Source organism: Triticum urartu, chromosome 2 (genome assembly GCF_003073215.2).
Source record: "Triticum urartu cultivar G1812 chromosome 2, Tu2.1, whole genome shotgun sequence".
In the NCBI taxonomy this organism is placed as follows: domain Eukaryota; kingdom Viridiplantae; phylum Streptophyta; class Magnoliopsida; order Poales; family Poaceae; genus Triticum; species Triticum urartu.
In genome coordinates, this window is record NC_053023.1 from 628,635,071 (window position 1) to 628,761,360 (window position 126,290).

The following is a 126,290-nucleotide window of genomic DNA, read 5'->3' on the forward strand; positions in this document are numbered from 1 at the left end:
ATGTAAGGTCAAATATCTATTAGAGGAGGGTGAATGGAAGATATGGCAATTTATTTGGAAATGCAGCTTCAAAGAAAAATTGTATAGATAACATAGCTATGCCTTGTCCTTTCAGCTATTGCTATGAACTTTTGCCTTGTTCCTACCACATAGTGCTTGGCTTTTGTTGCCTCGTTTTAATAAAAAACGAGGGGGCGGAAACCTCTTTATTTCAAATATATATCTAAATAACTTAACTGTAATTGCAAAACTGAATAGATGTAAATCTAACACAAAACAAATAACTCAGAGGAAATAAAATAGAATGACTGAATCAGAGACAGGAGCAAACTAGATAAAATAAATAACTAAGTAGCAGTAGACGTACTCAAGTCTCACAAACAAGCATACAACCTTGAGAGCGGCAAGTGCGAACACACAACCAAACATGGTGTAAGTAACAAAATAAGGTAGTTCGCTACAAGGTCTTCAAATCAATCATAGAGAAAGAAGACATGTAAGTTCTTTGAGCCACATGCAGATTACATAATGAAAAGTGGAGCAAAGAGATAGAACACGTAAGCGTCATGAACACAATGCGGTTATTGATCCACTTGATTCGTTAGCACAACTCTATGTATGGTTCGAGAGCCTGGGATTAACCTTAGAAGACAAACTCGTCTTCACCCTATTCTCCTTGAGCTAAAATAACTTAGACCTCGCTCAACCACTCATGGTGGATCTTCAATGCGATCTTTCGGACCTTCACAGACTTATTCTTTGGTGGCCCATAATTACTCTTGGATGCTCTAGAATGAACATCTAACCGTCTAGAAGATGCATATTCCTCAGGAGTAAAACATTAGTTGAGCTTCAATCAAGTACTTTGGTGATGCTCGGTCACTTAGCGGTTTTGGGGCTCTAAGTTTTTTCTCACTTATGATTCTTTCAGTCTCTTATGGAGGCTGGGTTGCTCAAACAACACTTGTCAAACCACTCGGAGCAGTCAACCACAAATGGTTGGAGCTAGGTGGAGATTTATAGCTGGGAGCAATCTTAAGGGTTGAAATGACCGTTGGAGGCAGGGTCACTCAATGTACACATGACATGTGGCGAAACGGTCGAATTCAAACACAATCACTGGATTGACTTGCGGTACAAGTCATCAAACTCCCCAACATGGCCAGTTAGCTAATGTGTCCCAAAGAATAACTTCTTTGACACTAAAACCAAATGAACTACTTCGAAGGAGATTTCAAAGTCTTCACTTGAAGAATTAGGTTGAATTGACCACACACACAAAAAAATACTTTAATCTCAGCTTTCACTTAGACCCCTCTTAATAGTGTAGTTTGTCCCATCGACTCAATTGAAGAAAATGAAACCAGGAAACAAAAACCTTCACTATAACTTCATATTCCTCACAACAAAAATCATGTTCTTCTAAAGGGCGCCAAATTCTTTAATTGTTCCCCTGGTGGCGCAGCCACCACCAGGGCGTGCCACCTAGCCGTGTGGGGGTGGGGGGCTAGCCACCGCCTTACGATGATTTGGCTACCCAAAAATATCACAAAAATTTGTTGACACATTTTTCAACACGGAGCCGCCGCCACCTCCTGTTCTTCCTCTAGAAGTCTGATCTGAAGTCCGTTTCTAGCTCCGGAGAGGGGGATTCATCGTCGACGTCATCCCAACCCTTCTTCATCAACAATTTCATGATGCTCACATTCATTTGTGAGTAATTCTTTTATAGGCACATGGAGGTAGATGAAAATTGGATAAGATTTCCTATGTAATCAGTTTTAGATTTGTTAGGGCTTGATGTCTAGTATCCACTATGTTCTCATTATTATGTTGCTATGACTTTGCTATGCTTAATGATTTTCACTAGGCCCGAGTGCCATGATTTTAAATCCGAACTCACTATGTTTTCATGAAAATATTTGTGTCTTGATCTTATGTACAACTTGTATGCACATGTTGTCTTGTATGCACCTGTTGTCGTTCTAAACCCTAGACCCCAAAGTGACAACAATTGGGTATCGACGAGTATGGCTTTACCTTCAAGATTTCATGTATTCACCGTATGTTAATGTTTTGTTCTGGTTCTCTATTAAAAGGAGCATCTTAATTTCCATTATGATCCCGCTGCCATGGGAGGGTAGAACATAAGATGTTGTCCAAGTTCTTATAGCAAGCACGTACAACTATTTATGGAATGCATGCCCACATATGATTGATGAATTGGAGCTAGTTTGTTGTCGCTCTATGTTATGACGGTTACATAATGAACCTCATCTGAACAAAACCCACTATCTACATCCATGCCTGCACTTTCTACTATTGTTGTTCTCGTTACAATTACTATTGTTGCACTCTGCTACTATTTTGCAATCTTTTCACTGCTACCATCACTTTATCACTACTGCTATCATATTACTATTACTAATAAATTGTTGCAAGCATGTTATATATCCACGTGTGGTTGAATTGACAACTCAACTGCTAAAGCTTATAAATATTCTATGCCCCCTTCTATCAATCACTAAACTTGGGTTGAAATACTTCCCGACTGCCGTGATCCCCTATACTTGTGGGCCATCAATGATCCTTATCTAAAAACGTTAATTAGTTAGTGTTGATACAAGTGTAGCATCGTCTGAAATACATGTCACTTCGAGGTGTGCCATGTCAATATGGGTAGGATAGACTTGTCGTGTATGAGGCGGGGGTGAATGATTCATGCAACAAGAACATTTGGTTGTCTTGATGAAATTAGCAAGAACGCCTTGAGTTCGGAACACACACATCGAAGGATGAACAGGAGTCACATAAAGATGTGATTGGCAAGTTGGACTATTGGTCTAATTATTTTTACATCAGTGATGCTAACATCAATGGCAGAGTAATTGAGACGTGGAACTTGAATCACTAGTAATCAACTACGAGGGGTATTGGTTTTACTAGGAACACACTATTATTATTATTATTTTAATTTGAGTTGCAATAAATTATAAGTGAATTTGCATATCTTTGTTGTACATAAAAATGCATGCAACACCACCTTTAATTTAGCACTGATGCTTGACAAAGAAAAAATGACTACATCTGTCAGTAACTATACAAAGTGGGTCCGTATTTTGAGCATTGTCCTCGGGAGTGCTAGGAAAGAATACATTCTAGAAACAACTATTCCAGACGCCCCTTGCGACACCGCGACGCGTGATGATAGAAATATCTATCAGCTAAAAAGTGATGACTCCTATCAGTGAAGTGTGTGATGCTTTGTTGCATGGAACCGGAGCTTCAAAACATTTTGAGAACCATATGGCCTACAAAATCACTAGTTTCAAGAAGAAGGGGAAAGCCAAGAAGAATGGCAAGGGCACCAGTAAGACCGTCACCAAACCTATGGGTGGTGCCACTTTAGATATTGAGTGCTTCTTCTGTAAGCAAAATGGTCAGTGGAAGAGAAACCGCAAGAAGTTTCTAGTAGAGAAGAAGAAAACTGGAAAGTCTAGCTCAGGTATGAGTGTCAGACATTGTATATATGTTTTACTTGTTGGTGCTCACTGTAATTCTTGGATATTAGATATTCGAGTTGTTGATCACATTTTCCACGTGATGCAGGGATTACAGAGGCCACTGAGACTGACAAAGAATGAGGTGCAGAAGCACGTCGGGTACGGAGTTCAAGTTGTTGTTCAAGCCATCGACATTTTACCTCTACGTCTACCTTCGGGATTCACATTAGAACTTTGTAATTATACTATGTTCTGGCCTTATGCAAGAACATTACACCAGGTTCTTTTTTATTGCGTTATATGTATTTTTAATTCTGAGAACAATGGTTGTTTAATATATTTAAAGAATATGTTCTATGGCTATGCGCCCGTTAAGAATTGGTTGTTATTACCGTTTGATAACCGTAATGGGGAAGAACAATGGTGGTGTATGTGATACGGAGCTACCGCGTGTATGAACGTATCTGTACTGGCTCTGCCCATAGAGAGAAACATGTAAAGTGGCTTAGAAATCCGAAGTAGCATTATGTTTAGGCACCGCTATAGATGCACACTAGAGGGGATTCTGGAATCCCCGGGAACATTTTAATCCCACTTGTCTCAAGTCTCTCATTTAAAATTCTAGGTTTTTAGTTTTTTTGAATTATTTGTCTTTACACTTGCAACATCCTTTCCACCACTTTACCACTGCTTTGGATCGCTAACAATTTACATGCATTTTGCTTGAAGCATTCAAACAAAAGAATGATTCTTGTGCTCCCTATGGGATCGATACTCTTACTTCGAAAAAGCTAAAACTAAACCTTGTGCACTTACAGGAAATCAATGGTCCAAGAATTACTCTGTTTGTTATGAACTTAATACCTTAAGATGCATGCTGGATAGCAGTCGAGGGGTGGAGTAATAGTAGTATATTTAGTAAAATTAACGGTCTACTTGTCACAAACATAACGCCTATATATTGATCATGCCATGAAGATGAAGGACATATGCCCTAGAGCCAATAATAAAGTTGTTATTTATATTTCCTTATATCATGATAAATGTTTATTATTCACGCTAGAATTGTATTAACCGGAAACTTAGTACATGTGTGAATACATAGACAAACAGAGTCTCACTAGTATGCCTCTACTTGACTAGCTCGTTAATAAAGATGGTTAAGTTTCCTAGCCATGGACAAGAGTTGTCATTTGATGAATGGGATCACATCATTAGATAATGATGTGATTGACTTAACCCATCTGTTAGGTTAGCACTATGATCGTTCAGTTTATTGCTATTGCTTTCTCCATAACTTATACATGTTCCTATGACTATGAGATTATGCAACTCCCGAATACCGGAGGAACACTTAGTGTGCTATCAAACATCACAACATAACTGGGTGACTATAAAGATGCTCTACAGGTGTCTATGATGGTGTTTGTTGAGTTGGCATAGATCAAGATTAGGATTTGCCACTCCATGTATCGGAGAGGTATATCTGGGCCCTCTGATACGTCTCCAACGTATCTATAAATTTCGATTGCTCCATGCTATATTATCTACTGTTTTGGACATTATTGGGCTTTATTATCCACTTTTATATTATTTTTGGGACTAACCTATTAACCGGAGGCCCAGCCCAGAACTGATGTTTTTTGCCTGTTTTGGGGTTTCGAAGAAAAGGAATATCAAAAGGAGTCCACACGGAATGAAACCTTCGGGAACGTGATTTTTAGGAAGATTATGATCTGGGAGACTTGGACCCTATGTCAAGAAAGAAAACAGGAGGGCACGAGGTAGGGGGAACGCCTACCCCAACCAGGCGCGCCCTCCACCCTCGTGGGCCCCCTGTTGCTCCACCGACGTACTCCTTCGTCCTATATATACCTACGTACCCCCAAACAATCAGAGATGGAGCCAAAACCCTAATTCCACCGCCACAAATTTCTGTATCCACGAGGTCCCATCTTGGGGCCTGTTCCGGAGCTCCGCCGGAGGGGGCATCGATCACAGAGGGCTTGTACATCAACACCATAGCCTCTTCAATGAAGTGTGAGTAGTTTACCTCAGACCTACGGGTCCATAGTTAGTAGCTAGATGGCTTCTTCTCTCTTTTTGGATCTCAATACAATGTTCTCCCCCTCTCTTGTGGAGATCTATTCGATGTAATCTTCTTTTTGCGGTGTGTTTGTTGAGAACGATGAATTGTGGGTTTATGATCAAGTCTATCTATGAATAATATTTGAATCTTCTCTGAATTCTTTTATGTATGATTGGTTATCTTTGCAAGTCTCTTCGAATTATCAGTTTGGTTTGGCCTACTAGATTGATCTTTCTTGCAATGGGAGAAGTGCTTAGCTTTGGGTTCAATCTTGCGGTGTCCTTTCCCGGTGACAGTAAGGGCAGCAAGGCACGTATTGTATTGTTGCCATCGAGGATAACAAGATGGGGTTCTCTTCATATTGCATGAGTCTATCCCTCTACATCATGTCATCTTGCTTAAGGCGTTACTCTGTTTTTAACATAATACTCTAGATGCATGTTGGATAGCGGTCGATGAGTGGAGTAATAGTAGTAGATGCAGGCAGGAGTCGGTCTACTTGTCTCGGACGTGATGCCTATATACATGATCATACCTAGATATTCTCATAACTATGCTGAATTCTGTCAATTGCTCAACAGTAATTTGTTCAGCCACCGTAGAATACTTATGCTCTTGAGAGAAGCCACTAGTGAAACCTATGACCCCCGGGTCTATCTGTAACACCCCAGATGTAACCTACCTTATTTATATTCCAACTCTTGCCTTTTCCGGCACTAAGTTATGTTATTTCCTCGTTGCCGGGTTTTTGTCTTCGTGTTGTTTTGTCTTTGTCATGCATCTCATATCATGTCATCATGTGCATTGCATTTGCATACGTGTTCGTCTCATGCATTCGAGCATTTTCCCCGTTGTCTGTTTTGCATTCCGGCGCTCCTATGTCCTCCGGTGTCCCTTTTTTCCTCTTTTCGTGTGCAGGTGTTAAACGTTTTCGGATTGGACCGAGACTTGTCATGTGGCCTTGGTTTACTACTGGTAGACCGCCTGTCAAGTTCCGTACCATTTGGACATCGTTTGATACTCCAACCGTTAACCGAGGGACCGAAAAGGCCTCGTGTGTGTTGCAGCCCAACACCCCTCCAAAGTGGCCCAAACACCCACCTAAACCCCTTCCATCATCTAGAGCGTTCGATCACGACCGCGTGGCCGCAAACCGCACCTCATTTGGAGCTTCCTAGCTCCCTCTACCTATAAAACTAGACCTCCCCCGAAATTTTCGGGTCATTCTACCCTAACCCTAGCTAAACCGTTCGCGCCGCCGCCGGACATGTCCGCCTCCTAGCGGACGAAGTCGCCGCCGCCACCCACGCCATTCAGCGCCTAACACGTGGCACGCCGGCCACCTCTCACCGCGTGGCCCGGGCAGCCCGCGTCGGGCCCCCGCGGCCCAGGTCGCTGCCGCCTTGCCCGAGGGGAGCTGCCCTCACCGCGCCGCCCGTCCGCCTACCCGCCGGCGCTCGCCCTGCCACCCGCCGGCGCTCGCCTCCGCCGCGCCGCCCGAGGCTGGCGCCTCCACCGCCGCCATCGTCCTCCTCGCCGGACGCTCTGGCCCCCGCAGAGGATCCGGCCATCTCCCCCAACTCCGGCGCCCCAAGCGTCTCCGGCGAGCACTGTTCCGGCCACCTCGATTCATGTGCCGAGAGGAACCCTAGATCTGGATCCAAATCTTGGTTGACTTTTTCCCCTCGAAACCCTAACTTTTTGCATACTTTGACGCATCATAGCTTCCTCTTTGTGGCTTCGATTCATGCGTGTAGCATATCGAAATGTTCGTCTCGACAAGTACATCATTTCATCTCATTGCATCATTTTCCTTTGAGCTCATCTTGATGCCCGAAATGCTGCTGGAAGAGGGCTATGTGATGTTAGTTTCAGATCTGGTTCAGGAAATGCACTTTTGTCATTTTTGCCATGATTAATGTGTGCATGCTATGATCCTGAGCTCTACATATGTTTTGAATAATGCCATGCCGTCTTTACAGGGGTGTATGCCATGTATTTTTGTGATCTATGTGGTGACTAGCACAAGCATGCAAAGTAGCTTACTCAATGATGCTGATTTCAGGGATTTCGGAATTCACTAAGTCCTTGCCCTGTCATTACTTTTATGCCATATGTTCATGTTGTTTCCTAGTGATCTGTGCCTCTTTTGAGCATGATCAGTAAGGATGTTTTGTATATAATGTTGTGCTCTATCCATCCATGTATTTATTTGCAATTATGGAGCACCCTAGCTTGAGTCAATCGAGCTCTACTTTTGCTATAAAATGTTCCTGGCAGATTGTTAACATGTTTAGCAATTTTGCCGAGCTTGTTGTTGTTGATCCGTGCATGCTATGTTGTTGTCTTGCCATGTCTAGCTTCTACGCCATGCCTACTTGCTGGGTGTATGCTTAGATTATCATGCCATGCTTTGTAGTGAGTGCATCGAGCTCGTAAACATGCCTACTCGTTATCTGTTTTGCCATGCTCCAGTTTTTCACTAAGTCTGAATCTGGTTATGTTTTTGCTATGTTTACATGCTTGCAATTGTATTTTCTGATCCCTTTTGGCTCATGGTCACTAAGGGACTTTTGTTGTATGCTTTGAGTAGCTTCATGCCATGCTTTGCTTTGCCATGATATGTTCCTGTAGCATGTAGTTTTCGTGCTCTAAAGATTGCTTCCTGATGTTAAATTCCTGATTTGCTGTTAATTTCACTAAGTCTGAAACCTGTTATCTTTTGCAGTTTTGCCATGCTTGTTTGAGCTTACTATTGAGTGAATTAGCCATAGCTCAGTGTTCATATTTTTTCAAGCATCATGAGTGTATCCCTGCCATGTATTTTGTTGCCATGTTTGAGTGCAGTAGCTTATTTATCTGGATGCATTTAGAAGGCTACTTGTTGTTTATCGCAGACCGGTGCCATATTTGTTTTGCTTGCCATTTCCAAACCGTGCATCCGATTCCGGTGATCTTTATATCGATTTCAACCGAAATCACCTCACCTTTCCAGTGGCACACTTGGATTTCCATGTTGAGGCCATGTTCAATCATTCCTTTCCAAATCATGCATATGCATCACATGTTGCATCCCGCATATCATACCATGTTTGCATCATGTTGTTTGAGCATTGCACGTGGTTAATTGTATTCCTTTTGCTTGTTGTTCTTGTTTGGGTAGAGCCGGGAGACGAGTACGTGAACGAGGAGCCCGTTGAGTACGCTTACGAGGATCAAGTCAACTGTGAGAACTTTGCAGGCAAGATGACCATACCCTCGAAATCACTTCTATCTTTGCTTGCTAGTTGCTCGCTCTTTTGCTATGCCTATGCTACGATACCTACCACTTTCTTATAATGACTCCCAAATTGCCATGTCAAACCTCTAACCCACCTTGTCCTAGCAAACCGTTGTTTGGCTATGTTACCGCCTTGCTCAGCCCCTCTTATACCGTTGCTAGTTGCAGGTGAAGATTGGAGTTTTGTTCCTTGTTGGAACATGTTTATTGTTGGGATATCACCATATTATCTTGTTTATCTTAATGCACCTATATACTTGGTAAAGGGTGGAAGGCTCGGCCTTATGCCTGGTGTTTTGTTCCACTCTTGCCGCCCTAGTTTCCGTCATATCGGTGTTATGTTCCCGGATTTTGCGTTCCTTACACTGTTGGGTTATAATGGGAACCCCTTGACACTTCGCCTTGAATAAAACTCTTCCAGCAATGCCCAACATTGGTTTTACCATTCGCCACCTAGCCTTTTCCCTTGGGTTTCGCGGACTCAAGGGTCATCTTTATTTTAACCCCCCCCCCCCAGGCCAGTGCTTCTCTAAGTGTTGGTCCAACCGAGCGATGTCCGGGGCTACCAGGGGCAACTCTGGGCTGGCCTACCCGACATCTTGCTCATCCTGTGTGCCCTGAGAATGAGATATGTGCAGCTCCTATCGGGGTTTGTCGGCACATCTGGGTGGTGTTGCTGGTTTAGTTTTACCATTGTCGAGATGTCTTGTAACCGGGATGCCGAGTCTGGTCGGATTGTCTTGGGAGAAGGAATATCCTTCGTTGACCGTGAGAGCTTGTGATGGGCTAAGTTGGGACTCCCCTGTAGGGATTTGAACTTTCGAAAGCCGTGCCCGCGGTTATGGGCAGATGGGAATTTGTCAATGTCGGTTTTAGATAACCTGAAACTTAACTTAATTAAAATAAACCAACCGCGTGTGTAACCGTGATGGTCTCTTCACGACGGAGTCCGGGAAGTGAAAACGGTGTTGGAGTAATGCTTGACGTAGGTTGTTCTAGGATCACTTCTTGATCATAGTTTGTCGCTCGTGCCTTTGCCTTCTCTTCTCACTCTCTTTTGCGCATATGTTAGCCACCAAATATGCTAGTCGCTTGCTGCAGCTCCACATCATACCTTTACCCTTCCTATAAGCTTAAATAGTCTTGATCGCGAGGGTGTGAGATTGCAGAGTCCCCGTGACTCACAGATTCCTTCCAAAACCAGATGCAGGGACCGATGATACCGCTCCAGGTGATTCAACTGTGCTCAAGTGGCTGTTCGATGAGGACTCAAGACGATACTACGTGTCTTTCCCAGATGATCAATAGTGGTGCCCAGTTGGGGCGATCGGGGACTTTGTCGCATTTGGGGGTTGATCTTCATTTTGGTTCCATAGTCGGACCTTGAGTGTATTTGGATGAATGTAATGACTTATTTATGCTATTTTTGTGACGTGGCGAGTGTAAACCAACTATGTATCCTTTTCCCTTATTATATTACATGGGTTGTTGTGAAGATTACCTCACTTGCGACATTGCGTTCAATGCGGTTTTGACGCGTGGGAGATATAGCCGCATCGAAGGCGTTACACTATCTTTATCATATTAATATCCTACTACTTAGTTATTTCCTTTGCTATTTACTTTGACTTTATTTTACTTTGCATCTTTATCATAAAAATACCAAAAATATTATCTTATCATATCTATCAGATTTCACTCTCATAAGTGGCCCTATAGGGATTGACAACCCCTATTTGCGTTGGTTGTGAGGATTTATTTGTTTTGTGCAAGTGCGAGGGACTCGCGCGTAGCCTCCTACTGGATTGATACCTTGGTTCTCAAAAACTGAGGGAAATACTTACGCTACTTTGCTGCATCATCCCTTCCTCTTCGGGGAAAACCAACGCAATTCTCAAGAGGTAGCAAAAAGGATTTCTGGCGCCGTTGCCGGGGAGGTCTACGCAAAAGTCAACATACCAAGTACCCATCAGATACCCTTATCTCCCGCATTACATTATTTGCCATTTGCCTCTCGTTTTCCTCTCCCCCCACTTCACCCTTGCCGTTTTATTCGCCCTCTCTCTCTATCATCCCTCTCTATTTGCCTCTTTTTGCCTGCTTGCTTTTTGTTTGCTTGTGTGTTAGTTTGTTTGCTTGTCGTTATGGCTAGTCCCTTATCTTCTTCGTTGTCTCCCGAGAATGAAATTCTAAATTTTAAGCAAAGGGAGGGTGAAAATCTAAAAGATGCTTGGTATAGAATTTGCAATGCTCAAAATAGATCTGCTAGGAAGCAATCTACTACAATTCTCCTTCGCAATTTTTATGTAGGCATTACTCCTTGGCACCGTTATGTTCTTGATACTATTACCGAAGGGAACTTTTTGGGTAGCCATACTTTTGATTCTTATAATGCTATGTTAGATTTATTTGACTCACCCCCTCTCTTGGTTAATGGAACTATATTAACTTTGCAGCATGTAATGCAAAGGCTTGAGATTATTGAAAATAAGGTTGCTACCGTAGAGTTAATTGAAAATTTGGATAAAAAGATCCATAGCCGAATCTCTCAATATGGATCTAAAGTAGGAGTTACTTTGAAAGATATTAAAGAAAAGGAACCCATAGTTAATGAGAAAATAAATCACGATTCTGTTAGGATCGATAAACTTGAGAATATTATTACCAACTTGGGAACCGCTTTTTCTTCCGTAAAGAATACTCCAAGTCCTTCCACTAAAGTTGCCGAGCTTATGTACGTTCCTAAAAATAACGGTGAATCATCTAGTAAGGAAAATGCGGATCTCAAATCTATAAGTGTTCATCCCAATCTTTTTGCTATCATTAAGGAACCATTTGTTACAAATGAATTTTTCGATCTTGTGCCTAAAAGTTTGATAACCAATAAAAAGAAAGAAATTCCTAAAGATGGTACATGCCTCATTGAAGAATTGCCTACCAAAGATGGCAATACCTAGATCTATTCGTGATTGTTATGCCTAGCTAGGGGCGTTAAAGGATAGCGCTTGTTGGGGGGCAACCCAATTTTATTTTTATTCCTTGCTTTTTGCTCCTATTTAGTAATAAATAATTTATCTAGCCACTGTTTTGGTTGTGTTTTTTGTGTTCAATTAGTGTTTGTGCCAAGTAGAACCGTTGGGAAGACTTGGGGAAAGTCTTGTTGAACTTGCTGTAAAAAACAGAAACTTTAGCGCTCACGAGAACTGCTGTCATTTTTATTGGGAAATTGCTATTTAGTTAATTCTTTTTACAGATGATTAATAGATAAATTCCTCACGTCCAGCAATTTATTTTAGAATTTTTGGGGTTCCAGATCTTGAGCTAGCTACAGATTACTACAGACTGTTCTGTTTTGACAGATTCTGTTTTTCTTGTGTTGTTTGCTTATTTTGATGAATCTATGGTAGTAAAATAGTTTATAAACCATAGATAAGTTGGAATACAGTAGGTATAACACCAATATAAATAAATAATGAGTTCATTACAGTACCTTGAAGTGATCTTTTATTTTCTTTCGCTAATGGAACTCACGAGATTTTCTACTTTAAGTTTTGTGTTGTGAAGTTTTCAAGTTTTAGGTAAAGATTTGATGGATTATGGAACAAGGAGTGGAAAGAGCCTAAGCTTGGGGATGCCCATGGAACCCCCAAGATAATCTAAGGACACCTAAAAGCCAAAGCTTGGGGATGCCCCGGAAGGCATCCCCTCTTTCGTCTACTTCTATCGGTAACTTTACTTGGAGCTATATTTTTATTTACCACATGATATGTGTTTTGCTTGGAGCGTCTTGTATGATTTGAGTCTTTGCTTGTTAGTTTACCACAATCATCCTTGCTGTACACACCTTTTGAGAGAGCCATACATGATTCGGAATTTGTTAGAATACTCTATGTGCTTCGCTTATATCTTTTGAGTTATATAATTTTGCTCTAGTACTTCACTTATATCTTTTAGAGCACGGTGGTGGATTTGTTTTATAGAAACTATTGATCTCTCATGCTTCACTTAGATTATTTTGAGAGTCTTAATAGCATGGTAATTTGCTTAAAATCTTAATATGGTTGGTATACAAGATTAATAATAAAACTTTCTTATGAGTGTGTTGAATACTATGATAAGTTTGATACTTGATAATTGTTTTGAGATATAGAGATGGTGATATTAAAGTCATGCTAGTTGAGTAGTTGTGAATTTGAGAAATACTTGTGTTGAAGTTTGTGATTCCCGTAGCATGCATGTATGGTGAACCGTTATGTGATGAAGTCGGAGCATGATTTATTTATTGATTGTCTTCCTTATGAGTGGCGGTCGGGGACGAGCGATGGTCTTTTCCTACCAATCTATCCCCCCTAGGAGCATGCGCGTAATACTTTTCTTTGATAACTTGTAGATTTTTGCAATAAGTAAGTGAGTTCTTTATGACTAATGTTAAGTCCATGGATTATACGCACTCTCACCCTTCCACCTTTGCTAGCTTCTCTAATACCGCGCACCTTTCGCCGTTATCATACACCCACCATATACCTTCCTCAAAACAGCCACCATACCTACCTATTATGGCATTTCCATAGCCATTCCGAGAAATATTGCCATGCAACTTTCCACCATTATGACACACTCCATCATTGTCATATTGCTTAGCATGATCATGTAGTTGACATCATATTTGTGGCAAAGCCACCATTCATAATTCTTTCATGCATGTCACTCATGAGTCATTGCATATCCCGGTACACTGCCGGAGGCATTCACATAGAGTCATATTTTGTTCTAAGTATCGAGTTGTAATTGTTGAGTTGTAAGAAAAATAAAAGTGTGATGATCATCATTATTAGAGCATTGTCCCAGTGAGGAAAGGATGATGGAGACTATGATTCCCCCATAAGTCGGGATGAGACTCCGGACGAAAAATAAATAAAAGAGGCCAAAGAATCCCAAATAAAAAAAGGAGAAAGAAAAGAGGCCATAAAAAAGAGAAAAAGGCCCAAATAAAAAAAGAGAAAAGGAGAGAAGGGACAATGTTACTATCCTTTTACCACACTTGTGCTTCAAAGTAGCACCATGATCTTCATAGTAGAGAGTCTCTCATGTTATCACTTTCATATACTAGTGGGAATCTTTCATTATAGAACTTGCCTTGTATATTCCAATGATGGGCTTCCTCAAATTTCCCTAGGTCTTCATGAGCAAGCAAGTTGGATGCACACCCACTTAGTTTCTTTTTGAGCTTCATATACTTATATCTCTAGTGCATCCGTTGCATGGCAATCCCTACTCACTCACATTGATATCTATTGATGGGCATCTCCATAGCCCGTTGATACACCTAGTTGATGTGAGACTATCTTCCCCTTTTTGTCTTCTCCACAACCACCATTCTATTCCACCTATACTGCTATATCCATGGCTCACGCTCATGTATTGCGTGAAAATTGAAAAGGTTTTGAGAATGTCAAAAGTATGAAACAATTGCTTGGCTTGTCATCGGGGTTGTGCATGATTTAAATATTTTGTGTGGTGAAGATAGAGCATAGCTAGACTATATGATTTTGTAGGGATAACTTTCTTTAGCCATGTTATTTTGAGAAGACATAATTGCTTTGTTAGTATGCTTGAAGTATTATTATTTTTATGTCAATATGAACTTTTGTCTTGAATCTTTCGGATCTGAATATTCATACCACAATTAAGAAGAATTACATTAAAATTATGCCAAGTAGCACCCCGCATTAAAAATTCTGTTTTTATCATTTACCTACTCGAGGACGAGCAGGAATTAAGCTTGGGGATGCTTGATACGTCTCCAACGTATCTATACTTTTTGATTGCTCCATGCTATATTATCTACTGTTTTGGACATCATTGGGCTTTATTATCCACTTTTATATTATTTTTGGGACTAACCTATTAACCGGAGGCCCAGCCCAGAATTGTTGTTTTTTGCATGTTTTAGGGTTCCGAAGAAAAGGAATATCAAACGGAGTCCAAACGGAATGAAACCTTCAGGAACGTGATTTTTAGGAAGATTATGATCCGGGAGACTTGGACCCTACGTCAAAAAACAAAACAGGAGGGCATGAGGTAGGGGGCGCGCCCTCCCCCACCAGGCGCGCCCTCCACCCTCGTGGGCCCCCTGTTGCTCCACCGACGTACTCCTTCCTCCTATATATACCTACGTACCCCCAAACGATCAGAGATGGAGCCAAAACCCTAATTCCACCGCCGCAACTTTCTGTATCCACGAGATCCCATCTTGGGGCCTGTTCCGGAGCTTCGCCGGAGGGGGCTCAAGAGGTAGCACCCTCTCGGCAATGCACATCACTATAAGCCTTGCAAGCAATGTGACTAATGAGTTAGTTGTGGGATGGTGCATTATGGAACAAGTAAAGAGACTTGCCGGTAACGAGATCGAACTAGGTATTGAGATACCGACGATCGAATCTCAGGCAAGTAACATACCGATGACAAAAGGAACAATGTATGTTGTTATGCGGTTTGACCGATAAAGATCTTCGTAGAATATGTAGGAACCAATATGAGAATCTAGGTTCCGTTATTGGTTATTGACCAGAGATGAGTCTCGGTCATGTCAACATAGTTCTCGAACCCATAGGGTCCGCATGCTTAACGTTCAATGACGATCGGTATTATGAGTTTATGTGTTTTGATGTACCGAAGGTAGTTCGGAGTCCCGGATGTGATCACGGACATGACGAGGAGTCTTGAAATGGTCAAGACATGAAGGTTGATATATTGGAAGGTTACGTTTGGACACCGGAATGGTTTCGGATGAGTTCAGGCATTTACCGGAGTACCAGGAGGTTACCGGAACCCCCAGGGGGCTTAATGGGCCTACATGGGCCTTAGTGGAAGAGAGAGGAGAAAGCCAAGAGGAGGGGTGCCCCCCCAAGCCCAATCCAGATTGGGAGGGGGCGGGCCCCCTTTCCTTCCTCCCCTCTCTCCCTTCCTTCCCCATCCTAGTAGGACTAGGAAAGGGGGGAACCTACTCCTAGTAGGAGTAGGATTCCCCCCTTGGGGGCGCGCCCAAGGTGGCCGGCCAGCCCCCTCCTCCACCCCTTTATATATGGGGAAGGGGCACCCCATAGACACACAAGTTGATTGTTTAGCCGTGTGCGGTGCCCCCTCCACAGAATTCCACCTCGGTCATATCGTTGTAGTGCTTAGGCGAAGCCCTGCATCGGTAACTTCATCATCACCGTCATCACGCCATCGTGCTGACGAAACTCTCCCTCGGCCTCAACTAGATCAAAAGTATGAGGGACGTCATCGAGCTGAACGTGTGCAGACCGCGGAGGTGTCGTGCGTTCGGCACTTGATCGGTTGGATCGCGAAGACGTTCGACTACATCAACCGCGTTTCATAATGCTTCTGCTTTCGGTCTACGAGGGTATGTAGACATACTCTCCCCCTCTCGTTGTTATGCATCTCCTAGATAGATCTTGCGTGATCGTAGGAATTTTTTTGAAATACTGCGTTCCCCAACAGAAGAATAATAATAACTATGTGATGTTCTATCAATTGGCCAATAGTAATTTGTTTTCCCACTATACTATGCTCATGAGAGAGATGCCTCTAGTGAACACTATGGCCCCCGGGTCCATTCACTTTATATTTACTAAAACCCTAAATATATTTACTGGAATTTATTTATTTTAATTTCCTTTTTATTTTATCTATCTACCACTATCATATTTAATCCTTGCGATTAACGAGTACAAGGGGATTGACAATCCTCTTGCCTGCATTGAAGGAAATATGCCCTAGAGGCAATAATAAAGTTGTTATTTATATTTCCTTATATCATGATAAATGTTTATTATTCATGCTAGAATTGTATTAACTGGAAACTTAGTACATGTGTGAATACATAGACAAACAGAGTGTCCCTGGTATGCCTCTACTTGACTAGCTCGTTAATCAAAGATGGTTAAGTTTCCTAGCCATAGACATGTGTTGTAATTTGATGAATGGGATCACATCATTAGAGAATGATGTGATGGACAAGACCCATCCGTTAGCTTAGCATAATGATCGTTTAGTTTTTCTGCTATGGCTTTCTTCATGACTTATACATGTTCCTCAGGCTATGAGATTATGCAACTCCCGAATACCGAAGGAACACCTTGTGTGCTATCAAACGTCACAACGTAATTGGGTGATTATAAATATGCTCTACATGTGTCTCCGATGGTGTTTGTTGAGTTGGCATAGATCAAGATTAGGATTTGTCACTCCGTGTATCGGAGAGGTATCTCTGGGCCCTCGCGGTAATTCACATCACTATCAGCCATGCAAGCAATGTGTCTAATGAGTTAGCCATGGGATGATGCATTACGGAATGAGTAAAGAGACGTGCCGGTGACAATATTGAGCTAGGTATGATGATACCGACGATCGAATCTCGAGCAAGTAACATACCGATGACAAAGGGAATAATGTATGTTGTTATGCGGTTTGACCGATAAACATCTTCATAGAATATGTAGGAGGCAATATGAGCATCCAGGTTCCACTACTGGTTATTTACCGGAGATGTGTCTCAGTCATGTCTACATAGTTCTCGAACCCATAGGGTCCGCACGCTTAACGTTCAATGACGATTCATATTATGAGTTCCGTGTTTTGATTAACCGAAGTTTGTTCGGAGTCCTGGATGAGATCACGGACATGACGAGGAGTCTCGAAATGGTCGAGACATAAAGATTGATATACTGGAAGGTTATGTTTGCACACCGGAATGGTTTCGGATAGGCTCAGGCATTTTCCGGAGTACCAGAGGGTTACCGGAACCCCCCGGGGGGTTAATGGGCCTTCATGGGCCCTAGTGGAAGAGAGGAGGCGGCGGCCAGGTGGAGCCCCCCCCCCAAAGCCCATCCAAATTGGGTTAGGCTTGGGGGCGGCCCCCCTTTCCTTCTCTCCTTCTCCTCTTTCCCCCCTTCTCCTTGTAGAAATAGGAAAGGGGGGGCGAATCCTACTTGGACCGGGAGTCCAAGTAAGACTCCCCCCTTGGTGCGCCACACCTTGGCCGGCCTCCTCCTCCTCCCCCCCTTTATATACGTGGGGAGGGGGCACCCCAAAGACACACAAGTAGATCTTTTAGCCGTGTGCGGTGCCCTCCTCCACAATTACACACCTCGGTCATATCATTGTAGTGCTTAGGCGAAGCCCTGCATCGGTAACTTCATCATCACTGTCACCTCGCCGTCGTGCTGAAGGAACTCTCCCTCGGCCTCAACTGGATCAAGAGATCAAGGGACGTCATCAACCTGAACATGTGCTGATCGCGGAGGTGCCGAGCATTCGGTACTTGGATCGGTTGGATGGCGAAGACGTTCGACTACATCAACCGCGTTACTAAAGCGCTTCCGCTTTTGGTCTACGAGGGTACATAGAAACACTCTCCCCTCTCTTTGCTATGCATATCCTAGATAGATCATGTGCGATCGTAGGTAAAAAAATTGAAATACTGTGTTCCCCTTCGGTGGCATCCGAGCCAGGTCTATGCGTAGATGTTATATGCACGAGTAGAACACAATGAGCTGTGGGCGATAATAGTCATACTGCTTACCAGCATGTCTTACTTTGATTCAGCGGTAATGTTGGATGAAGCGGCCCAGACCGACATTACATGACCACGTTCATGAGACTGGTTCTACCGACGTGCTTCACACACAGGTGGCTAGTGGGTGTCTGTTTCTCCTACTTTAGTTGAATCGAGTTTTACTACGCCCGGTTCTTGTTGAAGGTTAAAATAGTACACTTGACAAAAAATTGTTGTGGTTTTGATGCGTAGGTAAGAACGGTTCTTGCTAGAAGCCTGTAGCAGCCATGTAAAACTTGCAACAACAAAGTAGAGGACGTCTAACTTGTTTTTGCAGGGCTTGTTGTGATGTGATATGGTCAAGACGTGATGATATATAAATTTTTGTATGAGATGGTTATGTTTTGTAACCGTTATCAGCAACTGGTAGGAGCCATATGGTTGTCGCTTTATTGTATGAAATGCAATCACCATGTAATTGCTTTAATTTATCACTAAGCGGTAGCGATAGTCGTAGAAGCAATAGTTGGCGAGACGACAACAATGCTATGATGGAGATCAAGGTGTCAAGCCTGTGACGATGGTGATCATGACGGTGCTTTGGAGATGGAGATCAAAGGCACAAGATGATGATGGCCATATCATATCACTTATTTTGATTGCATGTGATGTTTATCCTTTATGCATCTTATTTTTCTTAGTACGGTGGTTGCATTATAAGATGATCTCTCACTGAATTTCAAGGTATAAGTGTTCTCCTTGAGTATGCACCGTTGCTACAGTTCGTCGTGCCGAGACACCACGTGATGATCGGGTGTGATAAGCTCAATCTTCACATACAATGGGTGCAAGCCAGTTTTGCACACATAGAATACTTGGGTTAAACTTGACGAGCCTAGCATATGCAGATATGGCCTCAGAACACTGAGATCGAAAGGTCGAGCATGAATCATATAGTAGATATGATCAACATAGTGATGTTCACCATTGAAAACTTCTCCATCTCACGTGATGATCGGACATGGTTTAGTTGATATGGATCACGTGATCATTTAGATGACTAGAGAGATGTCTATCTAAGTGGGAGTTCTTAAGTAATATGATTAATTGAACTTTAATTTATCATGGACTTAGTACCTGATAGTATTTTGCATGTCTATGTTGTTGTAGATAAATGGCTCGTGCTACTATTCCTTTAAATTTTAATGCGTTCCTAGAGAAAGCTAAGTTGAAAGATGATGGTAGCAACTACACAGATTGGGTCCGTAACTTGAGGATTATCCTCATTGCTGCACAGAAGAATTACGTCTTGGAAGCACCGCTAGGTGCAAAGCCCGCTGCAGGAGCAACACCAGATGTTATGAACGTCTGGCAGAGCAAAGCTGATGACTACTCGATAGTTCAGTGTGCCATGCTTTACGGCTTAGAATCGGGACTTCGACGACGTTTTGAACGTCATGGAGCATATGAGATGTTCCAGGAGTTGAAGTTAATATTTCAAGCAAATGCCCGAATTGAGAGATATGAAGTCTCCAATAATTTCTATAGCTGCAAGATGGAGGAGAATAGTTCTATCAGTGAACATATACTCAGAATGTCTGGGCACCACAACCACTTGACTCAACTGGGAGTTAATCTTCCTAATGATAGTGTCATTGACAGAGTTCTTCAATCACTGCCACCAAGCTACAAAAGCTTCATGATGAACTATAATATGCAAGGGATGGATAAGACAATTCCCGAGCTCTTCGCAATGCTAAAGGCCGCGGAGGTAGAAATCAAGAAGGAGCATCAAGTGTTGATGGTCAACAAGACCACTAGTTTCAAGAAGAAGGGAAAAGGGAAGAAGGGGAACTTCAAGAAGAACGGCAAGCAAGTTGCTGCTCAAGTGAAGAAGCCCAACTTTGGACCTAAGCCTGAGACTGAGTGCTTCTACTGCAAAGGGACTGGTCACTGGAAGCGGAACTGCCCCAAGTATTTGGCGAATAAGAAGGATGTAATTTTGAAAGGTATATTTGATATACATGTTATTGATGTGTATCTTACTAATGCTCGTAGTAGCACCTGGGTATTTGATACTGGTTCTGTTGCTCATATTTGCAACTCGAAACAGGGGCTACGGATTAAGGGAAGCTTGGCTAAGGAGGAGGTGACGATGCGCGTGGGAAATGGTTCCAAAGTCGACGTGATCGCGATCAGCATGCTACCTCTACGTCTACCTTCGGGATTAGTTTTAGACCTGAATAATAGTTATTTGGTGCCAGAATTAAGCATGAACATTATATCTGGATCTTGTTTGATGCGAGACAGTTATTCATTTAATTCAGAGAATAATGGTTGTTCTATTTATATGAGTAATATCTTTTACGGTCATGCACCCTTGATGACTGGTCTATTTTTATTGAATCTTGATAGTAGTGATACACATATTCATAGTATTGAAGCCAAAAGATATAAGTTTAATAATGATAGTGCAACTTATTTGTGGCACTACCGTTTAGGTCATATTGGTGTAAAGCGCATGAAGAAACTCCATGCTGATGGGCTTTTGGAATCACTTGATTATGAATCACTTGATGCTTGCGAACCATGCCTCATGGGCAAGATGACTAAGACTCCGTTCTCTGGAACAATGGAGTGAGCAACAGACTTATTCGAAATAATACATACTGATGTATGCGGTCCGATGAGTGTTGATGCTCGCGGCGGGTATCGTTATTTTCTGACATTCACAGATGATTTGAGAAGATATGGGTATATCTACTTAATGAAACATAAGTCTGAAACATTTGAAAAGTTCAAAGAAATTCAGAGTGAAGTGGAAAATCATCGTAACAAGCAAATAAAGTTTCTATGATCTGATCGTGGAGGTGAATATTTGAGTTATGAGTTTGGTCTTCATTTAAAACAATGTGGAATAGTTTCGCAACTCACGCCACCTGGAACACCAAAGTATAATGGTGTGTCCGAACGCCGTAACCACACTTTATTAGATATGGTGCGATCTATGATGTCTCATACTGATTTACCGCTAACGTTTTGCGGTTATGCTTTGGAGACGGCTGCATTCACATTAAATAGGGCACCATCAAAATCCATTGAGACGACACCATATGAACTGTGGTTTGGTAAGAAACCCAAGTTGTCATTTCTTAAAGTTTGGGGTTGCGATGCTTATGTGAAAAAGCTTCAACCTGATAAGCTCGAACCCAAATCGGAGAAATGTGTCTTCATAGGATACCCAAAGGAGACTGTTGGGTACACCTTCTATCACAGATCCGAAGGCAAGATATTCGTTGCTAAAAATGGATCCTTTCTAGAGAAGGAGTTTCTCTCGAAAGAAGTGAGTGGGAGGAAAGTAGAACTTGATGAGGTAACTGTACCTTCTCCCTTATTGGAAAGTAGTTCATCACAGAAATCAGTTCCAATGATTCCTACACCAATTAGTGAGGAAGCTAATGATGATGATCATGAAACTTCTGATCAAGTTACTACCGAACCTCGTAGGTCAACTAGAGCAAGATCCGCACCAGTGTGGTACAGTAATCATGTTCTAGAGGTTATGTTACTTGACCATGATGAACCTACGAACTATGAGGAAGCGATGATGAGCCCAAATCCCGCAAAATGGCTTGAGGCCATGAAATCTGAGATGGGATCCATGTATGAGAACAAAGTGTGGACTTTGGTTGACTTGCCGATAATCGGCGAGCCATAGAGAATAAATGGATCTTCAAGAAGAAGACTGACGCTGACGGTAATATTACTGTCTACAAAGCTCGACTAGTTGCGAAAGATTTTCAACAAGTTCAAGGAGTTGACTACGATGAGACCTTCTCACCCGTAGCGATGCTTAAGTCTGTCCGAATCATGTTAGAAATTGCCGCATTTTATGATTATGAAATTTGGCAAATGGATGTCAAAACTGCATTCCTTAATGGATATCTCAAAGAACTGTTGTATATGATGCAACCAGAGGGTTTTGTCGATCCTAAAGGTGCTAACAAAGTGTGCAAGCTCCAGCAATCCATTTATGGACTGGTGCAAGCGTCTCAGAGTTGGAATATACGCTTTGATAGTGTGATCAAAGCATATGGTTTGTACAGACGTTTGGAGAAGCTTGTATTTACAAGAAAGTGAGTGGGAGCTCCGTAGCATTTCTGATATTATATGTGGATGACATATTGTTGATCGGAAATGATACTGAATTTCTGAATAGCATAAAAGGATACTTGAATAAGAAGTTTTCAATGAAAGACCTCGGTGAAGCTGCTTATATATTGGGCATCAAGATCTATAGAGATAGATCAAGACGCTTAATTGGACTTTCACAGAGCACATACCTTGATAAAGTTTTGAAGAACTTCAAAATGGATCAGTAAAGAAAGGGTTCTTGTTTGTGTTACAAGGTGTTAAGTTGAGTCAGACTCAATGCTGGACCACTGCAGAAGATAGAGAGAAAATAAAAGTCATTCCCTATGCCTCAGCCATAGGTTCTATCATGTATGCAATGTTGTGTAACAGACCTCATGTGTGCCTTGCTATTAGTTTAGCAGGGAGGTACCAAATTAATCCAGTAGTGGATCACTGGACAACAGTCAAGAACATCCTGAAATACCTGAAAAGGACTAAGGATATGTTTCTCATTTATGGAGGTGACAAAGAGCTCGTCGTAAACGGTTACGTTGATGCAAGCTTTGTCACTGATCCGGATGACTCTAAGTCACAAACCAAATACGTATTTTTATTAAATGGTGGAGCTGTCTGTCGGATTTCGGGTTCCGGCAGACCCTTGAGGTTCGAACACTGGGGTGCGCGCGGAGATTTCGCCTCCTACCTACCTGCACCCCTCCGCCTCGCTAGGATCTAAACTGTGGAAAGAACAACACAAGAGACGCAGGGTTTATACTGGTTCGGGCCACCGTTGTGGTGTAATACCCTACTCCAGTGTGTGGTGTGGTGGATTGCCTCTTGGGCTGATGATGATGAACAATACAAGGAAGAACAGCCTCGCGAGGGTCTGTTCTTGGCTGGGGGGATGAACTGCTGGGAGGAGTTCAGTCACCCTTCTCTCTCTCTCTCTCTGATCGGAACCCCTCTCTAAAGAGCCTCCTCCTTCTCTGCTGCTTTCCTTCTTTTTTCCCCTCTTGCGGGTGGCTGATCCTATTTATAGAGGCCCTGGTCCTCTTCCCAAATATCGAGCGGGAAGGGAGCCAACAATGGCGGGCTAATTTGAAGGGGGACAACTAGTATCAGCTATCCTGACAAAAGTAGTGTTCGCCTGCGCAAAGCTCTGGTGGTGACGCCGTCTTGGGCTCCACAATGACCTCCGTCTCATAGTCCTCCTGGTCTTGGTCTCGTTGCACCGAAATGGCAACCTTTGCCTGATGCCTCGGTACTCCGCGGCTGCACTTGCCCCCTTTGCACCAAAGAGGAAAGGAGGACACTGCGCGGGCTGGCACCCGCCTAGCGCCCTTGGTCATCATGGCTTGCGTCACGGGCACCTCGTGAGGTACCCCACCTTGGCCTCTCCGCCTCCTCGTGAGCCAGCCTGACGAGGCCGTGCCTGAGGAAGCTCCGCGTCGTCCGCCCCGTGAGGCTTGGCCCCTCGCGAGGGTCTTGGGTTGGTGTTGGTGAAGATGGGCCGCGCTGGGCCCCCTTTTGAGCCACGCCGCAGGCCGCAGGCAGGCAAGTTTGGGGACCCCCGTTCCCAGAACACCGACAGTAGCCCCCGGGCCCAAGGCGCGCCCGGACTTGGCCGTGCAGGGAGGCGGAAGGGCAAGAGCGAAGCGCCGCGGGCCCTAACAGCCTGCAGCCTTGGGCGCCGCGTGGCGGTTGATTGGACGTGGGCGCCTTAGCAACCGCGCGAGTTGATAAAGGAGCGGCATCCACCTAGGCTTTGCTTCCTGCTTTCCCCGGTTGCTGCTCAGATTCCCTTTCTTGCGCCTCTCCTTCCTTCCTCCAAAATTTCCAGATCTACTTCGACCGTGTGACCTAGGAAGCCATGGCGCCTCGTCAGCCCCCGGCCGTAGCTTGGTACTCGTCTGCCCTGGACCCGCCGAAGGTGTCGGAGGCGAGCCTTGCTCGGTTGCGCCGGATGGCGACGGCACGGGGCATCAACGGGGCGAAGGTGTTCAAAGCCGGCTCCGCCACCCCTGAGGGTCAAGGGAGCACCTTCTATCCGTTCTTCGTAAGTGCCATTGCTGCTGGCCTGGTGCCTCCCTTCTCCGAGTTCTTCTTCTCTGTCCTCCGCCACTATAAGCTACAAGCCCTGCATCTCCACCCCAACTCTGTCCTTCTCCTGGCAATCTTCGCCTATTACTGCGAGGCTCACGTAGGGGTGCAGCCCTCGGTGGCCTTGCTGCGCCACTACTTCTACCTCCGGACCTCTCGTGGTACTGCTTCCGCGTGCGCGAGCTTCGTCGCGTACGGTGGCGCCATTGCCATTTCGAACCCCGGGAAAAGGATTGAGGGCTTCAGGAGCAAGTGGGTCTTGGTGGATGCTGGGCGCATCCACCCTCGGCTGATCTTGCCCACGGAGCAGCCCACGAGCTCCAGCGATTGGGGTCGAGCGGAGCTCACGGACCCCCGTGCGAAGCTGATGTTGGAGAAGATGGACGCAGAGCTGAGGCCGGATAAATATGGCGGCGGCGAAGCTGACCGGCGCGTCGCCGCTGAGGGAATTCCTGGAGCACCAGCTGGCTCCGCTTCGGCAGTACTCACTTCCGATGTGGAGGCCCCGTCCGAGCCCCGCGGCCTTAGCCGACGGAGATCTGGCTACGGTCCTCCAATCTCTGGTCGGGGGCGATGTGGCAAGGTTGGCGGGCGCTCCTACGCCCTTGTTCCTCCGCGACGACTGGGAGCAGGTAGTGGAGTCCATGCCCGTCTTCAACAGGGATGGGCCCGTGCCCATGGAAACTCCTGAGGAACCGGTGGACGTGCCCTCCGACGACTCCAGCGAAGAGGAGGAAGGAGGGGAGCGGGAAAAAGGGCCTGACTCCGAGGCGACTGACGAAGAGTCGAGGGCTCCCATCCCCCGGCGCAGGTCCCGCGTTCTCCGCCTCTCTCTGAGCGATGACGACGAGGATGACAACGACGACGACAAGGACAACGACGAGCAGGACGGCAGGAGCTTGCCCCCGATCCCGAAGAAGGACAGGACCGGGCTGATCTCCCGCGGGTCCTCCCCGGCCCCGGGGCGGACCGCAGATGCACCTTCCGCCTCCAAGCTTCCCGAGGTTGACCCTTCCAGCCGGCTTTCAGGCTTCAAATTTGGCCGGAGGCCGCTTGAGCTCACTGGCGACGACCCGTAAGCATTCGATTCTTGTCTTTATTTCTTGCTCTGCTTCTGAGGCTTGACGTCCGCATCTCTTGGATAGGCTGGTGCCCGCAACAAAGAAGCCGAAGGGAGCTCCCGAGGTTCCATCCGTGGCAGCGCCTCTGCCAGCGAAGGAGGGTGACCGCGACGCACAGGCTTCTCCTGCCCGGTCGTCCTCGCGAGGCCTGGCTGGGCCGGCTGGGGCGAGCTCAGCCCCCACAGCCCAAGTGGATCCCAAGGTGCTCTTGCCTGCCGCCGCCACTACAGCTGCCGGGGCGCGGCAGACTCCGCCTCAGGATGCTGTGGCTCCGCTGCCGCCTTCTCCTCCTACTCCACCGGCTGCTGTCTCTCCGACTCCTTCTACCGTTCTGGATCGTGCTGTTGCTGAGCTGGACCGACTGCGGCAGGATCTTCTTGGCGCCGACCCCCGCTTGGTGGTCGGGCGCTTGGAGCTGGCTTCAGGATGGGTTCGCTCCGACGCTTCGATTCGGGCGGCGCTGGTCCAGGCCTCGATAGCATGCGATGAGGAGAAGCAGGCTGTCCTTCAGGCGAAGGCTGCTCATGGCGCAGCCCTGGGGGAGGTGGTCGATGTCCGTGGACGTTGCAAGGCGCTGGAGTACGAGCTGCAAGACTTGCGGGACCAGCTCGCGAACGAAGTCCGCCTTCGCCAAGAGCAGGAAGAACGCGTGAAGGCTCGTGAGGCGGCCGTCAAGGAGAGGGAGGTCAAGCTCAGGAAATGCCGCGACCGCCTAGGTGCGCTGGAGCAGGAGTTGGGGCGAGGAAGGCCAAGCTGGACGACGAGGCCCTGGTTCTTGCCGAGGACCGCTTGGCCTTCACGGAGATGGAGGCGAAGGCTCGCTCCTCGCTGAGGACGCTTTACGATAGCGGCCTGGAGAGCCCACTGGCTGGCGCCGAGGATGGCCCCGCCAAGCTGCTTCCCTTCCTGGTTTGCGCTCTTGAAGATGTCGCCCTTGGCCTTGGCCCCACGGCCGAGGCCGAGGCGTGTGTCCTGTCTTCTGCAGCACTGATGCGGGTCCTCACCCACATCTACCTTCGCGATCTCGGTGTCGACCTCGACAGCCTGCTGGAGCCAGTGAGCGGCGAGCATGCCGCTGCCGCTGCCGAGGCCGTGAAGGGTCACGCAGAGGCCCTGCTGGGGAAGTTCCGGGCCTTCAGCACCAAGCCGAAGCAAGGCGCTGCCGACCCCACCGCTCCATGAGGCGTACCCACTCCGCGCTGCTCCACCGCCGACAAGTGACTCCGTCGTGGCTCCTGTCCTGCCTTTAATTCCTGCACATGTACCATGCCTCGGGGAGGCGTTTAAACTTGCGTTTGGCATTGAGATAACAGTGTGGACTGTAATATTTGCTTTTGAATTCCTTGAAATTTGCGCTTTTCCTTCCTACTTGCTTATCTTCTACGCCGGCAGAGCCCGGCCCCGCACATGCCTCACCCAGTGTTGGTCCCGACCGGAAACCAGGACGGGGCCAAGGAGTGAGGGGCCACGTGACAAGTTAGGCTCCTGAGTCGCGATGCTCAGGAGTCCCCCTTGGCGCACGAACAGCAAGTAGGGAGGTGTGATGCGGGTGGATCTATCGTTCTACGTCTGCAGAGCCCGGCCGCGCGTATGCCTCACCCAGCGTTGGTCCCGTCCGGAAACTAGGACGGGGCCACGGAGTGAGGGGCTACGTGGCCAGTTAGGCTCCTGAGTCGCGATGCTCAAGAGTCCCCCTTGACGCTCAAACGGCCTTCGTACCTTGGCTCCGCTCGGGGAGAGACGCGCGACGAACCAGGCCCGGGGGGACCTGGCTGGGCGGCGTGCGTCTGGGTGTGACCCAGGCGCAGCCCCCGTGCACAGCCCCCTCGCGCGGCACTCCCGAGGGGAGGCGTTACGATGAGGCTAGACACTGAGCTCTGGGCTCCCTGAGGTTGATGCGGCCCGGGGGCCACCCTCAGTTGTTTATCACCAGCGCGGAGCATAGCGCTTCCGTATGTGTACGGGCATAGCCGCTCCTCGGCAGTGTGGTTAGCCAGCGTGGAGCATGGTGCTTCCACTGGTACATGGGAGGGGGGCCCCTCCGGGAGGAGGCCCCAGGGCGTGTACAGCCCCGCCCTAACACGTGGCTGGCACGGTAGGGCCTGGCGAGGTGTATCTGGGCACCCGTGAGCCAGCGCGGGACTCACGGGGCCCTACCTCTAGGCGGGTTGCGCCTGGCACTGGGCATTATCTTGTGATGTGTCCCTGCAAATTTGGTTAGATGTTGGCACTCTACGTCCTCGGGTCCCGGCCCTCGAGCTGGTCTCAGCCGTCGCTGGTATGCCAGGTCGCGATGCCATGGACAAGGCCAGAGGGTGAGGGCTGGAGAGCCAGTAAGAGCCCTGAGTCGCGATGCTCAGGTACCCCCCCCCCTTTAACGTGCAAGTGGTCGGCATGGATAAGAAGAGGTGCCGTGGATAGGCATCAAATAATCAAGCATGGTGGGTCTAACACATAACCGGAAATAAACGCAAATGGGATACATGCCGCTGGGCCTGGCCCGAGCGGCTTGCGGATCGTGCAGCCCGAGGGGCGCCCCCAACAAGGTAAGCTAACGACATGAAATAAAAAAGGGATACACGCCGCAGGGACGGACCCACGCGGCCTGGGAATAATGCAGCCCTGGGGGGGCGCTCCCAGCTGGAAATGAAACTCGAAAGATGTCACCTGATGATGTTGAGGACGAAGGAGCGTTGGTGTAGCAGGCTCGGTGGGATGCGGGAGCCGATCCTCACGAGCCCCCAGGCCCAGGGGCCTCGGGAGGCTCCGGAGGCGCTGGCGGCTCCTCGCGGGCCATCTCCATCCCTGCCAGGGCTGCGGAACGCCTGGGATCTCGTGCCTCCGTGATGCCCCTCATGAGGCGCTGGTACGTGTCAGCCGCGTTCGGCAAGCCGTAAGGCATGCGAACGTAGCTGTGGGGTGGGCCTCCGTAGCGCCCCACTCGCGAGGGCCAGAGGCGCTCCAGAGAGGCGACTCGGTTGAGCCCTGGTATGTCGATGCAGACGCGCAGCCCACCATCCTCGCCTGGATGGGGAGCCACTGCTGGTAGGTGGCGGCCGCCTTTCATGACTCTTGACTCCTGTAGCTCCTGAATGGCCTTGCTGACGAACTCCTGAGGGTCTGGATCTCCTTGCCTTGCTCCTTCTTGAGGGAAACGTGCTTCGAAACACGCCTCCATGTGGTGCCCAAGCGCCTCCCTCGTGACCCTAGCTAGGTCGGTGGCCCTCCAGGGGAGAGCCCCCGAGCCCTGCCTGAGGAGGGCGCCGGGCGCGCTTTCCTATGTGATGGAAGGAGGTTCCCCCTGGGCAGGCGCGGGCCCAGAGGGGCGTGCCTCCTGAGTGGTCGGGCCGAACGATGTCTTCTTATTCTTAGGGGCGGTCTCGGGAGGCCTCCTGCTTCCGCGATCCGGGTCTTCCAGTGACGCGGCCTGAAAGGCTCGTTCCAGGGAACACACCGCGTCCTTCTCTTCACAGGGCACCATGATGACTCCGCCGCTTCCTGGCATCTTGAGGACGTTGTAGCCGTGGTGAGTTACGGCCATGAACTTGGCCAGCGCTGGGTACCCAAGGATGGCATTGTACGGCAGGCAAATGTGAGCGACGTCGAAGTCGATGAGCTCGGTGCGGTAGTTGTCGCGTGCCCCGAAGGTGACAGGGAGGCGGACCTGCCCAATCAGGACCGTGGAGCCGTCGGTGATACTAGAGAAAGGCTTGGTTGGCTGAAGCTGGCTGTAGGGCACTTGGAGGTTGTTGAATGTTTCCACGGACAGGACGTTGAGCCCTGCCCCATCATCGATGAGGGTCTTGGTGACCACCACGTTGCTGACGATTGGGGAACAAAGCATCGGAAGGACTCCGGCTGTAGCCGCACACTTGAGTTGATCTGCTGAGCTGAACGTGATGGCGCACGCCGACCACCTGAGAGGGCGCGTGGCTTCGAGCCTGGGGAGGACTGCGTTCACTTCACGCGCGAACTGCTTGAAGATGCGCTGAGAGGCTGGGGCTTGTGCCCCGCCCAGGATGCAGGCGATCGCGCGCGGCTCCTGGAAGCCCCCAGCCCCTTCATCCTGGTGGCGGTCCTCGTTTCTCCTTGGCTGCGGCGGCAGCGGTGGAAGGCCTGCGTTGCCTTGCGGGCGATCCTCACGAGGCTGATCCCTCCAGCCTCCCTCACGAGGCGGGTCTTGCCAGCGATCCTCGTGAGGTTGATCGCGCCACCCTTGGCGCGGGCCACGGTCTTCCCAGCGTCTTGCGTTCCTTCCTCCTCCTCGACCGTAACCCCGGTCACCGTGGTCAGGGCAATGGCCGATCCTTCCTTCTCGCACGGCTCGGAGCTCTTGACATTTGTTGGTGTTGTGGGTGTGGAGGTCGTGGTACACGCAGTACCGGCTGCCCTTGGAAGGTTCGGGCTGATCTCTGCCCCGCTTGGTGTCTGGTTCTGCCGCGAGCATGGCAGCCCCCTTGCGCTTCACATCCTTGGCCTTGGGCTTCTTCTCTTCTGGGTCTGCGGCAGGCAGCTCGAGGATGGAGAGACGCCCTTCCTCGGCCCTGGCGCACTTGGTTGCCAGGTTGAACAGCTCCAAGGAAGTGCACAGGTCTTCATGCATCGCCAGCTCCTCCTTCATCTTGACATCGCGCACGCCGTCGGAGAAGGCTGAGATGATGGCCTCCTCAGTCACCTTGGGAATCTTGAGGCGTGCGTTGTTGAAGCGCTGGATGTACTTCTACAGGGTCTCCCTGGGCTGTTGCTTGATGCGGCGCATGTCGCTCACGGCGGGTGGCCGGTCGTGAGTGCCTTGGAAGTTGGCGATGAAGCGGGTGCGCATCTCGTCCCAGGAGGAGATTGTGCCTGGAGCCAGGTGCGGGCCCCGTCCTTGAGCGCCATGGGGAACTAGTTTGCCATGACCTTCTCATCTCCGTTGGCAGCTTCGATGCCCAGCTCGTAGAGCTGGAGGAACTCCGCAGGGTCAGCCGTGCCGTCGTAGCAAGGAGGCAAGTCTGGCTTGAACTTGCCGGGCCACGTGACGCTGCGTAGCTCGGCGGTGAAGGCGCGGCAACCTGCTGTGGCCACGGGAGGCCTTGGATGACAGGGAGCTTGGTCTTGCATGTCCCCACGTGCTGCAGCTGGGAGCAGCACGGGGTCTTGACGCGCGGGAGCAGGAGCATGGTCGCAACGTGCTGGAGTAGGGAGCGCCTGGGCAGCTTCTTGCGGGCGAGGGACTTCTTGACAGCTCTGCTCTTGCTGCCCTGGCACCTGACGGAGCGGGTTCCGCCTAGGGGCCACGCGCCTTGGAGCCATGGCGCCTTCCTGAGGAGGAGGCGGTCGGGGCACCGCTGGAGCTTCATCGCCCGCGCGGGGCGGGGTTCGGTGCAGCGGAACGGACGGCGCAGGAGAGCCCCCTGCGGCGCGGACGAGCTCGGCGACGCAGTCGAGCCATTCTTCGTAGACGTTGTCGACGGGACGGTAGCGCAGGAGCTCGTTTGCTGCGATGAGTGCAGCCCGAGCCTCCATGGGCGCGCGGAGCGCGCGGGACAAAGAACCAGCTTGGGTGAGCGAGGGAGTTGCGGTGCGGCCGTCTTGCCGCACGGACGGATGCTGGGACGATGCTTGTTGCTCGTCCCCCGCCGGGCCGATGGCGGCGTTGACGGCAGGTGACGGGGAACGGCGAGGACGCCCGCCGACAGGGGCCGTCTGGGCGACGCGGGAAGCGAGTGCGGCCCGGCGCTCGGTGCGGGCCCGACGAGCGTCAGACATGGGCGTGATGGTCGGAGGAGAACGCGGTGGTGGAAGACGAATCCCGGCACACCCCTACCTGGCGCGCCAAATGTCGGATTTCGGGTTCCGGCAGACCCTTGAGGTTTGAACACTGGGGTGTGTGCGGAGATTTCGCCTCCTACCTACCTGCACCCCTCCGCCTCGCTAGGATCTAAACTATGGAAAGAACAACACAAGAGACGCAGGGTTTATACTGGTTTGGGCCACCGTTGTGGTGTAATACCCTACTCCAGTGTGTGGTGTGGTGGATTGCCTCTTGGGCTGATGATGATGAACAATACAAGGAAGAACAGCCTCGCGAAGGTCTGTTCTAGGCTGGGGGGGATGAACTGCTGGGAGGACTTCAGTCACCCTTCTCTCTCTCTCTCTGATCGGAACCCCTCTCTAAAGAGCCTCCTCCTTCTCTGCTGCTTTCCTTCTTTTTTCCCCCTCTTGCGGGTGGCTGATCCTATTTATAGAGGCCCTGGTCCTCTTCCCAAATATCGAGCGGGAAGGGAGCCAACAATGGAGGGCTAATTTGAAGGGGGACAGCTAGTATCAGCTATCCTGACAAAAGTAGTATTCGCCTGCGCAAAGCTCTGGTGGTGACGCCGTCTTGGGCTCCACGATGACCTCCATCTCGTAGTCCTCCTGGTCTTGGTCTCGTTGCACCGAAATGGCAACCTTTGCCTAATGCCTCGGTACTCTGCGGCTGCGCTTGCCCCCTTTGCACCAAAGAGGAAAGGAGGACACTGCGCGGGCTGGCACCCACCTGGCGCCCTTGGTCGTCATGGCTTGCGTCACGGGCACCTCGTGAGGTACCCCGCCTTGGTCTCTCCGCCTCCTCATGAGCCAGCCTGACGAGGCCGTGCCTGAGGAAGCTCCGCATCGTCCGCCCCGCGAGGCTTGGCCCCTCGCGAGGGTCTTGGGTTGGTGTTGGTGAAGATGGGCCGCGCTGGGCCCCCTTTTGAGCCACGCCGCAGGCCGCAGGCAGGCAAGTCTGGGGACCCCCGTCCCAGAACGCCGACACTGTCAGTTGCTGCAGTTCTAAGCAAAGCATCATGGTGGGATCTACATGTGAAGCGAAATACATAGCTGCTTCGGAAGCAACAAATGAAGGAGTCTGGATGAAGGAGTTCATATCCGATCTAGGTGTAATACCTAGTGCATCGGGTCCAATGAAAATCTTTTGTGGCAATACGGGTGCAATTGCCTTGGCAAAGGAATCTAGATTTCACAAGAGAACCAAGCACATCAAGAGATGCTTCAATTCCATCTGCGATCAAGTCAAGGAGGGAGACAAAGATATTTGCAAGATACATACGGATCTGAATGTTGCAGGCCCATTGACTAAGCCCCTCTCACGAGCAAAACATGATCAACACCAAGACTCCATGTGTGTTAGAATCATTACTATGTAATCTAGATTATTGACTCTAGTGCAAGTGGGAGACTGAAGAAAATATGCCCTAGGGGCAATAATAAAGTTGTTATTTATATTTCCTTATATCATGGTAAATGTTTATTATTCATGCTAGAATTGTATTAACTAGAAACTTAGTACATGTGTGAATACATAGACAAACAGAGTGTCCCTAGTATGCCTCTACTTGACTAGCTCGTTAATCAAAGATGGTTAAGTTTCCTAGCCATAGACATGTGTTGTCATTTGATGAACGGGATCACATCATTAGAGAATGATGTGATGGACAACAGCCATCTGTTAGCTTAGCATAATGATCGTTTAGTTTTTCTGCTATTGCTTTCTTCATGACTTATACATGTTCCTCGGACTATGAGATTATGCAACTCCCGAATACTGGAGGAACACCTTGTGTGCTATCAAACGTCACAACGTAACTAGGTGATTATAAAGATGCTCTACAGGTGTCTCCGATGGTGTTTGTTGAGTTGGCATAGATCAAGATTAGGATTTGTCACTCTGTGTATCAGAGAGGTATCTCTGGGCCCTCTCGGTAATGCACATCACTATGAGCCTTGCAAGCAATGTGTCTAATGATTTAGCCACGGGATGATGCATTACGGAACGAGTAAAGAGACTTGTCGGTGACGAGATTGAACTAGGTATGATGATACCGACGATCGAATCTCGGGCAAGTAACATGCCAATGACAAAGGGAACAACGTATGTTGTTATGCGGTTTGACCGATAAAGATCTTCGTAGAATATGTAGGAGCCAATATGAGCATCCAGGTTCCGCTATTGGTTATTGACCGGAGATGTGTCTCGGTCATGTCTACATAGTTCTCGAACACGTAGGGTCCGCACACTTAATGTTCAATGACGATTTGTATTATGAGTTTCGTGTTTTGATGAACCGAAGTTTGTTCGGAGTCCCGGATAAGATCACAGACATGACGAGGAGTCTCAAAATGGTCGAGACATAAAGATTTATATATTGGAAGGTTATGTTTGGACATCGGAATGGTTTCGGATAGGTTCGGGCATTTTTCGGAGTACCGGAGGGTTACCGGAACCCCCTGGGGGGTTAATGGGCCTTCATGGGCCCTAGTGGAAGAGAGGAGGCAGCGGCCAGGTGGAGGAGCCCCCCCCCCAAGCCCAATCTGAATTGTGTTAGGGTTGGGGGGCGGCCCCCCTTTCCTTCTCTCCTTCTCCTCTTCCCCCCTTCTCCTTGTAGGAATAGGAAAGGGGGGGCGAATCCTACTTAGACCGGGACTCCAAGTAAGACTCCCCCCTTGGCGTGCCACACCTTGGTCGGCCTCCTCCTCCTCCCCCCTTTATATACATGGAGAGGGGGCACCCCAAAGACACACAAGTTGATCTTTTAGCCGTGTGCGGTGCCCCCCTCCATAGTTACACACCTTGGTCATATCATTGTAGTGCTTAGGAGAAGCCCTGCATCGGTTACTTCATCATCACCGTCACCACGCCATCGTGCTAACGGAACTCTCCCTTGGCCTCAACTGGATCAAGAGTTCGAGGGACGTTATCGAGCTGAACGTGTGCTGACCGCGGAGGTACCGTGCGTTCGGTACTTGGATCGGTTGGATCGTGAAGACATTCAACTACATCAACCGCGTTACTAAAACGCTTTCGCTTTCGGTCTATGAGGGTACGTAGACACACTCTCCCCTATCATTGCTATGCATCTCCTAGATAGATCTTGCGTGACCGTAGGTATTTTTTTGAAATACTGCGTTCCCCTTCACGCATTGGGTGCAAGTATTTGCTTGTGTGTGTGCAGGTACTGCTTAAAGTATTCGTGTGGTGTCTCCTGCTGGTTCTATAAACCTTGGTTCTTAACTGAGGGAAATACTATTTGCTACTATACTGCATCACCCTTCCTCTTCGGGGAAATCCCAACGCCTATCACAAGTCGCGGTCCTTAGCAACATTAAGGATTGGGCCGCTTGCCACACCTTGCTACTTTTATTATTTGTTACTTGCTACCAATTATATTGCTATCAAACTATCTTCCAACACTTGTAAAGAATACCTTGCTGAAAACTGTCTATCAATTCCTTCTGCTCCTCGTTGGGTTCGACACTCTTTACTTATCAAAAGGACTACGACTGAACCGCTATACTTCTGGGCGATCAGTACCCCATGGCGTAGTTGTGCCCGTCGCGGTATAGTTGCACAGTGAAGCTTCCCATCACAGAGTCTCTTGAACAAAGGAGATCGATGGAACACATTGATGTCATTGCATGAACCTAGCGTACCATAGTGATAATCCCCAAGTGCAAGGAATCATCGTAGCAATTTCCAAAGGTGGAAGTGATAAGTATGGAGTGTCGAACCCACAAGGAGTTAAATGTAAGATTAATATTTTCTCAAGTCCTATCTGCCACTGATACGAATCTACATACACCGAACATTTGCTTCCATCTAGAAATGAGAAAGAAACTATGTTGTGGGTATGAAGAGGATAACTTTGCATGATAACAGAGAGCTAAAAATATAAAAATAGGTGTTGTTAACATAAAGTTAGAATATATTATAATATATTACAAATAGTGAGTGTGGAATAATGATGGGTTGGTGTGCGGAATGTTGGGGAACGCAGTAATTTCAAAAAAAATCCTACGCACACGCAAGATCATGGTGATGCATAGCAACGAGAGGGAAGAGTGTCGTCCACGTACCCTCGTAGACCGTAAGCGGAAATGTTATGACAACGCGGTAGATGTAGTCGTACTTCTTCACGATCGACCGATCCTAGTACCGAACATATGACACCTCCGCGATCTGCACGTTCAGCTCGGTGACGTCCCGCGAACTCACGATCCAGTAGAGCTTCGAGGGAGAGTTTCGTCAACACGATGGCGTGATGACGGTGATGATGATGCTATTGGAACAGGGCTTCGCCTAAGCACCGCTATGATATAACCGAGGTGGATTATGGTGGAGGGGGCACCGCACACGGCTAAAAGATCAATGATCAGCTTGTGTGTCCATGGGGTGCCCCCCCTCCCCCATATATAAAGGAGTGGAGGAGGGGGAGGGCCGGCACTCTCTATGGCTCACCCTAGGGGAGTCCTACTCCCTCCGGGAGTAGGATTTCCCCCCTTCCAAGTAGGAGTAGGAGAGGAAGGAAGGAGGAGAGAGGGAGGAAGGAAAGGGGGGCTGGCCCCCTCCCAATTCGAATTAGGCTTGGGGGCGCGCCTCCCTCTTTTCCCTTCCCTCTCCTATATTCCACTAAGGCCCAATAAGGCCCATATACTCCCTGGGGGGTTCCGGTAACCTCCAGGTACTCGGGAAAAATGCCCGAACCACTCGAAACCATTCCGATGTCCGAATATAGGCTTCCAATATATCGATCTTTACGTCTCGACCATTCCGAGACTCCTCGGCATGTCCATGATCAAATCCGGGACTTCGAACTACCTTCAGTACATCAAAACACATAAAATCATAATACCGATCGTCACCGAACGTTAAGCGTGCGGACCCTACGGGTTCGAGAACTATGTAGACATGGCCGAGACATGTCTCCGGTCAATAACTAATAGCGGAACCTGGATGCTCATATTGGCTCCTACATATTCTACGAAGATCTTTATCGGTCAAACCGCATAACGGTATACATTGTTCCCTTTGTCATCGGTATGTTACTTGCCCGAGATTCGGTCGTCGGTATCTCAATACCTAGTTCAATCTCGTTACCAGCAAGTCTCTTTACTCGTTTCGTAATGCTACATCTCGTAACTAACTCATTAGCTACATTGCTTGCAAGGCTTATTGTGATGTACATTACCGAGAGGGCCCAGAGATACCTCTCCGACAATCGGTGTGACAAATCCTAATCTTGATCCATGCCAACTCAACAAACACCATAGGAGACACCTGTAGAGCACCTTTATAATCACCCAGTTACGTTGTGACGTTTGGTAGCACACAAAGTGTTCCTCTGGTATTCGGGTTGCATGATCTCATAGTCATAAGAACATGTATAGTTATGGAGAAAGCAATAGCAACAAACTAAATGATCATCGTGCTAAGCTAACGGATGGGTCAAGTCAATCACATCATTCTCTAATGATGTGATCCCGTTAATCAAATGACAACTCATGTCTATGGTTAGGAAACATAACCATCATTGATTCAACGAGCTAGTCAAGTAGAGGCAAACTAGTGACAATCTGTTTGTCTATGTATTCACACATGTACTAAGTTTCCGGTTAATACAATTCTAGCATTAATAATAAACATTTATCATGATATAAGGAAATATAAATAACAACTTTATTATTGCCTCTAGGTCATACTTCCTTCACGGAATTGTCCTAGGCAATTGTTAACAAGATCGGTAATCATTATTGCAATTTTATATGAGGGAGAGGCATAAGCTAATATACTTTCTCTATTTGGATCATATGCACTTATGATTGGAACTCTAGCAAGCATCCACAACTACTAAAGATCATTAAGGTAAAACCCAACCATATCATTAAAGTATCAAGTCCCCTTTATCCCATACGCAACAACCCCCTTACTCGGGTTTAAGCTTCTGTCACTCTAGCAACCCACTATAAGCGAATCATGAATGTATTGCAACACCCTAAAGTAGGAATCCTTCACGTGTGCGCGGCATGGAAGGCACCATAGGACAGCACCAAAATAAAACATACAACTTGTTGGGGATATGATTACTGGAGGTAAACCAGCTAGGAGTGGCCGGGTTAGCTCCATGAAGATAGAATCCCATGAAGACATGAGGATGGTGGTGCTTTACGAAAGGCCCAAGGCCCATAGGTGGGTTAAGGCCTGTAGATGTAAACCGACTCTTTCATGTAACTTGTATTGTAAGTTAAAGGAATAGAGACCGAGCCGGACACGTTTATGATCCGGCCTTGGGACTCTGTAAACCGGCGGGCGTCAACCTATGTATATAAAGGGACGACCCGGCCGCGGTTTAGGGACAACGGACAGCTACTCGAGAGCCAGGCAAAGCGGATTATCTCCCTGGTCATCGAAACCCTAGCAATACCAATCACAGCTAGACGTAGGCTTTTACCTTCAACGAAGGGGCCGAACTAGTATAAAATCCCTTGTGTCCCCTTGTCCGGTTTAACCCCTTTAAGCTAACCCGTAGCGATGGCTCCACGACTAAGTCCTTTCACGAGGATATCTGCCGTGACAGACCCACGACAGTTGGCACCCACCGTGGGGCTATCGCACGATGGTTTCGAGTTCTTGAAGGGCAGCTTTGATGGACTCAGGGGATACGCTGTGGGCCGGATGACGAAGATTCATCGCGGCAAGCTCTACATCGACGATGCAGGAGGGGGTCCCGAGGCCGGTTCAATCGAATACAGGTACCGGGTCCCCTTTGGTGGGATTCACGTCTTCATCGGCAAGATCGGTGAACCGGGCCTTGAGCCGGACATCTACACCGATATCATCGAGACGGCTCAGCGTACAAGCCCTTCCCCGGTTCAGCCCGTAGTAAGGCATGTTTTCGTAGGTGTCATCCCTGGAGCGGAATATGAGGATGGACCGGCATCTGATGGAGAAACCATTGTTTGTTCTAATGACGAGTCTTCAACTGGAGAGACCGAATCGCTGTATGAGTTGCAGGACGGCCGGATTAGCGGAGGTTCCAATGGCAACAGTATTCCGGACCCCCTCGATCTGGCAAACCGGGTCGCAATCTTCATGGCCGGTACACAATCAGGGCAGCACTCGCCAACCGCTGCGGCGATGCTCTCCGCTTCAGCGACAGTTACACCAGCGGGAGCAGGGGGCTCTGCGCCGCCTCCGGCTCAAGTTCTATCTGATTTGTTCGACTCTTTGGCAGCATTGATGGCCGTAGAGGTGGACGCAGCAGCCCGGGATCAGCACAATGCGGAGATTGCAAAGGTAAAAGATCAGATAACTCAGGCTAAAGCGGACCTAGCTGCAGAGAACGCTCGGATGGCTACAGAACGAGCCGAGTTGAAAGCGCAGGCCTACCGGCTTAGGCTAGATCAGAATGCCTTAGAGGAAGTCATGGGAAGAAGATACCGGTCGCACCTCCCACCGGGTTACGAGCCAAGAAATCTCTTCAACACGCCGGGAGCAGGAACCAGCAACCAGCCAGTGTTAAACCGGATGGAGGCGCCGGGAACAGGGGCACCGGTTCAGCCACGCGCGATGGACCCACCTCGTCAAAACAGCATTGTGCCGCAGTATGTTCCGATGCCCCCGGGGCATTACTCCAACCCGTTGGAAAACATTGTGGCCGTCGCTTCACGATTGGCATCCCTCCCAACCGACGGTGAGTCACCAGTTGCGATTGAGGCACAACGGGCCAGAGAGCTCCTTCAAACAGCTTTAAACCAGCAGCAGGCTTATTCGCATAGTCGTGAGAGGATTCATTCCACCCCCCACCCGAGCCGGAGCTATAGCAGGCACATTGAGGATGAACCGGCCGTATCAAGCAGTGTGCGTCGCCGTAACTCGCCGCGGGGGCACAACCCGGCAGGTGGAGGTGCTAATGCGCAAGATGTGGTGGATCATGGTCGTGCGCATCGAGAGGCTGAGTTAGCAGCTCTGCATGCAGCTCGTCAACCTACTCCGGTTCACCCTACCGCTTCAGTGGAGCCAGGTGTGGTCTTCAGTTCCTTAGGGGTGCCGTGTCTCACCCCCGCTTTATGTAATCTGCGACTGCCCAATGATTTTAATGGCCCTCGTAAGGTGCCCAATTACACCGTCGATTTGCAACCAGAGTCATGGGTTGAAAGTTATGAGATGGCAATGGAGATGTTGGATGTGGATGAAACGGTGTGTGCTAAATACTTCACCATGATGTTGGAGGGGACAGCTCGTACTTTGTTAAAGAGTTTACTAGTTAACTCCGTCGGATCATGGGCCGAGTTAAAGCACCGGTTTATCCAGAATTTTAAGGATACTTGTAAGCAGCCTATGTCGATTGTGGACCTGGCCGCTTGTGTCCAAGAGGATGGGGAGTCTACAACCCATTGGGTGAAGCGGGTCTCAGCTATTCTGCATTCGTCGGATCGCATCAATGCGGACACAGTAGTGTTAACGTTGGAGGGCAATTGCCGGTTTCTACTGCTAAAACAGAAGTTAGGAAGGCTCAAATGTCACTGCAATGATATGGCAACGCTTATGGCCGCTTTGGTTAAATATGCCGATTCAGATAATACCAAAGACCCTGAGTCAGAGGAGGACAAACTGGGGAAAGGGAAGAAGAACGGCAACACCAAGGGACAGCAGCATAACCCGGCAGGTCATGGGAACAATGGTAAGCGCAAGGCAGACAATAGTTTGGACTTGTGGCTAACACCAATGCTCAGGATAACGGTCAGCATCGTAAGGGTAAACAGCCCCAGAGGGGCGGAGGTTCAGGCCCCAATCTGGAGCGCCTGTTAAATCAACCTTGTCCAAAGCATGGATCAAAGGAGAGGCCAGCTTCACATCTTTGGAAGAATTTTTATATCATGCGAGAATTCAAGAACTCCAATATGTTTCAGTGCGACAATGGCCCACCCGGTGGTTCAGGAGGTGGTTTTCATGGGTCGGGTTATGGAGGCGGCAGCTCCGGTTCAGGATTTCAAGGCAATCAAATCGGACATAGCAATCAAGGGAACCAGGACAACTAGGGAGGTTATAACCATCAGGGGAATCAGCAGCAGCAGCAGTCAGGTTATCAGAGCAATCCGAAGCAGTTAAATAGTGGGCAGTATCATGTCTTCACCACTAGCTTGTGCAAGCGTAATCAGAAGCTTCACAAGAGGGCCGTGAACTCTGTTGAACCGGCTATGCCTCAATATTTGCGCTGGTATGAGCAACCCATTTTGTGGAGTAGAGAGGATCACCCACCCCGGGTTGACAATCTGGGTCATCTGGCCTTAGTGGTGGCACCTCAAGTTGGGGGGTATAAGTTCACCAAGGTGCTCATGGATGGGGAAAGCAGTATCAATATTCTATATTATGATACCTTCCGCCGCATGGGGTTGACAGATAAGAATCTTAAACCGTCGAACACTGTTTTTCATGGTGTGGTGCCCGGTAAATCTGCATATCCAATGGGCAAGATAGCCCTAGAAGTGGCCTTTGGATATGATCATGATTCAAGGTCAGAAACATTGACTTTTGAGGTGGTGAAAATCAAGAGTCCGTATCACGCTCTGTTTGGGCGACCGGCTTATGCCAAGTTCATGGCGAGGCCGTGTTATGTTTATCTGTAGCTTAAGATGCCAGGTCATAAGGGGACCATCATAGTACATGGGAGCAGGAAGATTGCTTTGGAATGTGAGGAAGGTGATGCGGCTTACGCTGAGTCGGTTTGTGCCACGGAAGAGCTGAAGTTTTACAAAGACAAGGTTGATCCGGCAGACATGACTTGTTTGAAAAAGCCAACTACGGAGCATGATCCGGCGTTGAAGTTTAAATCAGCCACAGACACTAAGATGGTTGATTTTGTTCCTGGCGATTCATCCAAGCAGTTCAACATCAGCACTAACCTGGATCCCAAATAGGAAAGCGCGCTCATCGAGTTCATCCGTGAGAACCGGGACATCTTTGCATGGAAGCCTTCTGACATGCCAGGTGTACTGAGGGAACTCGCTGAGCACACACTTAATATTGATCCTAAGTTTAAACCGGCCAGACAGTTTCTCCACCGCTTCAACAAAGAAAGGCGCAAGGCTATTGGTGAAGAGGTAGCTCGGTTGTTGGCCGCAGGGTTTATCGTGGAGGTCTTTCACCCGGAGTGGTTGGCTAATCCGGTGCTGGTTCTCAAGAAAAACGGCACTTGGCGTATGTGTGTGGACTACACAGACTTGAATAAGGCTTGCTCAGCGGATCCCTTTGCCCTCCCTCGTATTGATTAGATTATTGATGCTACGGTGGGTTGTGACCACTTGTGTTTTCTGGATGCTTATTCTGGTTATCATCAGATCAAAATGGCAGTTAAGGACCAGGAGAAGACAGCTTTTATAACTCCCTTCGGAGTCTTCTTCTATGTCTCCATGCCCTTTGGGCTCAAGAGTGCCCAGGCGACTTCTCAACGTTGTGTTCAGAATTGTCTTCATAAACAGATTGGGCGCAATGTTCATGCATATGTGGATGATATTGTGATAAAGTCCAGGAAAGAGGAAACGTTGATAGATGACTTGAGGGAAACCTTTGACAACCTTCGGGTTTACAAGATGATGCTCAATCCGGACAAATGTGTCTTTGGTGTCCCGGCGGGCAAACTCTTGGGCTTTCTAGTATCAAACAGGGGCATTGAGGCTAATCCGGAAAAAAATTCAGCAATCACGTCTTTGGCTAAACCGGCGTGTATCAATGACGTTCAAAGTTTGGCCGGCCGGATTGCGGCTTTGAGCCAGTTTATCAGTCGTCTCGGAGATAAAGCTATCCCTTTATACCAGATGTTAAAGAAAACAGATGACTTTATCTGGAGCGATGCGGCCGATAAAGCGTTTGAGGATCTGAAGAGGCAGTTAGCTGAACCGCCTGTGCTTGCAGCTCCGATCGATAAAGAGCCTTTACTGTTGTATGTGGCTACTAATGCTAGGGCTGTTAGTGTGGCCATTGTTGTGGAGCGCAAGGAGGCTGGAAAGGAGTATCCGGTTCAACGGCCGATTTATTAATATCAGTGAGGTGCTTATCGAATCAAAGCAGAGGTATCCACATTGGCAGAAGCTGGTGTATGGGGTGTTTATGGCAAGCTGGAAGCTCAAACATTATTTCCAGGGTCATCCTATAACAATGGTCAGTTCCGCCCCTCTGGGAGATATCATTCAAAACAGAGAAGCAACTGGCCAGATTGCCAAGTGGGATATTGAGCTTGGACCTCACGGGCTCAAATATACACCTCGCACAGCAATCAAATCTCAAGCACTTGTGGACTTCATCAATGATTGGACAGAGTTGTAGGTACCAGAGGAAAAGCCAGATAACACGTATTGGACTATTCACTTTGATGGGTCCAGGCAATTAGAGGGCTCGGGGGCTGGAGTTATATTAACTTCCCCACGAGGTGATAAGTTTTGTTATGTTCTTCGCTTAATGTTCCCTTGTACTAACAATGCAGCTGAGTATGAGGCCTTACTCCACGGTCTTCCGATGGCTAAGGAGATGAACTTAAGCCGGGTTAAGTGCTTCGGTGACTCGGACCTGGTGGTGATAACCCACAAGTATAGGGGACCGCAACAGCTTTCGAGGGTAGAGTATTCAACCCAAATTTATTGATTCGACACAAGGGGAGCCAAAGAATATTCTCAAGTATTAGCAGCTGAGTTGTCAATTCAACCACACCTGGAAACTTAGTATCTGCAGCAAATGTTTAGTAGCAAAGTAATATGATAGCGATGGTAATGGTAACAAAAGAGTAATGAAAGCAAAGTAATGTTTTTGGTATTTTGTAGTGATTGTAACAATAGCAAGGGGAAAGTAAATAAGCATAAACCACTATATGGAAAGCTCGTAGGCATCGGATCAATGATGGATAATTATGCCGGATGCGGTTCATCATGTAACAGTCATAACATAGGGTGACACAGAACTAGCTCCAATTCGTCAATGTAATGTAGGCATGTATTCCGAATATAGTCATACGTGCTTATGGAAAAGAACTTGCATGACATCTTTTGTCCTACCCTCCCGTGGCAGCGGGGTCCTAATGGAAACTAAGGGATATTAAGGCCTCCTTTTAATAGAGAACCGGAACAAAGCATTAGCACATAGTGAATACATGAACTCCTCAAACTACGGTCATCACCGTTAAGTATCCTGATTATTGTCACTTCGGGGTTAACGGATCGTAACACATAATAGGTGACTATAGACTTGCAAGATAGGATCAAGAACACTCATATATTGATGAAAACATAATAGGTTCAGATCTTAAATCATGGCACTCGGGCTCTAGTGACAAGCATTAAGCATAGCAAAGTCATAGCAACATCAATCTCAGAACATAGTGGATACTAGGGATCAAACCCTAACAAAACTAACTCGATTACATGGTGAATCTCATCCAACCCATCACCGTCCAGCAAGCCTACGATGGAATTACTCACGCACGGGAGTGAGCATCATGAAATTGGTGATGGAGGATGGTTGATGATGACGACGGCGATGAATCCCCCTCTCCGGAGCCCCGAATGGACTCCAAATCAGCCCTCCCGAGAGGTTTTAGGGCTTGGCGGCGGCTCCGTATCGTAAAACGCGATGATTTCTTCTCTCCTATTTTTTTCTCCCCGAAAGCAGTTATATAGAGTTGGAGTTGGAGTCGGGAGGTCTCCAGAGGGCCCACGAGGTAGGGGGCGTGCCCCCACCCTCGTGGCAAGGGTGTGGGCCCCCTGGTCTTCATCTTTGATGAGGATTTTTTATTATTTATTGTAAGATATTCCGTGGAGTTTCAGGTCATTCCGAGAACTTTTGTTTTCTGCACATAAAACAACATCATGGCAATTCTGCTGAAAACAGCGTCAGTCCGGGTTAGTTCCATTCAAATCATACAAGTTAGAGTCCAAAACAAGGGCAAAAGTGTTTGGAAAAGTAGATACGACGGAGACGTATCAGGTGGCTCAACAGGTATCTGGCACTTGGGATTCTAAGGACCCACTCATGGCTGCATATCGACGAGAGGTGGACATAGTGGCTGGTCATTTCTGTTGGGTTTCGTAGTAATTTCAAAAAAATTCCTACGCACACGCAAGATCATGGTGATGCATAGCAACGAGAGGGGAGAGTGTTGTCTACGTACCCACACAGACCGACTGCGGAAGCGCTGACGCAACATAGAGGAAGTAGTTGTACGTCTTCCCGATCCGACCGATCCAAGAACCGTTACTCCGGCACCTCCGAGTTCTTAGCACACGTACAGCTCAATGACGATCCCCGGGCTCCGATCCAGCAAAGCGTCGGGGAAGAGTTCTGTCAGCACGACGGCATGGTGACGATCTTGATGTTCTACCGACGCAGGGCTTCGCCTAAGCACTACAACGATATGATCGAGGTGGAATATGGTGGCAGGGGGCACCGCACACGGCTAAGGAACGATCTCAAGGATCAACTTGTGTGTCTAGAGGTGCCCCCTTGCCCCCGTATATAAAGGAGCAAGGGGAGGAGGCGGCCGGCCAGGGTGTGGCGCGCCAAGGGGAGTCCTACTCCCACCGGGAGTAGGACTCTTAGTTGGACAAGGAGAGAGAGGGGGGAATAGGAGGAAGAGAGGAAGGAAAGGGGGGCGCCGCCCCCCTTCCCTTATCCTATTCGGACTAGGAAGGGGAGGGGCACGCGGCCACCTCTTGCCTCCTCTCCTCTTCTCCCTTAAGGCCCACGTAGGCCCAATAACCCCCGGGGGGGTTCCGGTAACCCCCCGGTACTCCGGTAAAATGCCGATTTCACCCGGAACAATTCCGATGTCCAAACATAGGCTTCCAATATATCAATCTTTATGTAGATATACCCATATCTGCTTAAGTCATCTGTGAAGGTGAGAAAATAACGATATCCGCCACGAGCCTCAATATTCATCGGACCACATACATCTGTATGTATGATTTCCAACAAATCTGTTGCTCTCTCCATAGTACCGGAGAACGGTGTTTTAGTCATCTTGCCCATGAGGCACGGTTCGCAAGTACCAAGTGATTCATAATCAAGAGGTTCCAAAAGTCCATCAGTATGGAGTTTCTTCATGCGCTTTACACCGATATGACCTAAACGGCAGTGCCACAAATAAGTTGCACCATCATTATCAACTCTGCATCTTTTGGTTTCAACATTATGAATATGTGTATCACTACTATCGAGATTCAATAAGAATAGACCACTCTTCAAGGGTGCATGACCATAAAAGATATTACTCACATAAATAGAACAACCATTATTCTCTGATTTAAATGAATAACCGTCTCGCATTAAACAAGATCCAGATATAATGTTCATGCTCAACGCTGGCACCAAATAACAATTATTTGGTCTAATATTAATCCCGAAGGTAGATGTAGAGGTAGCGTGCCGACCGCGATCACATCGACTTTGGAACCGTTTCCCACGCGCATCGTCACCTCGTCCTTAGCCAATCTTTGCTTAATCCGTAGTCCCTATTTCGAGTTGCAAATATTAGCAACAGAACCAGTATCAAATACCCAGGTGCTACTGCGAGCATTAGTAAGGTACACATCAATAACATGTATATCACATATACCTTTGTTCACCTTGCCATCCTTCTTATCCGCCAAATACTTGGGGTAGTTCCGCTTCCAGTGACCAGTCTGCTTGCAGTAGAAGCACTCAGTTTCAGGCTTAGGTCCAGACTTGGGTTTCTTCTCTTGAGCAGCAACTTGCTTGCCGTTCTTCTTGAAGTTCCCCTTCTTCTTCCCTTTGCCCCTTTTCTTGAAACTAGTGGTCTTGTTGACCATCAACACTTGATGCTCCTTCTTGATTTCTACCTCCGCAGCTTTCAGCATTGCGAAAAGCTCGGGAATAGTCTTTTTCATCCCTTGCATATTATAGTTCATCACGAAGCTCTTGTAGCTTGGTGGCAGTGATTGGAGAATTCTGTCAATGACGCAATCATCTGGAAGATTAACTCCCAATTGAATCAAGTGATTATTATACCCAGACATTTTGAGTATGTGCTCACTGACAGAACTGTTCTCCTCCATCTTGCAGCTATAGAACTTATTGGAGACTTCATATCTCTCAATTCGGGCATTTGCTTGAAATATTAACTTCAACTCCTGGAACATCTCATATGCTCCATGACGTTCAAAACGTCGTTGAAGTCCCGATTCTAAGCCGTAAAGCATGGCACACTGAACTATCGAGTAGTCATCAGCTTTGCTCTGCCAGACGTTCATAACATCTGGTGTTGCTCCAGCAGCAGGCCTGGCACCCAGCGGTGCTTCCAGGACGTAATTCTTCTGTGCAGCAATGAGGATAATCCTCAAGTTACGGACCCAGTCCGTGTAATTGCTACCATCATCTTTCAACTTTGCTTTCTCAAGGAACGCATTAAAATTCAACGGAACAACAGCACGAGCCATCTATCTACAATCAAACATAAACAAGCAAGATACTATTAGGTACTAAGTTCATGATAAATTGAAGTTCAATTAATCATATTACTTAAGAACTCCCACTTAGATAGACATCCCTCTAATCCTCTAAGTGATCACGTGATCCAAATCAACTAAACCATGTCCGATCATCACGTGAGATGGAGTAGTTTCATTGGTGAACATCATTATGTTGATCATATCTACTGTATGATTCACGCTCGACCTTTCGGTCTCTGTGTTCCGAGGCCATATCTGTATATGCTTGGCTCGTCAAGTATAACCTGAGTATTCCGCGTGTGCAACTGTTTTGCACCCGTTGTATTTGAACGTAGAGCCTATCACACCCGATCATCACGTGGTGTCTCAGCACGAAGAACTTTCGCAACGGTGCATACTCAGGGAGAACACTTCTTGATAATTTAGTGAGAGATCATCTTATGATGCTACCGTCAATCAAAGCAAGATAAGATGCATAAAAGATAAACATCACATGCAATCAATATAAGTGATATGATATGGCCATAATCATCTTGTGCCTGTGATCTCCATCTCCGAAGCACCATCATGATCACCATCGTCACCGGTGACACCTTGATCTCCATCGTAGCATCGTTGTCGTCTCGCCAATCTTATGCTTCCACGACTATCGCTACCGCTTAGTGATAAAGTAAAGCATTACATCGCGATTGCATTGCATACAATAAAGCAACAACCATATGGCTCCTGCCAGTTGCCGATAACTCGGTTACAAAACATGATCATCTCATACAATAAAATTCAGCATCATGCCTTGACCATATCACATCACAACATTCCCTACAAAAACAAGTTAGACGTCCTCTACTTTGTTGTTGCAAGTTTTACGTGGCTGCTACGGGCTTAAGCAAGAACCAATCTCACCTACGCATCAAAACCACAACGATAGTTTGTCAAATAGACTCCGTTTTAACCTTCGCAAGGACCGGGCGTAGCCACACTTGGTTCAACTAAAGTTGGAGAGACAGTCGCCCGCAAGCCACCTATGTGCAAAGCACGTCGGGGGAACCGGTCTCGCGTAAGCGTACGCATAATGTTGGTCCGGGTTGTCTCGTCCAACAATACCGCCGAACCAAAGTATGACATGCTGGTAGGCAGTATGACTTATATTGCCCACAACTCACTTGTGTTCTACTCGTGCAAATAACATCAAACCATAAAACCAGGCTCGGATGCCACTGTTCGGTTTCGTAGTAATTTCAAAAAATTCCTACGCACACGCAAGATCATGGTGATGCATAGCAACAAGAGGGGAGAGTGTTGTCTACGTACCCACGCAGACCGACTGCGGAAGCGTTGACGCAACATAGAGGAAGTAGTCGTACGTCTTCCCGATCTGACCGATCCAAGCACCGTTACTCCGGCACCTCCGAGTTCTTAGCACACGTACAGCTCGATGACGATCCCCGGGCTCCGATCCAGCAAAGCGTCGGGGAAGAGTTCTGTCAGCACGACGGCGTGGTGACGATCTTGATGTTCTACCGACGCAGGGCTTCGCCTAAGCACTACAACGATATGATCGAGGTGGAATATGGTGGCAAGGGGCACCGCACACGGCTAAGGAACGATCTCAAGGATCAACTTGTGTGTCTAGAGGTGCCCCTTGCCCCCGTATATAAAGGAGCAAGGGGAGGAGGCGGCCGGCCAGGGTGTGGCGCACCTAGGGGAGTCCTACTCCCACCGGGAGTAGGACTCCTAGTTGGACAAGGAGAGAGAGGGGGGAATAGGAGGAAGAGAGGAAGGAAAGGGGGGGCGCCGCCCCCCTTCCCTTGTCCTATTCGGACTAGGAAGGGGAGGGGCGCGCGGCCACCTCTTGCCTCCTCTCCTCTTCTCCCTTAAGGCCCATGTAGGCCCAATAACCCCCGGGGGGGTTCCGGTAACCCCCCGGTACTTCGGTAAAATGCCGATTTCACCCGGAACAATTCCGATGTCCAAATATAGGCTTCCAATATATCAATCTTTATGTCTCGACCATTTCGAGACTCCTCATCATGTCCGTGATCACATCCGGGACTCCGAACTAACTTCGGTACATCAAAATGCATAAACTCATAATAACTGTCATCGTAACGTTAAGCGTGCGGACCCTAAGGTTCGAGAACAATGTAGACATGACTGAGACACATCTCCGGTCAATAACCAATAGCAGGACCTGGATGCCCATATTGGCTCCTACATATTCTGCGAAGATCTTTATCGGTCAGACCGCATAACAACATACGTTGTTCCCTTTGTCATCGGTATGTTACTTGCCCGAGATTCGATCGTCGATATCCAATACCTAGTTCAATCTCGTTAATGGCAAGTCTCTTTACTCGTTCCGTAATACATCATCCCGCAACTAACTCATTAGTTTCAATGCTTGCAAGGCTTATGTGATGTGCATTACCGAGAGGGCCCTGAGATACCTCTCCGACAATCGGAGTGACAAATCCTATTCTCGAAATACGCCAACCCAACATCTACCATTGGAGACACCTGTAGAGCTCCTTTATGATCACCCATTTACGTTGTGACGTTTGGTAGCACACAAAGTGTTCCTCCGGCAAACGGGAGTTGCATAATCTCATAGTTGTAGGAACATGTATAAGTCATGAAGAAAGCAATAGCAACATACTAAACGATCGGGTGCTAAGCTAATGGAATGGGTCATGTCAATCAGATCATTCAACTAATGATGTGACCTCGTTAATCAAATAACAACTCTTTGTTCATGGTTAGGAAACATAACCATCTTTGATTAACGAGCTAGTCAAGTAGAGGCATACTAGTGACACTCTGCTTGTCTATGTATTCACACATGTATTATGTTTCCGGTTAATACAATTCTAGCATGAATAATAAACATTTATCATGATATAAGGAAATAAATAATAACTTCATTATTGCCTCTAGGGCATATTTCCTTCAATTTCAAGGGTTATCAAGTTGACCATATAGACCGGCGAAAGAATGAGGTGGCGGATGCTTTAAGTCGCCTTGGCTCTCAGCGTAAACCGGTCCCACCTAATGTTTTCCTTGACGTCCTACACAATCCGTCGGTTAAGATACCAACATAGGAGGAGTTGGCTATTCCTGACTCGGAGGCCCAATTGGTGGCAGCTTTGCATGTTATACCGGATTGGACAGTCCCGTACTTGGTTTACATGAACCGGGGCGAGTTACCTGAGGATGAAACCTTGGCCCTGCAGATAATTCGGCGTTCCAAGTCAATGACCATAATCAATGGGGAGTTACATCGTTACAGCGTCACAGGGGCAATTCAGCGTTGTGTATCTCCTCAAGAGGGTTGTGAGATTTTGCGAGAAATCCACGAAGGAGATTGTGGTCACCACGTCGGTTCAAAATCCTTGGTGGCTAAGGCTTTTCGTCACGGTTTCTATTGGTTGACAGCCCATGCTTATGCTGAGGATTTAGTCAAAAGGTGTGACGGTTGTCAAAAATTTGCACGTCGCGCTCATGTTCCGGCTTAGGAGTTGAGGATGATTCCAATAACTTGGCCATTTGCAACTTGGGGGCTTGATATGGTTGGACCCTTTACGAGATCCAAAGACAAAAAGACCCACCTATTAGTGGCAGTGGATAAGTTCACCAAGTGGGTGGAAGCAGAGCCAGTCAGTAAGTGTGATGCAGCCACGGCGGTTCAATTCATCAAAAAGGTGATATTCCGGTTTGGTTTCCCACACAACATTATAACTAACAATGGTACTAATCTGTCAGAGGGTGAGATGGAGGAATTTTGCCAACGAGAGCACATCCGGCTTGGTGTAGCATCAGTGGCTCACCCCTAGTCTAATGGTCAAGCAGAGAGGGCAAATCAAGAAATTTTGAGAGGTAGTAAACCCCGGCTTATGGTTCCTTTAAAGCGGACACCGGGTTGTTTGGTGGAGGAGTTACCTTCTGTGTTATGGAGCATCAACACCACACCTAATAGATCTATGGGTTACACGCCTTTCTTCGTGGTTTATGGAGCAGAGGCGGTTCTTCCTAGTGACATCCGTCACGACTCGCCCCGTGTGGCGGCTTATGTTGAAGCTGCCAATGAGAAGGCACGCCGGGACTCACTGGACCTACTAGATGAGGAGCGTGATCTTGCAGCAGCACGTTCAGTGATTTATCAACAAGATCTCCGACGTTATCACAGCCGCCGGGTTAAGACCAGAACTTTTCAAGAGGGTGATCTGGTGCTCCAACTCATCCAGGATCAGACTGATATGCACAAGTTATCCCAACCTTAGGAAGGACCTTTTGTGGTCAGCAAAAATCTGCACAACGGGTCATACTACCTCATTGATGTTCGAGAGCACAAAGACTCACGTAAATCGGAGGAGGAGACCAAGCGGCCGTGGAATATAGCCCTTCTTCGGCCTTACTATACTTGAGCCACTGGCTCTTCTTATGTACATACTTATGACAATGTATATATTATATAATAAACCGGAGCCTCGAATAAAGCGGGGTCTCTGTTCTTTTTACATCATGTGTGAGCTACAGGAGCTTCTACTGACAAAGCGGCGTTTTATTAACCCGGCCTATACAGTCACACAGATATAACGAAAATCACTAGGGGGCTTGGTCGTATCCGAACCATAGCTACGCCTCTTGATTGGTTTAAAACCAAAAAGGTATATCACTAGGGGGCTTGGTTGTCTTCACACCATAGCTACACCTCTTGATAGGCTTCAAGCCAAAAGGAAATTATGTGGAACCAAAGAGAGTCTGTTGCATTAAGCACAACTCAAACATAGGTAACCACTGACCACAGCTCAAATATTACCTGGGGGCTCCTTGCTTATCAAAGAACAACGAGCTTGCACCCTTGTAATAGGCTATCAAGCTAGGCTCGGAAGCCAGGTGTATTCACCTAAAACCCTGGGTTATCCTGCCTCTTTAAGTAAGCCACTCCGTCCAGGTAAACCTGGTATGACCCATCGAACGTTTGACAAGTCAATCCCATGGACCCTGAACTTGTCAACGTTAAAACGGTGATTGGTTAAAGATTGAGGTCCATCTTAAAAGGCTTTGCAAAATGGTTTAACTCAGCGGCCTGGCAGCCCATGAAAAGCCTTGATTTAGGGCCTGGCAGCCCATGAAAAGCCTTGCATTTTTTTTGTCTTTGCTGTTTTTTATGATAAGGGATTTATGAATATCTTCTGATAAACCGGTGTTCGATACAACCCGGCATGACTTTCAACGCTTAGTTGTCAGTACATGATCAGTTTTAAATCGGTAGTATATTCTTCCGGTCTGGTTTTTGACTAGATGTCACCAGCATTATGCGGCTATTATGGCCCAATATGGTTTCTATATGAACCGGCAAGAGGGCAAGGAGTTAATAACACTCCGGATTAGTGTTTTTTCACCTTTACCATACAAGCAGTTGGTCAGCCAACGAGGTATATCACAGATATTATTGATTTTATCTGGTTACTATAAATCTTGGTTATCCATCCAAGTTATGTATATATTTTTTGGGCATCATGACCCGTCCAGTGGTAAACCACTAGGACGCTTTCAAGTTCTTATATGCAGGAACACAAAGTATAATGGGCTATGCATAAATAGATTCCAAGAGTAGAACAAATTTTCAAAATATCAAACAACACAAGCATGCTCGATGGCATAACAGATAAAGGTGTTTCTGCTATCCTATTACAAGGAGCTTCAAAACGGCCCAAATTGAATAATTGTTTTCAAGCAGTGGCAAACGGTAGCTAATAAACCGGTCACCGGTCTAAGATGCTTCATCGGGACGGCTTGACGATTGAGGGTCATCTTGTGCAGTCACATCCTCTTCATCCCTCCCCAGATGCTGGAAATCAAACGTTGACCAATCGATTCCGGTTAAAGCTTGAAGTACGACCTCTTCATGGACAAGGCTGGAGGGGTCAATGTCAGGAGCATAAGTATGCTTATGGATTGGAGGCACAAGTTCTTCAACATCATGGATCACGGCAGGATGTCTCTTTCCTTTAGCATTGTAAACCAGTTGGAAGTGAGATAAATCTGTGTCTTCCGCCAGTTTGCTTGCTATTGGCCGCATCTCCTTTGTTAGCCTTCGCCGATCGTCGTTATTGAAGTCTGAACCGTCCTCTTTCACGCCAGGATATCCTTTGATGATATCTGTCGGTTCAAGATCCGGAATCCATGCCTTCGCCCGGATTAGCGCGGTCAACGCTCCTGATCTTGCGGGTGATCTCTTCAATTCGGTGATCCGGACAGGTAGCATGGCCAGCTTCTCAAGTGTTTCCTTTATCAACGATGGCGCCGGCTTGTTATATGTTGCAGTGCAAATAGCACGCTGGGATCCAGAATATAGCTGTTCCATCAAGGTGTACGCCGCTTTAAGCTTCATCCGCATGTCAGAGCCCAGATGAGCAATGCGGGTCCCTGTCATGGTTCGGCATCAGTAAACCGGCCATCGATAAAATTTTATGATTAGACAAACTGCACAAGAGAGCACTTACCAAATACAGCGGATGTCATGGCGTCAATCTGCTGCTTTAAGCCAGACAGTTCTTCCACTACCGGTTTCAGGGCTGCATCTGCGTCCTCGGCCTTTTTTATCAAACCGGCCTTTTCTGTTTCCCAGTCAGCACGCTCCTTGTTGAAAGTCTCTTTCAACTTCTCCATAGCTGCCAGGGCATTGGTCAGCTCCTCTTTGGCTTTGGAAGCTTCTGCTTGTTGAGACTTTACGTTCTCTTGAAGATCAGCGGTTTGAGCATCCCTTTTACTCAGCTCGGCCTACAAAGGTGAAGATATATCAACAATGAGATATGTATTTTCTAAGTACCAAGTGTATAACAAGTTATGCACTTGGTACTTGGGGGCTAATGCCTATTTGCTTTCTCATCAACATATTTGTCACAAGTCTCAAGTACAATGCAAGCATTATCCTTAACACTTGGGGGCTAATGTACATATGTTCAAAACTAACGCAATTATTAAAAACCCGGTTTACCTTGCCAAGCTAAACTAGACCTTAGGGGCTACTGGGGCTGATGTTTATACTTTGAAATCAAGAAAGGAAAGGTAATGAAAATACCTCATAGCGTTCTTTCATCAGGTTACCAAACTGGCTTCATAATCACGGTTTGAGTGCAGACGGTTTAGAAAACTGGAGTGGAGTTCTTGAGCGCTGAGATGAGCATAGCTTGACAAGTCAGTGGTCCATTTGCCTTTTTCTATGGCAGCACGCTCTTCCTTGGCGCTTTGTTGGGCCAAGATTGCAGGATGGCCAGGCGAGGTGTGACCAATACCAGTAATGGTAACCTCGTCTTCTTTATCTCCAGCAGCTTTGTCTGGAGTTGATGGAGTTTTAGTAGCTCTCACCAGACTAGCCCAGATTGGATCTGCCGTTTCAGTATCAGGCACAGCAGTATCAGCTTCTGGTTGTTCATCGATATTGTGATCTTGAGGAGGTGGCTCATCAAAGGTGACTTCAGGGTTGGGACCCTCCGGTTCACCAGTCTGGTCCGGTTCACCTGTTTGCTCCTGTTCAAGAACCACCTGGTCTTCAGACAGATTGTTCACCCGAGCTTTTTTGCTGGGTCTGGCTTTGGCTCTACAAACAAACAAAAGATGTGAAAATTAAGCATAGTATACAAGGTATGAAAACATACAAAGAAGGGGTTGGAGTACTTACCCAGCTACAGTTTTGAGAGGAGGGAGTTGGGTTGCTATTGACTCGTCAGATGATGAGGGAGGTGTCACCTGATAATTTGAATCGGACGGATTAAGAGGTTGTCGGAAATAACCTGCCTTGGGGTAAGAATTGTCAGAAGAAGGTGAGACCTCAGATCGGCGCTTTCGAACCGGGGTGTTAGGTAAACCGGTCGAGGTGACCTTTTGGCCGCTGTGCAGGGTTGTACGGCGAGCATCGTGCTGCTGCTTCTTCAAAATAAATGTTGGATCCAAGTGAGCAAGAGGATGTGAAAAGCTTACTTTCCAGATCGCTTGACGGATTTTTTGTGTTGGCAGAGAGTCTGAACCGGAGGAAAGGACAATTACCTCTACATCGTCGGCTTGGCTGCCTTCCGCGCCCTCCTGATAAATATCATTGTTAATGAGATGCATAAATAGGGAACCAAGCGAATCAAGTTCTACCTCAACTTCCGGTTCATCCGTATCGTCATCCAGCTCCATGCTGATATGTTCAGTTACCTTCCGCTTTGAGGTTTTCTTGACGGTTTTTGTTTTAGGGCGGGAGGGCTTTGCCGCTTTCTCTGCAGGTTTCTTCTTCCAGAATGGATCATCACCCTGTTTATAAACAAGCAGAAGGATATTCATAGGTTGAATAGTTTAAAAAGATGTTGAAGGTAAAAAGGAAGGACAGTACTTACAGCAGGCAGTTTGTTTTTTGTGTAAAAGGGGTTTAAGCCGGTTTGGCGGCAGACAGATTCCGATTCGTTCAAAATCTTCTTGACACCCTCAGTAACTTCTTCATCAGTTAATTGAATATTGATGTGGCGTTGGGAGTCTCCTACTTCACCAGTGTACTCACACATTAAATCGGAGCGGCGGCTTAATGGCAAGATGCTCCAGGATATCCAGCAACGCACAAAATCGACGCCTGATAAACCGTTGGCCATAAAGGCTCGAAGCTTGGCGAGTTGAGGGGCATATGAGGCCCGTTCCATAGCGCTTAAACGTTGCGGCAGTGGATGAGTGTTGGAGAGCCGATGAGCACGATAGCTCGGCAGAGGGTTCTCGTCTTCGGGGGAGGTATCTTTACAGTAGAACCAGGTTTGGTTCCAATCTTTGGGGTGGCTGTGCAGCTTGGCATGAGGAAATTAGACCTCTTTCCTTTTTTGAATTGAGACACCCCCAAGTTCAGTTTGGGTCCATCTACAAATTCAATGCGCCGGTTCAGATGAAAAAAATCCTGGAACAGTTCAGCAGTTGGTTCTTCCTATAGGTACACTTCACAGAAGACTTGGAAGTTGCATATATTGGATACCGAGTTAGGTCCAATATCTTGAGGGTGGAGCTGGAAACTGGCAAGCACATCCCGGAAAAACTTTGACCCAGGCGGTTTGAAACCACGTCCTATGTGGTCCACAAATACCACTACCTCACCCTGCTTAGGGGTAGGAGGATTCTCCGATCCAGGAACTCGCCACCAGATCTCATTCTTTTTTGGCAAAGTACCAATCCTGACCATTCCGTTAAGATGTTCTTCGGTGACTCGGGAAGGAGCCCAGTTACAAGCATAAAACTGTTTGGCCATTGCAAGCGAAAAGTTGAAAGGAAATACCGGTTTACAAATCATTCATGTTGATATATAAGATGTGACGGGATAAAGACATACAGGTATGTAAATTGCGTAAACCGGAGGCTGATACAATAATGAATGACAAGGCCATATCAGAATAAAGGTATGCACATGCTGTTAAATCGGAGTATAACAACGGAGGTGAAAGGTTTGTCCGGTTCACCAAGGGGCTAATGGTATATGATATATTGCTCTTACAATGGTAAACCGCCTATGTGGTAAAGAGGATACAGATCTAAGGCAAAAATTGACTAAGTAAGGTAAAAACAAATTTCATAAGGATGCAGAGAAATTTTGGATATACCGTAAGACCGGAAAATAAAAGGATTTAGACCTAAAAGGTTGATCTCAAAGCAGTTCATGGGGGACCAGATCAGTGTTTTATGCGCGTAAAGGTTTGTTTTGGTAACAGAAGATAAGCCATTATGTGGAATACATCAAGTTTGAAGTTTTTATCCATGGACTAAGAAGAAACAATGGAAGAGCAGCGCCGGAGCCTCGATGAACTTCGACGAACGAGGAAACCCTAGGTAGATCTACAACGGATCAAGGAAGGGACTTACAGTGGCTGTTGAAGCAGCGGAGGTATACCGCGACTCTCTGGGGCAACCAGGTTGATGCAGCGGCCAACAGAGAGACGGAGGCGAAGCTCAGTGGCGGCGGCGGCGCTCAGGGGTAGAGGCGTCGCAAGGAGGAAGAAGAAGTGAAGGAGACGAAGGGGAAAAAAGAGAAGGGCCTGTGGTCCTATTTATAAGGCAAAGCGATAAACAACAAGTGCAGGAATCGAGGAGCTCAAATGGATAGTTAATAACGATGTCGCCTCGATGGTTGGATATTCATTAATGAAGGGAATCTTCGGCTTCAACGGGTAGATGACATCATAACGATTTGCTACGGATCTAAAGGATGACGTCATGGCGGTTTACCAGACTTATACGAAGTTGCCAGGGCAAGAATTTTTCTAAGTATTGAAGATTGACATGAACAAGTTCAAATCAGTCTGGGGCCTAATGTTGGGGATATGATTACTGGAGGTAAACCGGCTAGGAGTGGCTGGGTTAGCTCCATGAAGATAGAATCCCATGAAGACATGAGGATGGTGGCGCTTTATGAAAGGCCCAAGGCCCATAGGCGGGTTAAGGCCTCTAGATGTAAAACCGACTCTTTCATGTAACTTGTATTGTAAGTTAAAGGAATAGAGACCGAGCCAGACACGTTTATGATCCGGCCTCGGGACTCTGTAAACCGGCGGGCGTCAACCTATGTATATAAAGGGACGACCCGGCCGCGGTTTAGGGACAACAAACAACTACTCGAGAGCCAGGCAAAGCGGATTCGCTCCCTGGTCATCGAAACCCTAGCAATACCAATCACAACTAGACATAGGATTTTACCTTCAACGAAGGGGCCAAACTAGTATAAAATCCCTTGTGTCCCCTTGTCCGGTTTAACCCCTTTAAGCTAACCCGTAGCGATGACTCCACGACTAAGTCCTTTCACGAGGACATCTGCCGTGACAAACCCATGACACAACTCAAACCAATCTAGATCATCAATCAACCCAAAAGACAAAAGAAATCTACTCAAAATACCATAGGATGGCAACACATCATTGGATCATAATATGTGGCATAAAAGGACCATGTTCAAGTAGGGGATTATAGCGGCGTGCAGGAGAGTGGACCGCTTAAAAGATATGAGGAAGGTGATGAAGATGGTGATGTCGATAAAGACAATCACCGCGGCGATGGTTCCCCCGGCGGCACTCTGGCGCCACTAAGAGAGAGGGGGGCAGGGTCTCCCCTTGTGCTTCCTCCTCCATGGCCTCCCCCCTAGATGGGGAGAGGTTCTCCCTCTGGTCATTGGCCTCCATGGCGATGATGGCCCCCTCCGGGTTCCTCCTCCATGGCCTCCGGTGATGATGTCCCCCTCCGGCAGGGTGCTAGAGAGGACCTAGATTGGTTTTTCGTGGCTACATAGGCTTGCGACGGCGGCACTTCCGATCTAGGTTTCTTTCTGGTGGTTTTGGTATTTATAGGAATTTTTGGCGTCGGTCTCACGTCAAGGGGGTCACACGAGGCAGCGGCAAGATAGGAGCACCCTCCCGGGGGTAGGGCGCGCCCCCCTACCTCGCCGTCGCCTCAGGACTCTTCTGGCCCAACTCCGATGCCTCGGGGGTCTCTTTTGGTCCATAAAAATCACCGTAAATTTTCAGCCATTCCGAGAATTTTTATTTCTACACAAAAAACGACACGACGGTAGTTCTGCTGAAAACAATGTCAGTCCGGGTTAGTTCTAATCAAATCATACCAAAATTATATAAAATTGTTGTGAACATGGCATGAATACTTGATAAATTATAGATACGTTGGAGACGTATCACATACAAAGCATGTCAAACCCGCAAGTCATGCGATATCACTGCTTCAGCTATGATAATGACTTCTTTGACGTGACCTTGGTATTGCCCACACAAACTTTTTGGGAAGTTCTTCCATTGCGAGTGCATGCAATCAACTGAACCTAACATACTAATAAATCCTCTTGCTGATCCAATTGCCAACAATTTTTCTGTGTCCTCCATAGTTGGCTCTCTCATACTCTGGTCCGAACACCTTCACCACAATACGTGCAAATTGCTCTGTGGTGTCCAGGACCGTGGTCTCTCCCATCCAGATTTCTGCATCAATTGCATCTGCTACTTTACCATAAGCAAGCATCCCAAGAGCAGTCATGCATTTCTGTAGAGGAGAGAAGGATAATTTTCTGCAACAACCCTTTCTCAGTTTGAAGTTGCCATCAGCCTTCTCCACGCCTTTCCACTACCCGCATGAACAAGTTTCTACTCATCCGGTAGCAACGACGAAAGAAAGTTTCATGAAATGTTGGGACCGCTGTGAAGTAGTTTGTGTACAGATGACGTGCACCAGCCCTTGATGGAACCCTTGAAGTAATGCTCGGCTCGCACATTTCATCAAACACGTAGAGCACGAGGTGCAAATATAGGAGAGTTTTCCGTACCGGAGCGGCGCCGGTGGCGACCTGGTTGGCGGCGTGTGAGTTGGGGCGTCCGGTGGCGAAGCCTTGGGTTGGGAATGGCGGCGGAGCACTGATAGCGACAGAAGTCCGGTGATGGTTGTGCGGAGAAGGACAGGCAAAGATGAGAAGAGAACTGCTCGAGCAAGGTGGGAGGAGCGAATATGGGTGAATTGACGCGAGCCCTAGCGGTCAATCCGATTGGCACACGCGTCTGGGCATCTCTATGTTCGCCCTAGTTATAGGTAGGATATAGGGAATGTCGGTCAGTCGGGACGTTTGAGTTTTTTTTGCGGGTTTGGACGTTTGAGTTGGTTGTGCGGAGACCCATCGGGTAGCGTTTTTGCGTCCGGTCCAATCATTGGCCGAGTAGCCCGTCCGGATTGTTTGACGCTCTAACACAAATATCAGTCTTGCTACTGAGACTTCGTTAAGTCTCAGTCGATACTATGAGCATAATTGGTTTTGTGCCAAAAATTGGCATGCCAATGTTTGGCATTGTGCCAAATATTGATACTAATTAATTGGTTACCAAGTTGTCTTGCCTAACTCATATAAAGTTGCCAATATTTAGCAAGTCTTGGTATTGCCAACATTTGGCTAGCCAAATATTAGCAACAAACCAATTATGCTCTATATCCCTGAGATCTTACATTAAGATTCATGCAAAATTTTCATTTTTCATTTTTCATTTTTCATTTGCATATTATGTTACTTGACTGAGACTTGGTTAAATCTCTGTCGACTAAGACCTGATCATACCCCAAAAATATAGCCGGTGCATCAATGCGCCTCCCTGATCTGCAAATCTCCAGCCCGAAATCTAATCAACTATTCCGGCGGGCCGAAATCTGCAAATCAATTGAAGAACCTCCCATGTTTCTGTAAAAGAGAAGCCAGCGGCATCACAGCAAGTAATCATCCATCCCCGGGCAGCACCTTGCCATAAAATACATAAATAGGCTTTTTGGTAGGAAATAAATAAATGTGAACTTTTTTTAGCAGTAGTTGAAAAATAAATGTGAACTTGAATAGGGACGGGACATGCAGGCAGTGCAGCACCGGCACAGGAGAAACCTCGAAAAGGCGCCGCCCCACCCACCCCACCCCCCACCGCACCTGAAAACCCCACTCAATCCCAGTCCATGCCGCTGCGCTAGAACAAGCGAAGAGAGTGAGATTGAGAACCAGAAGCAGAGCAACACGCGGAGGGGATGGGCGACCTGGATACACCTTCTATCACAAATCCGAAGGCAAGACATTTGTTGCTAAGAATGGATCCTTTCTAGAGAAGGAGTTTCTCTCGAAAGAAGTGAGTGGGAGGAAAGTAGAACTTGATGAGGTAACTGTACCTGCTCCCTTATTGGAAAGTAGTACATCACACAAACCGGTTTCTGTGACACCTACACCAATTAGTGAGGAAGCAAATGATGATGATCATGAAACTTCAGAACAAGTTAATACTGAACCTCGTAGATTAACTAGAGTAAGATCCGCACCAGAGTGGTACGGTAATCCTGTTCTGGAAGTCATGCTACTAGATCATGATGAACCTACGAACTATGAAGAAGAGATGGTGAGCCCAGATTCCGCAAAATGGCTTGAAGCCATGAAATCTGAGATGGGATCCATGTATGAGAACAAAGTGTGGACTTTGGTTGACTTGCCCAATGATCGGCAAGCAATTGAGAATAAATGGATCTTCAAGAAGAAGACTGACGCTGACGGTAAAGTTACTGTCTACAAAGCTCGACTTGTCGCAAAAGGTTTTCGACAAGTTCAAGGGATTGACTACGATGAGACCTTCTCACCCGTAGCGATGCTTAAGTCTGTCCGAATCATGTTAGCAATTGCCGCATTTTATGATTATGAAATTTGGCAGATGGATGTCAAAACTGCATTCCTGAATGGATTTCTGGAAGAAGAGTTGTATATGATGCAGCCGGAAGGTTTTGTCGATCCAAAGGGAGCTAACAAAGTGTGAAAGCTCCAGTGATCCATTTATGGACTGGTGCAAGCATCTCGGAGTTGGAATAAACGCTTTGATAGTGTGATCAAAGCATTTGGTTTTATACAGACTTTTGGAGAAGCCTGTATTTACAAGAAAGTGAGTGGCAGCTCTGTAGCATTTCTGATATTATATGTGGATGACATATTGCTAATCGGAAATGATATAGAATTTCTGGATAGCATAAAGGGATACTTGAATAAGAGTTTTTCAATGAAAGGCCTCGGTGAAGCTGCTTACATATTGGGCATTAAGATCTATAGAGATAGATCAAGACGCTTAATTGGACTTTCACAAAGCACATACCTTGACAAAGTTTTGAAGAAGTTCAAAATGGATCAAGCAAAGAAAGGATTCTTGCCTGTGTTACAAGGTGTGAAGTTGAGTAAGACTCAATGCCCGACCACTGCAGAAGATAGAGAGAAAATGAAAGATGTTCCCTATGCTTCAGCCATAGGCTCTATCATGTATGCAATGCTGTGTACCAGACCTGATGTGTGCCTTGCTATAAGTCTAGCAGGGAGGTACCAAAGTAATCCAGGAGTGGATCACTGGACAGCGGTCAAGAACACCCCGAAATACCTGAAAAGGACTAAGGATATGTTTCTCGTATATGGAGGTGACAAAGAGCTCATCGTAAATGGTTACGTTGATGCATGCTTTGACACTGATCCGGACGATTCTAAATCACAAACCGGATACGTATTTACATTAAACGGTGGAGCTGTCAGTTGGTGCAGTTCTAAACAAAGCGTCGTGGCGGGATCTACATGTGAAGTGGAGTACATAGCTGCTTCGGAAGCAGCAAACGAAGGAGTCTGGATGAAGGAGTTCATATCCGATCTAGGTGTCATACCTAGTGCATCGGGTCCAATGAAAATCTTTTGTGACAATACTGGTGCAATTGCCTTGGCAAAGGAATCCAGATTTCACAAGAGAACCAAGCACATCAAGAGACGCTTCAATTCCATCCGGGATCTAGTCCAGGTGGGAGACATAGAGATTTGCAAGATACATACGAATCTGAATGTAGCAGACCCATTGACTAAGCCTCTTCCACGAGCAAAACATGATCAGCACCAAGGCTCCATGGGTGTTAGAATCATTACTGTGTAATCTAGATTATTGACTCTAGTGCAAGTGGGAGACTGAAGGAAATATGCCCTAGAGGCAATAATAAAGTTATTATTTTTTTCCTTATATCATGATAAATGTTTATTATTCATGCTAGAATTGTATTAACCGGAAACATAATACTTGTGTGAATACATAGACAAACAAAGTGTCACTAGTATGCCTCTACTTGACTAGCTCGTTAATCGAAGATGGTTATGTTTCCTAACCATAGACATGAGTTGTCATTTGATTAATGGGATCACATCATCAGGAGAATGATGTGATTGACATGACCCATTCCATTAGCTTAGCACCCGATCGTTTAGTATGTTGCTATTGCTTTCTTCATGACTTATACATGTTCCTATGACTATGAGATTATGCAACTCCCGTTTACCGGAGGAACACTTTGTGTGCTATCAAATGTCACAATGTAACTGGGTGATTATAAAGGTACTCTACAGGTGTCTCCAAAGGTACATGTTGGGTTGGCGTATTTCGAGATTAGGATTTGTCACTCCGATTGTCGGAGAGGTATCTCTGGGCCCTCTCGGTAATGCACATCACTTAAGCCTTGCAATCAATGCAACTAATAAGTTAGTTGCAAGATGATGTATTACAGAACGAGTAAAGAGACTTGCCGGTAACAAGATTGAACTAGGTATTGAGATACCGACGATCGAAACTCGGGCAAGTAACATACCGATGACAAAGGGAACAAACGTATGTTGTTATGCAGTCTGACCGATAAAGATCTTCGTAGAATATGTAGGAGCCAATATGAGCATCCAGGTTCCGCTATTGGTTACTGACCGGAGACATGTCTCGGTCATGTCTACATTGTTCTCGAACCCGTAGGGTCCGCACGCTTAACGTTACGATGACAGTTTCATTATGAGTTTATATATTTCGATGTCCCGAAGGTTTTTCGGAGTCCCGGATGTGATCACGGACTTGACGAGGAGTCTCGAAATGGTCGAGACATAAAGATCGATATATTGGACGACTATATTTGGACACCGGAAAGGTTTCGAGTGAGATTGGGACAATACCGGATCACTGGGAGGTTATCGGAACCCCCCGGGAGGTATATGGGCCTTATTGGGCCTTAGTGGAAAGGAGGGGAAAGGAGCAAGGGAGGGACCCCCCCCCCAAGCCCAATCCGAATTGGGAAGGCCCCCCCCTTTCCTTCCTCCCTCCTTCCTCTTCCTTCCCTCTCCTACTCCTAATAGGAAAAAGGGGAGCCCTACTCCCTGTGGGAGTTGGACTCCCCCCTAGGGCGCGCCACCCTCCTTGGCCGGCCCCCTCCTCCACTCCTTTATATACGGGGGCAGGGGGGCACCCCAGAGACACAACAATTGATCATTGATCTCTTAGCCGTGTGCGGTGCCCCCCTCCACCATAATCCTCGATAATATTGTAGCGGTGCTTAGGCGAAGCCCTGCGACGGTAGAACATCAAGATCGTCACCACGCCGTCGTGCTGACGGAACTCATCCCCGACACTTTGCTGGATCGGAGTCCGGGGATCGTCATCGAGCTGAACGTGTGCTAGAACTCGGAGGTGCCGTAGTTTCGGTGCTTGATCGGTCGGGCCGTGAAGACGTACGACTACATCAACCGCGTTGTGCTAACGCTTCCGCTTCCGGTCTATGAGGGTACGTAGACAACACTCTCCCCTCTCGTTGCTATGCATCACCATGATCTTGCGTGTGCGTAGGATTTTTTTTTGAAATTACTACGTTCCTCAACAGGTGGAGCTTCTCATCACAGAGTCTCTTGAACAAAGGAGATCGTTGGAGCACATTGATGTCATTGCATGAACCTGACGTGCCTTAGAAAGCATGTCAAATCCAGAAGTTATGCGATATCACTACTTCAAGTATGATGGTGACTTCTTTGACGTGATCTTGGTATTGCCCACTCAAACTTTTCGGGCAGTTCTTACATTGCGAGTGCATGCAATCAACTGAACCTAACATACTGGTAAATCCTCTTGCTGCTCAAATTGCCAACAATTTTTCTGTGTCCTCCACATTTAGCTCTCTCATACTCTGGTCCGAACATCTTCACCAGAATGCGTGCAAGTTGCTTCGTGGTGTTCAGGACCGTGGTCTCTCCCATCCGAATTTCTGCATCAATTGCATCTGCTACTTTACCATAAGCAAGCATCCTAAGAGGAGCCGTGCATTTGTGTAGAGGAGAGAAGGATAATTTTCGGCAACAATCCTTTCTTAGTTTGAAGTTGTCATCAGCCTTCTCCACGCCTTTCCACTACCCGCACAAACAACTTTTCACTCATCCAGTAGCAACGACGAAAAAAGTTTCATGAAATGTTGGGACCGCTGTGAAGTAGTTTGTGTACAGAAGACGTGCACCGGCCCTTGATGGAACCCTTGAAGTAATGCTCGGCTCGCACATTTCATCGAACACGTAGAGCGCGAGGTGCAAATATAGGAGAGTTTGCCGTACCGGAGCTGCGCCGGTGGCGGCCTGGTCGACAACGTGTGAGTTGGGGCGTCCGGTGGCGAAGCCTTGGGTTTGGAATGGTGGCGGAGCACCGATAGCGACAGAAGTCCGATGATGGCTGTGCGGAGAAGGACGAGCAGAGATGAGAAGAGAACCGCTCGAGCAAGGTGGGAGGAGCGGATATGGCTGAATTGACGCAAGCCCTAGCGGTCAATCCGATGTGGCACACGCGTCTGGGCATCTCTATGTTCGCCCTAGTTATATGTAGGATATAGGGAATGTCGGTCAGTCGGGACATTTGAGTTGGTTGTGCGGAGACCAATTGGGTAGCTTTTTGCGTCCGGTCCAGTCATTGACCGAGTAGCCCGTCTTGATCGTTTGACGCTCTAACACAAATATCAGTCTTGCTACTGAGACTTCGTTAAGTCTCAATCGATGCTATGAGCATAATTGGTTTTGTGCCAAAAATTGGCATGCCAATGTTTGGCATTGTGCCAGATATTGGCTACTAATTACTAATTGGTTACCAAGTTGTCTTGCCTAACTCATATAAAGTTGCCAATATTTGGCAAGTCTTAGTATTGCCAACATTTGGCTAGCCAAATATTAGCAACAAACCAATCATGCTCTATATCCGTGAGATCTTATATTAAAATTCGTGTAAAATTTTCATTTTTTATTTTTCATTTTTCTTTTGCATGTTATGTTACTTGACTGAGACTTGGTTAAATCTCAATCGACTGAGACCTAGTCATACCCCGCAAATATAGCCGGGGCATCAATGCGCCTCCCTGATCTGCAAATCGCCAGCCTGAAATCTAATCAACTATTCCGGCGGACCGAAATCTGCAAATCGATTGAAGAACCTCCCACGTTTCTGTAAAAGAGAAGCCAGCGGCATCACAGCAAGTAATCATCCATCCCCGGGCAGCACCTTGCCATAAAATACATAAATAGGCTTTTTGGTAGGAAATAAATAAATGCGAACTTTTTTTTAGCAGTAGTTGAAAAATAAATGTGCACTTGAATAGGGACGGGACATGCAGGCAGTGCAGCACCGGCACGGGAGAAACCTCGAAAAGGCGCCGCCCCACCCACCCCACCCCCCACCCCCCACCGCACCCGAAAACCCCACTCAATCCCAGTCCACGCCGCAACGACGCTAGAACAAGTGAAGAGAGTGAGATTGAGAACCAGAAGCAGAGCAACACGCGGAGGGGATGGGCGACCTGGCACACTCCCGTGGCTGCTGCCCACGCGACCCGCCCTTGTAAATCTCCTTCCCAAATCTCACTCGCCAGAACCCCACTCCCCGATACCAGTCGCGGTCAGCATACCCCGCCCGCCCGCCGAGGAAGAGGCATTGTGAGGCCGGGCACGGCGGCGGCGGCGGCGGCAAGGAGCAGCCACGGCGCCAGGAATGAAGGGGGGCGGCGGCGGCGGCGGCGGCAAGGAGTCCGCCACCGGCTCCTTCCTCCGCTTCCTCCTCCTGCTCCTCCTCCCCCTCACCGCCCTCTACTTCTTCTACACGCTCCACCTCCTCCTCGCCTCCGCCGCCTCCTCGTCCACCGCGTCCTGCCCGCCGGACCCCACCGCGGTCTCCTCCCGCGTCTCCACCAACCGCACCGCTGCGGCGGTGGCCGACAGTAAGGCCGCCCCCGCGGCGTCCGCGGCGACGACGCTGCAGCACGTGGTGTTCGGCATCGCGGCCTCGTCGCGGTTCTGGGACAAGCGCAAGGAGTACATCAAGGTGTGGTGGCGCCCGCGCGGCGCCATGCGCGGCTACGTCTGGCTGGACCGCGAGGTGCGGGAGTCCAACATGTCGACGGCGCGGACGGGGCTCCCGGCCATCAAGATCTCCTCCGACACCTCCGCCTTCCCCTACACGCACCGGCGCGGCCACCGCTCCGCCATCCGCATCTCCCGCATCGTCTCCGAGACCTTCCGCCTCGGCCTCCCCGGCGTGCGCTGGTTCGTCATGGGCGACGACGACACCGTCTTCTTCCCGGACAACCTGCTCACCGTTCTCAACAAGTTCGACCACCGCCAGCCCTACTACATCGGCTCCCTCTCCGAGAGCCACCTGCAGAACATCTACTTCTCCTACGGGATGGCGTACGGCGGCGGCGGCTTCGCCATCAGCAGGCCGCTGGCGGAGGCGCTCGCGCGGATTCAGGACGGCTGCATCAGCCGCTACCCGGCGCTCTACGGCAGCGACGACCGGATCCAGGCGTGCATGGCGGAGCTGGGGGTGCCGCTCACCAAGCACCCGGGGTTCCACCAGTACGACGTGTACGGGGACCTGCTGGGCCTCCTGGCGGCGCACCCGGTGGCGCCGATCGTGACGCTGCACCACCTGGACGTGGTGCAGCCGCTGTTCCCCAACGCGCCCGCGCGGCCGGCGGCGGTGCGGAGGCTGTTCAGCGGGCCCGTGAGGCTGGACCCGGCGGGGATAATGCAGCAGTCCATCTGCTACGACGGGGCGAACCGGTGGACGGTGTCGGTGGCGTGGGGGTTCGCCGTGCTGGTGTCGAGGGGGGTGACCTCGCCGCGGGAGATGGAGATGCCGGCGCGGACGTTCCTCAACTGGTACCGGCGCGCCGACTACACGGCGTACGCCTTCAACACGCGGCCCCTGGCGCGCACGCCGTGCCACAAGCCGGCCGTGTACTACCTGTCGTCGGCGCGCAGCGCGGAGGCCGCCCGCGGCGGGGAGACAACGGTGACGCGGTACGAGCGGTGGCGCCCCGCGAACGAGACGCGGCCCGCGTGCCGTTGGAACATCACCGACCCGGACGCGCATCTCGACCACATCGTCGTGCTCAAGAGGCCCGACCCCGGGATATGGGACCGGGTAATCCCCTTCGCTCCTTCCCTTAACTCAATTCCTTTTTCAGCATATACACAAATGGCCCAATTGCTAATTAAAAACGAGTATTATACACTAAACTATACAGTCCAAAGATAGGAATGCAATACAAGATAGTTAAAAATTCTAGCAATGGTAGGAGAAGCGTATCCACTGTTAATTGCGTACTAGGTTTGGTTGACTACCTGAGCGAATGTTAGCATACGTACCTTTAATAAAGGATTGCTGATGTGTGTGGAAACACTAGTACTTATATTGCCTTTGGCGAGTTTGTTTACTGATGATGCATGGCTCACATGGATGTTGTGCAGTCGCCGAGGAGGAACTGCTGTAGGGTGCTGTCGTCGCCCAAGGTGGGGAAGGAGGGGAAGAAGACGATGACCATCGACGTGGGCGTGTGCAGGGACGGCGAGTTCAGCCAAGTAGTCTAGGTCTAGCCTAGCCTCTGTTAGGAGAACACTGTAGGACGATACAATATTATTTTTTTCTCTCTTCTTGTATTCTTGCTGGAAGGTATAACAAACGAGAGCCTCGTTCGGTCATCTCCTGCCTGCGTACCTACTACCGTGCTGGTGCTTTGCGCCTCACGGGCCATCACCAGGCACGAGAAGGACTCGAAGCTTTTCCTCTGCACTGCATCGTGCCGCTGCTGCCCCCACAACAGTTGAAGGAGACGTGGCAGGGCATGCATGAACGCATGCTGGTTCGCTGTGCTAAAAGGCGTGTGGGGCTACTGGGATTTGGACTTGGGAAAGCTTTGGTTTCAGCCTTTGGTGGCAAGATCCAGGCGTTCGGCCAACACCCACGCGGGGTGGGATGGCGTGGGGGCTTGTGTTTGTGTGTGAAATTGGGTCAGCGCGTCGGTTTTTACTTCGTTTCTGGCACCCGGCGTGGCTCGCCTCGGCCGTGTCGGGCAAGAGGGGAAAGCACGTCCGGCGACAGCATGTATAGGGATCCGGCTTGGCATGCTTTCTGGCAACAGGGACGACCAAATCTACCAGCCCCATCCGCCCGAGACATAATTAAGGTGATGTGGAGAGTGTTCATTCATTCCTCCGAACCATCAGCAACAGAGCTATAAATGCTCGCCGAGGCCGGTTCAACAGGTGGCGCACCGGCGCAACCGAAAACCATTTACACTTGTCGGCACGCACATGGCCATGAAAAGGAGGTCGCATGCCAACGTTCTCCCGTGATTCATGTCGCTCCCGATTCCATCCTAGTCCTAGAAACGAGAGCGAAAGGCGTTGCCTAACTCGAGTATTTTATGCCATTCCTGTGGTAATGATTCCCTATGACAAGTCTACAGTGTCAATCGTATACAGTGCTACTACTTGTTTAGGGTCTGTTTGGTTTCCACTCACCCTACCAAAACGTTGTTTGGTTTGTTGCAAAGTACTCCCTCCGTTTTTATTTAGTGTGCATATTAGGTTTGACTGAAGTCAAACTTCATAAAGTTTGATCAACTTTATAGAAAAAATTATAAGCATTTACCATAATAAATCTATATGATGTGTTAGTACATTCAATAATAAATCTAACAGTATTGATTTGTTATTGTATATATTAATATTTTTGTTTATAAACTTAGTCAAAGTTTACAAAGCTTGACTTTGACCAAAGCTAATATGCGGACTGAATAAAAACGGAGGAAGTATTTGGCTGCCAATGAGTCCTTTGTTGAATGGCCAACCCCTAGGCGGTGGAATCCCTCGCCAAATAATTGGCAAGGGAGCTACAGGCAAGAACCAGACATACCCTTAATTCCGGACGTACTCAACGGAGTACAAGCAAATTAACAAGCATATGCATAGGACTATAGTAGCCAGATCTAGAAATAAAAGCCGAACGACGCGTGTCAACATGGTCCTCGACACACCGATTCAGGACAAAGGTGTCTATCACGCCTAGACATGCATCAAAACAACACTTGCACGCATGTCGACGTTCCAGCATTTAGAGTTCCAAGGCCAAACGGGATACTCCTTGGCCCTGATGCAGACCTCCGGTGGATCATGCCACCCCATGTGTTTCAAGTTACCACGACTGAACACTGACGAATCATGGTAAACTACTCGCTAAGCAGTACTATCAGCGTACGTAGCAAAATGTTGTAACGCAAGACAGTTATATTCTCCGGCAGCGGACGATGTATGTTCGCCAAATTGAGGACAGGCAACAAAAGTCCCACCTTGGTTCCGCAAGAGGTCCCTGCGTTCGCACGCGCACCAAGCAAAATCTCCTCTAACCCTCCGCGTATGTACTCCTCCAGGCTAGCGACGTTCACCTGCCATCGATACAATTCCCTGTCACTTTTTTTTCTTTTTTTACATAACTAACTTGTTCAAAACTGTAATAAGCAGCCAAACTTCTATTACTAAAGGCTAGAAATGGGGTGAAAATGGTTCATCCAATCAATCACGTTTGCTTAGAATAGTACCGACTGAAAAATGAGCAGCTCACATTACATTACAGGTAAGCTGCGCAGCAAAATATCGACTTACCCTACTTGAGTTTGAGAAAACATCAGAATCAGCAGCACTGTGTGGTGCTTCCAAACTCAACGCCATGTGACTTGATGATCCTGGCAGCTCCTAGAAGAATGTCCTGTTCTGCGTATATCAAGTCGTCCTTTCTCTGAAAGTGTGAAGAGATTCATATCAAACAAAAAGGACGATAAGTATTCTAAACTTGCACCACAGCACCAGTACAGCAGGTTACAGAGCAGCAAAAGTATTGTTCTATATGGCTACGCCCTTGTGGTGAATTGTGGATAATTACAAACTATGAACAACTCTGGGAGATGTTTGCATTACTGTAGAACATCAAACTGCTTAAGCTGGACAGACTGACAGAAAATCGTTTTGTGTTATGTTCATTTCGATGATACACTATTTTGGATCACATTTCTTAGTCTTGTTGCAGCACAACTCCAGAACAGCAACAGATAGCAGCAGCTTACAAGTTGGATTCAACAGAACAGGTTGATACGATGCAACGCAATCTAATATAGTAAGCGTTGATCACCAAATGGATACATAAAATTTCAAGTCACATGTTTTCTTCTACTCTTGACCACTGAGCCATGTCAAAGAGAAAAATGCATGTATAATGGACAAGTGTTGCCAGGTTATCACTATATGACCTTTTATCTGGTGCTACTTTCTTCACCTTATCGCCCAAACAAATGCCTTACTGAAATCCAACGTAATAACTTTGAACGAAATAAATTTAACGCACCATTTTTTGGAGGATGCACCCTATGACAAGCTCTCCATATGAACTTTCCAATCTTGAGAGGTAGCAGTAAGGAGCATCTGTTTCCGAGATAACTTTTGGGTTGGACCTTAACATAGACTTTATCTCCTCTGCTACAGCAGGAACTTTCTCAATATCCTCAAGTTTTATAGGAATCTTGGTCACACTAACTCGCCACTGAGCTCGTGATCTATTCACTATAATCTGCAATTATTCAAAGAATGTCATGAGAGAAGATAGGTCACCCTGACACTGATAATCGCATAACTGGCCAAAATCTAAACAGCATTACTTTTGGCATGCATTGTCATCTTTCAATGATTTGTCATCTTTCTGGGATATTTTAACTAATAAAATGAACAAAAACATTTGAGCAAACTTCTCCTACTCCAAACTTCGTACAGAAGTGAATCACTCAAAGTTGATTTAAATCTCCAAAATTCATGTGTTTTACTCCCCATTACAACTGCAATGAGGCCATATGTACAAAGTTCAACTCAAACAAATCCTGAAGTTTAAAAGAAGGCTGTACCCAGTCTCAGTGCGAAAAGTCCTTGTGGTCTGGGGAAAATCCTGACAAATTAAATTTCAGTAGAAAGTACTCCCTCCATTTCTAAATATAAGCTCTTTTAGATATTCCAATACGGATTACATTACGGAGGTGTATAAACGCATTTTAGAGTGTAGATTCACTCATTTTGCTCCGTACGTAGTCCTTGGAATCTCTAAAAGGGCTTATATTTAGGAACGGAGGGAGTAGTAAGCTTTAGCAGTGTAACTGATAACTACTGTAGAGGCTAAGTTCTGAATTTGTCATGCTTGAGCTATAACTGAAAAGTACTATAGCTAATCACAAAAAAATTGCTCTTACATGTGCGAGGTTACCACATATTCTTGTTTGCATGTTTCCTAGGTGTTTCGGATCTTGTTTATGCCTTTATGGTGTGTCCAAAGATTGTCACATTGGGTAAAGATATCAAGGGTGTTATATTCCAGGCAGTTGAATATCACACATAGATGGTTCCAGGGTGATATACTGATATACATACATTTAAATGTGGATAGTGATTCAAGTTGCCTTAACGAGTCCATGTTACAGAACATTGCATCACAAATTGCTAACTAGAGAAAATTCAGCCTATAATAGCGAGTGATATCATTACCATCCAGTGATAAAGAAAGAAACGTGCAAAAAAAAAACATTGCACCAAGTAAAACAGGATATGATAAGCAAAATGGGGGGAAAAAAGTAAGATGGTACAAATTACATATGTCACCATGTAGGCATAATATGTGTTGTTTAAGAATTTAGTATCCAGTAGAAGATGTGATGATACCTGACTTGAGAACAGAGAATTGGGCACTGTGAAGGGAAGCTTTTCTGGACTCATCATCGAAGTTGAAGTAAGTCCTATTTCGACTACCGTGCCTTCTATTGACCCAGCCTACAAAGGAAAATGTTTTACTTAGGGAGTCTATATATGCTACACAATTATAAAGCAATAAAAGATAAAATTGGCCTGTGAACATGCATTATTATCTGCAAACATGAACTTCATGAGAAATAAGGTAACATCTGACTCACAGCAGGATAAACAGATGAAACACTTGCTCCTCAGGGACACATCTAACAGTAACATGAGATACTTGACATATTCATAACCATAGTAATTTAGGGACAGTGTATTTTTATTCATGAAAACAAACGCGGTGGTCATAACTGTAAAAGCGGGTTGTCATGTCTTGGGTCAACTTTGTTTCCTCCTTTCGTAAAAAGCCTCTCAACTACCATGACTCGGTAGCTGGTATCACTTTGCTGGAGACCTTGTTTGTAATCCAATGCTTTAAAACTGTAAGAGATGAGTTCTATTTTTCCTCAGGGCACGGATCAAGCACATATCCCAAGCTAAAGATGAACATCTTCTATTCTCCTAGGGCATTTGATAATCATGAGCTCATATTACTGAATGTTATAGTTTGACAATTTACTAGCACCAACTAGTGCCTACCACACGGCAAACATTTGTCATTTATCAACATCTATGTATACTAAAAACAAATTACACATGCAGTCCCAGGTCAACGGAATTTCATAGTACATATGGTACACTCATGGTTCTAACAATGTATGTCCAGTAATCACGTATACGAATATATGATAAGGCACCTTTATGTATTCTCCAACTGAGAATGGCCTAGAAAATTGTAAGGAGAACCCATTCAACACGTTACCCAGGACATCTCTAGCAGCAAAAGCAGTAGCAACACCTGCAATGCACATCAGTGTAAAAGGATTTTAGTTTTGTTCGGAGTATTAACAACTGAATCAAGAAATATGAGGAGTCCTCACACGGAAGAAGAAATAGTGCATGCTGTACTATTTACGCACAGATTGCTGAAGACTGTAATATTTCCTAACAGGATTTCTGCATTATAGCATGCGTAGCATAACTATACATGAGTTATCGAAGATCCATATTACGCAGCTAACAGAAAGGACCGAAAGGTCAAACACGGCTACATTCCTTATTATCATATTGTTCTAAGATATATAAACAACCACATCTCAGTTGTGGCAACTAATTTGTACAACACGGTAGGCCAAGGAAACAAAATGCGGCTTCGATGAGAAAAATCTAAGTAAAAAAATCTTTCAGAAATAGAAAAGAAGATAATGAGCTATTCACGTCTAGGAAGCACAGGACAGAACACACAATTATTTAGCGCTTACTTTTACATGCTACATTTGGTTATTAAATCTTGATGTTTTTTAGTGCAGATAATGATTGCTAAATGCATTATCATATGGGCATATCACCTATTATTCCTCAAAACAGTTCCGAACATTACCTCCCACACCACCAACAGTTAATATTGATTGAACAGCTACACCACAAGCCTCAGCAAGACCCATTACACCAAGTGCAATCAGTCCCAATGAAGACACTTGGTTAAAAGCTGATAACCTTGCTCTGTCAGTGACTAAGGCAGTTTGGTTGGCCATAGCTTTAGTGATAAAGTTTGCTTTCCACCTATGAAGAAACCAGACAACCGACAAGACGAATGCACCCCTCAATGCTTGTGGAAAATAAGGTGATACACTTGGTGCGATCACTGCAGCCCTGATGAATGAAGAAAAAACATCAGAAATGATGAACATTCTGAGAACATAATATGCCACTTTTTATCAGGCAAAAACTTAGCAAAAACATGCATACAATTAATGAATATAAATGAACGTGTACTGCTGTATCATTAACAAAAAGAACAGGCAACAAGCATCCTTGATTTTGATAGGAAGTTTCTCTTTCAAATATTAAAGAAATATGCTCAGTCTAAGAATTTTTCAAATGCAGCAGCTGCTTCTCTTGTTGTTTTTTTTCAGAAAAGAGAGACAAGACAAACGTCACCATGGTACAATTAAACTTGCATCAATTTTTTGATACAAATTGAAAGGCGACACCCCAGATTAAATGGCAACACATATAAGAGAAGATTTAAATAACATCACAACATGGTAAAAACAGTGGCAAAGCTGTGCAAGGTAAGTTCAATAGAAACTCACATCTCTGAAAATGCCATAAATGTGATCAAGTATTTTGCAGGATCCTCCAATGCACTCCAAATGCTGGTGCTATATGAAGCATTAGTGTTGACTGAGTTCCCCAAAAGTGCTGATATCGGGTTCTGTGAACCATACTTATGAAGCCTCTTGAAGATGATAGGCATGACAAACCATGCCAAAATCGTACCGCATAATGTTCCTCCAAGTGGAACAACTACCTTTTCTAGATCTGGATTTGCCTCAAGAAAACTTTGAACATGGGGTGTAACTGCATCAGTCATCTCCTTCACTTTCTTGCCAGCATCAGTCGTAGCATCGATGGCGGAGTTGCGAGCATTTTCAAAAATGTCCATCCAAGTGGTTCCTCCAGTACCAACCTCAGCAGTTTCAGTGGGAGGAACAATTGGGACATCAGGCTTAATTCCAGTGTCTGATGAGTATGCACGGCGGATGCTGGAAACACCTAACGGTCCTGGCAATGCATTAAAACTGGGCCTTGAAGTATTCAACCAATTAGTGCCCATATAAGCAGAAAGGGGCATCATAGCCCTTGACACACCATTGGCTGGAGGAAAACGATCCATTGCTTTCATCTGCCCAATAACTGAATTGCCTGGTTTTGCCTTGCCCCTGGCACAGCTGTTGAACCCCCTCAAAGAAGCGCCAGGAGATTTGGACCCAATCGATAACTCCATAAGATTCTGAGATGACCGACGCAAGATTGCTGTACACCCAGACATTGTGCACTACTTAAGAAACTGTGCCCTGAAGTATGAAAATAATCAATATGAAAATTGGAGAATAATAAACATAACTAAAAAGAAAACAAGACTACTACCAAACTCTGTTAACGATGACTAAATGACCAAGTATAAACCATAATTCAACAGCAAAGCAACAATGTATGAAACTACCAGTTATCAACATATACCATATCAAACTTCATTAAGCTTGTAGGACCAGAAAATAACTCTGGATGCTAAATCCGAAAATTCTGAATCATGAGAACTTCAATTTCATGGTGCCAAAGAGCTCGGCAAACTATAGGTATTCAAACATCAAAAGATAAAGGACAGACGTCGGCTGCTTCTCTAACTGTTATCCATGCTGTTGGCTGCTCCGGGATTTGCATCAAATTGGTGTGCCAAACCTTATTAGGAGCAAACATAAAAAAATTACAGTGCAAAGCGACCACTCGAGCGATCCTTGCCAAATTTCCCAATCACAGCAACAATAATTCGTCGGCACAACCAAAATCAGCTTAATCAGCAGGAAAATTCAGGTCTCAAGTTAGAATCAGACAAACGAACTAGTATAAAGCAGCAATTCTTACTCAACCCAGATGCTATATTTGCATAAACCCTTAAGGCAACACCAATCAAACCGGCACCGTTACAAATAAAAGTTCACATCAAACAGCTGGAAACATAATTAAAGCAACAGAAATGGCAATGATGACTAAAAGGAATGAGGATAAACCTTAACACAACTCTCACTTGAACATGACCGGCAGAGAAACAATGTGTATGAAACTAGTACTAATTATCAACACGCACATGACAAAAGTACACCCATCGCAGTTTCTCTAACTGAACCATGCTATCCATTTCTATGTCTCGATCATAATAGCAAGCTCCGTTTTGCAACAAATGATTGGGCTAGAGCCACGGCAATAAATACATTGCAGAGCGACCACGCAAGTGACCCTTGCCATAGGTTGTACTCCTATACTTCCGAATCACACGCACATAGTTTTGGAGTATCAACGAGCACCCAAAACTTTCCGAATCACAGCGACTATAATTCGTCGGTAAAGTCAAATCAGACTAATCAGAGGGGGGAATTCGGGTCTCCCATCAGAATCGAACGAACGAACTAGGCATCAACAATCCTTACTTGAATTCCGGATGCTACATTTGCATAAACCCTCGAATCGGGCGGCACGGAACCAGCGGCGGAGCGTCAGTAACAAAGCAAAAAACTCGCATCAAAACGCACGCCGGAGACGAAGCCCGCGGCGCACGGGGAAGGCTCTGACTACAACTGTCGGCCGCGCCATCTAGAAGCGGTAAGAACCCACATCGACGAAAGGGGAGGTTCAGCCACGGCAGTGATTCGAAGAGGGGAGGGTGGTAGGGCTTACGCTTCGGATAGGCGGAGGAGTCCGGGAGCCGGCGGCGCTCCTGCTTCGTCCCCGCCGCGCTTCAACAGCTGGCCCGGAGGGGCGTGGGCGCGTGGGGTGGGGGGTGTGAAGCGTGAGGCCACGACGGCGACGGGGACTGCGCTGGTTTATTTTCCTTGCTCTCTGCTTGCCTTTCTTGCGGGACAGGAAACAGGCGATGTCGTGGAGAGGCTGCGGGTGGGGCCTCCTCCCTGCCCTCACCTCACCCCCGCGTCGTGCGGTGCGTGCTCAGATTTTCCTTCCCTTTTCCTATTCTTTTCTTTTCTCCGAGGGATCTTTTTTTCTCTGAGGGATCTGGCCTTCTGGATTACCCATCCAAGGCTGCATTTCTCTTCCAAGCGCGGGGCAAGTGTCCTCGCTGGGCCTTTACGGGTAGCAAGTACCGTTAGAAATTAGGCCCAGCATATATATAGCTAAAAAGAAAAGAAATTAGGCCCGTGCATTCCACCGTGCCCGCCAGCACCGCGCGGCTCAGACCAGCGTGGCACGCTCGGCGTCGTGAGACGGGCGGCGCGGCACGTTCCGGCGCGTGCGAGGCCAACGCCATCACGCGCGCAGGCTGCCATGCCATGCTTCACCGCCGCCCGTCGTACTTTCGGAGCTCGCCGTACAGTGGCGCCACCACGCAAGCTGCTGGCTTCACCGCGCTCAGTGCGGGATGCCGTCCTTGATCTTTTTGGGTTCACCGTACAGTGGCGCCACCACCGCCCTTGCCGGGTCCTCGTCGCTGATTAGCCGGCGAGCGCGGCGAGATTCCGTCACGCATACCACCTCCCAGCTCCGTGGGCGTTCGGTGCACCTCCGCTCCCCTCATAGCAACTCCAACCGAGGGACCCAAAACGTCCGCTCATGTCTGTATGCGTCTGTACGGACAAAAATCAACACTCAATGCACAAACTCATTCTTATTTTTCGTTTATTTTATATCCGTGCGGATCCATTTTTCAGTCTCAGATTTAGGTCTGATTTAGGTCCAAAGCGGACACAAAATAGACATTTTCTGTGCCTTCTCGGTCCGGTCGTCGTCCGCTACATGTGAGTTAGAGCAATTCTAACAGACCCTGCATGCCGTCGGCCCGCAAAACGCGTTTGTAGTTCGCGCAAAACCGCTTTTACGGACCGGCTTAGACGGCCACAGATGCAGACTCCTCAAACGGACCCGTAAAAAAGCATATGCGCGGAATATGCTTTTTTACGGGTTGACTTTGCGGGATTTACTCTTTGCGCCGCTGAATCCCGTATCTTATCGGCCCACAAATATCAAATCCAACATAAAGACAACAATCGAAAGCAAAACTTAATAAAAGATCGTGGATATCGCCTAGAGGGGGGTGAATAGGCGCTTTAAAATAATTACGGTTTAGACTTGAACAAATGCGGAATAAACCTAGCGGTTAATTTGCCAAGTATAAAACCTAAAACAACTAGGCTCACCTATCTGCACCAACAACTTATGCTAAGCAAGATAAGCAACTATGTGATAGCAAGATATATGATAAAGAACAATATGGCTATCACAAAGTAAAGTGCATAAGTAAAGGGCTCGGGTAAGAGATAACCGAGGCACGCGGAGACGACGATGTATCCCGAAGTTCACACCCTTGCGGATGCTAATCTCCGTTTGGAGCGGTGTGGAGGCACAATGCTCCCCAAGAAGCCACTAGGGCCACCGTAATCTCCTCACGCCCTCGCACAATGTAAGATGTCGTGATTCCACTAAGGGACCCTTGAGGGCGGTCACCGAACCCGTACAAATGGCAACCCTTGGGGGCGGTCACCGAACCCGTACACTTTGGCAACCCTTGGGGGCGGTCACCGGTACCCGTCAAATTGCTCGGGGCGATCTCCACAACCTAATTGGAGACCCCGACGCTTGCCCGGAGTTTTGCACCACAATGATTGAGCTCCGAACACCAACAACCGTCTAGGGCGCCCAAGCACCCAAGAGGAACAAGCTCAAGGGTACCAAGCACCCAAGAGTAATAAGCTTCTCAGCTTGTAACTTCCACGTATCACGTGGAGAACTCAAACCGATGCACAAATGCAATGGCAAGGACACACGGAGTGCCCAAGTCCTTCTCTCCCAAATCCCACCAAAGCAACTAATGCTAGGGAGGAAAATGAGAGGAAGAACAAGAAGGAGAACACCAAGAACTCCAAGATCTAGATCCAAGGGGTTCCCCTCACATAAAGGAGAAAGTGATTGGTGGAATTGTGGATCTAGATCTCCTCTCTCTTTTCCCTCAAAAACTAGCAAGAATCTATGGAGGGATTGAGAGTTAGCAAGATCGAAGAAGGTCAACAATGGGGGAAGAACACGAGCTCAAAAAGATAAGGTTCATTGGGGAAGAAGACCCCCTTTTATAGATGGGGAAAAATCCAACCGTTATACTTACAGCCCGCACAGAGCGGTACTACCGCTCCAAGGAGCGGTACTACCGCTAGGGCGGAAGTACCCCTTTGAAAAACAACAGCGAGGAGGCAAAAGGCCAGAAGAACCGCCGGAGCGGTACTACCGCTCGTCCTCACGGTACTACCGCTCGACCTCACGGTACTACCGCAAATGGTAGCGGTACTACTGCTTGCGAGCGGTACTAAAAGAAATACATCCGGGCCTACCACCGCAAGACTTGGGACGAGTTTTTGGTCCGGAGCGATACTACCGCTGTAGGAGCCGCGGTAGTACTGCTCTGGAGCGGTAGTAAAAAGTTACATCCGCTCCAATTCGCGGTAGTACCGCTGCAGCCTTTTCAGAACACCAAAACTGCCACAACTTTTGCAAACGGACTCCGAATTCGATGAAACCAAGTTTGTTGGAAAGCTAGCAACAAGGGCTAACACAATCTTCAAAGAAATATCAATAAGAAGCAAATGAGAAAAGGCCCATAAGAAAATGGTGAGAACCCTTCCTCGGAAAAGAGCGGTAAAACCTCCAACACCGAAAACATCATAGAAGACGCATGCGAACTCCGTTTTCAATGAACTCAAGCTTGTCATCAAGATGACCATAAACTCTAAGACTCACAAAGAAAACCAAACAAGAACCAAGAAACATGATGCAAGGATGCAGTGGTTTGAGCTCTCGACGAACGATACGATCAAGCTACTCACTTGAGAGCCCCCCTTGATAGTACAGCTATCGATCCTATAACCCGGTCTCCCAACTACCACCATGAGACCGGTAAAATAGAAAACCTATCAAGGGCAAACCTTTGCCTTGCACATGATCCACTTGAGTTAGATGATGACGATCTTGTCCTCCTCAAGATGGACCACCTTTCTTGATTGCGTTGGGTCGATGAAGACTAGATGATTGCTCCCCCATACTCCACTATGGGTGAGCCACTCTTCGGCACATCTTCACAAGTCCATTGACACCACAATGGATGGCAAGCTTCAAGCACTTGATCTCTTCGTGATTCTTTACTTGAAATTGCACACGGCAATCTTGATGACGATCACCACTTGATGTCATCCTTCACATGGGTTGTATGATATCATCCTCTTGACACAAGCCCATGGACACGTACCTAACCCCACATAGACTCTCACATAGACCATGGGTTAGTACACAAAGTGCAATGGACAATGCTTACCATACCATGGGATCACTTGATCCCTCTCGGTACATCTTCTACTCTTTGTGAGTTGATCAACTTGATTCACTCTTGACTTAGTCTTGATCAACCTTGAATCTTTCCAACTCTCTTCGTTTGGATGATGTCTTGAAGGTAAACATGAATGATCACACAATCTTCTTCTTCAAGACATGCTTGCAATAAGCTCAACTCTCACATGACCAAGCTTTGGATAATTCCTTAATAGCACCTTGATCAACCCATAAACTCCTTGAAACCAACACATGGACTCCAAGAAAAGCCTATGGACAAAACCTTCAAATATAACTCAAGGCAATCATTAGTCCATAGAGATTATCATCAATTACCAAAACCAAACATGGGGGCACCGCATGTTCTTTCAATCTCCCCCATTTTGGTAATTGATGACAATCACTTTCAAGAGAGTTTATACAAGGAATTATGCATCACCATGCAATGCAACAACCAATGATGCATGAGTATGATATGCAAATGCTTAGGAACAAAACCAAAGCAAGAAGAAAACTCTGAAGACTTCTCCACGAAACTCTCTGAAACTTCTCCCCCATTGGCATCGATTGCCAAAATGGGCAAAAAGCTTAGAAGACCAATATAAAAGGTGTTCCTCCAAAAAATTGTGTATTTCTCAACAATAGAGTGGAATGCCATACACATTTCCAAAGGTAATACTTGGAGGAAGACCAACTATATTGAGTCACAAAGATTGCTAAAGGAAGATATGCCACAAAGACATAACAGAGAGAAACACAAGCAATCAAGCAATCAAAAGATACCAATTGAAGCAAGCAAGCAATGGATATCAATTGAACCAAATAGACCAAAGATCCTATGATCCACAAAAAAAAGGATATTATGATATGAGCAAAGGAGTGTTCTAAAGAAACTAGAGAGGTTCCCCATGATTTGTGCACACATAAGAATATTTGAATTTGGAAACAAAGTGCACAAAATAGGATCATAGCTCCCCCAAAATCAATAGAAACTTACAACAAGTGCAAGTGAGCATATAGGAAACTAAGCCTAGTACATGTAACAAACACATGGTAGAGCAATAGGTGAAAGAGGCAACTTAAGAATGGGCTTAACCAAAATTATGTGTGTGAGTCAAGGTAATGCACTTGAGAAGACTAATGTACGGATGAGAATTAAGCATCAATAAAGTCTTGAAAAAATGAGGCAACACAGTGCAAGGCCTATCATTCCCACATACAACTAGCAAATGGGTTCACAAGCTAACTAATAAGCATATAAAGAACCTATGCTTGTGACAACCCGTGGCGAAGATAGAAGATGAAAGCCTCATCAAGACGAGGGATACCAATTAAGATGGAAAAAGCCTTGTAGAGATAAGCATGAGGAAAATAATCTTCACCACACAAGAGTGCATCAAGATGCAACGAGATACGATACGCACTCAAAGCAAAATCCTTCACGGAGCCACCAAAGAAATAACATAAGAAAGGCAAGGTGGGCGTGAAAGAAAGGATATCATCTAGAGATGTAATTTCTCTCAAGTGTATATGGTTCTAGGTAGACTAGATCATGATGATATATATCTATAAAGAAGGATGTACACCCGAAATACTTACAACACGAAGGAACAAGATATCCAAAAGGAAGTCATACATATACCAATAAGATATTTGCTTGGAAGCATAGCACATGGCTAGATATGGTCTTATAGTATATAAATGAATTCCTACCACACACCCATCAAAGACATCACAACTAGCAACGAGACATCATTGTTGGGATGCTTTGAGAAAGGAAACAAGTATCACAAGAAAGAATGGATAGCATGTCATGATACAACCTACACAAGGTTGATGCAAGAAATGTGTGCATGAAGTATATGAAGATACTTGTTACCGAGATAACATTGGAAGGATGTAGTAGATACCAATTGAAGGTACAAAGTAGTTCATTGATCATCCTAGCTTGACTCCAATAAGCACATGGTGACAACACCTTCCTTGTGAGTGAGCCGAGCATCCAATGCATCTCCACTTGTTCCTAGAACAATAACACAAACAAAATGGTACCCAAACTCATTGGGACCAAAGAGTTAGAGAACCAACAACACATAGGACAAACTCCACATAAATATGTGCATATAGATATGAAAATGAATTTCATGCACATCTCATCCAATTTGAGACTTGGTGGAGTTCCCCCTATATATTGGGTCAAAGAAAGAAAACATGCCAAAGAAACTATAAGAAGTAAATATGCATGCTCAAGACTTTCAAGAACCGAGACCAAAAGACAAAGAAATACCAAGCGGAGAAAATATACCAAATGAATAAATCATCACTTGGAGGATATCCATAAAAGATACATCAAGGAATGAGATATCCATTGATACACTCAAAAAGAAAGATGCCAAACTCCCAAAAGAGAGAATGGTTCCAAACAAACCAAGCCCTCTACAAAGTTTCATGATGGTACAAAGTACCAAAAAGAAACGGTTTGCATTCCATCAACACACACTTGATAAGGATCACAAGGTGAGCGTTCTAAGAAGAATAGGATAGCTCCCCCAAGCATTGTGCATTATAGAGAATTTGCATTTGAATACAAAAAGCACAAGATGGGATCACCACTTTCACTATATCTATACAAACACTAGACAAGCTCAAGTAAATAACAAGATCCACAAGTGGTATGGAAAACAATGGGAGTTGACACAATCCTAGGCAAGAGATAAAGCAAATAAAAGCAAAGGCCAATGTAAAGATGATCAATAATTTCTACCACACATAAGTGAGTACCAATTGTCAAAAGACAAGAAGTATTTGGAAATAATTCCCGGTGGTAGATAGCAAGGATATCCGACATCATCTTCACACCAAACAAAAAGCAAATTGCAACTTGTAGAGCTAACATGCCACCTAGGAACAAGATAATTTACAATATCAATTCTAGGTGATAATATCTCAAATGTACACATTTTCTATGCTAGTAATATACACATAGCATATTACTCCCCCATAATGTGAACCAATTAAAGATAAACAAGAGGCAAAAAATGATCCAACACGAGATAATTAATGGACAATATAGAATTTGAATTTCTCATGAGAAGACATACCACATAGCGACTAGATAATCTAGAAATATCAATACTATATGGTATTACTCATGTACACACATATATAGGATTGTGAGGTGCACAAAGCACATCACTCCCCCATAATGGGATATTCCATTAATCTCTCACAAGGGCCAACTAAGAAAATAACAAGATGCAAAAGGCTCAATGCGTGACATACACGTACATGATGTGCAAACCAACACACACATACTTGATTGCTCAAGATAATCAAGTTGGAAGCACAACATATACAAACACATGCAAGGAACAAAACCAAACATGCAAAGGGGTAAGTAACTATCAATGTAAACACTTTAAGCACGAGTTACCGCATGGAGAAACATTGGATATAAGATAGAAACTTGATAATTCGAATAACTTGGCTTGAGACAATTAGAATGATGAATTCCCCTTAATTCTTCATAAAGTAGCCAAGTCTCCAATGCCCTCCAACAACACCTATTGATCAAGTTTGAGCTTGTTGGTCCCCAACCAAGTTGGGTCCTAAGAGGTTAGTCACAATAGGCTTGGCTACCCAAATGGTTCTCTTCTTGACACCACTTTGAGTACCAACAACTTTGGCAAACACATTGCCAACCTTATCCTTCCCAAGAGAATAGATATCATCAATAATAATTGGGTTGGGTAAGTTACCACTAGTGCATGAAGAGGCGAGGTGACCTTTCTCACGACATAAGTAGCAACGTCTACTCTTCACTTTCTTCTCACTTGATTTCTCAACTTGAGAAGCATTAGCTTGAGGATTCTTGGGAAGAGGACTTTCTTCAACTTGTGGTTGAGCATGAGATCGAACTTGTGGACGCTTCCCTTGTTGCTTGTCACTAATGGCCTTCTTCTTCAATGGGCAAGATCTAACATGATGCCCTTCTACTTTGCACTTGAAGCAAACAATCTTGGCCGAATTCTTGACTTATTCTTGGCCCTTCTTTTTGTTCACTTTAGACTTCTTCTTCTTCTTGTTGGAGTTGAATCCAAGTCCACCTTTGTCATTGGGGGATTTTTGCACACTCAAGATATTGTTGAGTGTGAATTTTCCTTCATGACTCTTTTCCAAGTCTTTCTTCAAAGAAGTGACTTGGGCCTTGAGCTCTTTGATTTTCTCTGCATGGTTAGTCTCAACACAAGTACTAGAGGAAGTATAAGCTTCATCGTTAGAGCAACAAGGCAAGGAAAGCAATTCATCACAAGATGTACCAATGTTATGCATGGATGAATCGCGAGGACTAGCACAAGGCAATATAGCATTTTGACCAAAAGTAGTGCTAGTATCCACATGAGGCTCACTAGATGTTACCTTAGCAAGCATGGCCTCATGAGCTATCTTTAGCACATTATGGGATACTAGAAGATCATCATGAGAGCTTGTGAGGTTTACATGATTTTCTTCCAACATCCCATAATTGCTAGATAGCAACTCAAGTTGAGCCCTTAGCTCAACATTCTCCTTTAATATGGATGCTTCACAAGAGATAGAGTTAGTAGCACAAGCATCATCATTAGCAACAAGAGGAGAAGACAACTTGGCAAGCTCTTTTGAATATGAAGCTTTAAGTTGAGCGTGAGACTCGGTGAGTTTGATGAGCTCACCCTTGATGACCCTTGAGCCATTTTCGAGGTGCTCAAAATCCTCAAGGAGTCTAGCATGAGCAACTTCAAGCTTAGCATTTTTAGTTTTGAAATCATTGGCCACCTCGAGTGCTCTATCATGAGATTCCTTTATTCTAGATAATTCTAGAGCAAAGGTCTCCTCAAGAGATTCGGATGTGGTTTGTTCATGTTCAAGAGCTTGAGATAGCTCCGCGATCTCATTTGTGTAATCACGCTCATGAGCTTCCATTTTCTCAATGGTGACCTCATGCTCCTCTAGATGAGATTCCAACTCCTCAATGTATTTCTTGCCTTCAATGGCAAGAGACATGATTTCCATCAAGTTGGAACAAGCAAGTTTATTTTTGTGAAGATCTTTAAAAATCATTTCCCCCTTAGTTTTTAAGGAGGCAACATTATCATTCTCTTCATCATAATCAACATCATCATCACTCTTGCCATCATCACAAGATATATTGGGATTCAAAGTGGTAGATACCTTTGAAGCCTTGGCCATAAGGCAAAATGCAATAGATGATGTAGGATCCGTTGAAGCACCATTCAAGACCACATCTTGTTCCATGGGGTGTCGGGTTTCCTCTACATTGTTAGCACAACAATTCGAGGACATATATGCATTTTTATCATGGCAACAAGACATAGTAAACATATCATCATGAGATTTAGTCAAGCAATTTCTACATGATATGCAAGGACTATCAACACAAGCATGTGAAACATTTGGAGTGCTCGAAGTGTTAAAGCCCAAAGAAGGAGCATTGCAATAAGATAGTGATGAAGGATCATCCACAATAAACATACTATCATCATTGCAATGACCAACACTACTCACCATATCATTACCTTGTGGCAAGCCACATGTAGGTGAAGTAGAAGAAGTTGAGAAGACTATACGGCCGGATGTGGAGGGAGAACAATCATCCCCACAAAACTTGGGCATGCCATATTTATATTGAAGCTTTGTCCACAACTCATGAGCATCCCGGAACGGCATGAGTTGAAATATAACTACATTGCTCAAAGCATTGAAAAGCACATTAGAAGCTTGAGCATTGAGATAAGAGTTTTTCTCATCCTCTAAAGATAATCTTTCAGGATCATTTGGAGGAGAAAACCCCATATCTACAATTCACTCTAAATTTGGGTCCATGACCCTAAAGAGATTAAGCATGCGAATTACCCAAACATCAAAATTTGTGCCATCGAAACTAAGAGTGTGAGAGAATCCTAATCCCCTAGTCGACATCTTTACTCTCTAGGCGGTTAAGACTAACAAAGAGAGACGAGGCTCTGATACCAATTGAAAGATCGTGGATATCGCCTAGAGGGGGGGGTTGAATAGGCGCTTTAAAATAATTACAGTTTAGGCTTGAACAAATGCGGAATAAACCTAGCGGTTAATTTGCCAAGCATAAAACCTAAAACAACTAGGCTCACCTATCTGCACCAACAATTTATGCTAAGCAAGATAAGCAACTATGTGATAGCAAGATATATGACAAAGAACAATATGGCTATCACAAAGTAAAGTGCATAAGTAAAGGGCTCGGGTAAGAGATGAAGGAAATATGCCCTAGAGCAATAATAAAGTTATTATTTATTTCTTTATATCATGATAAATGTTTATTATTCATGCTAGAATTGTATTAACCGGAAACATAATACATGTGTGAATACATAGACAAACAGAGTGTCACTAGTATGCCTCTACTTAACTAGCTCGTTAATCAAAGATGGTTATGTTTCCTAACCATGGACAAAGAGTTGTTATTTGATTAACGGGATCACATCATTAGTTGAATGATCTGATTGACATGACCCATTCCATTAGCTTAGCACCCGATCGTTTAGTATGTTGCTATTGCTTTCTTCATGACTTATACATGTTCCTATGACTATGAGATTATGCAACTCCCGTTTATCGGAGGAACACTTTGTGTGCTACCAAACGTCACAACGTAACTGGGTGATTATAAAGGAGCTCTACAGGTGTCTCCAATGGTAGATGTTGGGTTGGCGTATTTCGAGAATAGGAATTGTCACTCCGATTGTCGGAGAGGTATCTCTGGGCCCTCTCGGTAATGCACATCACATAAGCCTTGCAAGCATTACAACTAATGAGTTAGTTGCAAGATGATGTATTATAGAACGAGTAAAGAGACTTGCCGGTAACGAGATTGAACTAGGTATTGGATACCGACGATCGAATCTCGGGCAAGTAACATACCGATGACAAAGGGAACAACGTATGTTGTTATGCGGTCTGACCGATAAAGATCTTCGTAGAATATGTAGGAGCCAATATGGGCATCCAGGTCCCGCTATTGGTTATTGACCGGAGATGTGTCTCAATCATGTCTACATTGTTCTCGAACCGTAGGGTCCGGACGCTTAACGTTACGATGACAGTTATTATGAGTTTATGCATTTTGATGTACCGAAGTTAGTTCGGAGTCCCGGATGTGATCACGGACATGACGAGGAGTCTCGAAATGGTCGAGACATAAAGATTGATACATTGGAAGCCTATGTTTGGATATCGGAAGTGTTCCGGGTGAAATCGGGATTTTACCGGAGTACTGGGAGGTTACCGGAACCCCCCGGGAGCTATATGGGCCTTAGTGGGCTTTAGTGGAAAGGAGAAAGGGGCAGCCCAAGGTGGGCCGCGCGCCTCCCCCCTCCCCTAGTCCTATTAGGACAAGGAGAGGTGGCCGGCCCCCTCTCTCTCTTTCCCCCCTCAAGGAATCCTATTCCAAGTATGATTGGGGGGGAGTCCTACTCCCGGTAGGAGTAGGACTCCTCCTGCGCCCTCCTCCTGGCCGACCGCCCCCTCCCCTTGGCTCCTTTATATACGGGGGCAGGGGGGCACCTCTAGACACACAAGTTGATCCACGTGATCGTTCCTTAGCCGTGTGCGGTGCCCCCTGCCACCATATTCCACCTCGATCATATCGTTGTAGTGCTTAGGCGAAGCCCTGCATCGGTAGTATATCATCATCGTCACCACGCCGTTGTGCTGATGGAACTCATCCCCGAAGCTTTGCTGGATCGGAGCCCGGGGAGCGTCATCGAGCTGTACGTGTGCTAAGAACTCGGAGGTGCCGGAGTAAAGGTGCTTGGATCGGTCGGATCAAGAAGACGTACGACTACTTCCTCTACGTTGCGTCAACGCTTCCGCAGTCGGTCTGCGTGGGTACGTAGACAACACTCTCCCCTCTCGTTGCTATGCATCACCATGATCTTGCGTGTGCGTAGGAATTTTTTTGAAATTACTGCGTTCCCCAACAAGAGATAACCGAGGCACGCGGAGACGACGATGTATCCCGAAGTTCACACCCTTGCGGATGCTAATCTCCGTTTGGAGCGGTGTGGAGGCACAATGCTCCCCAAGAAGCCACTAGGGCCACCGTAATCTCCTCACGCCCTCGCACAATGCAAGATGCCGTGATTCCACTAAGGGACCCTTGAGGGCGGTCACCGAACCCGTACAAATGGCAACCCTTGGGGGCGGTCACCGAACCCGTACACTTTGGCAACCCTTGGGGGCGGTCACCGGTACCCGTCAAATTGCTCGGGGCGATCTCCACAACCTAATTGGAGACCCCGACGCTTGCCCGAAGCTTTGCACCACAATGATTGAGCTCCGAACACCAACAACCGTCTAGGGCGCCCAAGCACCCAAGAGGAACAAGCTCAAGGGTACCAAGCACCCAAGAGTAATAAGCTTCTCAACTTGTAACTTCCACGTATCACGTGGAGAACTCAAACCGATGCACAAATGCAATGGCAAGGGCACACTGAGTGCCCAAGTCCTTCTCTCCCAAATCCCACCAAAGCAACTAATGCTAGGGAGGAAAATGAGAGGAAGAACAAGATGGAGAACACCAAGAACTCCAAGATCTAGATCCAAGGGGTTCCCCTCACATAGAGGAGAAAGTGATTGGTGGAATTGTGGATCTAGATCTCCTCTCTCTTTTCCCTCAAAAACTAGCAAGAATCCATGGAGGGATTGAGAGTTAGCAATCTCGAAGAAGGTCAACAATGGGGGAAGAACACGAGCTCAAAAAGATAAGGTTCATTGGGGAAGAAGACCCCCTTTTATAGGTGGGGAAAAATCCAACCGTTATGCTTACAGCCCGCACAGAGCGGTACTACCGCTAGGGCGGAAGTACCCCTTTGAAAAACAACAGCGAGGAGGCAAAAGGCCAGAAGAACCGCCGGAGCGGTACTACCGCTCGTCCTCACGGTACTACCGCTCGACCTCACGGTACTACCGCAAATGGTAGCGGTACTACTACTTGCGAGCGGTACTAAAAGAAATACATCCGGGCCTACCACCGCAAGACTTGGGACGAGTTTTTGGTCCGGAGCGGTACTACCGCTGTAGGAGCCGCTGTAGTACTGCTCTGGAGCGGTAGTAAAAAATTACATCCGCTCCAATTCGCGGTAGTACCGCTGCAGCCTTTTCAGAACACCAAAACTGCCACAACTTTTGCAAACGGACTCCGAATTTGATGAAACCAAGTTTGTTCGAAAGCTAGCGACAAGGGCTAACACAATATTCAAAGAAATATCAATAATAAGTAAATGAGAAAAGTCCCATAAGAAAATGGTGAGAACCCTTCCTCGGAAAAGAGCGGTAAAACTTCCAACACCGAAAACATCATAGAAGACGCATGCGAACTCCGTTTTCGATGAACTCAAGCTTGTCATCAAGATGACCATAAGCTCTAAAACTCAAAAAGAGAACCAAACAAGAACCAAGAAACATGATGCAAGGATGCAGTGGTTTGAGCTCTCGACGAACGATACGATCAAGCTACTCACTTGAGAGCCCCCCTTGATAGTACAGCTATCGATCCTATAACCCGGTCTCCCAACTACCACCATGAGACCGGTAAAATAGAAAACCTATCAAGGGCAAACCTTTGCCTTGCACATGATCCACTTGAGTTAGATGATGACGATCTTGTCCTCCTCAAGATGGACCACCTTTCTTGATTGCGTTGGGTCGATGAAGACTAGATGATTGCTCCCCCATACTCCACTATGGGTGAGCCACTCTTCGGCACATCTTCACAAGTCCATTGACACCACAATGGATGGCAAGCTTCAAGCACTTGATCTCTTCATGATTCTCCACTTGAAATTGCACACGGCAATCTTGATGACGATCACCACTTGATGTCATCCTTCCCATGGGTTGTATGATATCATCCTCTTGACGCAAGCCCATGGACACGTACCTAACCCCACATAGACTCTCACATAGACCATGGGTTAGTCCACAAAGTGCAATGTACAATGCTTACCATACCATGGGATCACTTGATCCCTCTCGGTACATCTTCTACTCTTTGTGAGTTGATCAACTTGATTCACTCTTGACTTAGTCTTGATCAACCTTGAATCTTTCCAAATCTCTTCGTTTGGATGATGTCTTGAAGGTAAACATGAATGATCACACAATCTTCTTCTTCAAGACATGCTTGCAATAAGCTTAACTCTCACATGACCAAGCTTTGGATAATTCCTTAATAGCACCTTGGTCAACCCATAAACTCCTTGAAACCAACACATGGACTCCAAGAAAAGCCTATGGACAAAACCTTCAAATATAACTCAAGGCAATCATTAGTCCATAGAGATTATCATCAATTACCAAAACCAAACATGGGGCACCGCATGTTCTTTCACTTAATTACTCCCTCCATTTTTGTATACAAGGCCACTGTGAGAGAGTTTCTTATTGTGCGTTGTAGAGAAAAATACACATTAACTAACACGTCAAGCAAGGAGGAAAGACTAGTTTGCAACATTGGTTTAAGTAGCCATTAATTTCTACCTTGGTACTTGTAATATGGGTTTGTGGCCTTGTATACAAAAATGGAGGGAGTATTCAAATCCTCCTGAAGTAGAAAGTGGGTGTTTGCATTTTCAATCTCCTTGTATGTTTGAAGAAAAGCTCTAATGCGGTTAGGGTCTCTAACTGGTTTGACACGACTACCCACATTGTCATAGAAGAATTCCAAGTTCATTCCTTTCTCATCTTCAAGAATCATATTGTGCAGGATAACACAGCATGTCATAATATTTTTTAAGGTTTTCTTATCCCAAAAAACAAGCAGGACTACGGACAATGACAAGTCTAGATTGCAAAACACCGAATGCTCTTTCAATGTCTTTTCGGGGAATGCAAAGACGCCCGATGGTCGATCCTCACCTCCTCTTCCGGTTCTCGTCTTCGTGCTCCTTCACGGCAAGTGCCATGACCAACGTTTGTTGCCGAAAGTTCGCAAGCATGGTCTCAACATCTGAGTCGTCTGAATCGTCCGAATCGGAGAGCAAGAACTTCTTGCACGGGCTCAACTCCATCTACATGCGCACCGGCGCGTCAAATTAACTAAACCTATATTGCAAAAAAAACAACAAAACGCACTAATCGGGGGCGGACGCGGCGGGTAATCCTGGGCGGCGACGAGGAGGCGGGCACGACGGTGGTCGATCCCCGGCAGCGGCGGCGACGAGGGCGACTCTTCTCGCCGGATCCGGGGGGCGGTGCAGCGTCTCGGGGCGAGAGGGTGTGGCGGCTCCGCGGACCGATTCTGCCCACAGATTTGGCCGGAAATCGTCGGCGGCGGGCGGGCGGAAGTAAGGGCGGTCAGCGGCAGAAGGAGGTGGGAAAGCGCGCGGGCTGAAATGTCCGTCCTGCCAACTGCTTCTCTGTGATGCAGGGCACCGCAGCCGCGAGGGGGAAACCCGCGTATTCCCGGGTTGTGGTCGAGATTTTGCCGCGCCCCTCAAAATATTTTTGCGGGCCGGGGCGGGATGCGGGGTCTAGCCAGGCAGGTTTTTCCGCCCCTATCCGCATTTTGGCGGTTATTTTGCGGGTCAGACCGGATATGGGGTCTGCTAGAGTTGCTCTTATGGCCCACTCGTCACAGTCCCTTTCCTCTCTCCTACTTTTCCTCTCCACTGGCCCACACCCACCTACCGCACCTCGCCTCTGTATCTCTCATGGGCCACGGCGATGGGCACAGCGGCGACGTTCCCTCTTGGCCGACGGTGGGGAGACCTCTCCAGGTCTGCTCTTGGGCGCGGCAGCGGCGCGCGGAGACCACGGCTGCGGCGCGGCGGCACGCGGAGACCTTGGATGCAGCGAGCGGCGAGGCCGACAACGCCGACAACTACAACTACTGCTTTGCTCCCTCCGGTGGGCTCCCACGGCTGCGGCAGGCGCGTAAGACATACTCGACAGTCGGCGGTTGCGTCCTTGCGCGCATGCTAGCTAGCTAGTTGCGGCTGCCGCATGCCACGTGCATAGCTGCATGCGTGCTCGCCGTGGTAGCTCGCGCAATGGAGCTCGCAATCGCGTGCATGCGAGCTAGCTAGCTAGCGTCGGAGCACATCCGCAGCGCGCGCCCCCTTGCGTGCATGCGAGCTAGCTAGCTAGCGGCGTACTAGCTACTTAGAGCATCTTCAACAGGTTGTATATTAGTTTTGTTGGTAAAATGTCTATGTCATCAACCAACAAGATATCATACAACTACTCTAATAGACTATATCTAAATTATTCAATGGTTGGTGAGAAAATAAATGTGATTGCTTTCTATTTGATATTGGAGCTTATGCAAAGATTGTTGGCTAATCTACATACAACTTTGATCTCTTCACATTTATTACATGCCACATTATCACTATGTCCTAGGTGACAAATTTATCAACACGTATCTTACAATTATTGAAGATGCTCTTACCAGCTGGCCGCACATGCGTGCATAGCTGCGGCCGTGCTCGCCGTGCGTCCAGCCGCCTCGCGTCGCCGCGCCCAGCCGCAACGCACCGCCGTGCTCGCCGCACGCCCAGCCGCGACGCATCGTCATGTCACGCCGCACTTGCCCTGCTGCGTCTCGCCGGCGTGGGGTTCGAGCTCGACCGCCCGCCTCGCCTTGCTCCTACGCCCGCGTTCGGTCGGTGCTCCTGCAGACGTTGGCCTCGCCTCTCCGCACCTAGCCGCTGCGAGCTCCCCTGCCTGCTACATGTTTGATAAAATGCTAGAACGGACATGTCAAAATGGGTTTAACTATCGTTGGGCACACGGATAAAAGCGGACAAACACGTCCGCATGATCAATCCAAACGGACGAAAAACAGACAAAACCGCGTCCCTCTGAATCTGTGCTTTGGAGTTGTTCTCGTAGACGGCCACACGCGTCACCCGATCGCATGGCAGACATCACCAAGTTGACCGAGGGGAGAACCGAGAGGGGACCGGACGCGACGGGACACGACGCAAGTTGACCATCTAGCTAGCGATGGCGCCACTCGTGACAGTAGTAATAATAGCACTAGATTACAATATATTGTACGATAAATGGTTGACAGTAATATACACAGCCCCGCAAATGATTACAATACGTATCCTCTCTACATGCACATTGCTGCCACGGTACGCATACGGTGATAAATACGTGCAGCTGAATCAAAAATAATGCACGGCGAATCAAGGAGTAGAGGAAGTCGGCATCAATGCATACCAAGCGCAATACTCAGGCGCGATAATGAAGTGGATTCCCTGCCACTATCTCCATTCTAATTATATATCTCTCCCCCATATGGATGAGCACCGAGCACCGAGCACGGCACACACTCTACTGCAGCCTCTGCCCCGCGAGCATCTATCTACTTTTGGGAAGGCATTTCTGTCCTGGAGTATCTGGGGTGACCAAATACGGTGGCCGAGTGAGCGCGGGGGATTGTGAAGTTGAGATGGACGATCGTACTCTTGGCAAAGGGAGGAAGTGCGTGCCCTCGCCGTCGGCGGCGGCGGTGGGCAGGAGCGCCGTGCTTCTCCTGGCCGGCGTCGTGTTCGTGGGGTGGCTGATGATGTGGGCCATGCTGCCGACCAGAACTTACAGCTCGACATGGGCGCCGAAGCTTGCGGCGCTCACCGGCTTCGGGAAACAAGGTAGTCTTTCTTCTTCCTCTCACGCTGGAATTGCACCGTTGTCGGTTTTCACGAGGTATTCGTTTTTTTTGTTCATCATGGTTTTTAATGTTTTATTACAGGGATTAGGATCACGGTGTACGTGTTCCCAGTGCTGTTCGTGTTCGTTGTTGCGTGCGTTTATCTGCATTTGCAGCAGCAGAAGGGGGGTGACCCCAACACCCAGCGCCGGACCAGGTATGCTTGAGTTTTTTTTCCGACCACGAAGTTGTACTAAAGCAACGTCAATTAATATGGATCGGTATAGTATCTCATCAAGTAGGAGTATTTCGCATGTAGGAGTACTACGTGATACTAATAGCCACAGAACAAACGACAGAAAATTCCTGATGATTTTGCTTATGTTAGCACGAGAATAGCAGCAGCCTGGAGGAGGCCCGTGCTGGTGAGAGGCCCGCTGGGGATCGTGACGGGCATAGAACTGGCCGTATTGCTCATGTTCATGGCTCTCCTCGTCTGGTTCTACTACGCGTACGTCACCGTCGAGTTCTCCAAGCTACTACGCGTCAAGCCAGGCCAGAAACTGTAAGGAACCACACGCTCGCAGCCGGTCGACACAAAATTGTTACTGCAATTCTGACGGTGAAACAAGTGCGTGCAAACTGACGTGCGTGCGTGCGTGCAATTGGTGTTCTCAGGTGGCAGGCGGAGCTGGAGAAAGCGGCGAAGCGGCTCGGCAGTGTCGGGAGCTTGTGCTGCGCGCTGCTGTTCCTGCCCGTGGCACGCGGCTCGTCGCTCCTGCCGCTCGTCGGCCTCACGTCCGAGTCCGGCATCAAGTACCATGTCTGGCTGGGGAACATGGCCATGGCCATCTTCACCGCTCATGGGCTCTGCTACGTCTTTTTCTGGGCATCAACTGATCAGATCCACCTGGTACTCTCCTCAGGTGCACAATCATCTTCAAGATTCAGACTAAGCTTAGGACTAACTTGGCATGCCCGGCCAACTTGTGACCCAGATGACGAAATGGGCGAGGACGAGGGCCTCGAACGTGGCCGGGGAGCTGGCTTTGCTCTGCGGCCTCGCGATGTGGGCGACGGCGCTGCCACGCATCCGCCGCCGGATGTTCGAGCTCTTCTTCTACGCGCACCACCTCTACATCCCCTTCATCGTGTTCTCCGCGCTCCACATGGGCGTCACCGTCTTCTGCTACGTCCTGCCCGGCGTCTTCCTCTTCGCCGTCGACCGGTGCCTCCGGTTCCTGCAGTCGCGCGCCCGCGTCCGCCTCGTCTCTTCCCGCCTCCTGCCGTCCGGGGCCGTCGAGCTCAACTTCGCCAAAAGCCGCTGTAAGCAACGTCGATATCCATGCAAGGAGGGTTACGAGGCAACGAAAGGAATGTAATGACAACTTTGTTGCAGGTTTGAGGCACAATCCCACGAGCACGCTCTTCGTCAACGTCCCATGCGTCTCGCGGCTCCAGTGGCACCCCTTCTCGGTGACGTCGAGCAGCAGCCTCGAGCCGGACACGCTCAGCATCGTCATCAAGAACAGAGGCGGGTGGACGCAGAAGCTGTACGAGACGGTCTCGTCCCTGCCCCCGTCCGGTGGCCACCTCGGCGTCTCGGTCGAGGGGCCATACAGCCCGGCCGACGGGGTCACGCCCTTCTTGGCCCACGACTCGCTGGTGATGATCAGCGGCGGCATCGGCATCACGCCGTTCATCTCCGTCATCCGCGAGTTGGTTTACCAGAGCGCCATGGCAGAAACGGCGTCCATGCCGAGGCTCCTCCTCGTCTGCGTCTTCAGGACGTCGGCCGAGCTGGACATGCTGGACCTCCTCGTCCCGGCCTCCGGCGGCCTCTACGGCAGCCCCAGCCTTGACCTACGCATCGAGGCCTACGTAACGAGCGAGAGCGAGCCCCGCACCGGCAACGACGCGCACAAGCGGCCTTGTCAACAGGTCTGGTTCAAGCCGTGGCCGTCGGACGCGCCCGTCTCCCCGGCGCTCGGCTCCAACGGGTGGCTCTGGCTCGGCGCCGTCGTGTCCTCGTCGTTCGCCGCGTTCCTCCTGCTCGTCGCCGCGCTACAGCGGTTCTACATCTACCCGGTTGACCGAGACAGCAACCACGTGTACCCGTGGGCGGCCAGAACGATGCTGAACCTGCTGTTCCTCGGCGTCAGCGTCGCCGGCGTCACCGGTGCGGCGTTCCTGTGGAGTAAGCGGAGGAGCGCCAGGGAGGCCAAGAAGATAAAGAGCGTGGACGGGCCGACGCCGGCGATGTCGCCGGTGTCGTTGCTCCACTGGGCAGGTGGGGGCGGCGTGGAGCGGGAGCTGGAGAGCTTGCCTGCGCAGCCTCTTGCGCAGGCTACCAATGTGCACTTCGGCCACCGTCCAGATCTCAAGAGTAAGCTCTACGGTGCACATTTAATTTTCAGACGTACATTTGGTTTTGCTTAGCTCTGCCAAGTTGTGAGAAAAATGGTCGAATTGAATTGTGCAGAGATGCTGCTGGGGATTCACGACGAGAACGTTGGGGTGATGGCCAGCGGTCCGTCGGGGATGCTTGAGGAGGTCGCGACTATCTGCTCGTCTGGGCTGGCGAGCAACCTGCATTTCCAGTCTATAAGCTTCACCTGGTGAACAACCAATTCCGAGCATCTAGCTCAAGAGGAAGAGGCTTTGGTTCTACTTTCCAGTTCGTACATCACCGTAGTATGTAGTGTAGTGTTTTTTCTGTTTTCTTTTTGCGGGTAACTGTTGTGTACCTATTATTCTCTCGTTTCTAAGACTATCACCGTTTTTCTAGCTGGAAACATGCTTTCACCCTGCTTTAAGTTAATAGGAAACAAACGATTGAACTGACACAGGACGACGAAGAAATCCTTTTACAAACTTGATTAAAAAAAAGACGGCAGCCAAAAAAATGCATTGGATGGTGTGGTGGAAGTTGTGTATCCCTAAGAGTGAAGGAGGCATGGGGTTCCGTGACCTCTACTCTTTTAACTTGGCAATGTTGTCCAAGCAATGTTGGAGGTTGATCAATGACCCGCATTCTTTGGTTGCGAGAGTTCTCAAGGCAAAATATTACCCAAATGGTTCCCTTATTGATGCTACACCAAAAAATGGGTCGTCCTTCACATGGCAGAGTATTTTGAAGGGGTTGGAAACTTTCAAGAAAGGATACATTTGAAGGATTGGGACTGGTGAACATGTTAATATATGGACGGATCCATGGATTCCCTCTAGTACGGATAGAATGGTGATATCACCGAGGGGTCAAACGGTCCTAACCAATGTTTGTGAATTAATAGATATGGCTAATGGTACGTGGGATGAGGTGCTAATAACAAGTTTATTCAATCCAGTGGATGCCCACAGAATTATTCAGATTCCACTACACTTGCATGGTTTTGATGACTTTGTGGCATGGCACCCGAACAGGACAGGTATTTTCTCAGTAAAGAGTGCATATCATATGAAGTGGATGCATAGTTTTCGGGCGCATGCAAATACGATGGGACACCCCGGTGGCTCTACCACTCGGGCAGTGTGGAATACTCTCTGGAAACTTCAGATTCCACGTAAAGTACAGATTTTTTGTTGGCGAGCACTGCGAGGAGTTATCCCACTAAGAGCTATACTTACTAACAGGCACATTGGTTCCAATGGTGCTTGTCCTATCTATCATCAAGGGGCCGAGGATATCCGTCACTTAATGTTTTTATGCTCGAATGCACGACACTTGTGGACGAAGATGGGCATCACAAATATCATCGACCAAGCGATCCAGGTTGATAGATCGGGGCCTGCGATCTTGGAATTTATCTTATCATTGCCGGACCTGCAGCTTGAGATGCACCCAATAATTAACTTCAAACAAGTAATAGCCGTTGGGGGCTGGTACCTTTGGTGGATCCGTAGAAAAGTGACGCACAATGAATCAATTCCTCCCCCTTGGAGATGGGCACTCTCTGTGTTATCAATCTCAAGCAACCATCAGAGGGGTACATCGCTGGTGAGAATTTCCCCTGAAGCAAAGTGGTGTAAGCCGGACCCTCGGTTCATTAAGTTAAATGTTGATGCGGCGTACTACTCGGACGAAGGGGTAGGTGCTACGGCGGCTATCCTGCGTGATGACAAAGGTAATTTCTTGGGAGCCCAATGCAAGTTTATACCTGTTGCGGTGGATGCAATAACAACAGAAGCGTTGGCCATGCGAGACGGGCTGATTTTTGCTAACTCCTTTGGGAGTAACCGGGTAGAAGCTGAATCAGATTCTTTGCAAGTAATCAATTATTGTGATGGACAAACCATATGGTGGGACTCGGCGGCGGCAATATTCACAGAATGTTTGGACACTAGTACTTCAATAGGGAAGGTCGTTTATAAGCATTGTTATAGATCTTGTAATCAAGTGGCTCATATGCTAGCTCATTTTAGTTACTGTAATAAGACTTCATTTAGTTGGTTGGACGAGCCCCCTGACTTTATTGTTAGTAAGCTCGTAGACGATGTAAACATTATTTAAGTTTTAATAAAGCTAGCCATGATGGCCTTCCCTAAAAAAAGATGGCGGCTAGGAATCATCCGGTTGATAATAGATGAATTTAAGCCGCCTCGCAAGCTGTAGGATTCCCGATCTCTGACCCTGCATATTGCAGTATTGTGCTCCCACAAACTGAAAGTTGTCGCAGCGCCCACAAACTAGAGTCGTCACAGCACCCGTCCGTCGGAGCGCCGAACAGCCCTCCATCGCAACACAACAACTACCCCAGCCATTGGCACAGTGCCCTGTTCATCGGAGCGCTGGTTGCATCAGCTCTCCATTGTAGCACCGGCGGCATAAGGATGCTCCATCGTAGCTCCGTCGCAGCCCCGACAGCCCCGACGATGCTCCATCGCCAGCCTGGCGGTGCTCGACGACTTCTCACAGCAAAAGTGATACTGCAAATCCCCATTGCAGCACCGGCGATGCTCCACCGAGATGTTTCGGCGATGCTCTATTGCAGCAGCACAGGTGATATTCCGACGGCTCGACGATGTTCCATTGCAGCACGGATGATGATCCCGACAGCCCGATGATGCTCCATCGCAGCGGCGCATGACCACCCAATGCTCCATGGCAGTAGCGGTGACTCATTGTGGTGATGCGATGTCGTTGCAGTCACAATAGTGGTTTTCTTTCCCTCAAAGCACTGTGTGTGGCCTGATGCATCGATGGTGTCTGACAACGCGTGTTGGCTTGAGTGAAGAGAATGGTGGCAGAGGGGTACACGAGCAGGTTTAGGCAGGACGACATGAAGGAAGTTGTCGGAGTGGAAGGGAGCTACTGACGAGATCCATTAAGCAGGGCGAACTGGTGAACGCCTATGGGGATGGAAGAACATGTGGATGAGCATCGTTGCATGCCTGCGTGAGATCAGGCCAGAGAGAGAGAGAGAGAGAGAGTGAGAGAGAGAGAGATGCCTCGCCTTGCATAGAATACTCGGGGTTATATTTTCATCCTTAATGGAGGTTTGGTAGTTTGGAAGAGTTTCAAGCAAAATGTTGTTGCGGATTCTACGACAAAAGCAGAGTATATTGCGGCTTCAGAAGCTTCGAAGGAGGCGATCTAGATCAAGAAGTTTCTTGAAGAAGTGGTGTGGCCCCTAGTGCAATGTGAAGGAAATATGTTGTAGAGGCAATAATAAAGTTATTATTTATTTCCTTATATCATGATAAATGTTTATTATTCATGCTAGAATTGTATTAACCGGAAACATGATACATGTGTGAATACATAGACAAACAGAGTGTCACTAGTATGCCTCTACTTGACTAGCTCATTGATCGAAGATGGTTATGTTTCCTAACCATAGACAAAGAGTTGTGAAAGTGCAACTATCCCTAGGTGGTTTTGGTAATTCCTAACAACAAATTCAAGATTAACATCACAGGAAAGCTCAATGATTGGCATGGCATGGATGAGAAAAGTGGACCCCTCAAAATGATAAGGACAAAGGATTGGCTCAAGCTCAAAGCTCAAGACTCTACATTTTCTATTTTAGTGATCCAAGATCACATTGAGTCTATAGGAAAAGCCAATACTATCAAGGAGGGATGAGGTGTTGCTTAATGAGGTTCTTGCTCAAAATGCTTAGTGATATGCTCCAAAACCCTCAACTACTTTCTCACATCCACATATGACCTAAACCAAAAGTCAAACTCGGCCCCACCGATTTTTCCTATCCGGCACCACCGACTTTCAAATGTCATAGCCACTGCCACAAACCCTAGGCAAATCGGTCTCACCAATAGGGATCTCGGACTCACCGAGATGGGGTTGTAATATCTTTGTTTCCCTTCATAACATTTCGGTCTCACCGAGATGAGCGATCGGTCCCACCGAGATTGCAATGTAAACTCTCTGTTTTCCCTTCGTAACGTTTCGGTTTCACCGAAATGAGCGATCGGTCCCACCGAGTTTACCTGACCAACTCTCTGGTTAGCTTATTACCAAAATTGGTCCCACCGAGTTTGTGTAATCGGTCTCACCGAGATTACGTTATGCCCTAACCCTAATCATATCGGTCCTACCGAGTTGCATGTCGGTCCCACCGGAAACCCTAACGGTCACTAGCTTTGCTAAATCGGTCAGACCGAGTTTAACCATTCGGTCCCACCGAGTTTGGGAAGTTATGTGTAATGGTTAGATTTTGTGTGAAGGCTATAAATACCCCTCCACCAACTCCTCATTCATGGAGAGAGCCATCAGAACAAACCTACACTTCCAACCTATATTTTCTGAGAGAGAACCACCTACACTTGTGTTGAGACCAAGATATTCCATTCCTACCATATGAATCTTGATCTCTAGCCTTCCCAAGTTGCTTTCCACTCAAATCTTCTTTTCACCAAATCCAAATCCTATGAGAGAGAGTTGAGTGTTGGGGAGACTATCATTTGAAGCACAAGAGCAAGGAGTTCATCATCAACACACCATTTGTTACTTCTCGGAGAGTGGTGTCTCCTAGATTGGCTAGGTGTCACTTGGGAGCCTCCGACAAGATTGTGGAGTTGAACCAACGAGTTTGTAAGGGCAAGGAGATCGTCTACTTCATGAAGATCTACCGCTAGTGAGGCAAGTCCTTCGTGGGCGATGGCCATGGTGGGATAGACAAGGTTGCTTCTTCGTGGACCCTTCGTGGGTGGAGCCCTCCGTGGACTCGCACAACCGTTACCCTTCGTGGGTTGAAGTCTCCATCAACGTGGATGTACGATAGCACCACCTATCGGAACCATGACAAAAACATCCGTGTCTCCAATTGCGTTTGAATCCTCCAAACCATTCCCTTTACATTCTTACAAGTTACATGCTTTACTTTCTGCTGCTCATATACTCTATGCATGCTTGCTTGAATTGTGTTAAGATTGCTTGACTTGTCCAAAGTTGCTAAATCTGTCAAGAACTAAAGTTGGGAAAAGGCTAGATTGTTATTTGGTCAAGTAGTCTAATCACCCCCCCTCTAGACATACTTTCGATCCTACAAGTGGTATCAGAGCTTTGGTCTCCATTTGCTTTGATTTTCATAGCTTTTGGAAGTCATAGCCTTGGTTTCATAACCTAGGAGAGTATGGCGTCTAGCGAGGGAAATTACCACCGTAGAGGTCCTTACTTTGATCGTACTAATTTTGCTAGTTGGAAGCATAAGATGAAAATGCATATTCTTGGACATAACCCCGCCGTTTGGGCTAAGAAATCCAAGTTGGATGTGCTTTAAAGTCAACTTGACAAGTTCAAAATGAAGGATGGTGAAGGTGTCGCTGAAATGTACTCTAGGCTTGCTTTTATCACAAATGAGATTGCCGGCTTAGGAAGTGAAGAGATAACCGACAAATTCATCATCAAGAAGATTGTGACGTCCGGATAGTTACACTACAGTAACCCTCCGCTAATGATGCCACGTCACCTTGATTACTGTGGCTAATCTCGCATTAGTTCGAATCCGATTTGAATTCAATTTAAAAATCAGGCAAACAAAAAAAGTTTTCAAAAATTAAAACTAAAATGTTCGGGTTGTGTCAAATAAATTTTATGTAATAATGTTGGAGAAACCAACATTTCTTATAATATTCTAATGCACTAAAATAACCAAAACAGAGGGCATAATAATTAATTTAATGCCTTTTATAAAGTTACATCTATATAACTAATTTAGTAGTGTGCCAAAATAATTATGGCAGTAGACCAATTAGTAATACTAATTTAGTTACTCACTTCGTATTTTATAAAGAAATTTAAATGAAACTTTAAAAGAAAACAGTAAAGAAATAAAATAATAAAAACAGAAAACAAAACAATACAAAAAAAGAAAAAGGGAAAAAGAGGGAACCCCTTCCTGCTGGGCCGTGGCCCAGCTGGCCACCAGGCCGCCTGGCCGGCCCAACCGGCCACCCACTCCCCCCATTAACCCCACCCCGACCAAACCCTATCCGCTAACCCCCCACTCGCTCACCCACGATCCCCTCGCTCCTCCTCCTGATCCAATCTGGATCGGGGCCGACCGCGTCGGCCATCGCCGCGCAGACTCCGCCGCCACCTTGCCGGCACCGCACGGCGTTACCCGGCCATCGCCGGCGCCCACCTCCTCAACCCCCGCCTCGCATGGATCCGGTCGCAGCAGCCGACGCCCCGACGCCCCGCACCTCGTCGCTCGCCTACGCCGGACTGCCTCCCCATCAACGTCGTCGTCTCCATCCTCCTCCCCAAGCCCCATTGCCTTGTCCCCTGCGACCCACCGTGAGGACCCCTCCTCTCCCCTTTCCCTCTGTCGCCGACGCCTTTCCCGATGCCCCGGCCTCCTCTACCGCATGCACGCCCGCGCCGCGCCTGTCGCGGCCCTCTGCTTGTCGCGCCGCTCGGAGCCGCGCCCCGCCCTCCCCCCATCTCTGTGACGCTCCGCCTACGGCCCCGCCATCCCGCTCGCCGCCTCGCTCGTGTGCCGCCCGACCGCGGCCACCCCCGACGGCCACCGCGACCCCCTGCCCTTGCCACTGCGCCGCCTCTGCCCCGCGCCTCCCGCTTGCTGTGCCCCGCCACCAGACTCCGCTCGCACCCCCGCTTGCTGCCGGGAGCCGCCGAACCGCGCCTCGCGCTCGCCGGCCTCACTCTGCGGCCTCGCCCCTTGCTCCCCCTTCGCAGCAACCACTGCCTGTTGCTGCTCTGGCCGGCGAGCCTCGCGGTGGCTGGCCTTGGCCAGTGCCCAGTCGGGCTAGCGCCATCACGCCCTGCCCGCAACCGTGCCTGAAACCCGTCGCCCTCCTGCCCAATAACCCACTAAGGCCCCCTGTGCCTATGACACGAAGGGCCCACGCCCCAGAATGAAAATTTTAAAAAAAGATTTAAAAAAATAGATAAATAAATAATTAAAAAAATTAAAATATTAATTAATTAATTAACGAATTAATTAAATTAATTAATCTGAGTTAGGTTGACCTAATTACTAATGAAACTAATTAACCTGTTTAATTAGTCTTAGTCAATGACAGTAGGACCCACGCATCAGTTTGACCTAGTCAACTGACTGGTTGACTGCTGGCATCGTGATGACGTCATGCTGACATCAGAAATGTATTTTAGTATTAAATTAATTATGTTAATTCTAGAAAATGATTTAAAACTTTAAAAATGAATATAAAATAAACCGTAGCTGGGATGAAAAAACTTTGTACATGAAAGTGCTCAGAACGACGAGACGAATCCGAATACGCACCCCGTTCGTCCGCCACACATCCCTAGCATAACAAACACGCAACTTTCCCCCTCCGGTTCATCTGCTCGAAAACGCGAAACACTGGGAATACTTTCCCGGATGTTCCCCCCCTTCGCCGGTATCGCCTATCCCTACGTTAGGTCACCCCTAGCACAACGTATTACCGCGTCTTGCTTTGTGTTACATTTGATTGCTTTGTTATTTATTGTGTTCCCCCTTCGTTACTCCTTTCCAGTAGACTCAGAGACCGCTGCCGATGTCCATATGTTCGACTACATCGGAGATGACCCCTCCTTCTTGCCAGAGCAACCAGGCAAGCCCCCCCTTGATCACCAGATATCGCCTACTCTTCTCTATACTGCTTGCATTAGAGTAGTGTAGCATGTTACTGCTTTCCGTTAATCCTATTATGATGCATAGCCTGTCATTGTTGCTACAACTGTTGTTACCTTTACCTGCAATCCTAATGCTTAGTATAGGATGCTAGTTTATCATCAGTGGCCCTACATTCTTGTCCGTCTGCCATGCTATACTATCGGGCCGTGATCACTTGGGAGGTGGTCACAAGTATATACTTATACATAATATATGATACTTGTGGTGACAAAAGACGGGTCGGCTCGAGGAGTACCCGCGGTTGATTCACGAATTGGGGGCTGGAAGGACATACTTTCCCGACAGCCCTCTGTGTGGATGTTTGTGGCGAAGCGACAGGGCAGGTTGAGACCACCTAGGAGAGAGGTGGGCCTGGCCCTGGTCGGTGTTCACGGTTATTTCAAGATAACACGTTTAACGAGATCTTGGTATTTGATCTGAGTCTGGCCACTGGCCTCTACGCACTAACCATCTACGCGGGGACAGTTATGGGCACTCGACGTCGTGGTATCAGTCGAAGCCTTCGTGACGTCAGTGACTGAGCGGCGCGCGCCGGATTGGACCGTAAGCCTGCTCTTGTATTAAGGGGGCTAGTTCTGCTTCCGGCCGCGTACGCAACGTGCAGGTGTGCAATGGACGATGGGCCCAGACCCCTGTGCCATAGGATTTAGACCGGCGTGCTGACCTCTTTGTTGTGCCTAGGTAGGGCTGCGACGTGTTGATCTTCCGAGGCCGGGCATGACCCAGGAAAGTGTGTCCGGATAAAGGAGATCGAGCGTGTTGGGAAATGTGGTGCACCCCTGCAGGGAAGTTAATCTATTCGAATAGTCGTGATCTTCGGTAACAGGACGACTTGGAGTTGTACCTTGACCTTATGACAACTAGAACCGGATACTTAATAAAACACACCCTTCCAAGTGCCAGATACAACCGGTGATCGCTCTCTCACAGGGCGACGAGGGGAGGATCATCGGTTAGGATTATGCTACACGATGCTACTTGGTGAACTTACCATCTACTCTCTCCTACATTCTGCAAGATGGAGGTGGCCAGAAGCGTAGTCTTCGATAGGACTAGCTATCCCCCTCTTATCCCGGCATTCTGCAGTTCAGTCCACATATGATACCCTTATTCCATTTGATACCAATGCATACATATGTAGTGTAGCTCCTTGCTTGCGAGTACTTTGGATGAGTACTCACGGTTGCTTTGCTCCCTCTTTTCCTCCTTTCTATACCCATTTGCTGCGACCAGACGTTGGAGCCCAGGAGCCAGACGCCACCGTCGACGACGACGACTACTACTCGGGAGGTGCCTACTACTACGTGCAACCCGCTGACGACAACCAGGAGTAGTCTAGGAGGATCCCAGGCAGGAGGCCTGTGCCTCTTTCGATATGTATCCCAGTTTGTGCTAGCCATCTTATGGCAACTTGTTTAACTTATGTCTGTACTCAGATATTGTTGCTTCCGCTGACTCGTCTATGATCGAGCTCTTGTATTCGAGCCTTCGAGGCCCCTGGCTTGTAATATGATGCTTGTATGACTTATTTTTTTTATAGAGTTGTGTTGTGATATCTTCCCGTGAGTCTCTGACCTTGATCGTACATGTTTGCGTGTATGATTAGTGTACGGTCAAATCGGGGGCGTCACAAAGATCCTAAGAGCCTTGGATGGAAAATACGATACCGTATTCACATTGATCCAAATGATGCCAAATTACAAAGATCTCAAGCCAACGGAAGTCATTGGAAGAATTGTTGCTCATGAGATGTCGCTCAAGGATAAGGAGGAGCTCCATAACAAGTCAAGTGGTGCTTACAAAGCCTCATGTGAAGCTCCCACATCATCAAGTGAGAAACAACCTTCAATGAAGAATTGAGCCTAATGGTGAAGAACTTCAACAAGTTCTACAAGAATAGAAGCAAAGAGAGAAGTTCCAAGTCAATGTCCTACAATGACAAAAGATCTTCTAGTCGAGAGCGAAACTGCTACAATTGTGGAAGACCCGGACACTATTCCAATGAGTGTACGACTCCTCACAAGAGAAGAGAAGATTCTCCGAAAAGAATAAGTAGAAGAGAAGAATCACCGTCGGGGGAGAGAAGGAGTAGGGATGATCGTTATGAACGAAGACCCTCCCGGAGAAGCAAGGATTCAGAAAGGAAGGACAAGTCATCAAGGAGCTACACAAAACGAAGACATCAAGCTCATGTTGGTGAATGGGTATCCGGCTCCGGCTCCGACAATGACTCCGAGAGAAGCTATCACTCCAACTCCGAATATACTCAAGATGAAGGTGTTGCCGGTCTAGCACTTGTGTCAACCAACTCCTACGACATATTTGATTCACCAAATGAAGGAATTGGAAGATGCTTCATGGCTAAAGGCCCAAAGGTATCAGACCCTGAGTATATTGATTTCAATAGTGATAAAGATGACTTGTTAGGTGATGATGATTTACTTGTTGACAACTCTAGTGATGATTACTATGATGAAGCGTCAATTAATTATGCTAATCAAGATGAAATGAATGACAATGATAAGGAGAAGATTGAGTCTCTAACTAAAGAACTAAACACTCTTAAGTTAGCTCATGAAACTATCTTAGGATATCATCAAGAACTTTTAAGGACTCATGAGAAATTACGTTTTGAGAAGCTCAATCTTAAGCAAGAGCATGAGTTCTTAAAGGCAATCAATGATGATCTTCGCAAGAAAAGTTCTTCTTACATTGCCAAGTGTTTACTCTTATCCACATACATGCCTCAAGTCAAGTCTAGTAACAAGAACAAGAAGGATTCTTCCTCTAGTAGTAACAATAATCATGCTAAATCCAATGTTGTTGCTCTAGTAGTTCTCTTGATTCCACTAATGATTCTCTTAGCCAAGTTACACTTGAGCAAGAAAATAGCTTATTGAAGGGAATCATAGAGAAAGGTGTTTACAAGAGCCTTGCCGGGAGTAAGCAATTCGAGGAAATTGTACGCAAGCAAGGAAGGCACCGGAAGAATCAAGGCATTGGTTTTGAACGAAAGTTCAATGCCAATGGAGTTGAGTGGGAAGAAGATCAATACCCCAAGACGAAGTTTGTTCCTCAACAAGAGAAGTATGATCCTACTTCTTTCAAAGGGACACAAGCTCAAGATGATCTTCCACCATAAGACCACAAGCAAAAAGGCAAGGACAAGCTTCAAGAGAAAATTGATGCATTTGAAGAAGCTCCTAAGGCCTTGGTCAAGTGGGTTCCCAAGACTACATCAAGTTCCACTTCATCAAGTACAACTACAACTCCGAGGATTCCCATCAAGATGGTGTGGATCCCGAAGAAGAAGAACTAGAGAGTTCTTGAGGGTGACTCCGCCAACATACTTCACTCTTATCATTTTGGCAAGAACAAGTGCAATCAACTTTCACATCTTGCACTAGTTCAAGGAGTCACAAACCCTCTTGTTGGTAAGACAAGGGACAAGGTAACCTAATGCTTTCATGGACATCATATTGTGTGCATCACTCTATGTCTATGGATATCCTTGTTTGTTCCTTGTGGGACTAACCCGTGTAGGTATTGAAAGTGCAACTCACTCCAAAGGATAGCTCCGAATGATCTACATCAACTTAGGGCATCCACATCTTCAACACCTACATGAAGTCATCATCGACAAAACCCAAGGTTAGTTCTTCCCTCATAGGGGGGATCTCACATCTAGGGAGAGCTTTGCTCTAACAATTGAGTTAAAGCAACTCTAATGGTGTGAACACAACAACGCTTTATGTAAAAGTGGTAACCCCACCTGTGCTTAAATGATGAGTATGACCTATGATCAAATGTTCTCATTTGACTCCTAAGTCAATATACTCATATATAGATGACCTAGTCATTGCCAATTGCTTGATAGATGCTAGAATTGTTTGTGCATGCTTTGCCACATATTTCATTTGTCATTTTATTGTGTGAGCATGTTGGTTGCATAATTTACTCATTCGAGGACATCCACTTGTTGTTTTGATTGATTGGTTTCTTTTTCTTTTGCCAAGTGGATGGACAAGAATGCCTAAGAACCTTCTCTAGCTATCTATGCTTTTCTCGTCTCAAACTCTATTCATGCTGCATCACAAAGTTTGATCAAGTCAGATTCGAACCACTCTGTGTGAGGAGCACTCGGAGTCCCCGATTCGTCATAGACTTAAAAATCCAAAACTTCTTTGTGTGTTTCGGTCTGACCGATTCATCCATTTCGGTCATACCGAGATCACTAAGTCGATCTAGGTTTTCAATCTCGGTGCAACCGATTTGAACTTTTCAGTCACACCGAGTTTCAGTAACTACTTGCAGTTATGAATCTCGGTGCCACCGAGTTGTTCCACTCGGTCACACCGACAGGGTCAGGCTGTATATATCCACGGGTAAAATTTTGGAAAACTTTCCGAATCTCCTCACCCGCGCTTAGCCTGCTCTGCCTCCCTGGGTCTCCGGATCATCCTCCTCGTCGACAGCCACCTCCTGTCGCTGGTCTCCGCCGCCGACAACGGGATAGTCTCCGCCGTTGCTGCCGTAGCAAGTTCATCACCGGACTAGGGTATGGACTTGAACTTTGTGCTATTCTAACTCTGATTCCCCAGCACATTGCTTTACCATGTATCTTGCCATGATTGAGATCAATCTATCCATCGAAAACACTCCGTAGTTTAGTCGTGAATTGAAAATTTAGGGTTAGGTTTCCGCCGAAACCATCTCGGACCGACCGAGTTGATGAAATCGGTTCCACCGATTTGGCTCAGGCCATTTGATAACCCACAAGTATAGGGGATCGCAACAGTTTTCTATAAGTAAGAGTGTCGAACCCAACGAGGAGCTAAAGGTAGAACAAATATTCCCTCAAGTTCTATCGACCATCGATACAACTCTACGCACGCTCGACGTTTGCTTTACCTAGAACAAGTATGAAACTAGAAGTACTTTGTAGGTGTTGTTGGATAGGTTTGCAAGAAAGTAAAGAGCACGAAAATAAAACTAGGGGCTGTTAAGGTAAAGAAGCAACTAAAGTAAATATAGCGAGTGTGGAAAAGTGGTGGTAGGAGTTGCGAAATTGTCCCTAAGCAATTGACTACTTTACTAGACCGATAGGAAGTATTATGTGGGAGAGGACACTTCTAGCATGTCATCCCTGACTTGGAATTCCATGCACTTATGATTGGAACTATTAGCAAGCATCCGCAACTACTAATGTTCATTAAGGTAAAACCCAACCATAGCATTAAGATATATTGGTCCCCCTTTAATCCCGTATGCATCAATTTCTATGCTAGGTTGAAGCTTCTGTCACTCTTGCCCTCCAATACATAGTCCTATCAACATACAAATAACCCTAGGGTGTGATCCACGCGCGCAATCATATGATGGGCACCAAAGTACAGCAACATAACCACAAGCAAATTAAATCAACCATAGCAATTCATCAACCACCGATAGGAGAACGAAAATCTACTCAGACATCATAGGATGGCAACACATCATTGGATAATAATATGAAGCATAAAGCACCATGTTCAAGTAGGGGGTACAGCGGGTTGCAGGAGAGTGGACCGCTGTAGATAGAGGGGGAAAGGTGATGGAGATGTTGGTGAAGATGGCGGAGGTGTTGGTGTAGATCGCGGTGATGATGATGGCCCCCGGTGGCACTCCGGTGCCACCGGAAGCGAGGGGGAGAGAGCCACCCTCCTTCTTCTTCTTCCTTGACCTCCTCCCTAGATGGAAGAAGGGTTTTCCCTCTGGTCCATGGCCTCCATGGCACGGGAGGGGCGAGAGCCCCTCCAAGATTGGATTTGTCTCTCTGTCTCTCTCTGTTTCTGCGTTCCCCGATTCTTCCCTTTCACCATTTCTTATATTCCCGGAGATCCGTAACTCCGATTGGGCTGAAATTTTGACACGATCTCTATCCGGAAATTAGCTTTATTGCAGCGAAAGAAGGGTATCAACCGCCTTACGGGGTGGCCACGAGGGTCAGGGGCGCGCCTCCCTCCCCAGGGCGCGCCCCTACCTCATGGGCCCCTCGAGCATCGTCTCGCGTGGATTCTTCTTCCCAAAAATCATATATATTCCAAAAAATTCTCCGGCAGTTTTTATTCCGTTTGGACTCCGTTTGATATGGATATTCTGCGAAACAAAAAACATGCAACAAACAGAAACTGGCACTAGGCACTGGATCAATATGTTAGTCCCAAAAATAGTATAAAAAGTTGCCAGAAGTATAGGAAAGTTGTAGAATATTGGCATGGAACAATCAAAAATTATAGATATGATGGAGACGTATCAGCATCCCCAAGCTTAATTCCTGCTCGTCCTCGAGTAGGTAAATGATAAAAAAATTGATCTGGAATGCTACCTAGCATAATCTTGATCATATGTCTAATCATGGCATGAATATTAAGACACGAGTGATTCAAAGCAATAGTCTATCATTTGACATAAAAACAATAATACTTCAAGCCTACTAATAAAGCAATCATGTCTTTTCAAAATAACATGGCCAAAGAAAGTTATCCCTACAAAATCATATAGTCTGGCTATGCTCCATCTTCATCACACAAAATATTCAAATCATGCACAACCCCGATGACAAGCCAAGCAATTGTTTCATACTTTTGACGTTCTCAAACCTTTTCAACTTTCACGAAATACATGAGCGTGAGCCATGGACATAGCACTATAGGTGGAATAGAATATGATGGTGGAGGAGACAAAAAGGAGAAGATAGTCTCATATCAACTAGGTGTATCAACGGGCTATGGAGATGACCATTAATAGATATCAATGTGAGTGAGTAAGGATTGCCATGCAACGGATGCACTAGAGCTATAAGTGTATGAAAGCTCTAACTGAAACTAAGTGGGTGTGCATCCAACTTGCTTGCTCATGAAGACCTCGGGCATTTAAGGAAGCCCATCATCGGAATATACAAGCCAAGTTCTATAATGAAAATTCCCACTAGTATATGAAAGTGATAACTCAAGAGACTCTCTATATGAAGAACATGGTGCTACTTTGAAGCACAAGTGTGGAAAAAGGATAGTAGCACTGCCCCTTCTCTCTTTTTCTCTCATTTTTTTGTTTTGTTTTCTTTTTTTTCTCTTTTTTTGGGCCTTCTCTTTTTTTGGCCTTTCTCTTTTTTTCGTCTGGAGTCTCATCCCGACTTGTGGGGGAATCATAGTCTCCATCATCCTTTCCTCACTGGGGCAATGCTCTAATAATGATGATCATCACACTTTTATTTACTTACAACTTGATATCTAGAACAAAGATACGACTCTATATGAATGCCTCCGGCGGTGTACCGGGATGTGCAATGATCTAGCGTAGCAATGACATAAAAAAACGGACAAGCCATGAAAACATCATGCTAGCTATCTTACGATCATGCAAAGCAATATGACAATGAATGCTCAAGTCATTATATGATGATGATGAAAGTTGCATGGCAATATATCTCGGAATGGCTATGGAAATGCCATGATAGGTAGGTATGGTGGCTGTTTTGAGGAAGGTATATGGTGGGTTTATGGTACCGGCGAAAGTTGCGCAGTACTAGAGAGGCTAGCAATGGTGGAAGGGTGAGAGTGCGTATAATCCATGGACTCAACATTAGTCATGAAGAACTCACACACTTATTGCAAAAGTCTATTAGTCATCGAAACAAAGTACTACGCGCATGCTCCTAGGGGGATAGATTGGTAGGAAAAGACCATCGCTCGTCCCTGACCGCCACTCATAAGGAAGACAATCAATAAATAAATCATGCTCCGACTTCATTACACAACGGTTCACCATACATGCATGCTACGGGAATCACAAACCTAAACACAAGTATTTCTACAATCCACAACTACCCACTATCATGACTCTAATATCACCATCTTTATATCGCAAAACTATTGCAAGGAATCAAACATATCATATTCAGTGATCTACAAGTTTATGTAGGATTTTATGACTAACCATGTGAATGACCAGTTCCTGTCATCTCTCTAAATGGATATAAGTGAAGCAAGAGAGTTTAATTCTTTCTACAAAAGATATGCCCGTGCTCTAACAAATATAAGTGAAGCAAAAGAGCATTCTGTAAATGGCAGTTGTCTAAGTGAAGAGAAACAAGCAATCCAAACTTCAAATGATATAAGTGAAGCACATGAAGCATTCTATAAAGCCATACTCAAAAGATATAATTGAAGTGCAATGAGCATTCTATAAATCAACCAAGGACTATCTCATACCAGCATGGTTCATAAAATAAAAATGAAAACCTAAATGCAAAATACACTCCAAGACTTGCACATATCGCATGAACGAAATGAATCCGAAAACATACCGATATTTGTTGAAGAAAGAGGGGATGCCTCCCCAGCATCCCCAAGCTTAGATGCTTGAGTCTCCTTGAATATTTACTTGGGGTGCCTCGGGCATCCCCAAGCTTGAGCTCTTGCCTCTCTTCCTTCTTCTCACATCGAGACATTTTCAATCATGGAACGCTTCATCCACACAAAACTTCAACAGAAAACTCGGTAAGATCCGTTAGTATAATAAAGCAAATAACTACTCTAGGTACTGTTGCAAACCAATTCATATTTTGTTTTTGCATTGTTTCTACTGTAATATAACTTTTACATGGCTTAATCCACTGATATAAATTGATAGTTTCATCAAAACAAGCAAACTATGCATCAAAAACAGAATCTGTCTAAAACAGAACAGTCTGTAATAATTTGAACATTCACCATACTTCTGATACTTGAACAATTCTTCCAAAATTAATAAAAATAAAAAATTTGTATAGGAAGACAGTGCAAAAAGAATCATAACCATTTGACGTTCCAGCTAAAAATGTAAAATCGCGCACTACAGCCAAAGTTTCTGTCCTGCACCGTACAAACCATCAAGCAAATGTAAACATCCTAAAGGCAAACCTTGGCACATTATTTTTATAATACAATGGAATTGTACAAGGGGATAATTATTTTTGTTGAAAAGTTTCTGTAATCAAGATTCACAAAGTTGCCGTGAGCATGAACAAAGTTCAAGGAGCTCTCCCATTTCAACAATGCTTGTCTTTCTCACTTTCGCTTTTCTTTTTGAAAAAGTTTTGGGTTCCCCTCTTTATTTTTGTTGTTTTTAAACTATATGAAAGCACTCAACAGAAATAAATGACTCCCTAAAACTTCCGGGTTGTCTCCCTGGCAGCGCTTTCTTTAAAGCCATTAAGCTAGGCATATAGTGCTCAAGTAATGGATCCACCCGGATCCCAAGGTATATCAAAGCCAATTTTAATTAACAATGATTTGTAATTTAGTAATGAGCACAAAGCAACATATATCAAGCAATGACGAAGTCTAACTCTCTTCCTATGCATCGGCATGTCATAAAAGAACAATTCATGCACACAAAGTAAAGGCCAATGCATAGTATAAACAGTTTCTTGCAATTTTATCATGTTGGAAACATAGAGAGGTGGAGATATAGTTCCTCTCTCATAATAATTGCAAGTAGGAGCAGAAAGCACATGCATATTACATTTATCGAAATCATCATGTGCAACGGTAAAAGGCAACCCATCAATATAATCCTTAATAAGTGCAAACTTCTCCGATATAGTATAATCGGGAGAATTCAAAAAGATAATAGGACTATCATGCGTGGGTGCAATAGCAACAATTTCATGTTTAACATAAGGAACTATAGCAAGTTCATCTCCATAAGCATAATTCATATTGGCATCTTGGCCACAAGCATAGCAAGCATCATCAAAAAGGGATATTTCAAAAGAATCGACGGGATCATAGAAATTATCATAATATTCATCCTTCGGTAAGCATGAAGGGGAATTAAACAATGTATGAGTTGAAGAGTTACTCTCATTAGAAGGTGAGCACGGGTGATCAATCCGCTCTTCCTCCTTTTGTTCTTCGCTCTCCTCCTCATCTTTTTCATCCAATGAGCTCACAGTGTCATCAATTTCTTCTTCCATAGACTCCTGCAAAATATTAGTCTCTTCTTGGACAGCGGAGTATTCCTCAATATATTGTTTAACATAGGTATTAGAAGCATAATTCTCATAACAATATTCAAGTATGGCAAAATTTTCAGATTTGTGAAGAGTAGCATCATACTTTTCAATCAAAGAAGCAATTTCAAAAGCACCCTTAAAAGCAACAAATTCTTCAATTTGTTGAACATCATAGTAATTATAAACACCCTTAGCATACGAAGATACGATTCCATTATTACTAAACTCACACTGATAGGGAAGGTGTTTCTTAGGGTTTTCAGAACAACAAGTAAAATCATATATTTCACATAAATTCCAAGCATAGCATTGCAAACGTTGAATTTGACCCCATAATCGTTTCCCTCTTTCAGATATACGGTGTCGCACATAACAAGCATGCTCATCTAAAGATTTGCCCTCAACTAAGCTAGTTGGGGTTTCGGCACGAGCACAAAGGGATCGAAGATGATCCAAGTAAAAAGCTTCAACAGTGTGATAGATTTTGAGTGGTTCTTCAACCATTGGTTCAGTAGGTACCACTAATTTTTTTTGGTATTTTGCGTTTCCTACCCATGACTAAAGATAGAAAACAACTAAGAACAGCAAATAAAAATTACTTAGTGATAAAGCAAACAAGCACACATGAGAATATTCACCACACGCTATTGCTCCCCGGCAACGGCGCCAGAAAAAGGTCTTGATAACCCACAAGTATAGGGGATCGCAACAGTTTTCGATAAGTAAGAGTGTCAAACCCAACGAGGAGCTAAAGGTAGAACAAATATTCCCTCAAGGCGACCACCGATACAACTCTACGCACGCTAGACGTTCGCTTTACCTAGAACAAGTATGAAACTAGAAGTACTTTGTAGGTGTTGTTGGATAGGTTTGCAAGAAAGTAAAGAGCATGAAAATAAAAGTAGGGGCTGTTAAGGTAAAGAAGCAACTAAAGTAAATATAGCGAGTGTGGAAAAGTGGTGGTAGGAGTTGCGAAATTGTCCCTAAGCAATTGACTACTTTACTAGACCAATATCAAGTATTACGTGGGAGAGGCCACTGCTAGCATGTCATCCCTGACTTGGAATTCTATGCACTTATCATTGGAACTATTAGAAAGCATCCGCAACTACTAATGTTCATTAAGGTAAAACCCAACCATAGCATTAAGATATATTGGTCCCCCTTCAATCCCATATGCATCAATTTCTATGCTAGGTTGAAGCTTCTGTCACTCTTGCCCTTCAATACATAGTCCTATCAACATACAACTAACCCTAGGGTGTGATCCACGCGCGCAATCATATGATGGGCACCAAAGGACAGCAACATAACCACAAGCAAATTAAATCAATCATAGCAATTCATCAACCACCGATAGGACAAGGAAAATCTACTCAAACATCATAGGATGGCAACACATCATTGGATAATAATATGAAGCATAAAGCACCATGTTCAAGTAGGGGGTACAGCGGGTTGCGGGAGAGTGGACCACTGTAGATAGAGGGGGAAAGGTGATGGAGATGTTGGTGAAGATGGCGGAGGTGTTGGTGTAGATCGCGGTGATGATGACGGCCCCTGGTGGCACTCCGGTGCCACCGGAAGCGAGGGGGAGAGAGCCCCCCTCCTTCTTATTCTTCCTTGACCTCCTCCCTAGATGGGAGAAGGGTTTCCCCTCTGGTCCATGGCCTCCATGGCACGGGAGGGGCGAGAGCCCCTCCGAGATTGGATCTGTCTCTCTATCTCTCTCTGTTTCTGCGTTCCCCGATTCTTCCCTTTTACCGTTTCTTATATTCCCGGAGATCCGTAACTCCAATTGGGCTGAAATTTTGACACGATCTCTATCCGGAAATTAGCTTTCTTGCGGCGAAAGAAGGGCATCAACCGCCTTACGGGGTGGCCACGAGGGTCAGGGGCACGCTCCCTACCTCGTGGGCCCCTCGAGCATCGTCTCGCGTGGATTCTTCTTCCTAAAAATCATATATATTCCAAAAAAAATCTCCATCAGTTTTTATTTTGTTTGGACTCCGTTTGATATGGATATTCTGCGAAACAAAAAACATGCAACAAACAGGAACTGGCACTGGGCACTGGATCAATATGTTAGTCCCAAAAATAGTATAAAAAGTTGCCAAAAGTATATGAAAGTTGTAGAATATTAGCATGGAACAATCAAAACTTATAGATACGACGGAGGCGTATCACCATTGCACATGTGATTGTCGGTCTGACCGAGAATTGCAAATCGGTGTGACCGAGTTCAGCACTTTGTGAAACCCTAGCAGTCTCGGTGCCACCGAACTGTGACTCGGTCTGACCGAGTTCACTAGTTTAGGTTCCAAAAGCTGCTTCGGTATCACCGAGTTTGCAAATCGGTAGATCCGAAATGCTTTCTATGGAAAACTAAAACTAAGTTTTAAATTCATTCTTTTGCAAAAACCTCTGTACTTTGTGTTGCTTATCCACTCTACCTCATCTGTAATCTATTCACAGGGTCTGCTGTCAGAGTTTGCATCATGTCAGGTCACAGTGATAGTCAGAACAAACCTGAGGAGTAGGTTCAGATGAGTGAGGGCACTAGTCCCTCTAGCAGCTCAGATGATGGAAGCAGGAGCACACCCAGCAATCTGCCAAAGGCTGCCACCAGGGCCAGCAAGAAAAGAATCTTAGAGTCTGAGGATGAGGACTATGTGGCTGAGGAAGAATAAACCACCTCAAAGAGGAAAGTCCCGAAAAAGGAATATGGCACAACTGCTGCCACCAAGACAGGGATGAAGCAAAAGGTTCCTGCCAAGAGAGCTCCAATGTCTAAAGTCAGAACATCTACTCAAGAGACTTTGGGATCTGCACCCAAAGAGCAGGTTGTGGCAGAAAAGAAAAGAAAGGAAAGGGTCAAGAAGACCACTGCCAGAGTGCTTGGGAGATCTTCAATCATGAAAGACTCTGAAGAAGAGGAAGAGAATGCAGCACCGACACCCAAAGCTCAAAAGCTTATGGGAGATGCCATAAGATCAGGGGCTGCTCCATCTAAGCCCAAAGGAACTTCTAAGCCAGCTGCTCCAAAACCCAAAACTGCACCCAAGAGGAGCACCAGGAACATCCCAGCAGCAGAGAAGAACAAGGCCCCAATGCCTGAAGCTGCAATGGAAGAAGAAGATGATTCAGTTGACTTGAGGAAATTGAAGCCAAAAATTCCAGATCACAACGATGCTCATCCAGTTGCAGAGAACATGAAAGTCAGGAAGGACTCTGGTCTAAGGCTATGGAGAGAGTCTGATCCACATGCCACCAGGTGAAGGAGTGCTGTGGACTACAGGTTCCATACAAAGGAACATCATGACTTCTATGAGACTATCTTGCTTGAAAAGAAGCCCATAGTGTGTGACATGATATGGGTCGATTGGACATTCATTAAGGAAAACGAGGATCACTTCCCTGGTGTATATGACAGCTTCAAGGCCTGTGGAGTTGATGAGTTTGTGGCTCAGAAGCTCACAAAATGGAATGATGAGCTCATCATGAAGTTCTACTCCACAGCTCACTTGTACCCAGATGGAAGGATTGTCTGGATGTCTGAAGGTACTAGGTACCGGTCCACAGTTGCAGAATGGGCTAAGTTGATCAATGCCCCAGAAGAGAGTGAAGATGACTTGGATGTCTATGCCAAGAAGAAGAATGATCACAACACGATGGCACACATGTACAAGGAGATCCCAGATGTTGCTCTTGAGACACACAAGTTTGGATCTGTACATTACCTTCTGTCAGGCTTGCCAACTATCAACTGGATCCTCAGGCACACTCTCTTGCCAAAGTCAGGTGATCACAAGATGATCAGAGGCCATGCAATTAACTTGCTTCACATCTTTGATGTCCCACAGAAGTTCAAAGTCATGAGCCTAATAGTGGAAACCATAAAGAGGACAGTTGCAGATCAGAAGAGGAGTTGTGGGTATGCCCCACAGATCCAGCAGCTGATTAACTCCAAGATGGGCACTGACACATATCTGCTGGATAAGGAGCACCTGCCCATCTACCCAGACTTTGAGGACAACACTGTGGTGATGGATGAAAATGAACCATCTACTGTGCACGCATAAGCCAAGAAGGAGAAGGCAAATGCTGAAAAGGCTGCAAGGATGCCAACTACTGAAGAAGCATCTCAATATCTTCTGAAGAGCAAGCAAGATCAGCTTGGCTACTTGATTGCCTCCACTCTAAGGATTGAGAAGGGACTGGCCACCCTGACTCAAAATCAGGAGAGCTTGGAGAGGATCGTGGAGCAGAAGTTCTATGACCTAGATGTGAAGGTCACTGAGATCCAGTCAGTCGTTGAGAAACTTTAGGATGGAGTGCAGGAGAAGAAGGACAAGACAACCACTAACGCTTTTGCTAGAGTGCCCAGAGGTCAGAGGTCTGCTGCAGTGCCTATTCCAGACACTAGAGCCACTTCATCTGCACCAGCTACAGCTTCAGTGCCACTGGCTCCAGCATCTACTCCACCAGCTCCATCTACATCGACTGATGCATTCGTTCTTGGAGTTCTGTCTACACCACCACCTGAAGACCAAGCCTGAGTGCCGATCTAGCACTATGCATTTTTATGAACTTTTTGGTAACTTGTTGCCAAAGGGGGAGAAAATGTATAGATCATAGGCTTCGAGAGAGAGCGTTGCTTTTTTATTCTCTCTATTTGTTTGGTGGTTAAACTTCGTTTATTTGCTTTGTTGAGATAATTTATGCCTTTGTGATACTTGGATGATCATGTGTTTGATCATATGCTACCTTAATGCTTGTTGGATGACATTATCCTTTTTATATTCCATATGATCATTCACTTTGCTTGGTGATGAGTGCATGTATTTTAATTATTATCATTTTGAGTGCTCCACCAAGATGTATGTGACATGGAAGAGTAACCCATGATCCTAACTCTTTGTGTATTTGCAGTCCAAAGCAAATTTTAAACTATGCACAAATTTAGGGGGAGCTCTTGCTTTTCACATACTTCTCAAAGCAACAATGTTTTTCACTCTTATTATCATTTGTCGAAGCTTTGATCTATATGTTGTCATCAATTACCAAAAAGGGGGAGATTGAAAGTGCAACTATCCCTAGGTGGTTTTGGTAATTCCTAACAACATATAGCTCATTGAGCTAATGCTATTTCAAGATTAATATCGCAGGAAAGCTCAATGATTGGCATGGCATGGATGAGAAAAGTGGACCCCTCAAAATGATAAGGACAAAGGATTGGCTCAAGCTCAAAGCTCAAGACTCTACATTTTCTATTTTAGTGATCCAAGATCACATTCATTATATAGGAAAAGCCAATACTATCAAGGAGGGATGAGGTGTTGCTTAATGAGGTTCTTGCTCAAAATTCTTAGTGATATGCTCCAAAACCCTCAACTACTTTCTCACATCCACATATGACCTAAACCAAAAGTCAAACTCGGCCCCACCGATTTTTCCTATCCGGCACCACCGAGTTTCAAATGTCATAGCCACTGCCACAAACCCTAGGCAAATCGGTCTCACCGATAGGGATCTCGGACTCACCGAGATGGGGTTGTAATCTCTCTGTTTCCCTTCGTAACATTTCGGTCTCACCGAGATGACCGATCGGTCCCACCGAGATTGCAATGTAAACTCTCTGTTTTTCCTTCGTAACGTTTTGGTTTCACCGAAATGAGCGATCGGTCCCACCGAGTTTACCTGACCAACTCTCTGGTTAGCTTATTACGAAAATCGGTCTCACCGAGTTTGTGTAATCGGTCTCACCGATATTACGTTATGGCCTAACCCTAATCATATCGGTCCTACCGAGTTGCATGTCGGTCCGAAAACCCTAACGGTCACTAGCTTTGCTAAATCGGTCAGACCGAGTTTAACCATTCAGTCCCACCGAGTTTGGGAAGTTATGTGTAACGGTTAGATTTTGTGTGGAGGCTATAAATACCCCTCCACCACCTCCTCATTCATGGATTGAGCCATCAAAACAAACCTACACTTCCAACCTATATTTTCTGAGAGAGAACCACCTACACTTGTGTTGAGACCAAGATATTCCATTCCTACCATATGAATCTTGATCTCTAGCCTTCCCAAGTTGCTTTCCACTCAAATCTTCTTTCCACGAAATCCAAATCCTGTGAGAGAGAGTTGAGTGTTGGGGAGACTATCATTTGAAGCACAAGAGCAAGGAGTTCATCATCAACACACTATTTGTTACTTCTTGGAGAGTGGTGTCTCCTAGATTGGCTAGGTGTCACTTGGGAGCCTGCGACAAGATTGTGGAGTTGAACCAAGGAGTTTGTAAGGGCAAGGAGATCGCCTACTTCGTGAAGATCTACCGCTAGTGAGGCAAGTCCTTCGTGGGCGATGGCCATGGTGGGATAGACAAGGTTGCTTCTTCGTGGACCCTTCGTGGGTGGAGCCCTCCGTGGACTCGCGCAACCGTTACCCTTCGTGGGTTGAAGTCTCCATCATAGCACCACCTATCGAAACCACGACAAAAACATCCGTGTCTCCAATTGCGTTTGAATCCTCCAAACCCTTCCCTTTACATTCTTGCAAGTTACATGCTTTACTTTCCGCTGCTCATATACTCTATGCATGCTTGCTTGAATTGTGTTAAGATTGCTTGACTTGTCCAAAGTTGCTAAAATCTGTCAAGAACTAAAATTGGGAAAAGGCTAGATTTTTATTTGGTCAAGTAGTCTAATCACCCCCTCTAGACATACTTTCGATCCTACAAGTTGTCATTTGATTAATGAGATCACATCATTAGGAGAATGATGTGATTGACTTGACCCATTCCGTTAGCTTAGCACTCGATCGTTTAGTATGTTGCTATTGCTTTCTTCATGACTTATACATGTTCCTATGACTATGAGATTATGCAACTCCCGTTTACCGTAGGAACACTTTGTGTGCTACCAAACGTCACAACGTAACTGGGTGATTATAAAGGTGTTCTACAGGTGTCTCCGAAGGTACTTGTTGGGTTGGCGTATTTCGAGATTAGGATTTGTCACTCCGATTGTCGGAGAGGTATCTCTGGGCCCTCTCGGTAATGCACATCACTTAAGCCTTGCAAGCATTGCAACTAATGAGTTAGTTGCAGGATGATGTATTATAGAACAAGTAAAGAGACTTGCCGGTAACGAGATTGAACTAGGTATTGAGATACCAACGGTCGAATCTCGGGCAAGTAACATACCGATGACAAAGGGAACAACGTATGTTATTATGCGGTCTGACCGATAAAGATCTTCATAGAATATGTGGGAGCCAATATGAGCATCCAGGTTCCGCTATTGGTTATTGACCGAAGACGTGTCTCGGTCATGTGTACATAGTTCTCGAACCCGTAGGGTCCACACGCTTAACGTTTCGATGACAGTTATATTATGAGTTTATATGTTTTGATGTACCGAAGGTTGTTCGGAGTCCCGAATGTGATCACGGACATGACGAGGAGTCTCGAAATGGTCGAGACATGAAGATTGATATATTAGAAGCCTATGTTTGGATAACGGAAGTGTTCCGGGTGAAATCAGGATTTTACCGGAGTACCGGGAGGTTACCGGACCCCCCCTGGGTGCTTAATGGGCCATAGTGGGCCTTCTGGAGAAGAGGAGAGGCGGCCAGGGCAGGGCCGCGCGCTTCTCCCCCCTAGTCCGAATAGGAAAAGGAGAGGGGGCGGCGCCCTCCCTTTCCTTCCTCTCTCCCTCCTCTTTCCCCCTCCTCTCCTAGTCCAACAAGGAAAAGGGAGGGAGTCCTACTCTCGGTAGGAGTAGGACTCCTCCTGGCGCGCCCCCTCTAGGCCGTCCGCACCTCCCCCCTTGCTCCTTTATATACGGGGGCAGGGGGCACCCTAGAGACACAACAATTGATCATTTGATCTTTTTGCCGTGTGCGGTGCCCCCCTCCACCATAGTCCACCTCGATAATACTGTAGCGGTGCTTAGGCGAAGCCCTGCATCAGTAGAACATCATCATCGTCACCATGCCGTCGTGCTGATGAAACTCTCCCTCAACACTCGGCTGGATCGGAGTTCGAGGGACGTTATCGGGCTGAACGTGTGCTGAACTCGGAGGTGCCATGCGTTCGGTACTTGATCGGTCGGATCATGAAGACGTACGACTACATAAACCGCGTTGTGCTAACGCTTCCGCTTTTGGTCTACGAGGGTGCATGGACAACACTCTCCCCTCTCGTTGCTATGCATCACTGCTATATCTTGAGCTTGCGTTGGTTTTCCCCGAAGAGGAAGGGATGATGCAACAGAGCAGCGTAAGTATTTCCCTCAGTTTTTGAGAACCAAGGTATCAATCTAGTAGGAGCCCATGCTCAAGTCCCGAAATACCTGCACAAAGCGATAGCTACTCGCAACCAACGCGATTAGGGGTTGTCAAGCCCTTCACGGTCACTTACGAGAGTGAGATCTGATAGATATAATAATTTTGTTATTTTTGATATAAATATGCAAAGTAAAAGTAAAGGCAAAGTAAAAAAGCAAAACAATATAAAAGTAATGGAGATTGATATGATGAGAATAGACCCGAGGGCCATAGGTTTCACTAGTGGCTTCTCTCAAGAGCATAAGTATTCTACGGTGGGTGAACAAATTACTGTTGAGCAATTGATAGAATTGTGCATAATTATGAGAATATCTAGGCATGATCATGTATATAGGCATCACGTTTGTGACAAGTAGATCGAAACGATTCTGCATCTACTACTATTACTCCACTCATCGACCGCTATCCAGCATGCATCTAGAGTATTAAGTTAAATACAGAGTAACACCTTAAGCAAGATGACATGATGTAGAGAGATAAATTCATGCAATATGAAATAAACCCCATCTTGTTATCCTCAATGGAAACGATACAATACGTGCCTTGCTGCCCCTTTTGTCACTGGGTAAGGACACCGCAAGATCGAACCCAAAGCTAAGCACTTCTCCCATGGCAAGAACTACCAATCTAGTTGGCCAAACCAAACGGATAATTCGAAGAGACTTGCAAAGATAACCAATCATGCATAAAAGAATTCAGAGAAGATTCAAATATTATTCATAGATAGACTTGATCATAAACCCACAATTCATCGGTCTCAACAAACACACCGCAAAAAGAAGATTACATTGAATAGATCTCCACAAGAGAGGGGAAGAACTTTGTATTGAGATTCAAAGAGAGAGAAGAAGCCATCTAGCTACTAACTATGGACCCAAAGGTCTGAGGTAAACTACTCACACTTCATCGGAGGGGCTAGGATGATGTAGGAGCCCTCCGTGATGACGGCCCTCTTCCGGCAGAGCTCCAGAACAGGCCCCAAGATGGGATCTCGTGGATACAGAAAGTTGCGGCGGTGGAATTAGGTTTTTGACTCCTGTTCTGATCGTTTGGGGGTACGTGTGTATATATAGGAGGAAGGAGTACGTCGGTGGAGCACCGAGGGGCCCATGAGGCAGGGGGCGCGCCCTAGGAGGGGGGGGGCGCCCCCCACCCACGTGACCACCTCTTTGATCCCTTGCAGTAGGGTCCAAGTCTCCTGGATCACGTTCGGTGAGAAAATCACGTTTCCGAAGATTTTATTCCGTTTGGACTCCGTTTGATATTCTGTTTATCTGAAACACTTAAATAGGCAAAAAACAACAATTCTGGTCTGGGCCTCCGGTTAATAGGTTAGTCCCAAAAATAATATAAAAGTGGAAAGTAAAGCCCAATTTAGTCCAAAATAGTAGATAATATAGCATGGAGCAATCAAAAATTATAGATACGTTGGAGACGTATCAGGCATCCCCAAGCTTAATTCCTGCTCGTCTTCGAGTAGATAAATGATAAAAAGAGAATTTTTGATGCGGAGTGCTACTTGGCATAATTTCAATGCAAATCTTCTTAATTGTGGTATGAATATTCAGATTAGAAAGATTCAAGACAAAAGTTTATATTGACATAGCAAAATAATAATACTTCAAGCATACTAACAAAGCAATTATGTCTTCTCAAAATAACATGGCCAAAGAAAGTTATCCCTACAAAATCATATAGTCTGGCTATGCTCCATCTTCCCCACACAAAGTATTTAAATCATGCACAACCCCGATGACAAGCCAAGCAATTGTTTCATACTCTAAATTTTTCAAAACTTTTTCAATCTTCACGCAATACATGATCGTGAGCCATGGATATAGCACTATAGGTGGAATAGAATGGTGGTTGTGGAGAAGACAAAAAGGAGAAGATAGTCTCACATCAACTAGGCGTATCAACGGGCTATGGAGATGCCCATCAATAGATATCAATGTGAGTGAGTAGGGATTGCCATGCAACGGATGCACTAGAGATATAAATGTATGAAAGCTCAACAAAAGAACTAGTGGGTGTGCATCCAATTTGCTTGCTCACGAAGACCTAGGGCAATTTGAGGAAGCCCATCATTGGAATATACAAGCCAAGTTCTATAACGTAAAATTCCCACTAGTAAATGAAAGTGACAACATATGAGACTCTCTATATGAAGAACATGGTGCTACTTTGAAGCACAATAAATGAGACTTGCTATATCATGGTGCTACTTTGAAGCACAAGTGTGGAAAAAGGATAGTAGCATTGCCCCTTTTTTTGGGGCCTTCTCTTTTTCTTCGGCCTTTCCCTTTTTTTGGGACAATGCTCTATTGAATGATGATCATCACACTTCTATTTATTTACAACTCAATGATTACAACTCGATACTAAAACAAAGTATGACTCTATATGAATGCCTCCGGCGGTGTACCGGGATATGCAATGAATCACGAGTGACAAGTATGAAAGAATTATGAACGGTGGCTTTGCCACAAATACTATGTCAACTATATGATCATGCTAAGCAATATGACAATGATGGATATGTCATGATGAACTAGATGGTGGAAAGTTGCTTGGCAATATATCTCGGAATGGCTATGGAAATGCCATAATAGGTAGGTATGGTGGATGTTTTGAGGAAGGTATATGGTAGGTGTATGATACCGGCGAAAGTTGCGCGGTATTAGAGAGGCTAGCAAGGGTGGAAGGGTGGGAGTGCATATAATCCATGGACTCAACATTAGTCATAAAGAACTCATATACTTATTGCAAAAATTTAGAAGTTATCAAAGCAAAGTATTACGCGCATGCTCCTAGGGCGATAGATTGGTAGGAAAAGACCATCGCTCGTCCCCAACCGCCACTCATAAGGAAGACAATCAATAAATAAATCATGCTCCGACTTTATCACATAGTGGTTCACCATACGTGCATGCTACGGGAATCACAAACTTCAACACAAGTATTCTTTAAATTCACAACTACTCAACTAGCATGACTTTAATATTATCACCTCCATATCTCAAAACAATTATCATGCTTCAATCTTTTCTTAGTATTCAACACACTCAAAAGAAAGTTTCACAAATCTTGAATACCAAGCATATTATTATTAGGCAAATTACCATGCTATTAAGAGACTCTCAAAATAATTTAAGTGAAGCATGAGAGATCAATAGTTTCTTTAAAACGAATCCACCACCGTGCTCTAAAAAGATCTAAGTGAAGCACATAGAGCAAAATTATCTAGCTCAAAAGATATAAGTGAAGCACATAGAGCAAAATTATCTAGCTCAAAAGATATAAGTGAAGCACATAGAGCAAAATTATCTAGCTCAAAAGATATAAGTGAAGCACATAGAGCAAAATTATCTAGCTCAAAAGATATAAGTGAAGCACATAGAGTATTCTATCAAATTTTAATTCATGTATGGCTCTCTCAAAATGTGTGTACAGCAAGGATGATTGTGGCATACTAACAAACAAAGACACAAATAACACAAGACGCTCCAAGCAAAACACATATCATGTTGGTGAATAAAAATATAGCTCCAAGTAAATTACCGATGGAAGTGGACGAAAGAGGGGATGCCTTCCGGGGCATC

General features: G+C 46.5%; 4 protein-coding genes across 4 annotated transcripts; 3 read left to right on the forward strand and 1 right to left on the reverse strand.

Annotated features, from left to right (window-relative positions):
* The first annotated feature begins 66,097 nt into the window (after window positions 1-66,097).
* On the forward strand, window positions 66,098-68,399 carry LOC125539277. Its single transcript, XM_048702706.1, has 2 exons — window positions 66,098-67,842; window positions 68,169-68,399. Exons 1-2 carry the CDS (start codon window positions 66,409-66,411, stop codon window positions 68,286-68,288), a joined length of 1,554 nt encoding a protein of 517 aa, XP_048558663.1. The 5' UTR covers window positions 66,098-66,408; the 3' UTR covers window positions 68,289-68,399.
* A 1,253-nt stretch (window positions 68,400-69,652) lies between these two features.
* Window positions 69,653-76,980, reverse strand: LOC125539278 (mechanosensitive ion channel protein 1, mitochondrial-like). The gene is made up of 8 exons (XM_048702707.1): window positions 76,824-76,980; window positions 74,681-75,445; window positions 73,966-74,237; window positions 73,283-73,383; window positions 72,453-72,560; window positions 71,098-71,319; window positions 70,362-70,494; window positions 69,653-70,144 (listed from the first exon to the last, which is right to left on the reverse strand). The coding sequence occupies exons 2-7, from the start codon at window positions 75,418-75,420 to the stop codon at window positions 70,390-70,392; spliced, it is 1,548 nt and encodes a 515-aa protein (XP_048558664.1). The 5' UTR covers window positions 75,421-75,445; window positions 76,824-76,980; the 3' UTR covers window positions 69,653-70,144; window positions 70,362-70,389.
* A 16,807-nt stretch (window positions 76,981-93,787) lies between these two features.
* LOC125539280 (ferric reduction oxidase 2-like) lies at window positions 93,788-96,957 on the forward strand. The gene is made up of 7 exons (XM_048702708.1): window positions 93,788-94,171; window positions 94,273-94,387; window positions 94,559-94,735; window positions 94,849-95,083; window positions 95,169-95,496; window positions 95,570-96,556; window positions 96,653-96,957. Exons 1-7 carry the CDS (start codon window positions 93,823-93,825, stop codon window positions 96,790-96,792), a joined length of 2,331 nt encoding a protein of 776 aa, XP_048558665.1. The 5' UTR covers window positions 93,788-93,822; the 3' UTR covers window positions 96,793-96,957.
* Window positions 96,958-98,365: 1,408 nt separating this feature from the next.
* On the forward strand, window positions 98,366-105,752 carry LOC125537585 (vegetative cell wall protein gp1-like). Its single transcript, XM_048700907.1, has 4 exons — window positions 98,366-98,437; window positions 102,550-102,931; window positions 104,140-104,217; window positions 105,534-105,752. Exons 1-4 carry the CDS (start codon window positions 98,366-98,368, stop codon window positions 105,632-105,634), a joined length of 633 nt encoding a protein of 210 aa, XP_048556864.1. The 3' UTR covers window positions 105,635-105,752.
* Window positions 105,753-126,290: the final 20,538 nt, after the last annotated feature.

What these genes read in the sequence shown, in the direction of transcription:
- LOC125539277 (XM_048702706.1), top strand. Translation starts at nt 66,409, where the DNA reads ATGAAGGGGGGCGGCGGCGGCGGCGGCGGCAAGGAGTCCGCCACCGGC. An exon ending in ACCCCGGGATATGGGACCGG is followed by an intron (nt 67,843 to 68,168) that starts GTAATCCCCTTC and finishes GATGTTGTGCAG; the next exon opens with TCGCCGAGGAGGAACTGCTG.
- LOC125537585 (XM_048700907.1), top strand. Translation starts at nt 98,366, where the DNA reads ATGCGAGACGGGCTGATTTTTGCTAACTCCTTTGGGAGTAACCGGGTA. An exon ending in CTGAATCAGATTCTTTGCAA is followed by an intron (nt 98,438 to 102,549) that starts GTAATCAATTAT and finishes GCCGTGGCCCAG; the next exon opens with CTGGCCACCAGGCCGCCTGG. An exon ending in CTTCTTGCCAGAGCAACCAG is followed by an intron (nt 104,218 to 105,533) that starts GCAAGCCCCCCC and finishes TGCTGCGACCAG; the next exon opens with ACGTTGGAGCCCAGGAGCCA.
- LOC125539278 (XM_048702707.1), bottom strand. Translation starts at nt 75,420, where the DNA reads ATGTCTGGGTGTACAGCAATCTTGCGTCGGTCATCTCAGAATCTTATG. An exon ending in ATTCTCTGTTCTCAAGTCAG is followed by an intron (nt 71,320 to 72,452) that starts GTATCATCACAT and finishes GAATAATTGCAG; the next exon opens with ATTATAGTGAATAGATCACG. An exon ending in GGTGCATCCTCCAAAAAATG is followed by an intron (nt 70,495 to 71,097) that starts GTGCGTTAAATT and finishes TCACACTTTCAG; the next exon opens with AGAAAGGACGACTTGATATA.
- LOC125539280 (XM_048702708.1), top strand. Translation starts at nt 93,823, where the DNA reads ATGAGCACCGAGCACCGAGCACGGCACACACTCTACTGCAGCCTCTGC. An exon ending in CACCGGCTTCGGGAAACAAG is followed by an intron (nt 94,172 to 94,272) that starts GTAGTCTTTCTT and finishes GTTTTATTACAG; the next exon opens with GGATTAGGATCACGGTGTAC. An exon ending in GTCAAGCCAGGCCAGAAACT is followed by an intron (nt 94,736 to 94,848) that starts GTAAGGAACCAC and finishes TGGTGTTCTCAG; the next exon opens with GTGGCAGGCGGAGCTGGAGA.